General features: G+C 36.4%; 2 protein-coding genes across 6 annotated transcripts; both read right to left on the reverse strand.

The window, feature by feature from the left end:
* Positions 1-6,242: 6,242 nt before the first annotated feature.
* Positions 6,243-24,314, reverse strand: LOC106056701 (solute carrier family 52, riboflavin transporter, member 3-B-like). Of its 5 annotated transcripts, none has more exons than XM_056004670.1 (10): positions 23,996-24,314; positions 23,054-23,338; positions 21,941-22,154; positions 15,025-15,191; positions 13,288-13,467; positions 13,057-13,136; positions 11,848-12,118; positions 9,754-10,120; positions 8,328-8,507; positions 6,243-7,773 (listed from the first exon to the last, which is right to left on the reverse strand). In XM_056004670.1, exons 3-10 carry the CDS (start codon positions 22,118-22,120, stop codon positions 7,579-7,581), a joined length of 1,620 nt encoding a protein of 539 aa, XP_055860645.1. In that variant the 5' UTR covers positions 22,121-22,154; positions 23,054-23,338; positions 23,996-24,314; the 3' UTR covers positions 6,243-7,578. The 5 variants fall into 5 exon arrangements, with proteins under 5 accessions (XP_055860645.1, XP_055860650.1, XP_055860647.1 ...); XM_056004675.1 differs by having other exon boundaries at positions 21,941-22,165; XM_056004672.1 differs by lacking the exon at positions 23,996-24,314 and adding an exon at positions 23,506-23,617.
* A 5,633-nt stretch (positions 24,315-29,947) lies between these two features.
* Positions 29,948-119,325, reverse strand: LOC106056708 (antho-RFamide neuropeptides-like). Its single transcript, XM_013213529.2, has 3 exons — positions 118,979-119,325; positions 47,205-47,290; positions 29,948-30,725 (listed from the first exon to the last, which is right to left on the reverse strand). The coding sequence occupies exons 2-3, from the start codon at positions 47,284-47,286 to the stop codon at positions 30,244-30,246; spliced, it is 564 nt and encodes a 187-aa protein (XP_013068983.2). The 5' UTR covers positions 47,287-47,290; positions 118,979-119,325; the 3' UTR covers positions 29,948-30,243.
* Positions 119,326-121,896: the final 2,571 nt, after the last annotated feature.

Raw genomic sequence — 121,896 nt, forward strand, 5'->3', positions numbered from 1 at the left:
CTGAGTTACCCCACAGACAGCAAAACATTTATTGCGTTCTCCCCAGTTTAGGAGTTATTAAACAAAAAAACAACATTTCTTCATAAAATGTCCATCACATAAGCAACCATGACATCAGAGACGTCAAGGTCAGTTTAGGGAGTTTAGAAGATAATTCAACAAAATGGTCAAGTCTTTAATCAATAAACAAATATTAAAATTCGTTTTAAATTTTAAATCGTAACAGCTTAAGTTAACAGACTAAGTGTAAACATAAAATTTAAAACTAAGTAAAATAATACCAACACTGTTTAACAAAAGCCAAAAGAATTATATTTATTTATAAAATATCTTAACATTATATACACCCAATTTCTAGTTTGTTGTCTGTAATGAATGCTGGTTGCTAATAGCAATTTAGCGTAGGGCCTACATTACCAAGAAATGCCGCTGTCAGCGTTTTCTTGGAACTATATCTCTATGTGTTTTTGTCCTTAAAGCAATGGGGTTCTGTCAGGCTAAATAACTGTCAAAGTTTACCTAATGTCATGAAAAGAAAACAAAACAACTACTGATCTTTTAAAATGGACTTGAATTGATTTTTTAAAATTAAAGGGAAAGAACTCAAATCACCTTGCACTCAAATGTAGCCTATCACACAGACACACACAAACACAAACAATAAGCACACACGTATGGTTAGATGTGAATACACAGTGTGTCATTTTTCTCCTTATCACCTCCCTTTTATTTTTAATATTTGTTTATGTAACAAGACTATGTATTTGTTTTATTTCAATCGGCAAATCTTCTATTGACATTCATTAGCTTTTTGTCTCATATATTTCATAAAGAATTAAAAACGTATCATACAGTATGTTACCTTCTGTTCTCCAATCGTATAAATTTCAGTAATTTCTTTAATAGAGAATATATTTACGTCACACGTCAAGTCGTGCATGTTAGAGAGTTAAATTGTGCAGATTCAGGCATTCTTTCGTACTCTAAAGGCGCTATGGAAGAAGGAGCACTTGCAGGAATATATTTTCTCACAGTGGTTCTCAAACTGTGATCCTCGAGACGACCGTAGGGGTTCCACAGAGAGATGAAAATTGTATATATAATAAAATAACTTCTTCGCTTAAAGCCAGTTTATCCGATTGTTTAATTTAAATAATAATCAATTAACCCCTCACTGCTGTTGAGTATGTCTATTCCGAACGCAGGGGCGACCTTATCCTTGCGCGGGGCCATGGGCAAGCGTCATGTGTAGGGCCTTTAGCCGTAAGAGTAGTCTTACATATACAATACCACATCACGCTAACGAGCTAATCCGTCTCTAAAGCTCTAATAATAACAATACAGTATGTCCGCCTCTTAACTGTGGGCCTTACTTTTGCTACAAAACATAGAACATGACGTAGGTACTTTGTATACTGTATTGTAAGTGTTCTCCATTAACAGAAGCATATAAAAGGGAAAACACTTGCGCACTACCAATATTATGGCTCCTTTATCACTCTGAAAATTCTATAAGAACAAAGTCTGCTATAAGAGCTACAGTCGTCCACTGGTCCTTACACTTTCGCAGACCCGACTTTTGCGGAAGGGCTATATAGTAGATTCTTATATAAGGCACAGCTCATCACATTCTCCTTCTTTTGTTTTTATGTTTGGAGCTAAAAACGACGTTTTGGGACTGCGCATGTCCAATTTTAGATAAGTTCCTGTATTTTTGTTCCGCTTTTCCAAAGCAGATGGCAGTTTATTAGATTCTCGGTAACCAAGTATGTAAAGCTATTGTTTTAACCTCCCCCGGCAATTCATACCCATATAAGGGATGAAGGCTATATTATTAGCCTGTTTGATCGTAGGCTGATGGGCATATCAAAATAAGCTTCCAAACATCTTTAGAAAGACATTCCAATCACAATTATACTGTTAGCTGTTAAATAAAATTAAAAATGAGCTGTTTCAACGAATAATAATGAATTTAACACATTCTCCTGTAGTGCACAAGGCAAAATCGTAATAAGAAATATTATTGGGATTAATAAATCTATGATTTTTTCAATGAATAAATATGACCTAGATTGAGATATCTAGAATATATAATTTATGAATGAAAGAAAAAGTGCGGGCTGCTGATTCGAAGCCAGAGACCATGCCCACTGCAGGTGATCACGCCAGGTGAGCTGGCGGTGAGGAGAGGTATACACCGCTGGCGGATCCAGGGGGGGGGGCGGTAGGGGCGATCGCCTCCCCCACTCGGCCGACCCCCCCCCCCCCCCGATGGTGGGGCGGGGCGGACGAACTTTAGTATAGGATTCACACAATTTGTATACAAATTTATTACATATGTTAAAAATATATACTAATTATTTATATTTCAACCTATTTTTAGATTATTTAGCCCCCCCCCCTCTAGTATGTTGGCTGATTTGGCGGGGTCGGGAGGGGGCGATAGTATCAATCCCGCCCCCCCTACACTTTCGAGTGGGGGGGTGGTCAAATTTATTTGTAGAAATCACAGCTTGCTAACAAAATCAATTAAATATCTATATGGTTAAAACTTGTTATTGATATTTTAACCGATCTTTTTATTATGTCATTCCCTGTTTGCCGATTGGGGGGGGGGGGACGAATACCTCTACTGCCCTTCCCACCTAAACCCTATGAGTGGGTGGGCGGTCCTTTTTATGGAGAAATCATAGTTTGTGAACAAAATTAGTTGAATTAATATATAAATTGTATATTATGTCGCTCCCTTTCTGGTATTTTGGCCGATTCGGTGGGGTGAGGGGAGGGGGGCAATTGCATGTACTGCTCTCCCCACTCTAGCCCTCTGAGTGCTGGGGGGGGGGTGGTCCTATTTTTGTGGAGAATCATAGTTTGTGAATAAAATTAGTTGAATATCTATATAATATAAACTACGTATTGATATGTGACCCATTGTATATTATGTCGTACCACACTCTAATCTCAAATTGTATCATTAGTAAATCATTAGTAAATTTAAATGAAAAAGGGTTGTACCAGGTGGGAGGGGCGATACATGAAATCGCATTTCCCCCATCGGACAAATCAATACTTTTTCTTTTTGTTTTATAGTTAAGAAATTACAAAATTAAAAAAAATCTGTCACTAATATAATTTATATATACTATAAATTAAATTCTTATATCGAGTCACCCCACCCCTATTCTTTAATGCCAAATGCAATCTTTAGCAGAAATTATTAAAGGAGCGAGGATTAATCGTTTTCACTCTACCGCCATTCCCCTTTCCAAACGAGAAGATGACGTTTTAAAACAGAATAGTGCAATATTGCGACAAAGTTTATGTAATTGCACATGATTTACAAAATTATTTTAAGAAAGACTTTATTTTGAAAAATCTAGAATTCATACGAAATTTTTAGTATAAGAGTAACAATTGAGATGAGTTCTGAACCCAAATATTTTTATTACGTTTTCCAACCTTTACTCGTACTGATATTTTTTATTGTATAAATAAATTTGGGACTATAATTCACGATGCACGATGTATGACTAAATCCTAAAAATGCAAAAAAAAAATACATTAGAATCTAATTGGTCCACTTCATTTCTCCTACCACTTCCGAAAATTTTGGTTAGAGCTTTGAATTATAGTTCTGTAACAAAACAAAGTTACTAGCATGCATATTGAACAAAATGTATCACTTACAAATTAGCTTTCTACAAATATTATGTTTCAAATATTTTTGTTTTCAGCGGCTATCCTTAATTCCTTAATCTAAATATGTTTGAGTATCTTATCTTGTTAAGGAACCAATCGGTTGTATTTGCAATGTAGTAGGGCCTGTAAATTCATATAAGAATATTTTTTAAGTTAAGTAAAACATTATTCAAAAGGTCCTTTTTAAATAGGATGAATAATGAGCTGTAGACGTCAAGAGAATGCGTTTCTGCAGTGAAGAATGCAAGAAAACGCTTTTGGCAGTGTCACAGTCTTAGTTGACATTGCATGATCTAAAGTTCATGCCATGTTAATAGTTAAAAGACACGTGGAATTCCTGATGTAGAAAACAGGAAGTAGAATGAATAAAGTTGACTTTGAGTTCAGTCAAGTCAGTAAAGTCTTGCTCCCGGTCCAGGAAGGTTGGACGTTGCTTCCTGGACTGGTGTATATATATGTATATAGCATGAAAGTCGATGGACTAGTGATTGTTGATTAATAATATTTGAGAGTTGATTTCATTATGTGCTTATTGAATATTAAAGTATTATTCGTATTTCAATGGATATCTATAGTTGAAGCTCCAGTGTCACTAGTAGTAATTGTTCTTATTGTTACCCGCTGAGATGCGGACGTGATTAGTAACCAACATATATTGGATACTTTTGATACCGCTGTTATGCGGATAGGATTGTTTATTATTTCTTGATTTGTAGCACTAACAAGGAGTGCAGTGTATTATTATTATTGTAGTAAATAAACTTCATGTTTGTCTGCTGAAACGGACTTAGGTCAGTTTATAGTGTTTGTCTTGTCACGTGTCAAGAGCACCTCAGGAAGCAAGAACTCAGTATTACACGACATTCGCATTCTGCAACATTACACAATTCAACCTGTCATTCAACCTTTCATTGACAGGCAGTCCTCCCCAAGACCTTTCGCTAGTGAATGCAAGTACATGGAATAATGGGCGGTGTTGCGCAAACAAACAACGCCGTCGAGCGTTGGCATGACGCCCTCCAATCTAATTTTACGTTATCATCCATCAATGTTTGACATTCCTTACAGGTCTACGTAAGGATAGTCAGTTTTACAAGGCATCAGATTTATAGGCTAGCGGCGGTAACGAGGAACGTCCAGTGCAGAAATATGCAATACGGGCAAGAGAATTACAAACACTGTACACCAATACGAATCAATGAATCGTTTTTTTGGGCCTACTATCAATAGGCCTACTTATCTTACTGATTGACATTAATACACAAAACAATTTTTACAATAGCTCTTTATCTATAGATATTTAATTTTTATATTGTTTAATGGCATTTAATTTTATTCTTTATATTGCAATTGAACTGTGACGCGGTTCGGTAAAGCCCTCTGTGTGATCAACTGATACGTGACACAGGGCTCATGCTACCATTTTAAAGACAACAGTTTACTACAGAGCATTAAATATAATCGTTTCCTTATTTAAATTCCATAGGAGAATTAGCACGATTAATGTTCGATTATAAACAACGTCAGCGACGTTATATTAAAAGATCAGTCATTAATTAAATATCACTTTGTGCTACAAATGAAAGATTTATGAAATTTGATTTTACAATGCTAGTTAGTGCACAATATCCATTATTACATCCAAAGAGATATGTATATCTATATGAATAGATTATAGATTAGGCTCTTCAGAAGATTGTATCAAGAGAAAATGTTGAAAAAAGAGTTTTGTACAACTTGTAAAGTAGTTATGAGCAGTATAAAAGTAAAAGTGTTTATAGTTTTTTTTTTCAGCCATAACCTATATAATTAATGGAACCTTTTCTGTATTATTATTATTATTATGTTAGAAAAGAACGAGTATTCATTCTCTGGCGCAGACAGGGTCGAGTTTCGTTAAAGGGAAACAAAATTCATCGTAGTCCCTTTATCAGTTTCCACCGAAGAATTTTCTGGTGATGTGGCAGGTCTGCAGCAGTACCGCCCTCTGACGGGCTACGAGAATGTTCCTAGGAATGACAAGGGCCTTGAAGGTGTCTGTGAGGTCAGTTGTTATTATCCCCTCGGTTGATATAACTATGGGGTATATTGTTGTTTTAGATAATTTCCATATACGCTTAATCTCCAAGCCTAAGTTACCATATTTTCGCTGTTTTTCCAGATCAATTTATTATTATTATTATGTTAGAAATGAACGAGAAGTCATTGTCTGGCGCTGCCAGGGTCGAGTTTCGCTAAAGAGAAACAAAATTCATCGTAATCCCTTTAACAGTTTCCACTGAGGAATTTTCTGGTGGTGTGGCAGGTCTGCAGCAGTACCGCCCTCTGACAGGCAATGAAGATTTTCCTAGGAATGTTGCTGAAAATTGTTTTGTGCAAAAGATCTTGTCAAATATTTTATTTTTAGCTATAAGTGTAATACATTTTTTAGAATATAATGTTTGAGCTCTTTTTTTCCTTGCTACTGTACATATATTATATAAATATTATTCACACACAGTAAATGTAAATGCATAATATTATGATGAAATAACAAGTACAGAATCATTTAAAGACATATTTATTTAGAAGCTCCTTAATATCATTCAAGATATTAAATAATCTACTGGTAGGAATGAAATAACTGTGCAGTATATTTGCTACACAGAAATACCTACAATTATGTCTAATATTGAAATTAACCTGGAAAATGAGGAAGGCGCGGGAACACTGTTATAAGTTATAAATGGCTTAATTAAATAATTTACGCCTAGAATTAGTGCGGGACCTATGAAAGTGCGAGGTACACTGCGGCCACATTGGTTGCAGTGACCTAGGGCCGGGCATAGAGATAGAGTTTACGTCTCGCAACAGTTTAGTAGCGCGGAATACGGCTCGAAACACTTAAGACTGGTTGAACACAGAAAAGTCCGTTGAAGTGCAAGGAATTGCATTGAAGTGCAGAGAAGTTCAGTGAAGCACAGTGAATTAAAACGAAGTGAAGATATGGTACATTCTTTTACGCCATATGTCTAGATTTTTAATAGTAAATAAAAGTTATAGGAAACTGAATTTGTCAAAGTCTTTAAATTGGTTTAATCAGTGAGTCTTGTTAGGCGCTTCCGCGGTGTCTAATGCAAATCAACCAAATGGAGGTAAAACTCAACGCAATACTTAATCAAATAACACCGGCGGAAGGCCGAACAATCAATAAAAGGTAGTCGATGCTAATACTGAATGTCGAACAAGTTTAATAGCTATGAAGGGAACCGTCGAATGTCAGCTAACTCTCTACGTTTATAAACTGTGACTTATTTCTACGTTGTCCTGGAAGTAGCCTGTTTACGTCGGCTGGTCTTTCATTCTGTCCATAAAACCTAGTCTTGTTTTTATTAAAATGTTTGTAAAATGTTTTACATGTTTCGGATGTTCCTTCAGAGTTGAAGACGGGGGATGGGAGCGGGCAGGGTTTGAACCCGGGACCATCGATAAATCTGAACGACAGTCCAGCGTGCAAACCGCACGACCAGGCAGCCATCCAATATTAGTCACGTCATAGTCACTAAGTCAAACATTCTCTTATTTCCGAAACAAAGAATTATTTCCTAATCGTGCCATAACAGTCTACACGTACATTTAGACAGAAGAAAGGAAATACTTTACAATATACATTGAGACCACTTCATGATTTTCATATGAAAACTAAAAGAATAAGATAATGTGAAGCTACGAAGGTTTTGACAGTCGTACACTACAAACGGCGATTCAGTTGTATCACATATACATTTTTTAAATTTTTTTTTTTCAAGCTGATAGTTTTACTTCATAATTATAATACTTTAATATCTGTCTGTCTGTCTGTCTGTCTCGTTCTCTGTCACACACTAGAATTCTCTCTGTTTAGCACCACGGGCTGTCTTTGAAAAGTCTCAGTTCATTGATCATGACGTACGCAAGCACAGCCCCAATCAGGGTACCAGTTTGGGTGCTGCCCCCAGTGTAAATGAGTGAGATCCGGCCCTGACTTCGCATGACACTTGCGATCGTTACCTTGGCAAAGACATTCAGAGCGGTACTTATAACCCAGGCAGCAATCTAAGTCAAAAAATGAAACAGGAAAAAATTAAAATGTTAATTCTAAAACATATGCTTACTTGATTTTTTAATGATAATATAATTTTAAAATATATTTTTTCTACATTTCAAGTAAATAATTTTAAAAATTCAAAACACATATTGATCTGGCTGTTCTAGACACAGCTTCTGCGTTCAGAGCGTTGTTAGCCTCAAGTTCAATTATAGGAGAGAACACAAATTGGAATTTGAGATCTCGATGTTTAAAGTTTAAATCTAGTTATGTTGAGAAGCTAAAACGAAAATTGTCGTTAGTACCAAAACACACAATTCATTTGCGAGTTTTGGTATAATCGATTTTGTTTTCTCTCTGTAGCAGCTCTTTCAAAAAGGATGTATGAGTAGACTTTAAGGGCAGACATCATATAAGTACTTTTTTTGTGAGAGATACGATACTCTGACATCTTTATAGGGAGAGAAACGATACTTTAAGTATAAGTACTTTTTTATATATTTTACTTTAATGGGAGAGTTACGATACTTAAAGTACGATACTTTTTTTTTGAAATACTCACAATGAGAATTCCTCCTGCCGTCTGTTTAACTAGGAATGGGTTCGGGCTCATGGCTGCTACGATGATGATGTAGGCGCTAAAAAGCGTCCCTAGCAACGTCAATAAGGAGATAACTCTAAGTGACTTGACTCTTACCCACATTGTTAGAAAACAAGCGATTGGGTCAACTATGTTCTCTGCCTGTGAAAGAGAAAGAGAAATCCCTTTCAATAGCATCTCATGGGCCAAATCATTAGAATTTCTAGGGTTTAGATGAGGCAGACCGAAGCAATGTAACAATAGGTCGGAAAACAACGATCAGCTGTGAGAAGTAATGTAGTAAGTAATGTATTTGAAAAAAATAGCTTCTGCACTCTGTCGTAGGATCACACATATCAATTGTGAGTGATTGGGACACAGAGAGAGGGAAGGGAGAGAGAGAGATAGGTGAGAGAGACAGAGGGAGAGAGAGATGGAGAGAGAGATAGGGAGGGGAGAGAGAGATAGGGAGGGGAGAGAGAGAGACGAAGAGAGAGAGAGAGGGGGAGGGAGAGAGAGGGAGAGAGATAGAGAGGAAGAGAGAGGGGGAGAGAGAGTGGGAGAAAGAGAGGAAGAGAGGGAGAGAGAGGGGGGAGAGAGAGGCAGAGAGAGAGAGAGAGAGAATAACTGAAGCAAAAGTGAAAAAGAAATATCTAAATTTAATTAATGTTTAAAAAAAAAAACACAGTGGCTTTTTATGGCACTAAGACCTTGGTGCTCTATTGAAGGCATCCTACGCTCCTTGAACGCCTCCATCAAAGGTGCCTTCGCTCCATAGTGGACATTGGTTGGCAAGACTACATTGCAAATTATCATGTTCTAGTGAAGGCCGGTGTGGACAGTATAGAAGCACTTATTACCATTCGAAAGCTGTGCTGGCAGTGGCGTAGCTAGGTACCCGTGGACCCGAGTTTAGCAATACTACATTAGGAGGAAAGTAGCCGGCAGAAGATGGCCTCTGAAAAAGAAGGAGAACTCTCACAAAAGCCGCGGGACAATTATTTGAAATCCAAAGAAAAAAAAAAAACCTTTGTTGAACACAGGCTCAGAAGATGAAATGGAAACTTAAATACAAGCGGACAACGGCTTTGTCTTCATTATATGTGGAAAAATATGTTTAGTCATAGGAAACACTGCGCTCATCTTTAATCTTTGGAAATGAAGACATCGCCATTAAGAAAAAGAAAAAATGCAAGGCCTCAAGCAAGATTGAATAGATGGCTAGAGAGTAAGATTACATCCAAGATTAAATAACAAATGCAATAAATATTTGTACAACGGAAAAAAGTTAAAAATTATTTTTATACATAGGCCTATATTTCATGCTATTTTAAAGATTCAGTATATTGGGAAAATATATAGATAGTAGATTATTGAAACCGAAACTGTAATTAGAACATTCACTTACTTTTGTCGCCCCATTGTAAAAGAATAAACCATATGGAAGACTGGAGAACACCTGGATCGCCAGCACAAAGCTAGTCTGTAACATGTTTATCCAAGCCAGAAGACCTAACAAATACCAGGACTCTGCTCTGGAAAGCTGCCCTTCCTTTTCATCCTTATCTTCTAGCTCCAAGGAATTAAATGCAGCATTTTTTTCAAAGTCTATACTTTCGTCTTCGATACTTTTATCACTGCTGGCATCGTCTTCTTTACAGTCAGACTGCTGGTGCCTCTGAAGTTCAGTGTGAACAGTCGACAATTGTTTTTGATCGAACTGGGTTCTTTCCACTGTTTCTTCAGCTTGAGTATCTTTTGAGTCATTTGTGAAACTGTTTTCATGACGGGAGAATAGAATGGATATTATATCATTCATCAGATTAAACTATTTTTTAAAATTACAAATGAAGTGATGAAGTATTAAATAAATATAAATGATATTAAAAAATCCATGTATTTTTTCTTGCGAAATCTGCTCAAAAAATGCCAAACTATAATGTTTATATTGGATGTAGGCATTCCAAAGTAATCGTCTTTGTAAAAGTTTCTGTTGTAAAAAAAAAATTAGAATAAGTTGCAATACTTTATTATATGCATGCAAATTAAATAAAAAAAAGGTCTCGATTACATTAAAAGTATATGAAATGACAGAGAAAGCTTTGAGGGGAGATAAATTTGAAATCTGGATGCGAGTAGAACGGAATTATGTTCCTTTTGAAGTCACGTTTATTATCTGTTTCTTTGGCCAACGGTTAACGAACAGGGTGTAATGTGGCCAGCACACCGACCAACCGCCTTTACTTTCCCCAACTAAAGTCAGATACCCAGTAGAGATGTCTGAACTCAAGCGCGGCCTAAAAATCCCGATATTGAAAATCCGTCTTCACCGAGAATTGAACACAGGAAGCCAAGCGCTTAACCACTCAGCCACCACAACCATATAAGAATTATAAAACAAGCAAAATTAATTTCGCCTGCATTTAAAATTATTAGATCATGCTTTCATTTGGTTCCGTGTTGACATGTTTATGAAAAAAAAAACACCGTTACAAAGACAGTTTGTGTGGAAACACAAACTCAAAATCGGCCCCCGAAGTGGTCCATCCAGGCAAGTAAAAAGGCAGGTTTCAATATTTTCAGAAAGAATATCTGAATGAAATTCTATCAAAGGCAAATGACAGAGAAGAATGGTTAGAAAGAAGGTTGACAGATCTTGTGTTGTGCCCCAACCGTCCAGCAGACCAAGGTATAGGTGACAATTAATGTGAAGTTAGATGTAAACCTGGCCTAACTGATGTTATTGAATGATTATCTCATTGATCTATTGTTTTGTAAAAAGTTAATCTCTTATTTAAAGCCTAAAAAAAAAAATTTCCGTAAAAAAAAATTCCTTTAGCTCAATGCTCCGTGCATGTGTGGATAGTTTGCAGTTCACGCGATAATATGAAAACCAACTTATTAATTACTGTTTTAAATTATGTTCCACTTAAATGCATACAAAATAAATTTTTCTCTTTAAAAAAATATCAAATTTTTTTTGTAAATTTAGTAGTTAGTATGACAGAACTTATTTAACTGGGCAATACAATTGTAAAAAAAAAAAAATTGTTGACAAATAATCTAAAACAGTTTGCAAAAATGTGTTGAAAATATGAATAATTGTCATTTCCAATAGTAAATTAAGTAGCCTTCCGGTTTTTTTAACATTAATAGTGAATAGTTGTAAAAATGGTGTAGGCCTATTTTATCAAAAAAACAAAAAAACTGCTAAGATAATTTATCTCAAAAATTAGATTTTCCACTTTATGAAAAGAAAAAAGTAACCATTGCATCTGAACTTTGAATGTTCTAAAATATTATGATGTCAGATTTTTACTATGTTTTCTAATTTACGAGATCTTAATGGGACGGACGGATGGACAGACAGACGACACAAAACTAATAGCGTCTTTAACCCTTACGGGGGCAGCTAAAAAACTGCCAAAATCTTACGCTATTAAATTTCATCAAAGTCAGTCAATAAGAATGTAACAGGTTTTCAAAATTCCAGAGACCTTACCTATTTATCTGGACCAGCCTGCAATTGTCTTCTTTCTTAGTGTCAACGTGTTCCGTTTTGCAATACGGATGGTGGATTAGCAAGACCAGGGACAGAAACGAGAATCCACCAAGTGACGCCAGCATCAGAAAGAAATACTTCACGGAGAAGGAGGGCTCTTCGTTGTAATGCCGTAGTGACACTTCAGAACCGTTGACATTTTGCAGATGTCTTGCACTATCTACGTTGTGATTGCTTGTCATTTCCATACCAGGTCCCAGGAGGTTCAAATCTAAAGGGAGGAAATTTATTAGAATCTGTATAAAGGGATCATTTATTTAGTTGCGTCCCTTGAGTTGAAACTATTTGACGCTTGTCTTGCAAATTAAACCCAAAATAATGTGTCTACTGGCAGTCTTATTTCTGGAAATATAAGGACACATCTAGGTCTGGATATCTCCACAATCGAAATGAAACAACAGACTTTTAAAGGGACTCCACTTGACGTTGTATGATGTATGAAGAATTAGTTAAGTAGAAGCCGGAATATACAATTCGACTGGCAGAGAAAAAAAAAATAAGAAATGAACAAGCAAAGTATAGAAAAAATAATTTTTTTTAAAGTACAAAGCTTTTCTAAAGGGTAAGAATTCGCCCTTAAGACTACCAGTAATGTACAGATTATTTGACTTATTCCGTATCAAACAAAATAGTTAATTATCAATAATTAATTGACTAATTCATCTTCACACTTCGCTAGGTACAATAAATAATTTTGTTTGATTATCAAACTGATCAGAGAATGTGTGAAGAAGAAACAGCGCTAACAATTCTTTTAGGGGACTAAACCCAAAGAATATAGCCATATCTGTAAATACTGAAAGATAAGTTTCCCTTGTTTACCAGTTATTAATTGAATAAAAAAAATATTGAGTTATGTCTTGTCTATGCCAATGAAAAATGGTGTGAAGTTTCAACTTGATCCGAGAATGTTTGTGGGAGAAATAACGTGTACACACTTTTTACCAGACAGACAGACAGTGAGTGAGTTGATATAAGCTTTGAAACAAAAGGATATTACATTTTGTAGCAAGGTTTATCATATTTTTCATCAATTTTTTTTTTTGGAATAAAATGCAATTTTTAATTTGAACTATAACTTTTACCATTGTAAGTAACACATATTGTTTTTTTCTCTGTAATTTTTATTTGTTATACATTTTTACGTACCCAATAAAATACTCTGTGAAAAATTCCTTGTTTCATAGACTAGAGATACATTTGTAATATTGCTTGCATTTGTAACGCATCTGAAAATTAAAGAAAGGACAGTTTTTACAAAACAAACTAAAAACACATAGTCATTCATTTTAATTAACATTTACTCTTAAAAAAAACAACAACATATTTTAATTAAAAGTAAAGTCAATCATAACGATTACACTATATTATAAAACTTACTCCACCTCTCCAGGGACTTGACCAATGGCCGCTAGTGCTGGAATAAGTCCACTCAGGCTCATCCCTATAAAGATACTGCCTATATACTGAGCTTTCAGGTGGGACATGAAGGCCAAATAAGCCATGGATGTGGTGGCTGCAAAAATGGATTGGCATAATGTCAGAGACATCAGAGCGACACTGAAAGTAGAAGAAATCATGTCTTCTTCTTATCTTATATAATACAGACGTTACTTCAAAAAAGATGATGATTACGTCCTACGCGTCATGCATTTAGTCATGCATATTAACCAATGACTTAAATTCTGCCAAGTCACTGGTTTTCCTGGCTAGCTCAGGCAACCCATTCCATGCTCTAATAGCACTAGGGAAGAAGGAGTATTTGTACAAATTTGTCCTAGCATATGGCCCGAGGAATGTGCCTTTATCTTTGTGTCTTTCTGAGTATTTTATCAAATTTTATTAAATGTCGTTGTGATTAAATCTTATATTTCTACAACGTGTCTCTTGGACCTCTTTGAAAGCTCTGACAAAGATAGATTACATGTTATGTGCCTACAGATTTGAATTGAGTTTCAATTTTTTGCTGAAAAACAAATGCGCCAAACAAAATGCATAGATCTAGAATAATCTAAATTTAGTCTTTCTGTTGCCTTACAGGCTCGTCAGCTAACTTTCGAAGACTATTTCGAAGAAACATGAAAATTTACAATCAAGGGAGGAAATCGATTCCATTAGAAATATAATTTACAGGTAAGTTAATTATAACCCTTGGTTACGAGCATTACGTTTATGTACTATGTATTTTCAAATTAGTATTCTCAATTTTTTTTTAATGTTTATTAAATAAGTTATGTATAAAATAAGAATAATTCTTGTATAGCTGTTTATAATACTTTATCCAAGTTACATTAAAGCAACATAATATAACGACAACAAAGTCTCCCAAGGGAGATCGCAGAAGTCATATCTCACAGTGACTGTTGTGTAAAATGGCTTAAATTGCATCGACATTAATGTAAATTTAAATATCTTGTTATATCGTGTCCAATTATACAGCTTACGTGTCAATATTTTGTTTATGAAATCTACTACATCTGTTTATGTAAAAAAAACAAACTTATTTGTAAATGGAAAATGTATTTGTGTATTTATGTGTATTGCAGAAATAACACCCGGCATTGCGTGAGTTTCTTCCAAAAGGCAAGCCAAAGCTGATACAAGGACGTATTTTTTAAATACAAAAGTAAACTGTTTCGAATATTCTTTCAGAGTTGAAGTTAATTTACATCCTAGCCCACAACTCGACACGGCATGGCAGCGGGCAGGGTCTGAACCCTGGACCATCGTACGACTCAACAATCTCACAACCAGGCAGCCTGTTACCAGAGGGGGATCAACTATCACAACCCAGATTCATGCTTAGTTTCGTGTGTGGTCTTTCTGGTACACTGTCAGGACTGTCGCTACGATGGTTCCGGTGTAGTAACAAGCTCGCGGTCATCCAATACCGTATAGCTGGAGCGTTGGCTTAGGATGTAATAATCTTTATTTATGAATAAACTTTTGAGATGTAACAAGTCAAACTGGCTATTTCTAACACAACTTACGATTTACTTTAGGTGTTACATTTGTGAGTCCGTCCGAAAAAAACAACAACATATATATTGTATTATCTATACTGTTGTCTACTTTTTTTGTACATTATGTTTTCAATGCTAGAAATGAATTGTTTACCTGTGCTCCTTGGAACCAATAGGAGACCTTTGTTGCCACAAGAACCCATAGAGCGCAGCACAGAGAGTCAGCGCTACAACAATGACGAACGCTGTTGGAGTCTCAATCTTCTTTCTTGGAGTCAGATAAACCAACAGGCTAAAAACTAAAGGGCCGATGTTTCCAAACTGAGAGATAAAGAATGGATAGATGTTTGTCATTTTTGTTGACGTCTAATGGAGTTGACATGGATTGTACATGGACTTTTGTTTTGTTTTTTTGAGAAACTGTTTCATAAAGACTCAAAAAAGGAAAAACTGTATATTGAAAATAATGAAGAAAACATGTATCAATTAAATAGAATTGTATTTTCACGAATTAAATTAATCGTAAACACAATTAGTGAGGACTAAAACATACGGTGACATAAAATGGAAGTAAGCTGACGATCTGAAGCAAGCACGACGGAATTACGTACTTTGTTCATAGTTCGAAGTACATCGTGTATGACAAGTACTTTTTCAACCACTTTCTTAGCATGTCATGTTTGTCAACTAATTTTTCAATGACTTCCTAAGCTTCTGTTGGTCAAGTACTTTTTCAATGACTTCCTAAGCTTCTGTTGGTCAAGTACTTTTTCAATGACTTCCTAAGCTTCTGTTGGTCAAGTACTTTTTCAATGACTTCCTAAGCTTCTGTTGGTCAAGTACTTTTTCAATGACTTCCTAAGCTTCTGTTGGTCAAGTACTTTTTCAATGACTTCCTAAGCTTCTGTTGGTCAAGTACTTTTTCAATGACTTCCTAAGCTTCTGTTGGTCAATTACTTTTTCAATCACTTCCTAAGCTTCTGTTGGTCAAGTACTTTTTCAATGACTTCCTAAGCTTCTGTTGGTCAAGTACTTTTTCAATGACTTCCTAAGCTTCTGTTGGTCAAGTACTTTTTCAATGACTTCCTAAGCTTCTGTTGGTCAAGTACTTTTTCAATGACTTCCTAAGCTTCTGTTGGTCAAGTACTTTTTCAATGACTTCCTAAGCTTCTGTTGGTCAAGTACTTTTTCAATGACTTCCTAAGCTTATATCATGTGTATAAAATGTATGCTATTGTAAAAAAGCTCCTTTGATGATACAACGACTGTGTGGTAAAGTTTCCTTTCTAAAAATAATCTCAATCTATGAACTTTTGAGCATGATGCAAGAGACCCTAATCGAAGTACACAGCATGGCTGCATGCTTGACCTAGTTATATACATAGAAAAAACATAAGATTCTTTAACTTTGTTTTATATTTTTACAAACTTTATATCAGCTCACTCTGTCTATCTGTCTGTCTGTCCGTCTGTCTGGTAAAATGTTTAAACATGTTTTTTTTCTCCCATTTTCGGATCAAGTTAAAACTTTATATTATTCATTAAACTTGACGGCATTTGAATCAACAAAAAAAAAATAAAAATTTAGTTATTAATTGTTGGTGAATAATTATTTTGTTTGATTTCGAAATAAGGGGAATAAATGCTGTTTATTGAGAGCTGTGGATATATACATGGATTTGGTCCTCTTTGTAAGTTTTGACATGTTTTTTTCTTCCACTTCCCATTCTCAGGTCAGGTTGCAATTTTGCATAATTATTCAAAGTAGTTAACAATACAAGAATCTATATAGAAATTAACCGATTAGTTTAATCATTTAGTACTAATTATATAATAAACTTTGCTATTTATATAAAAAAAAAAAAAAAGGATATTTTTATTGTGCAGATGATGACTCCGCAGAATCAAATTTGTAAGCTTTCTAAACTAGCGATCAAAGCAATTATTATTATTTAGTAGGCAACTGTGATCTTTCAATACAGCACACTTCGATTTTTTAAATTTGTCTATTTATTTCAAAATGTCTCTCGCAGTTTTCTCCCTTTCCATTTTCTTATAATCATTTATATCGTGTCCACATTGCTTCCTATTCCGCTTAATCTTTTTATCTTTAAATGTCATTGCTTTTAGAACATTCACTACACAACTGTGGTTCAAATGAAAATCTCATTTCCATCTAAATAAACATTAACTATCATTAGATAATATTGCAATGAAGTTTCCTGCCCTCTGGTTGACAGGAATTACTGGTTTGACCAATGGTACATGTCAAGATTACGTTGAGGTTACAACTGAAATTTGAGAAACGTCTATGTCATCACTCCCAGTCTAAGCATGTTTCAAGTGTATGTGTATCCTGACGTGATCCCACTCAAGCAGATAACAATAGACCCCTTCCCAATAGGTCAATGGTCGCTGTGTAATTATCAGCGCATACTAGTACTGCGCACACACACACAAAGTTAGAACTATTTGGATTAATTGAGAAACAAAGTTTAATTGTGAAAGGCGAGGAGACTGAAGCATACATGCTGTGAGGGCCTTGCCGCCTTTCTAATCTTGTAAACGCAGTATTGTAGGCTAGGCCCATTTTGAAGCAAGAGGCCTAGGGTGGTAGTGTCGACTGGCTAACCCTATGGCTGAACGTAAATGTATATTAGACAACAAGAATTATTTTCTGTATAACTTGAATATTTGTAGAGTGTAGATAATTGACAATTTCCATACAACGTTTGTTACACTAAGACTTTTTTAATAGGGGAGAGGTCCTATCGAGAGTTAAAAAAAAAAAAAAAATTTAAAGTGTCTTATAAAATTTTATAACGAAATTAACTTGAAAAATACGATTTGGGCGTTTTTAAGAAAACCTTCGCCCTCCCCAAGGCTCGTTAAGTAAGTAAGAGGCGTCTAACAAAAAAAAGGACCAAGGTTTTTATTTATACACTCACATAATATAATATATAAGTTTGGCTACTTATCAGGGGGGGGGGGCTTGTGTTCAAATCTCGACTAGAGCTGAGTTGTGTTTGCTGAAGATACCTCCTTCCCCCCAATCACACCCACCCCCCACCCCCAACGGCTTCACAAAAGATATTTGAGCAGAGCGCACTGGGCTGCTTATTGTATAAAAGAATGAAAGATGTGCAATACATAAAGGGATTTAACAAAACTGGTAATCATTAGGAATGAACCACTCCTAGTAGACCATTGATATACAGTCTAGTGCTAACAGAAGGAACCACTGCTAGAGGTAGACCATTGATATTATTTTGATATACCATCTGGTCCTAAAAAAAAGAGAACCACTGCTAGACACTGACCATTGATATACAATGTAGTGCTAACAGAAAAGAAACACTGCTGGAAGTAGACCATTGATATTATTTTGATATACAATCTGGTCCTAAAAAAAAAGAGAACCACTGCTAGACACTGACCATTGATATACAATGTAGTGCTAACAGAAAAGAAACACTGCTGGAAGTAGACCATTGATATTATTTTGATATACAATCTGGTCCTAAAAAAAGAAAACCACTGCTAGAAGTAGACCACTGATATACAATCTCGGGCTAACGTGAAGCTAACACATAGACAAGATACAACTCTTGTTCTCTCTCTCTCTCTCTCTCTCTCTCTCTCTCTCTCTCCATATGTATCATTGTACTTATACTTATGTCATGGCTGCATGACCTTCAGACTCCCATTTCACTGTTTATATCTACTTGCTACTGAACCATGAGATTGTCTAGGGACGATAAGTCATGTTTACGCAAACATTGTGAAATCTGTTATGTCAAGACACGATGGATGATCACCCCTTGGACATCGAAAGACTAATTACTGACCTACAACATGACACATCTTTTTACGCTTTATCAAATTAATAACTTCCAGGGGCAGAGTTAGTCGGTGGGGCAGAGGGTCTTGGGGGTGATTTAGGAATCCTAATCATCCTAATGTTAGAAAACCTTTTGTTAAATGGATTTTAAAGAATAATTTTTCTAAAGGGATATACGTAGTGACATTTTTACAGTATTTTCTATTCAATTCGCATATTCTGAATGAGTGGGTAAAACCTGGATGGACACGGTTCTCGTAAACGGCTCTAATGATTTTCCTAGAACTTTGACCGTTGATGTATATCATTAGGAGAAGAATAATTAGCTCGTTTGTCGCACTGGGAAAACTCTGGTTCGAACATTTTAATTTTTCAAAGTATAAAAAAAAATTCATTTAAATTTGGGAAGAGGACTAGAAAATCTTTATCTTGAACAGTCTACGCCATCGGGTATTTCCGCATGTTGGCCCTGATCATTACAAGAGTATAATAAATTAATAGACGTTGAGGGGACATTTTGCGTCGTCTTTAGAGTCTAGATCTAAAGGCCTATCGTTAGAACTTTATAAACTTTATTATATTTCAATCTTTGCTTAATTCATTACTTATTAAGAGTGAAATAATCGCTGTATAAGAAGTATATATTGTCGTATTTAAATAAAAACAACTTTAAAAAAAATATTTTCCGTGTTTTAAGACATCCCAATTACACAATAAAAAAAAAACGAGATACGCCACTGAAAGAATGAAAATAAAAGTGCTTTATCTGCTATATTGTTGTATTCTATGAGTTGATTAGGCACGGATTTGTTTAAATGTTGATTTTAATTAAAAATCTTAAAATGTGTTTTTGTTGTTTTGCTAAAGTCAGTTGAATGTTTTGTTTCATCTTTTCTTTTAGGTAGTTTTCTGCTGTTTTTGTGTTTTGTGTGTGTGTTTATGTTAAACCTTGTGATTTAAGCAGTCCCGAAAAGGAAAAACTGCATAAGTTTTGTTTGTCTGTCCGTCCGTCCGTCCTTCCGACCCATTTAGATCACAAAAAGTAGAAAAAATATTGGGGAACAGATTTTGCATTTTTTAATTTTTTTTTGCAAAGGCTACATTTTTTTTTCGGAAATTGAGTTAATTTATTTTTAAATTAAATATGTAAGCATTTTTTTTCCCATAAAAATACACCAATTTTGGGGAGACTATATTAAAACGGAAAGTGATTTTTCCGAATATTTGCACAGCATTTATTCAACTGGGTTTGTTCTTTTCCAATATAATATTATAAAAAAATATTTGTATTTTTAAATGAAATGTTTTCTATTTTACAAGCCAATAACATTTTAAAGAAAGTGTTCTATTATGTTTTAAAAGAGGAAATAATGCATTTACTTTTTATATAAGTCAAATATATTTTAAAACAAATAATAAGCAATATTTGTTAATATTACAATGAAGTGTATTTTAAGGCGCCTGAACGTTTGCATCATACGAAGAAGTTTCTTCCTTTAGGTCATGAATGAGAGATTGGCCTTTCACAAAACCATCAATTAGATGATTATTAAATACCATCCGTCAGTCCAAGCTCACAATGAACCATATCTTCATGACAATGAGTTGTCAAGGGGAGGTATGGCGAGAATGAATGTTACTTTGATATTTTGGAATGATTGTTATATTCCCTTGTTGTGAATGCGAAGTGTTGCACGTGTTGTGAACTGAGTGATTAAGTCTTCGTTGAATGTGCGAGAGAGTGTGTTAAGTTAGTAAGGTCTTGCTCCCGGTCCAGGAATGTTGGACGTTTACTTCCTGGACTGGTGTTTGTTTATTAATATTAATATTTATTGTGCATTATTTGAGCTCTATTGGATATTAAAATATCATTGTTTTATTCTATGAGATCTGGAGTTGGAGTTGATGTGTATTGAAGTATAATTGTTCTTAGTTCTAATATTTAAGAATTTAAGAATCAAGTAATATTGTTCGTATAAGTGAAACCCCTAGTGAGCCACAGGAACCAAGTCAAGAAACACAACAACCCAAGACAAAGCATATAATTTGAAACTTGACAGGAGTAAACAAAAGTCTAAAGAATATAAAAGATGTAATAATAATAATAATGATCGCCCGGATCTTCTGTTCGTTGATAAAAAAGAAAAAAAAAACTACCATTATTGACATCGCCGTACCTCTGTCTCGTAACTTAAGAAAAACTGATATAGAAAAACAAAGAAAATATGGGAACCTAGGCATGGAGATTAAGCGTCTATGGAAATTGTCCAAAATAACAATATACCCCATTGTTATATCAACCGAGGGGATAATAACAACTGACCTCACAGACACCTTCAAGACCCTTAACATTCCTGGGAACATCTTCGTTGCCTGTCAGAGGCCGGTACTGCTGCAGACCTGCCACATCACCAGAAAATTCCTCAGTGGAAACTGTTAAAGGGACTACGATGAATTTTGTTTCTCTTAAGCGAAACTCGACCCTGGCAGAGCCAGAGAATGACTACTCGTTCATTTCTAACATAATAATAAATATAATAACAGTAATATATCTCCGTACTCTGTGGTATTCTGACCGTCAGCCTAACTGCAATAGCATTGGCATAACTTTCAACACGCACACGTCTCTTCCTTTGGTATGGATGGAGATTGTGTTGTGGTTGTTAACTCTTTCTCTCCGTAATTATTTACCATATTCTGGTGGAATCAACGCTGGTATCGTCAGTTAGGAGAGAAAGAGTTAATTAAAACCATACCATTTTAAACTTTAAATGGTGTTTAAACATTGAAAGACCGCAACACAAACGAAGAGGTTAAAGACAGGGCTACTTGAGCGATTGGACCCTCCACGATGACCTACTAAAGTAGTTTAAAAAAATGGAAGCTAAAACTCTATGGCCATATTAAAAGGTCTTCGGGGCTTGCAAAGACCTTCCTTCAGGTAACAGTACGAAGAAAAAAGAATAAGAGAAAGACAGAGAAAGCGATGGGAAGACAACATAATAGAATGGATGGGCCTGCCATTGAAAGAGGTTATATCCAAGGCAAAAGTCAGAGAGGAATGGAGAAACACGGTTGACAGATCTTGTTTGGTGCCCCAACGGTCCAACATACTAAGGAATAGGTTAAAGTGAAGGTGGATTTTAAATTAATATTCTAAGCTTAAAATTTGAGAATCGTTGATTTGCAAAACGATTGTTCGAGATGAGATGTTATAAAAAGCTCTCACCTGACAAATAATGGTCAGATATGAAGGTAATGTCCAGCCCTCGGGGAGATGAACAACAAGTATGGGCAGCTCCACCCACAGTCCATTCATGATTGACCATGACGTAATGCCCAATAAGACCACCAGGACGTGGACTCCAAATTTACTGTTATCTTGACTTGACCGCAAGTTGAACCTCATCTTTCACACCACTGCTCTCGATGACGGCCACAAACTAAACGAAAACTGACAGCAGAGCTTGTGGTCAGCAAGTAATAGAATGTTTTTACAGCACTTATCAATTTTACTCCATTTCTTTTTATCATTAAGTATAAATTTAAAAAAAAAATGCCAATGTCTAAATTAGGGTTGTGATGGCTGAGTGGTAAAGCGCTTGACTTCCGAACCAATAAGTCTTGGATTCGAGTCCCGGGGAAGACCGGGATTTGAACTTCGGGATTTTTTTTTTAGGGCGCCTCTGAGTCCACCCAAATTTTATTGGTACCTTACAATATCTGTGAAAAACTAAAGGAGTTTGGTCGTTGTGCTAGCCATATGGCACCCTCGTTAACCAAGGGCCACAGAAACAGATAGCCTGTTCATCATCTGCCCTATAAATCGAAAGCTCTGAAAGAGGAACCTCACTACGTATCTGTTCGTATCTAAATTAAAATCTCTTTTTTATTAACTTGTGAATTCTAATTTAATGTTCAATGAGTGTCTACATGTCTAAGACACTGTCTATAGTATAAAGAATTTTCATGTTAGACTTGGTTTACGAAATTGGAAGTAGTAGTAATAAAGATAGGCAAAAGGTTACAAATAAAAATATGTTTAAACTAACTTAAGGCAATACATAGTACAATTGATGCAGCGGAAATGGATGGAGAGAGAGAGAGAGAGAGTGAGAGAGAAAAGGGAAAAAGGAGACAATGGCAGAGAGACACAGTAGAGAAGAGAGTCAGTGAAACTGTTAAAGGTGTAGAGAAAGAGAAATATATTTATATAATTTTATATCAACAAAAATCTAGGCAAATAAACATATACTAAACTATTGACAATTAAACCACTTCGGACACATATTTTATATTGTATCATTTCCTATACAGGATAAATACCTTGAAATGTACTTACGTATATGTCTAGTATACGACAATCCTAAACACTTTGGAATGAGCCGTACCCTGAATTGTAGCTTACAGCATAGACTTCACGCTTACTTTATCCACTGGCTATCAAATGAGAACATACAGGTCAAGTGGACTTGAGGTACAGTAACTATATAAACTGGGTCCAGGTTTTGTTTTGATTTGAGGCTATTTCTTTATATTGCTTGGTGTTTTAATTGCCTCGTCAGCTTTGTAGATCTAGTAATTAGGTAGTGACTGATTCTTCCTAGATATATATTTATAATGATATCTATAATGATATATAAGCCATAGTTAACAGAATATTAGGGAACTGCTAGTGTGAAACACATGATAACCTATCAATGATTTATTTATTGTTTTTGTATGTAAAACTATGTCATAGTCTTATTGTTTCAAAATAGCCAGTTTGATCGGACACAAAGTAGATATTTTTACCTGAAAATAAAACAAAACCGTAAAAATTTTGTCTTCGAAATGTTTCATTCTAGGACTTTTCGAGATTGAAAGTCTACTGTGATGTTTATCTACGTAATGAGTCATCTCATCTGTTCTTTAATTTACGTGGTTGGGGTGCTGTGACTGTTCGCGTAACAACATGACTCCACTTTTCACAATAAGCAACTGTTCTTAGCAGAATATCAAGAGAGAGGACGGTTCATTCTATTTTTATGTTATCGAGCTTTTCTGTGGACGGCCCATTCTTCGTTCTCCCTCCACTGTACCTTGAAGAATGACTTTTGATAGTGAGTCATGTCTTACAGTAAAGCCAAACTGTTGAGGAGTTTTTCCTTATTGCCAATGTAAACAATTCGTTTGTAATTTAATTTTTGTTTTACATAAAGTCATCGCTAAGATGCTGTAACACCTGCTCACAGTCTACACTCTACAGAATCATCCATAAAAAAAAAAAAGAAAGTTGGAATACCTTTTATCTGTTCTGCGACAGTCATTTTTTATTTTGGTACTTCATCATGTTATTCTACCTTATTTCTCTAGAAGCAATATGTTAGTTGTAGATTTAAAAGGCGAAAGAAGAGTTAGGCAGTTTGCTCTTGTAGTGGTCAGTTTTTACAAAGCTCAAATTCCCTTTGTCTGTCTGGTACAAATGTGAACACGTTATTTCTCCATCTTGTCGAATCAATTTGCCACAATTATTCCTTGTTGATGACAACACATGAATCATTAAAAAATGAACCAATTAATGATCAATTATTTTAGATAATAAAAAGGGGAGATATATCTTTCATTCTTGGACTATGTGGCAGTACTTGACTGACTCTTTCCTTTATATAAGCTTGCTTTTGTTTTTGTGTTTTGTTTTTTTTTAAGTCTTTTTTTTAAACTATATTTTGTTTGTTGTTTGAAAGTAACAGAAGTAGTAGGTGACGTGTGAAGACTTAGTCACAAGGTCAAACATTTCTTTCCGTCAATGTGTCACCCAGCATTAGATGGTGACAACAGAGCTGAACTTCAGAGAGAGAGTGGGAGAGAGAGAGGGGGGGGAGAGAGAGAAGGGGAGAGAGAGAGGGAGAGAGAGGGAGAGATAGAGGGATGGAGAGGGAGAGAGAGGGAGAGAGAGAGGGAGGGAGAGAGAGGAAGAGAGAGGGAGAGAGAGGGAGGGAAAGAGAGAGGGGGAGAGAGAGGGAGAGAGAGAGGTAGAGAGAGAGGGAGAGAGAAGGAGAGAGAGAGGGAGAGAGAGGGAGAGAGAGGGAGAGAGAGAAGGAGGGAGAGATAGAGAAAGAGAGAGAGGGAGAGAGAGAGAGAGAGAGGAAGAAAAAGATGACGAAAGGTCAGGATGAAGTAGTGAACGGTGTTTTACGTTAACTGACCATTGTCCGTTGTGGTCTAATTAGAGGCCGTGAGAGGTAGTAGAGACATACGAGCAGGCACAAGGACAGTAGCGCAACTACAGTAGTGTAGTTGTGCCCGAGCCCATAAGCTAATAGGTCACAATAGATAGGGCCACAGGATTGAAAGGTAGCTTTGTTTTTATTGCATGTAATAAATTGAGTTGAAGGGCACTATAAATAGTAGCAGCCTTTACTTTATAACAGAGAAGTCATTATCTCATTAATTACTAGCACATTAGAGCAAGTACAACATGGTAGCTACATTGAAATGTCTATTTTGTATGTGTTAGCATTTGAGATACATTTACGATAAATTGATTATTTATTTGTGACACTAGACTAGACCATCTAGTTTACGAAAGGAAGGGAGAGAAACTTCACACTCTCATAATCCGTAACACAACTGTGCGGAAAAGCTAGAATTTTAAGATATTTTTGTATAAACGCTATTATAATTTGTCAGTTGTTTTTTTTATAATTTTTAGAATATTTAATTATTATTATTATTGTTCTACCATATATTTTGTTCCGAAATTCTGACTTTTAATAAATTGTTTTGTTTATAACTTGTGATTCTATTGTTATTGACTTTTATTAGAATGTCGACATTTATTTTGACGATATAGATACTTCATCATCATCATCATTACTTAATACTTGTATTAGAGCTTATGAATGAAATAGTCAGTGTTTCTATCAATTCACTGTTTCGATTCTATGTTCTTAGCAGAATATCAAGAGAGAGGCCGTATTGAAAAAAGCTAAATACATGAAGTAGCACAAAACAAAACAAAAAAATAGTGAAAATATTTCAAATCGCACAGATTTATTGTCGTTGATCTAGATCTATTACAAAGTTAATTACATGACTGATCCAAGCTAATTGATACAACTACCTTTCGTATAAACTTTTTTTATTAACGTATTTTTTAAATGTTTGTGTTATTTTGACATTGCAATTGGTTTTGAAACTAAAGTATTTCTGAAGTTCATCAACGCTGTTAACAAAGGGAAATATTGGTCCTGATGGTTTCTTTAAACACTCCTGTGGTCCGACAGTGTTCTTTTAAAAGTGAGACACCCAATCCTGGTGGACATTTTCATACGTGGCAGACAATCTATAAATAGCTAGCTTTTTGTTTGGTGTCTCCGTTGTAGACAAATAGTGTATAGATCTTATACTGTCATGGACTTACAAATTTATATACATCACATTTAGCACTTTAAGCATTGCAGAGTACATATTTTTTTTTTAGTTATTTTATTTCTAACTGTTATTTAGATGGAAATTTTCAGGTTCAATTTAATGTTCCGGTTTACACAGTGACTATCTTAAAAATATCAAATAAAAAACAACAACATTTTCTAAGTTGTATTTTTGGTTGTAGACATTTGAATAAAAAACTGGCTGGAACACAGATTTATTATTTTTTTTATGTTAGTATTCAGATTCAGCGAAATTTCCTCGCAGACGTTAATGACAGGATTGTCTGAACTGAGAAGAACAAAGAAACAAAATTCTTTGATTGAAAACATTTCCTGCATCTCCGTGTCTTATCTTAAACCTTAATCTTTTTCTTTCTATTCTGTACCCTAGTCATTAGGTTCCTATTGATGTGAACTTATGACAAAGCTCTTCCTTCTTGTGGTCTTAATTATCATGTTCTTTTTTCACTTTCTTTTCTATTTCTGTATTGATTGGTCTGCTGGTCTCACTTAATACATACAATATATTAAAGCTTTTTAATGTTAAATATGAACAATTTGCAAATATAATTTTTAAAAAAGAATTAATATATATAAAATGTATTTGAATTGCTCACGTCTGACATATTTTGTTTCGTTATTTCCCTTGGTTTTTTTTTTTTTTTTTCTATTGTTTCTTTTTTTTTTGTTTTTTTTTAGTTTACTGCCTTTGATTTTAATCAATATGTTTTAATCTAAAAAATATCAATTATTTAATGTTTTTCTTCATTAAAGTATTTGTTTTATAGCCATACATATGAAATGGTTTAACAATGCAATAAATTATCTCTTTCATCAAAAGAGCCATAAAGTGCCTGCATTTTAAGTCTTTTGACAAACGTGATTTCCCGCGGAGCTCTCTAGTTGAAGAGGCAACAAATGTTTTATCGGTGCTAATTTAGTTCTCTGAGCAGACGTTTCATAATAAGAAGAAATATAAACACTTAATTTCTTAATAGTGCAACATATTTTTTTCGTCTTAAAAAACTAAACCCACTTGAATTGTTAATTTAGTTTTGTTGTATCACAGAACTTGTATACTTTTTAACTTTTCCTAATGTTCTCATTTCCCTAGCACAGTAGCACTGTTTGCCATTTCAGAAAGGACGACATAACAGTATCACCTTTTTAATAGTAAGCAAGCAACTGACAACAGTATATATATATATATATATATGGCACCTTTTCAACTTGGGGAAAAAATTATACTTGTCTTGTATTTTACAAAATAAATAAAAAAGTCGTGATATTGTATAGTTAGTTCGACTAATAACTTAATACCACAGGATACGGAGATTTATTAATGTTATTATTATTACATTGTTAATATTCCTATGTATTCGATGAGCTCATAGTTATGAAGATATATTTAAATCCTAGGTGTCTATTACAAAAAATGCATCACGAATGAAGAGATTAGAAACAGGTTTAATACAGCAATTGGACCCCACGATAATCTGCTAACCACTGTCAAAAAACGTAAACTCAAACTCTATGGCCAATTACAATGTCCTCAGGGCTCGCAAAGACCTTCCTTCAGGGAACAGTACCCGGAAGAAAATGAAGAGGAAGACAGAGAAAGCGATGTGACAACATCAAAGAATGGACGATCGCACCAGTGAGTGAGATTCTATCAAAGACAAAGGACAGAGAGGAATGAAGGAAGGCGCTAGACAGATCTCTGTGGTGCCCAAATCGGCCAACAGACTAAGGGATAGGTGAAGTGAAATGTGAACCTGGCGTGATGTTTTTGAAAGATTATGTAATTGATCTAATTGTTTGTTAAAGAGCCTATCTCTCATTCAAAACCTCAATAAATCGTATTATTCTCTTTAGTTATGTGTTACAGACGTGGATGAGTGCAGTACCGGTCAGTTGTAAGTTCACGTCTATCATTTGAAACACTGCTAATTAATTGTTGCACCACTTGTATGCATACTAAATATGATTTTTTTCTCTTTAAAAATAAAAGTAAAAATTTTTTTTCTAAATATATTAGTTGGTAGGACTGCATTATTTAACATAGTAATACAATCTTTAAATAGTTTTTTTTTTTGACAAAAACTCTAAAACCGTTTGCATAAATGTGTTCAAAATATTGCGTCCATAATGTCCCTTACTTAGTTTCCTGTGTTACTTACTATTAATCAGTGCTTTTTTTTTTTTTTTTTTTGTTAAAAAAAAATATAGGTGCCGGTACTCAGTGATGGATTGCCTAACTTTTAACTAGAAATAAATAAATAGTAAACGTTTAACTAGAAGAGAAGTAATAATGCCTATCTTACGTTTGATGATGCGGCGTACTGTTACAAAAATAGCACTGCTATTAATAATGAATAGTTGTAAAAATGGTGTATTTTATGAAATAAATGCTTACATAGTTGATTTAAATCATTTAATTGTTCGCTTTCAGAAACTTTGAATGGTCTAATATACCAAGATGTCGAATTTTCAATATCTTTTCTAGTTTACGAGATCTAAACGGGACGGACGGACGGACAGACCACACAAAAACTAACAGCGTCAATTCGCCTTTCGATTTGAACGTTACTTTTCCTTGCTGCAACAAATTAAGCAGACACATCCACACTAATATACACACACACAAATACACACAACCAAATGATTCAAAAGAACAAGAAAAACCTAGTTGCACACACTAAATGATGTTTGAAGTTAATAAATAAACATTTAAAACCCTTTTTAACTCAAAGCATTGTGTATAGAATTACCCATAATCCCCTCATTCTGAACTGTTTAAAGCACATCCGACAATGTGTGCTCATTAAAGTTGTCACTTTCATGTTTCTGGTCTGCTCTGTCCGCACTGAGTTATTGTTCTTTTTTAATTGATGAGTTTATTGAGTGCCAGGCACAGCGCTCACTGTCTGAGGAATAAACTTTACCGCCACTTTTAACGATCTAAAAGTTTTTCTTGTATAGCCAATGGCGTGTCAAACTACCTGTGGGTCCGAGCTGGTCCCCGTGAGTCAAGGACGGATTCAATCCAGGACCATCGAGACCACAGTCAAAGCCCATACCACACCAGCCAGTATACTTAAAAACAATAAAGTCTACAGTGTATTTGCACAATTGAGGCGCTGTTTGAAAAAGATTAATATACTAGAAGTAAACTATTGGTTGGAATTGTAAGTTTACTTTTTTTTCATTCTAATTTTATTAAAAGAAACTTAAATCTTTACTTTCCAGGTTTGGCCTATTTGAATTTCGTTGAGTGCATCTCTTCATAGCACACTGTTCATTATGTGCACATTTTATCCTGTTGTTTTATAATAATCATTTAGTAAGAGAAGTGAGACAAATGTACTTATCATTAAGGAAAGAATGGGAGTCTCAAAAATGCGCGACATCGAGAGAGAGAGAGAGAGACAGAGAGAAAGAGAGAGAAAGAGAGAGAAAGAGATACAGACACAGAAAGAGAGAGAGAGAGAAGGTGGTGAATTGCTCAATGAGCTCTTTATTTATGTGTATGTTTCTGTTGTGTTGTCTTTATTTGAGAAAATCACAATCACAAGAAACCTCCATAAGGATCAATAAAGCAGTCTTATTCTTAGTCATAGTCTTAGTCTTAGTCATAGTCATAGTCTTAGTATGAAAGAAAAAATATATGAAGAGCAATAGAGATTGATTAAGAACGAACTCAATTCAATAGCAATTGAAACTTGATAGGGACTTATTAAAACATAAAATAACGAAGAAAGAAACGAAATTAAAAAACATAAAATAATAACAATCTATAAATAAACTAGTGCAACACAATAAACACTTAAATTAATTTTAATTCAAAAAAATATCTATTTGTATAATTTGTCCGTGATAGAGTCATCAATTTACATCTCGAGCAAAATAGAAAAAAAACAAAAACATTTTCACCTCTGACTACTCTCAAAGTACAGGAACTTTTTTTTTTTATTGCTGTCAAACGCTTACATGGGGAAAGCAAAAAGATTTGAGCCCTATTTGATGTTTATTTTGTTTTATTACAGTGACTTTGTCATAACAAAACAGAACATTGTATAATCCCTACACAGTACTTGGTGAGATTGGCGTAAGCACATTAGTTTTCGCTTTCCTGTCCCCAGTGGAACCCGTTGACTCCACGCTTAACTGGCTCGTTCTCCATGTACCAAGGGCTGTTGCTAAGCTCCTCCCTGGCCAAGGCGTCTCTGACGATCTCCTCCAGATCGGATCGTTTCCCGAAACGGAAGAGGGTACGCTTGTCGTCCTCTGAGAAGTCAGCGTCGGAGTTTCCGCCGCGGCCAAATCGGAGCAAAGAACCCCCACGTTTTCCGAATCGCAGGAGCGTGCCTCTCTTTCCGAACCTGAGAAGAGTGCCCGCACGCTTGCCGTATCTGAACCAGGCCCCTTGCCTTTTGCCGAACCTGAAGAGAGTGTTTTTCTTGTCCATATCGTCCATGGGCTCTTCGAGACCACTGTCCGCTTCCAAGTCTTCCGAATACAAAGCTGGACTGCTCGCTGGGGATCGTTTCTGTGGCTGGTGTGTCTCCTGATGGTCTTCTAACGTGTTCAATGCAGAGACTAGATGGAAGACAAAAACAAAGGGCAAGTAAAATAGATGGAAGACAAAAACAAAGGGCATTATAAGTAAAATAGATGGAAGACAAAAACAAAGGGCATTATAAGTAAAATAGATGGAAGACAAAAACAAAGGACATTATAAGTAAAATAGATGGAAGACAAAAACAAAGGGCATTATAAGTAAAATAGATGGAAGACAAAAACAAAGGGCATTATAAGTAAAATAGATGGAAGACAAAAACAAAGGGCATTATAAGTAAAATAGATGTAAGACAAAAACAAAGGGCATTATAAGTAAAATAGATGGAAGACAAAAACAAGGGCATTATAAGTAAAATAGATGGAAGACAAAAACAAGGACATTATAAGTAAAATAGATGGAAGACAAAAAAAGGCATTATAAGTAAAATAGATGGAAGACAAAAAAAGGCATTATAAGTAAAATAGATGGAAGACAAAAAAAGGCATTATAAGTAAAATAGATGGAAGACAAAAAAAGGCATTATAAGTAATATAGATGGAAGACAAAAAAAGGCATTATAAGTAAAATAGATGGAAGACAAAAAAAGGCATTATAAGTAATATATATGGAAGACAAAAAAGGCATTATAAGTAAAATAGATGGAAGACAAAAAAAGGCATTATAAGTAAAATAGATGGAAGACAAAAAAAGGCATTATAAGTAAAATAGATGGAAGACAAAAAAGGCACTGTAAGTAAAATAGATGGAAGACAAAAAAAGGCACTGTAAGTAAAATAGAAGGAATATTCTGCACGTTAATATATAAATGCTTTTAAGAAAGAATCGTCCAAAGACAATCTGACTGGACAACGTGAAAGAATGGACAGCTGTCTGTTGACATTATGTTAAACACAGCTTTTATTTGGAAGAGAAGAGCGATTAGGTTATGCGGGAGTTGGGAAAAGCACCATTAGCTACCAATCGCCTTGTTTGACGTGACGCCTCTCTGACTTGGTCTTTGGTAAAGGTAAAAGGTACGCTATTCAGACTTTGCAATGTATGGGGGAAGATTATATAAAGTTTATCTATTTAGATGGCTGATTATTAACGAGGATTTCGTGTGGACAGCCCAACGTCCAACCGCATTTACTTGCCCAACCGGTAAGATAACAACTTTTAATGAGTGGACTCCAGGGAGTTCTTCAAATCTCGAAGGTCATAAATCCAGTTTTCATCAAGATTCAAACTCGAGCGCTTCTGGTTCAAAAGTGAAGCGCTCCACCACTTGAAGCCATGTAAGGTACACAAAATGTTTTTTTTTTCGAAATTTATCAATTAAGTTTGGACTCTTACTGTTTCACCCCGCCCCCCCCCCCCCCATACACACCAAAAAAAAAAGTTATTAAGAAACATTGACGACCCTTGGTTAATGTGAAAAAAACACCTAAGTCAAATAAATTTAGATATTGGAGCTGACTGGGAAAGTTCAGAAAATGTGCCACTATCCACAATGTGCCTACTTTACATAGCAAATGGCATTAAATACAAGTGTATTGTTTATGTGTAGCCACCAAGGATAAATATTTATATAAACATCAATCAAAGCTCTAAGAATACACACTTCATGTCCCACCAGGAAACTATCGGAAATCAATATAGGGTCATAACAATAATTACACTTTCAAATAATAAAATGTAAAAAAAAAAAACATTTTAAAAATGTCTTATTTAAAAAAAAAGTGCAGGTTATTCCATTAGCAAGGGAAACAACCGTGGACAGAAAGCTTAATGTAAATTGATCTCCCCTTTTTTTTTTTTTCAAAGTGCTGTCAATGTTTTTTATCATGCATTTAGATTACAAAACCAACAAAATCAAAATATTGAAAATAAAATTACTGAATGTTTTTAGATGAAATGTGATGCGCATAGATAAAGACTTCCGCAGCTTAAGGTATGTGATTTCAATGCCGAAAACACACAAATTAGGAACAAAGTCAACTTAGCTTTAAAATAGACATCAGTATTGGAAGTAAAAAAAAAGACTGGCAAGTGTCAGTAGTTAGAAATACCCGGAGCTAATCGTTTCACACTCTAGAGACAAACATGAAATGTTGTCCAGAATTGCACAGTCCAAAGCAGCACTTTCAACTTGAAACAATCTCGAAAGAAAATGGCATAGCCTTCGTCACCAAAATCCGACTGATGCGCTATTTGGTCTTGACCACATTTTTTTATGCTTGCGAATCCTGGATGCTAGCTGCAGAACTAAAGAGGTGGGTCCTAGCAATGGAATTAAGACGGTACAGACAAATCCTAGGTTTCATCTACAAGGACCGAGATTAGAAAACATAATAACATCAGCTATTGGCCCCACGATGATCTGCTGACCACCGCAAAAAACGCAAACTAAAACTTTATGGCAATATAACAAGGCCCTTAGGGCTCACAATTACCTTCTTTCGGGGTACAGTACCAGGAAAAAAAAAAGAAGAGGCATACATAGCAAGCGATGGCAAGACAAAATAAAAGAATGGACGGGCCTGTCTTTGAAAGAGCTTATGTTCAATGCAAAAGACAGGAATGGGGGAAGACGGTTGAATAATCATGTGTGGTCTCCCAACGGTTAAACATATTATGGAATAGGTGAGGTGGAGCTTTAACTCTTTTATCTCTGTAACTATTTTCCACGTTGTGACAGAATTGTTCATTTTTCACATTTGTACATTCTACCCTGTTATCATTAAACTTCAATAACATTTTTGTTTGTAATAAAAAAAAAAAAAAGACTTTTTGTATAGAATTATAGGAGTATGAATGCATTTTTTTTGTATAACACAAAAAAAGTTTATAAAACCAAAAATTAAATTTATTTAATGGGGTGAAATCAATGATAGTATTGTTAATTAAGAGAGACAGAGTTAAAAATGCCATGGTCAGATACATCTATATTTACTATTGAGGTAAATGTAATTGGGCATTAACCAAGGCTTTTCCTCGCCATAGCGTTGGTATTCCATAGTGATACAACGACGGTAGGGAGCAAACTAAAACATGACACTGTATTTGTTAGCATTTTATTGCAGTATGTAGATATTACGTATGTACTGTTTGCGTGTGCAGTTTGTATTGATATTAATGCAACCACATAGATTTGAAAATTTTATTGATTTAAAAATGGTAATCAAATTTCCAATACTTCGTGACACTCATATTCTAAGTTTCCAATGACTGCCCTTTAAAAAACGTCTAAAAATGTGGATAACGTTGTCGCTATGAGGTTTTTAAAATGCTCTTCTTCGACAAGTAATAGAATTAATTTTTAAAAAAAAATATTTTAAGAGCAATCTAGATGACAAAGAACAGGCTTACACTAAATAAAGAACAAAAAATTATTCAATGTAATTATAAAAAAGGTGAGCTTTGTCAATTTGTTATCTTCTACAAATGTGTAAATAGACGCAAGTTATAATAGAAATGTCGAGCTATGTAATCTTGTACAATTGCGTAAATAGACAAAAAAAAGTTTGTTTTATTCCCATAGAATCAAAGGATGTAAATCTACAAACTTATATAAAATCTTCTAAAGAATTTCTATCCTGGCAGTGCCATAGAATGAGTATATGTTGATTATTATAAGATTAATATACAGGTACTTTGTTGATATATATGTGTTATGGTACGATTATGAATTAGTTATTTGTTTCATACAAAGGGAAAGTTTTGACTTCGAGACAATGACGCGACTAGAAAAAAAAAGACTAAGATTTTAGGAAGAAGAGCGAAATGTAAACAGGCTACGTTTGACGTCTTTAGAGAGAGAGGCAGGTTTTATGGGCGTAGAGATTTAAGCTTGACGACATTTAATGGTTCCCTTCATTATTATTAAACCTCTTCTTCGACATTCGCTGGTACCGTCGACTACCTTATAGTGTTGGCCTTTCGACTGTGTTTATTTGATTTCGTTATTTGAGAGTTACCTCCGTCGGACGTATCTGCATAAGACATAGCGCGGAAGTGCTTAACATTTGCAAAGGGTACAGTGACAGTTGATCTCTCAGACACCTTCAATGCTCTAAACATCCCAAAGAAGATTCTAGTTTCCTCTTAGAGGGCGACACTGCTGCATACCTGCCACATAGCCCAAATATTCTCCATTGGACACTATTACTCTTTCTCTCCGTATTTATTGTTTCACATTTCGACAGAATTCTTCGTCTTGCTCATGACTAGTTCACTCCCCTATTACGATTAAGCTTCAATAACTTGTTCGTTTGTAATCAGAAAATGTTTTAGTTTGGTCTAGAATGAAAGTGAAATACATGCTCCTTTTATATAAAAAAAATGTAAAGGGTATACAATCCGACATTAATTTACTTTAATGAGGTCAAATCAACGATGGTATCGTCAATTAGGAAAGAAAGAGTTAAGGGGACTACAATGAATTTCGTTACCCTTATAAGAGATCCACATGCTAGTCTAATTTAAAAAAATCTTTGCAACGGGCCTATTGAAATGTGTGCATGTCCTGAAGCTTGTGGCCCGCCCCAGCTCACCAGAACGGATAGCTTAAAACAGAATGACATATAAACAGAACCGGATAAACTAAACAAGAGAAATATCAAAAAAATACTTTCAAAAAACACAGGCTTTGTTGAATGTAATTGTATTATCTAGTTTGGATCAGTCCTGTAATTAAATTTGTATTAGATCTAGTTTGCAAGTGGCAAAATATGCAAGTCGCAACTGGGTTTGCAGGGCTAAGTGAAATACTGCACTCATACTTAATCTACGGAATCGAAGACATTGTCTTCCAACATCTTGTATTTATATGACAAAAGTTACCTACTCTTTATCATATAAACATATATATATATTATATACTTTTTTATAGTTCCAAATGGTAATGAAGAGTCTATGACATAGTTACCCAGGTTTAAAAGACCCGGTTGTGACTTATATATTTCTGTCCTTGCGTTTGTTTATTATACGAATAAAAATTGTGCAATATGGAAGTATTCTAAGTTGGAAATATGTTCGGTCCACACTATAGAAACAATCGTGATTTTATTCCTTAGTAAATGTTGAAAATAAATTACGTAGTACGTACAATATTTAAAAAAATACTTATTTCAAAAGATTATGTTGAGTGAAATCGCATCAATTGTTACGAATCAATCATGTACATAATTTTTTAATAGATCTAGACTGCCAATAATCAATTTGCGCTATTTAATTAACTGCTTTTGTTTCGCGTGAACTTCTTGCTTATTGTATGCTAATACGTTCTGGTAACACTACTTTTGTGGACCAGGGTATCTGGTAGAAGGTTTTCCGTGTTGCTATTTTAAAAGCTATTTTTTTTTTAAGTTGCTCGTTCCTGAAATCAAACTCGAGGTTTCAAGCCTCCATGATGGAAGGCCGACGCGCTAGCCACTGAGCTGTTAAAATACTTAGAACAATGCCGTAACACCTATCATAAAAAAAACCCGATCCAAACTAAGAAACCCACACAATAAATGAACAAGGTATCTTAAGTCTGTACTAGCCTCTAGTTTACATGACATCTGTAGCTACTGAACTGTAAAATTATATTGAATGGAATCATTCGATCACCAAGGCCATCCATCAACGAAAGGGGACTTAATCAAATATCACTGAAAAGGATTGATCTCATTTCCTTCAAAGCTAAGGCGCGGCGTCTAAAAAGGGTTAATTGGTTCTAACGGCTCTCAACTATATTTCAATTTTCAGTGCCACGCATTGAGCGTTTCAGGTCATGACCCGGGGAGCGTACAATAAGTGGGCGGAGATCGTTAGAACCTCAAATAGTCGTTTTCTTTGGATGACATAGTGTTTATTGTTCACTTAATGAGGACAGTAATTAAAAGGAGAAAATGGCACAACGCGAGAGCAGGAGTTGCGTCATTGCTATATAATTTTTTTTATAGGCCCAGAGTTTATTGTTTTGCTATATATATATATATAGATATATAAGAAAGAGAGAGAGAGAAAAGAGAGAAGGTTCCCAATATAGAGTATTACTAAGTCCACAGCGCAGGTCTTGTGAGTATGTCTCTTGTTGTTTGCTCCAAGTTGAAAGAAAACGCGGAGCTCCAAAGACAAACGATTAGTATCTTTCTCTCCCCATGATGTTTCTTTCTGTTCTCTCCACATGATGTTTCTTTCACTTCTCTCCCCATGATGTTTCTTTCTCTTCTCTCCCCATGATGTTTCTTTCTCTTCTCTCCCCATGATGTGTCTTTCTCTTCTCTCCCCATGATGTTTCTTTCTCTTCTCTCCACATGAAGTTTCTTTCTCTTCTCTCCCCATGATGTTTCTTTCTCTTCTCTCCCCATGATGTGTCTTTCTCTTCTCTCCCCATGATGTGTCTTTCTCTTCTCTCCCCATGATGTGTCTTTCTCTTCTCTCCCCATGATGTGTCTTTCTCTTCTCTCCCCATGATGTGTCTTTCTCTTCTCTCCCCATGATGTGTCTTTCTCTTCTCTCCCCATGATGTGTCTTTCTCTTCTCTCCCCATGTTGTGTCTTTCTCTTCTCTCCCCATGATGTGTCTTTCTCTTCTCTCCCCATGATGTGTATTTCTCTTCTCCCCCATGATGTTTCTTTCTCTCCCCTCCCAATGATGTTTCTTTCTCTCCCCTCCCAATGATGTTTCTTTCTCTCCCCTCCCGATGATGTTTCTTTCTCTCCCCTCCCAATGATGTTTCTTTCTCTCCCCTCCCAATGATGTTTCTTTCTCTCCCCTCCCCATGATGTTTCTTTCTCTCACCTCGCCATGATGTTTCTTTCTCTCCCCTCCCCATGATGTTTCTTTCTCTCCCATCCCCATGATGTTTCTTTCTCTCCCCTCCCCATGGTGTTTTTTCACACTATTACGTCATACGTTCAGTGGATGGTGTTAGAAAAAGAAAAGAATAATAAATTCGTAGAGCACATGTAACAGTATTGATGACAGACATACATGTGTGTGTATACTGTTTGACTTAGGCGACCTATATGGGTAACCATTCATTGCAAGCTGACTGGCCGGACACTTAGTTGTAGGGATAGAGATGTTGATTTGTATATATATGCAAACTTGTAGTTTATTCAATGGGTATTTCCATACTATAACTAGCAAGAACTTTGGTGTATCCGGTGTACAAATGAAAGGAATATAGATATAATAATTGTTAGTACATTTTTAGAATTGCAGAATCTAATTTCCTAAACTTTTCAGTTTGTAGCAAACAAATGTTAATATGGGAGAAGCATTAGACTTTCACTATTATTGGTCTCCTTCAGTCGTAGAACGATTATGGTTCATCTTGAATACTTTTTCATGTGGCTATGGAGCCCTATTTTTTGGAGACACTCCCATCCACAAATATCGCAGGCTTATATGCCTTTCGCTTTGGTGATAGAGGAACTGGCCATTTTCTGTGTGGCACGCTTTTCTTCAAGAGCTGAGGCCCATGTTTTCTCGCTGACCATAGCTTTCTTGGTCACCGTCTCTTTTCAACTAGTGCGGTCTAAGGCTTTGTCTTCCCAATGGTCAGTATCAATGTTCACTGATTTTTAGTCATGTTTTATCACATCCACGTAACGGAGGGGGGGGGGGGCGAGCCAGACGCAAGTTGCCTGTACAGAATGGTTTTCGGGATGCGATTGTCCTCCACACGGCGAACATGTCCGAGCCAGCGCAAGTGGCGTTGCCTGAGGACTGTAAAGATGCTGGGAAGGCCCGTTCTCGCGAGGATCTCAGTATTACACAATCTCTCTTTCCATCCTTCGAAAGCAGCAGGTGGAGTGAGTTTAGTTTTCTCTCTTACTATTAGACTCTCAGTATTAGACTCTCAGTATTAGACTCTCAGTATTAGACTCTCAGTATTAGACTCTCAGTATTAGACTCTCAGTATTAGACTCTCAGTAATAGACTCTCAGTATTAGACTTTGAACTAGCAGTAATAACGTAGATTTGATACAAAGATCAACAGCCTTGCAATGAGATGTTGAAATTAGAGATAAATTCTTACTGTATTTAGTTGGCAGCAGTGAAATTCAATTTGACGTCCTTGACATTGATTGTTTAGTGTGACCAGATATGTTTAAGTGCCAGATGACAACGATATATTGATGTTACGATGAGATTGTATTGATCAGGACAATGCGTTTCTGATGCTATCGTTTTGTATAGATCTCTCGTCATTTTAAATAATAGCAGAAAACTCAAACAATATCGTGATCCCGGAGATACAAATGTAGGCTAGAAATTCACAACTGAGACCCTCCAATGATACACACAAAGCTTTCATTCTGGAACTGGGAATCACTTTAATAATATACACACTGTACAATGCTATTTAATAAACACATTTGTTTGTCTGTCTTTGACAACTCTGTGTTGTGTTCCCCGAAGTATACAATTTGAGAGTGATTCGCGTCTTACAATATGAGCAAACCAGCTTTCGTCTATGACAGTATTGTGGAGTTCCCCCATTTCGCCGGCCAGAGTGTAAACTGGGTAAATAAAACCAAACTCTTGAGTTTTCTTATTCTTTGTACCTGATTCTCTGCAGCTTATTCACACACACACAAATAGATTTCATCTTATAGCCTTAGCGTTCAGTATCCAGCTTCCACAATCCTATAGGAGTACATTTGTATTTAAGAAATAGCTGAGGCTTGTGATCTAATATAGATTTACGTAATCCACTGTAATTCATCGACATATTCATTTTATAATTGAAATTGTTAAGTTGTAGACAATCGAAGGTTGTGCAGTGCAATCAGTTCAACACAAGATACTAAACCATTTGGAAAAGGTATTAGTGTGTATATGTCTCAGTATTGCGAATAAGGAAACGTCTTTTCACACTAATGTCCATCTCCAGATCCCGACGTATTAAAAGACAGTCCAGTTAGTGACCAGTCTTACAGCACGTCTCATCGGACCAGAACGTGATCTGGAATTCTACAATCTAGTGTCCTCATTAGAATGAGAGAAAGCCCGTAAGCATTATGTCAATGGTAATCTATTCGAGTTAAACAAGCATTATGTCAATAGTACACCAGAATAGTTTCATGAAAAATAATTATAAATGTCACAAAAAAAGTCAATTTATAACTATTGTAAATATATATTTAAAAGTTATACTACTCAATTCTACTCGCTTAACATTCAGTTCGTTTAAAGAAATTAATTAAATTAATTAAAACTACTACGAATAAGTCAATTGAGAACGTCTTACACAGAAGTTCACGTAGACCTACTGTACAACAATTTAAAAGTTAAAAAGAGCTCTGCTTAGATTCAACACTTTATACGCTTTAGATCTAGAGTTTTTATATGTTTTTTGTTGTTAGCCGTACCCGTAGACTGGGAGGTCACAGTTCTATGAGATGAGAACATGTGTGAGCTAGATCTAGGGTTTTTATATGTCTTTTGTTGTTAGCCCTACCCGTAGATTGAGATGTTACAGTGCTATGAGATGAGAACATGTGTGAGCTAGATCTAGGGTTTTTATGTCTTTTCTTGTTAGCCGTACCCGTAGACTGAAATGTTACAGTTCTATGAGATGAGAACATGTTGGGAGCTAGATCTAGGGTTTTTATATGTCTTTTGTTGTTAGCCCTACCCGTAGATTGAGATGTTACAGTGCTATGAGATGAGAACATGTGTGAGCTAGATCTAGGGTTTTTATGTCTTTTCTTGTTAGCCGTACCCGTAGACTGAAATGTTACAGTTCTATGAGATGAGAACATGTGTGAGCTAGATCTAGGGTTTTTATATGTCTTTTCTTGTTAGCCGTACCCGTAGACTGAAATGTTACAGTTCTATGAGATGAGAACATGTGGGAGCTAGATCTAGACATTAGTGAGAGGGTTGTATCCGACACAAGGAATTAGTCCCACTCACACCTCCCTCCCCTGGTCGCAGCTTTACAGAGACAAGTCTCAGTGCCACTTTCAGTCCTGATGTAAAGCTGAGCATTCAGTTAGCTCCCTTGCGACGTTCAACGTGCAAATTATTCCCCCTAGCTTTTATCCCGCCAACCATTTTATTCTCCTCTCTGTTCTCTCCCCTTTGCGTCGTCACCAGCCCACCTCCCCACCCCACCCCGCCCTACACTTTAAATTTTTTTTTTTTACTTCTCGCGTGAGAAGAGTTCCTGTCAATTTCCGGTTCAAAATGGCGCCCTTCCATTATTGGCCTTAACGTAATGGCGTCGAGAACGGGCCGGCTCTCTCTTGTTGGTTTGTCTTGAAGGAGCAAATGTCACGAAAATCTCGTAGCAGTTTGGTTGCAGGAAAATGTCTCAGGTGATAGAGCTCTCCTCTTTTGTAAGGGTTGTTTATGTCGTCATAAGCAGATCGCACCCTAACCTAAGGGTCACAGTGGTATTGAGTGGTCAATACGTCTTCGTATTTTTAGAACTTACTTCTGATGACCCAATGTCTGATGACCCAATGTACGATGCATGCCGGGTATTCTTATTTAGGTGAAATGAAATATTTTCATCTTTAGATACAATCTATGAAAGGATTGAACACACACTCTATATCTAATGAAATACAGACATTACTTCATAAAAGAAGATGATTACGTCCTACGCATGTTCCTAGGTCAATCAAGTCATGCATGTTATTAAACGATAATACACATTAGAATCCAAATTCAGTTAAACTTCACCTTAGTAGATATTGAACATAAAACTTGAAACGTATAAAAAATGAACAGACTAATTTTTTGGACCCTGGACCAAGCTCGTTTAAGAATGTACGTCTACAGGAAGTTAAGTTTTCATTAATTTACTCTGTGTAGAAACTGGAAGCTTCGAGAAGACATTATATAAATAAACTTCCTGTTAACACTTCTCCTGAGACGTATACTTGCAGTGCAGTGCCTCTTGGGGGGGGGGGGCATTTCAATACGTCTCTGCCAAATAATTCTCATGTTCTCACTACGTCATCCGGGCGATATTTTCCTTCGACCAGTGCAACATCGTTTTGTTGCCTCTATAAAATATTTTACACCAAAATCAGGCCCGCAACAAAAAGTTTTGAATAACACAAAAAAAATGTTCAGTTTTCATTGGGAAATTGGATTAAAGTGGTACGTCAAGACCCAGACTGACGTAAATCAATGTCAGTATTGCATAACTTCCATAAAATGTTGCATCAGTTGCCTCACCTATATAATAATCTCCATGACAGGTTTTAAAAATACAATTTTAGCTTTGGAAAGGTTATAAAATTATTTATTTATTAAAGTACAAGGGTAATGATAATTATTTCTGATTCACATTAATTGGCGTTTGTCAAATCTTTTTCAAGCTCATTATAAATGAAACTACTTAAACGGGAATAACTTAATTGAAACAATTTTTTGTTTTGTTTGTCAATTCATTTCAAATATATTCTTGACGTAGTTCAACAATTTTATTTATCTTCCTACGTAGCAGAGCAAAGAAATTCATTAGTCAAATTTAGGGATCTAAAGGAAAAGAAGAATACTCGACTACACAAAACTGAATTTTTGTTTTAATATAGACAATTTGATCCGACTTAAGTGCGGGAATCGAAACCGTGCAATTATCATTCCAAATGAATATGTCAGGTCCGCCTTAATCGTCGCTATACCGTTGCTTGATACATTCTTAGGCACAGTTGTAATAGAACTCTTTGTAAGGATAACAAAGATGTATTATTATCAGTAGTAGCCTTAGTATTAGTAGTTGTATTAACATCGATATTGAGCCTCGCTAAATCTACTGTTTCATATCTTGTTTCTCTCGTTTTACATCTATACCCAGCCACGTGTAAACTTGTTCAACCTGTATTTTATCTCTTGTACAACTTCTTGATTATTTCTTACTCTAACTTATTCTATAACCTCTTCCATAACTTCTTTTTTAACTCCTTCCATACCTTCTTCCATAATTTCTTCCATAACTTCTTCCCTACCTTATTCCATAATTTCTTCCATAACGTCTTCTTTAATTTCTCCCATAATTTTTTCCATAACTTCTTCTATAACTTCTTCTATAACTTCTTCTATAACTTCTTCTTTATCTTTTTCCATAACTTCTTCTATAACTTCTTCTTTAACGTCTGCTAACTTTTTCCATAACGTTTTCCATAACTCTTTGTTTACACTCTCGTTGAACTCTTTGGCCCTCCCAAAGAAAGTGATTGAAAAGTGTTGTTTTTCTTGGACAAAATCCTCACACTGTAACACTACTAGACCAAACCTTATCCTGACTGTTCTGATTTGTGTTTGGGTAATTTCCCTCAACAACGAGCATGTGTCAAGTTGACATCTAACTTACTCTCCCCACCTCTCCAATGGCCAGTCTGTGCCTACCATTGGCTTACAAATGCTGACATTAACATGGCAATGACGCCAAGATCGTAGAAATTGCAGCACGACAGGGGACATGAAATGGAGGAATGGCTATTGAAAGAGGGGAGGGATATTTCACTGTTTCTTCAGAGGGAAGAGGGACCATGTGGACGTCCACCTGTTACGCCTGTGCGTCCATTTTATTTTCTTTCGCACAAAAAAGCGTTGGCGGAAATATTCTCTGAACAGTTTCCGGTGTAAAGAAAGTGAGAAAGTTGGAGTATGTGATCCCGAGAGTTAATCATGAAATCAAACAAGGTGCATGGGGATAGAGACTTGATATGAAACACTGGAGAAGGGTAATGAAGACTAGAGATGTAGAATGAAGACTAGAGATGTATAATGAAGACTAGAGATGTAGAATTAGGACTAGAGATGTAGAATGAAGACTAGAGATGTAGAATTAGGACTAGAGATGTAGAATGAAGACTAGAGATGTAGAATGACGACTAGAGATGTAGAATGACGACTAGAGATGTAGAATGAAGACTAGAGATGTAGAATGACGACTAGAGATGTAGAATGACGACTAGAGATGTAGAATGACGACTAGAGATGTAGAATGAAGACTAGAGATGTAGAATGAAGACTTCATGGTAAACATTTAAAAATTTTAAGTTTTAAATTATTAAGAATAAAGACACAAATGCTCATTACGCTAATTACTCGTTAAATTGATATATATCGGCCAGACATTGGCGTAATAGACGTTATGCATTTGTTTGTTTGTCTGTTTGTTTCGTGGCATGGTCTAGTTTTTATTTTCCGACAACTTCGTTTCGTAATCTAAATGCCACAAATGTTTCAGACATTGCGTTCAAGTGTCACTTCCTTAGGTCAACATAACTTTATCCATTCTCTCAATCTGAAGAAGATGGCTAGATATTTTTTATACGCCGTAATTAGACTCTATGTTGATGTACGCAAATAAAATGTGTGTTGTGATTGAAAATAATTAAGTAGAGATGTAGACATCTCATTATTTGTGTACTTTTTATAAAATGTCTCCTTTATCTGTTTTTCATTTGTGCAGAATGTTTTTTTTTTTATTGTTGATTCGTTGAACAAAAATGCAAAGTGTCTGAATGTGAGTGTACATGAAAGCTAAACTTCAGATCTAATGACAAGCTGCCCTGACGTAGGTAACATGCTGTTATAGTTCAAAGCATTGTGGGAATATTTAGTTCATGCTCTACTATGTCCTTAAAATACATGAAAGTCAACGACAAACTACAATCTTCTTGATAAATATGTAAACTACATACAATCTTAGCTTCTTGATAAATATGTAAACTACATACAATCTTAGCTTCTTGATAAATATGTAAACTACATACAATCTTAGCTTCTTGCTAAATATGTAAACTACTTACAATCTTAGCTTCTTGCTCAATATGTAAACTACTTACAATCTTTACTTCTTGATACATAATAAAATGTTAACTTCTCATGATTGCCTAATATGAATCACAGTTATAACTTCTAAATGCAATTTATGCCTTCTTTCTGCATAGTTGAGTTAAGGACTAGATTCTTCAGTAATTTATTTTAGACATCAAGCCAAGATCTTATTTATGAATAAAGTGTGGCAGGGTCCTAGTTGGCCAAGACTAAGTAAAAAAAAAAAGTATTTTCTAAAGGTTTGAGTTCTACTATTGAACAAATTGTTCACTTTTTTTTATAAATCTGAAGAAAAAGAAAAGCCTGTGTCTTTATCATGGAGAAAATGGCTACCACGTTGGTGATTTGGCCGATAGGGAAGCAAAACAGAACTCCAGTTGGGGTGCCTAAAGACTGTCCATTGCACTGGCTGACAAGGAAGAAAGCTCCAACAAACAAGTCACTATCCACACATCGTTTCTCAAGGGGCCGTATTGTGGCGCACACCCGCTTGGTTGACATAGTACAAATAAGAAATACGGGGGAGTTTCCTAGGTGTGCTCGGCCTTTAGCCTCGTTTCTTGGCCGAGCGTCTTGGGATAAGAGCTATTAGTAATAGGGATGCAAAAAATTACATCTGCTGCGATCTTTCCCAGACGTAAGTTAGTTCTGATCGGCAGCTTTCCTAGGCCAAGAGGCCCAAGAATCTTAGACTCAACTCAAAGGACAATTACGAAGAAGAGTAGCCTCGGTTTAAAACCTGAAACATTTTCACTTCTGTTGTCGTTTCTGTGGTATCTGTAAACATTTTCTGATATGCTGTTTTATAAACAAGATCATGTAGAAACAGCCATAGTTTACAGCCATACTCTAAGACGTCACACTTGGAGACATATTTGTTGGTATATAGACAGGATAAAGAATTTAGCTGTAGGCACGTAAGGAGGAAATTTTGTCCCTTTTATTACAAAGTTTATATTAACTCAACCTGTCTGTCTGGTACAAATTTTGTTCACGCTATTTCATCCTCTTCCCAATGTATGATCAAGTTAAAACTTTGCACAATTATTCATTGTCGAACACAATACGTGAATCATTTTTTTAAAAATCCAATTAGTTAACTAATTAATGATAATAAACTAATTGATGATAATTAATTGATTAATTAATTTTGTTTTATATAGAAAGAGGTAGATACATTTTTACACCATTGAAAAATATAGCAGTAATTTTTTATTTCATTTGTTTTAAAGAAAAATTTTTTTTTTGTTAAATAAGCCATCTTACAAATCCTATGCACGTTTAGCAGTTAAACTGGCTGCTGAAGATATTATCATCTAACAACAAAACAAAAAGATAGATTTGAACTTATCCTAGTTTAAGCTACACATTTGCGTGCACAGTTATAATCAAGACCGAAAGGGAAGCGTAGTTGAAAACAATTACTCAAAATAAATCTACACAACATTGGACCTTATTCACCAAAACGAACGGTCACGTGATAATATTGTTAAAAGAACGAAATAAAACTGTCACATGATAACCATTGTTGATTAAAAATAGATCGTAATTTGTATAGAAGAGATAGAAGTTTATTTAGTAATAAGTAATTCTAATTGAGTGGATATCTGGAGTTAAAGTGTATCTAGTAATAAATGTTCGTAATAGAAATAATCAAGTCAACCAATAAGGAGCCAAGTCGATCCAAGCTAAGAAATGCACCTCTGACAGCTGTGTTTGCTGATCTCCCAAAGGTAGCACCGAAGCCTCTACCTGACACCCCCTTCACCGCACTTGTCCACAAAACTAGATTAGATTAAGGCGCACTGAGTACGCTGTAGCGAGGGAGATGTCCTGAAGTAATTCCCTTTCATAACATCAGGTTTTAATTCGACGCCAATCTTCTTCTTCGTGACATTGTCCGCCGATGGACGACAATCATTTCCCGAAAGTCATACTCGCGACTAGTTCAAAGAAAAACTGATTGCCCCCCCCCCCCCCCACCTCCATTATAAGGGTGTAATCAAACGGGACCTGAAAGCAGCGGACATTGATGTTGACTCCTGAGAAGACATTGCCCGCAATTTGTGGAGAAAGTTGGTGCCCAAGAAAGCTACGGACAGCTACAAAGCATTGGCCTCAGCTTTGGAAGAAAATTGTGCCAAATGAAAAACGGATGGCGACTCAACCACCAAAGTGAAACCTCAACCTGTGATACATGTGGACGGGAATGTCTACCGAGAACAATGCTCCTCTGTCAGATGAAAAAGTGCTCTATAAGATGAAACCATAGTCGTTCTACGACTGAAAGAGGCCAACATTGTCAATAGACCAGAATCTCCCCAATGTGTCACTGTAAACCTCTTTCAAAGACGAAGATTATGTAACGTAGACATCTTCTGAAACATGATCAGCAAGCTTCGTTCTCAAGGCCGGATTTAAATTAGAGAAAGCCTACGGATATAGCCCTGATAGCCAACGTGTCAACTGTCGTGATCCAGCGTGTGTTTAACATAGGATCGCAATATAGAGCCTTAGGCATCCATAGATATGAACAGGCGCTCAAGTCATGAACGGAGCTCTTACCTGGGATCAACCTACATCACATTATAGCTTAACAAACACGGTAGACATCTATATATTGTCTATATATGAAAGACTTAATGAGTGCAATATAACGATTAATGCAACGAAACATGATAGAGCATTAAAAAAAAACAACGAATTCTTACCGTGGTTCATTTCTTCACTGTAGACATGACATACAATAGCAGTGAGGAAGGTCAAGGCAAGGGCTAGTGTACTGTGGTCCATGATGCTGTAGAGGAAACAAAAACAAAACAGGTTATATTAGCGATAATTAAAGTAATCAGCATTGCGCCATGCTGTTAGGGATGAAACCACTCATTTTGAAAGCTTGAAGAAGACATATCAGTGAACTGTCTAACCACAAGTTGTGTTGGTTTCACGCTGAAAGTGCACGCGACAAGATTGTGTAATGTATACTCTGTTTTCAAAATGAGACATGCAGAAAGATAATACAAGCGTTTTATTTCACACACGTACACACACGTACACACAATAAGACAAAGTGTATGTTTTCAATCAATGCGCTGCATTTGTATTATTACAATGGGGTATTCTAAGGTAGGTTCTAATAATTAGTTACAAAGGATTACCAACATTCGTCAAGAACTAGATTTTAAAAAAAATACTTCATATTAAACATGGAACATAGAATGAACTAACAAAATGTCCCTTATAAAAGTATTACCAAATATAAATTACATCTCCTACTATAAACACTGAGGTTCAGATGTTTAAATCCAATGTTATGTACCTATAATGCTTATAGTCTATACTGGGGGAGTTAAGAATCCAAAATGTCAACGGTATAAAAAATTGAGAACACTAATAATGTCATGTTTTATGGTAGAACCGTGTGAGCCTCATCGCTCTAGGGCACCGTGTGGAGAAATCTATTCTCTGATAACACGGACAAGGAATGCGGCAGTTAGTTGCGAAGTTTCCCTGTCTCCGTACAGGGCCAACTCGCCATGCGTTCCAGCTTCGTTTTCACTCAAATGGCCATTTTTTGGGTGTAGTGTTGCGCACTCGTCAAGGATGTGGTTAACCGTTTCGACGTCTTCCTGGCAGTGTCTGCAGCGTGAATCGAATTTTGGTTTAAATTTAGCAAAATAGGCACCGTTTGGACAATGTCCCGTTCTGTACCTAGCGATTGTCACCTGGTCTCCACTGTTCAGCCGCCACCACTCGTCCGATTTAGAGAGCCCTTTTAAGTTTTGCCAGACCTCCCTACCCGTGATAACGTTTTCCCAATTTTTGCGCCACTTTTCTCTCGTCCCATCATCCACAATCGCCCGAGTCTGCTCAAATGTTTGTGGCTCGTCCACAGGGTAGAACCTCTCCTCTCTGTAGATGTGTCTCACGTAATATACGAATCACGGTCATATAGTTTTAAAAAATCTGGTTTTGTTTGTCACTGGTGTATTTCTAGAGCACAGAGTAATTGCGTAGCAAGGAGATGTCTACATAAGCTAGTTAAAACTAAGACGACTTGGAAATGTCTAAATGTGCTAAAAATAGCTTCGATGGTTCCAGCAAGAGGGAAAGACGTAGATTGTAGAGACGATGTAAGGAGATGCATTAACTGTTTCATTCATTGTTGTAAATGTGTAGAAATGAAATTGTATGGTTTATTTATCTAGTGTGCTCTTCATTATAGTGATTTCAAGTTGTAGAAAAAAGGTTTTGTATTTATTTAAGAAGTATTTCTGTCGAATTTCATACTAGTATCTTCGGCATTACGATGGTGTTTAAATGAGCCAACACATTCTATAGCATTCTAACACCACAGTTTCAACCACAATCTATACAATCGCATCGTATGATCTACACAAACATATCGTCACAGTATGATTATTATGGTCTGCTTACAGTGATTGCTCTGCATTGATTTGTGTAATTGGCATTACTTATAATGACATTGTTTGTTTGTTTGTAATTTTTGCATCATGAAAGAATAGACAAAATGTGAGACACACATTGAGAACACTTAGAAAGTCAATAATGTCATCCAACGATGAGGTTTTCAATTATGAAGCTGTATCTACCTAAAATGACGGCGCCTAAGTAGCGTCTAAGCTATAATGTAAATGTCATCCGTTTCTGTATTCTTAGGTCAACGAGGGTGTCATGTGGACAGTGAAACGACTAACCGCCTTTACTTTTCCCCAACTAATGCCAGGTACCCATTAGAGCTGGGAGGACTCGAACCAAAGATTAAAAATGCCATCACCATGATTCGAACTCGGGAACCTCAGTTAGGAAGCCAAGCGCTTTACTCCACTAAAGGATAACTGATTCGAAATCAAAATCTGCACCTTGAGATATTACTAAAAATCATAGCTTAATTCATAATAATTAAGATGGCTTACATACAAGATTAAACACAAACAGTCGAATGAACTGATGGAAGACGTAAGATGTATTTTTTTCTCTCTCTCTCTTTTTTGTTTCAGAAACGTATCTAGTTCATAGGAGAATGAAATGTTATTGATATAAATAGCTCACGCACACGTGACAGGAATTAAAAAGGTAATGTTTACGGACATATAATCCCATAATCCGTGAAGAAGCTGAAAATCAAAATTTCAAGTCTACAGAACGCTTTCATCAGAAGCGGATACGCTGGACATCATGTCCGGATTAGCAATGGCGGACGTTCGTGTGGCATGTGGCATGTTCTGTAAGGTCACAGGTGGAGAACTCGCGATTCGTCTGCGGATTTTTTTCTTTGCTAAAAGGGTCATGGAAAGACATTTCTTTTACTCTGCGCATGCGTGTCAATATTGCTTTTAAAAATGTAATTTTTTTTTTCTGGACATGTTACAGGTTGATTTGAATGTGCCACAGTTGACGCAGAAAACTCGAAGCTCGTCATTCATCTTTAATAAAAAAAAATAAAAAAAAGAAACAGGAAGTCATTTTTACATCCCATAATTCAATGTAGGTTTACAGAAAGGGATAAGCTGACATGAAATCTGGGAGTAATTATCCCATGTTCAGACACGCCCCTTTACTTTGCAGTGTGGGAAGGTCATAAGGTAAATATTTTATTTGGTTATTTCGTAAAAGTGCACTTTCTTCCAAATTGAGATAGACCGCTTTATAGAATGGTACGGGTTGCCTGAAACAGCCAGGGCAAGGTCAATGACTTTGTAGAGTTGAAGTCTTGAGTTGACGTGAACGAATAGATTAACACATTGATATAATGTGATTGTCCGTTTTCGCAAGGAGCGTCTGTACCCATAAGATAAGATAAGTATAAGATAAGATAAGTATTAGCACATTTTTTTCAAAACAGCCTTGTCTTGTTATGGACGTGTTGTGGTTGAGTGGTAAAGCGCTCAGATTTTGAGCCAAGGAGTCTCGATTGCGAATCCCTGGGAATTTAAGTTTTGTGATTTTTAGGATCCCCACCCCATGAGTTCAGCCAACTCTAACATTAATAGGGAAAACGTAAAGTCGGTTGGTCGTTGTGCTGTCTACAATGACACCCTCGTTAACAGTGGGCCACAATAACATGATCTTTACATCATTTGCTTTATAGATCGCAAGGTCTGAAAGGGTTACTTTACTTTTACTGATTTTGATAACAGTTTTGTGTGGGTGGTACGGAGCATGTGACTTGAATGCATTCAAGAAAAGAACAGTATGAACATGATTGAATATGACATAAACTGTGTGGCTAACTATCTCAGGAAACTCCAGCTATGTAGACTTTTTAATTTGTAAGCTTATATCAACTTACTAAGTCTGTCAATTAAAAATAAAATAATTTCCCACACCAAAATCTAGAATCACAAGCTAAAATTTTACATTCATTTCTTTTACATGACTGCACAAGAATCATTTTTTTACATTTTCAATTGGTTTGTTAATTCATATCTTATATGATACAGACGTTACTTCAAAAAAAAAAACATGATTACGTCCTATGCGTCATGCATTTAGTCATGCATATTAACCAATGACCTAAATTTGGCAAAGTCACTGGTTTTCCTGATAATTGGTAATTGGTAATTAATTATTTTGTTTGGTATCTCGAACAAGGCAAGCTAATTGTACTTGACTGAAGTGTTAGTACAAGCTGAATTAGGTCGCCGCTTCAAAGTAACCTTATACAAACATTTGATAACTATACAATCTTCTATTTTCATAGGTGCCACACTAGCTGAGTGTTTAGCTTGTAGGCTTGAGAAGGCTTCAGTCATGAGTTCGAATTCAGGTCGTTCCCTATTTTTTTTTAGATATATGCATTTAAAAAGCGAATACGGTAAAAATTCACCCACATATTCCTTTCTCCCTCCCCCCCCCACCCCTATTTTCCCAACAGGTCCAGAGAAGTGATAGGATCATAGCGTAGTGAGAAAGCTAAAAGCATGAAATAAACAAAAACAGTTGGTAAAAATATTTCTAATGGCAAAGATGTATTGTTGTTGGTCTAGATCTATTAGAAATTTTAATTACATGACTTATTCAAACTAATTGATACAATTACACTTCGTATAAGCTTTATTGTTGTTGATTTTAGGTATTTTTAAAAAATGTATTTCTTGTTTGATTCGTGATTAGACTTGAGCTGAGTTATGTTTGCTTAACGCCTAAAGGCAGCATGGAAACTGTCACAGATATGTGTGTGTGTGTGTGAGCAAAGTTAATTATTTTGTAATGTGTTTCCACGGCTCACCTACAGACTTGACAGAGTACAGACAAAGGGTAGGAATAGTGTGACACTAAGATTTATACCTGGTTAGGCGACTTGATACCCGTAGGATGGGACAGACACGGACGATTTAGTAGCGTTAGTTTAGGCGTGGGTTAGGGTCTCAGCCTATATAGAGTAGAGTTTTGGGGCAGTCGGGACACAGCGCCATGTAGTGTTAGCAGGGGCGTGTGTCGTATGCTAGACGTTTTCTGGTGAACGACACATACAGACATTGGGAGCAAGTCGCCGAGGTTGGCTCGCGATCTTGGCTCCAAGAGGTGTGAGTTGTTTGCCAGAGACAACATGTAGGAATTAATTCTTAAGGACCAGGGTAAGAAGAAATGTTTTTATTAGTTATATATCTAGCTTTAGATGTTAGTTGATTATGATTAAATAGAATGGCGCTTTAGCTAGTTGTTAGCGATATTTTGATTATTTGTCTATTTAGAGTGGCAGTCTTGGTGAGTCTTAGTGAGTCTTAGTGGCATTCTTAGTGACAGTCTGCGTGACAGGCAGTTCGTAGTCAATGTCAGTCACAGTCCGAAGGCGGTAGATGGCAGTCTGGGTGGCAGTTTTGAGCATGTGGCAGTCTAGCGTAGAGACACAGAATAGATGTTAGCGACAGTGGCGTAGTCAGCAAGACAATGAACGACATGCAGTGATTGACATCAGATGACATGGACAGCGGTACTGAACTCTGATGCAGTCTGCGGCGCTGTGTCCAGTGCATGGAGGATGGAGTAGCCGTGGTGGTCTGATTGGTATGGGTGATTAATTGCTGTATTGTTGATTATGTCTTTATTGTTTATTATGTTAACAGATATCATAGTTTTATTAGTACATAGTATTGAAGCCACTTGTCTTATGTTATTAATTTTATGTTATTAATAATATATGTTTGTAGTTATCAATTCATTTCATCAATCTATCATTACATTTATTACATTATTTTAAAGTGGCCCTCGATGCCTATTTAGAATATTAAATATTAGTTTTTAATTAGAGAGTTTGACTTTATTATGAGTATTCATTATGTGGTCATTTATGTTGTGACATTGTTGTCATTAGTTTAATTTATATACATTCAAAGTAATTACACGCACCAAGAGCGAGAATCATTGTAGACAACTTGCCATCAAGAGCCAATGGAATAATACTGGTACATGTATATATTAAAGTGAGGTAAAATGAAGTAGTAACGAGAGGGCTGATATGAGAGTCGTGACAGACACTTTCTCCCATATTCACCCTCACCATCTTTTTTTAATCAACACATATCCATATAGAACATTAGACATCTGAGCATGGAAGACGGGTGAAACATTATCAGCGAGCCGACCCGCGGCGTACCATACGCCGCTATTTAGTGACGGGTGAACACTTCCTTAAAGACACAGCTACACAGTTGTTCAAATAGGGAGGGTGGTTGGGCGACGGCGACGGAGAGAATTATATACAGAGAGAAGATCACTTGTTCTCACCCTACCCTCTTTTTTTCTTGGGGTAACTCTAGTCTGACTTACAGAAATGAAAGAGTTATCTTTCCATGACTTTTTCATCGAGGGTTAGAGACCTCGGCGAGTGTGTGTCTTGTCCCGCATGGTTGGGCGACGTAGAGAATTTTATAAATAGATAATGATCTACAATAATAATTTGATCGTTCGTAACTAAAGAAAACAATTCTGTTATCCGGTATCGAAATAAAAATCATAATCATACAAATCCTCAATTCCACTCTCCGACGAAGTCCTAATCAATGCATCGATACTAAACAGTGGAGTCGACTTCGTTACAGTAAGAGTAAAGTGACAAAAAGCACAGAAAGGGAGAGAATCCAGACTGTATCAGAGACAAGCGTTTAGGACGGACACTGTCAATGGGATTAATCATAGCGAGGGGAGATAAAGCTTCCGCGATCACCGTGTGATAGCATCTTGTGTGTGGTAGCAAGGGGAGACAATGTAGTTGGAAGGAATATCGGCTGCTTGGTTATTCTTTTGCATTTTTTTAGCAACAATTAAAATCTTAATAAATTTGTTTTCAAATAACATTTCGTAGCAATACTTGTTTATTTTTTTTTTAAATATCTTTTAAAGCTAATGAAGATAAAAGTAATTCATTAAAAGTAATTTTTTTAGTGAAATAAGGGTATAAACAGAATAGGGGCCTAATTTAAGCAAAAAAATGTAGATAATAGGCTACTCCATCTTTTTATACACATGCGCATATCTCAAATATGTAAAAAATCTAAGATGCTTATTTTTTAAATGAAATTTCATTATAAAATAAGTTAACATAGATTAATTATCGACCAGTCGCTACCGGATAAATAAAGGCCAAGAAGTTTGACTTAAGGCAGAGGTCGCGAATTGCGGCTCGCGATTCCCTGGATGCGGCTTTTCCACGAAACACCCGTTGCAGGGACGGAATATTACCCATTAACTTGTCATGGACGAGAAATCTCTTTTATGACATATGATTTATGATGTTCCGTTGTAGAATACACCAGCTAACAAGCGTTATGATTTTTGTATGTACAGATACAAAAGTTATGATGTTTGGATGTTTGATACAATAGTTATGATGTTTAAAATGTTTGGATACAAGAGTTACGATGTTTAGATTTTTTTATAAAAGAGTTATGATGTTTGGATGTATGATACAAGAGTAACGATGTTTGGCTTTTATTTTTGTTTTTTACCTATTATTTATGTATTGAAGTTTTTTTTTAAAGTCATACCAATGTTTTATTACTTTATTGTTGAATGTAGCGTCACTTGACAACTTACGCTATAGAGCACTTAACCAAACTCTTGCCTCGGTATGTCTGTTTTAAAAACCTTTAGCCAATTATCTTCTATATAGGTCTGTGATCTAACATTATTTCAGTTTCGTACAAGTCAAGGTTTTCTAAGTTTGTTTGTTTTTTTTTATTTGAGAGTTACAATATTTATTGTTTAGTTGCAGCTGTTTCTCCATTCACGATCAGACTGCAGAGCCGCAGAGTTGAAAGTGGAAGTGACCTGATTAGAACTTAATATCTTCAAACTTAACCCAACAAAACGAATACCCCAACGATGGAAGAAAATACACATCTAACATAAATCACTTACATAAATAACATAGATCTAAGTTCTATGGTAGCTTGACTGATAAAACGCTATCAATATTGTACAAAGTACAATAAACAATAAATAATAATCGATAGTTGCTAAGTTCTATGGTAGCTTGACTGATAAAACGCTATCAATATTGTACAAAGTACAATAAACAATAAATAATAATCGATAGTTGCTAAGTTCTATGGTAGCTTGACTGATAAAAAGCTATCAATATTGTACAAAGTACAGTAAACAATAAATAATAATCGATAGTTGCTAAGTTCTATGGTAGCTTGACTGATAAAAAGCTATCAATATTGTACAAAGTACAGTAAACAATAAATAATAATCGATAGTTGCTAAGTTCTATGGTAGCTTGACTGATAAAAAGCTATCAATATTGTACAAAGTACAGTAAATAATAAATAATAATCGATAGTTGCTAAGTTCTATGGTAGCTTGACTGATAAAACGCTATCAATATTGTACAAAGTACAGTAAACAATAAATAATAATCGATAGTTGCTAAGTTCTATGGTAGCTTGACTGATAAAACGCTATCAATATTGTACAAAGTACAGTAAACAATAAATAATAATCGATAGTTGCTAAGTTCTATGGTAGCTTGACTGATAAAAAGCTATCAATATTGTACAAAGTACAGTAAACAATAAATAATAATCGATTGCTGCTAACCGACCACTACTTGAAACTTCTGCTGTTATAAACGTCAATTTGTTCTTGTTTGTTTTATTTACATGTTTTGGATGTTCCCTCAGAGTTCAAGATAATCTACACCCTAACCCAAACCTCACGCAGGACGGCGGGGGGTGGCAGAGTGCAGGGTATGAACCCGGGACCATCGAGACAATTAAACGACATTCCTGGTGCATACCGGACGACCTGGCAGCTTCGATATCTGCCTCGTTCTCGTTTTATACTTTTTTTGACCTTCAAAGATTTGTTTAATAGTGACCAACGCATTTGTACAAAAATATCAATGACTTTCTGACCAGTGACCCAACCCATAAAATAATTGAACACCTAACTTGACCAAGCTCTGCAAAATCAGTAGACGCGATGCACGGATGAGTGTAACCTCCTTTAACCAAATCTCAAACCTAATAGTGTTAGAAAGAGAAGAAATATTTCATCTACTAAACTGAACATCTATTGATATCTCGCAATCAGTTCCTACTAAGGGTTAAATTCACAAGATGGCATTTATGAAAGAAAGAATACTATAGTATAAACACCATTTTAGAACACTATCTTTTGGTTCATCCTTCAATACTGTTCATATTCTTCAACATTCTCATTATTATGTTCATATGAACTAGTAAACTATATGAGATGAACTGCGCTGTTGTTTTCAGATCAGGCAGCTGTCCGTTATCCATAGAGTGTTTCCTTTAAGGGTGTTCTGGGGTCAGTTTCTTGTTCAGGCTTCTCGATGGAGAATGCAGTTATCAAGGACATGGTTGGCATTTTCTGATTCAACTATCAAAATTCGATATAAGCTAAGCACATTGAGCCGAGCCGACAAGGTGAATAATGTAATGTTATCAATATAAAAATTTTCATGTTGCTTTTATTTATTTACTTTATTTCAAGTTTTTTTTAAATTCAGTTTTCAAAATGTTAATCAGCCATCAATTACTAGGTTATTATTGTAGATGAGGGACATTGTCTCCTCAGAAGCTATCAGAAGAAGTAAGATCTAGATCTAGTAGCCAATAATCGCTGAGATGATATCATTACCTCTTGGTCAGTTGTCCGAAACGAAAGGGTCAAGAACTACATTACAGCTAAGACCAGTTGAGACGTGGGAAAACACCGTGACCTGTGCGGCTGATTCGCGTAAGGGATCCTTTCGACGGAAACACAACCGATCCAACGACAGAGTCCTGCAGACTAGGTCGCTGGATCATTTGCGCTTCACCCTCGTTCAATTCATCAATTTGACCGGATACACTCAAGGGAAAGAACTCTTTATTGGATCAGACTCAACTTGTCCATTGTGGATAACAAATCGGTGATTACCAAGAGAGAGAGAGAGAGAGAGAGAGGTTATAACATTTGGTGGTAAGGCAGGAGGAGGTATAAAGGGCCCACTGGGAGATCATGTCTAGTTAGCGAGTACAATTACTAAAAAAGGGGGGGGGGATGTTTGTTGACAATGTACGGTGTTTAGTAGTCCTTAGATGCAGTGCGCCGGGTAGAGTTCGTGTGCCTACAACTTTGTTATTGTCATAAGATCTTGATCCAATTTAATCTTTCTATCAATGGCTGCCTGGTCATGTAGCATGCGTTTCAAACTGTCGTCATTTAGGTTCCGAGTTCGAACACTGCCCATCGTCATCCCCAGCCGTCCTGCAGGACGTCCGAAAGTTATTTAAAAAAAAATCAACCGACTCATTCATTATATATTTGCGACATATACCTGGTGACCCAGTACAAATACTAAGTTATATTTGCGACCTATGTCTGGTGACCCAGTACAACACTTAGTTATATTTGCGTCATGTGTCTAGTGTTAAAACAGGACGTAAAGGTATATAAATCTAATTAGAAATTAAATTAAAATTAGAAGTCTTTGTAAAGGGGAAAGGCATCTCTTACGAGTGTGCATTCTGTCTGTAACGTCACATTCAGATTTCGAAAACTAAAAGCTTTAACGAAAATTTCACCTTATGATATTCTTTGGCGGGATAAAAATTATTTGTTCCCATGTACAAGACAAGTGAAAAGATTTCTAATGTTTCAGTCTCAATTCGTTATTAACTTAACCTTGCTGGCCTAACATTCTACAAGAATGAACTGCAACAAGTCAAGGTCAACTTTATATATTTATTCATTCATTCAGAAGGAATGAAGGACGCAGTGAAATTCTCTCTCTCTTACATTTTTTGGAAAGCCATAATTTAAATTAATTAAAGTCCTTCCAACATAAAAAAAAAATCTAACGATTTCTTAATGAAAAAAAAAATTAATTGATTGTTATCCTACTTTAAAAAAAAAAATATCACTTAACTCTTTTCAACCTAACACCTCTTATCCATTACCATGAACTGGACAAACTAAGATTCGCGAATCACATATGCCATAGCAATAAGTATAAAATGTAATACTTGAGATAGTAGTAACTTTTTAAGAGACGTAATACTTAGAAGCACCCACCCACCCATGTCTTAACAAGTTTTGATGTGGACCTCCATTCAAAAAGTTTGCCTGTCTTCTACCTTTCTCTTTCGCTGCAGCCAACCTTCGCCTCACTCCTCCTTCCCTCCCAGATCTCTTTCAGTCCTATTAAAGTATGTCAAGGTACTTCCTGTATCTCTAAAAGGATGTGTTATGTTACGCAATAGATTGCACTAATCACTCGATTCCGTATAAGTGATTCCCAACACCGTCAAGCTAATTCACGTGTCAGACTGATTGAACAGGGGACATAAGATGCTGCATCGCTAAGTGTCGAGTTCTTCCCCAGTAATCACACTTCCCAGCAATCATCTAGTCAGATGACTTTTTTTTTTTGTAGCGACAAGCAAGAAGTGTGGGAGTATGAGGCTGGTTGTTGGACGACCTCTCAGCGGATCATTAAGTGCCGTCAACTAGTCTGTCTTATAATACAAACATGCACACACTCAAACTATGTTTCAATATATAGACATCCTTCAAAGTATCGAATAACGGATACACTGCCCAATGAAACGGTTACAAGTTTATTCTTGGACAAAGTTTGAGTTTTAGCCCATACATAGTAATAATAAAGATTGTCTTTCAGTCCTAAGATTAACTAAGGCTTGCAGCATTTCACAAGGTTACGCAGATCTATCTGAGACAAACATATTTTGTGACTTTGTCACATCCAGCGCAGATATATCGGTTCTCTGACTGTGATCGCTGTCTATGTCTGTCTTCAGCCTGTGATCGAGTTAGGTCTACTTTCTACTGTCTATGTCTGTCTTCAGCCTGTGATCGAGTTAGGTTTACTTTCCACTGTCTATGTCTGTCTTCAGCCTGTGATCGAGTTAGGTCTACTTTCCGCTGTCTATGTCTGTCTTCAGCCTGTGATCGAGTTAGGTCTACTTTCCACTGTCTATGTCTGTCTTCGGCCTGTGATCGAGTTAGGTCTACTTTCCACTGTCTATGTCTGTCTTCGGCCTGTGATCGAGTTAGGTCTACTTTCCACTGTCTATGTCTGTCTTCGGCAGTGGATTTCCTTTCGGTCTCAAATGTGTATCCCGCTGCCTATGTCATGTATCTACAACCGTCTGGTTCGGAAGCCCCCTGCTGCCAGGGGCTCTTTTCTATGTCAGTTAAAGTAAGCGGCTAATTTGTTCATTAACTCTTTCTCTCCTGATTGACAATACCATCGTTGATTTGACCCCATTAAATTAACTTAATTTTTGGGCTCATAAACTTTAATTTCAGTTATATAAAAAGGGCAATCATTTATCTCTACCAATTGTAACACAACATTGTCTGATTAAAAGAAAACCATTATTGAAGTTTAACTCGAACATGCTAGAGAAATACAAATGGGAAAAATGAATAATTCCTTCTGAACGCGGGAAATAATTACGGAGAGATAGAGTTAAACTGTTCCTGCGTTTATATGCTGGTATGCTCATAGTTTGACAGCTATGTTGATCAGAGCACGTTTCTTATGCCAAAAACAATCTTGTTTGGTGAGCTGAAAGATGGTTGACGTAACAAGGGTACCCCCCCACACACACACACACACACAGAAAAGCCATAAAGATAATGCCAATAAATAGATGAGATTGGTTAGGCAAATACTGAGAGTGTCTGCCAAGTGATAGTCGCCCCTCCTACCCAACTTTTTGTAAAAACAGATAATGCTATTCAGATATCCAACGTGTTCAAAAGATAATAATATGTCCTAGCCCTAAGGAACAAGATAAATATGGGTTGAGGTTAGGTTTGGGGTTAGGGTTAGTACTGTAGATTAGAAGTCAATCCATATAGGGACAGTCTCCATCTTAGCCCCCAACACGTTTCTTAAAGTTATTCAATTGGTGTCACCGAGTTTTACAAAATAGTCGCCTGAAATCTGATAACCTGGTCATTTCAGAAGTCACTTAAACGTAATGTCCTACTTGGATCTCGACATTTGACCTCTGTTTGTGTCTGCTGTTTCATTACATCGTCTGCCAATGTTTCTGGAGAACGATAGAGTCTGGCAAAAGTTACATTTCATTTTGAGAGTTATGGATTTTTTAATGTTATTTTTATTTATTTCAGTATTATTTTTTATTCTAGTTGTGTGTTGTTTTTTTAATTCATTTTTTAATAAAGAATAAGAATGAAGAAAAAGAATAGAAGTTTTTGTTGTTTTGTTTTGTTTTATTTAAGTAAGGTCGGGATTTTTTTTTCTTTTGACAAAGAAAGGGAGGTAATAAGAATATAGTTAAATAATATCGTATGTACTGCCATTCCAATATATTTGATGCCTGGTCGTATGATATGCGCTCGACTGTCGTTCGATGGTCTCGATTGTCCACGGTTCTAACCCTGCCCACCATTTTACGCCTTCCTGCGAGAGATTTGGACAATGATGTAATGAACTGCATACCTCTATTGTATTGAGATTGAGTAATAACTCAAGGAATTGAAGAGCAATTACTACTTATCACATTTTGATATTTTGTAAGAAAAAATTATCAAGTTCGCTTGTTAGTCCCAAATTTCAAGTGAGGATACATTTCGCTTCGCAAATTCCTTCTTAAACAAAGTTTGCAATTTAGATCTAGATATATTAGATTTAAAAAAAAAAAAATAGACATTTTTTGTGTAAATAGTAAAACGCGCAAAATTATTTGCTATTATTCCTAGTTTTCACTCTGAAGTATTTTCCGGAAGTATGACATGCGATCATGTGATAGTTTAATGGCACGTGACAAACGGGGTTAACTTCCGTCGTAGTTTATTGATCCGGCGTCACGTGTTGACTCATGGGCTTTGACTGTCTCTTGCTGACCAAGTGTTGACTTAGAAGTAGTTTGATAATTTATGGTCAACGTTTAGTGTTTAGATTGAGAAAATCTGTAGATAAATATCAACTCAATAGATTGATAGTGCTGTAAAGAGAAATATATGAAATCTGAGAACTCTGATGAAATAAAAAGTTTTAAGTTTGTCTGATTTACAAACACAGCCATTGGACTTTTGGTCAGCTGAAGACTTGAAGTGAAACATGTACGAATGAAGTACAACAAAATGTTTTCTCTATCGCGCTTTCAAACTACACTGTGGAACTAGAAGACTGTTGACTCTAAAGACAGAATTTATTGAAGTTATGGTCATGAATATAATGTTCTAACTTCAAGATAAAGTTATAACTTCAAGATACATTCAAAATTTTTTCCCAGGCTGTACCGCGTTTTCAATAATTTTCAAAATGGCCGCTATGCCGGTGTACCTATTTTTCGGCACTTATCCATTTCATTGAAGGTCAGAATATGAAAATTACAAATCTATAATAATTAAATGTCATGTTTAACCATTGCAAATGTATGCCCCTAAGTGTTTACACTGAATCGGTGCGGTTTTAGACGAATATTTTCAGAAAATTTGAAAGAAACATTAACAGGCACGTAAAGATAGGTCTAGGCTTGTAATAAGCCTTAAGTGGATCAATATTTAAGTTGATTTAGACTCTTAGAAAGTAAAACTTCATAAAGAATGTTTTTCCTTGCATTGAATGATACTATGAGAGATCGACGGATAAGAAAACTTCACGATTTTCATTAGATCTACAGCAGGGGTTCTCAACCTGTGGATCGCTACCCCCTTGGGGTCGATTGTCGATTTGCCAGGGGTCGCGGCATTGAAAAAATGGATGTTTTTGTCTACTCCTCCATTGCTGTGTGTGTATGCGGGGAAGGGGGGGGGTCGCGGCAGACTGGGGCATTGTAAAAAGGGGTCGCCGAGAGTAAAAGGTTGAGAACCGCTGATCTAAAACTTTAAAGACAGTGAGAAAAAGGGGGGGGGCGTGGCCACCAGGAGCTCAGGACAGGGGGCAGTTATTTTCAAAGTTTCAGAGACTAACGACTTGTAGTGTTATAGGTCCCCGGACGTACAAGTCAAATGAAGTTCCTTTTGTTACACCGAAACGTAACGAGGCAGGTTACGTTGACAACACAACGACCTACCATCACAAATAAAGACCTACCCTTCACAGTAAGTGTTATGACACGGTTACTATGTGTGGTCAACCGTGACACACGGTCAAGTGTTGGGTATCGGAGAGTTAGGGGACTTGCGGGAAGTGACGATTGTGTTGTAAATATGCAGAAGGAAGTCATCTAGTGGAGTTGGTTATCTGTAGATAATGTTAGCCTTGTAAATATGTTATGTTTGAATGCTTCACAATAAAAGGCAGTTTATACATAAAAGGACTTGTTTCTTCACAATAAGTTTGACTTCAAAGACGAGATACAATAAAATGTTTGCTTACCAAAGAAGGGGATATGAACTTTGAAGTTAAAATGAGGGAAGTGTAAGGGCTCTCACTAGTGACTACAGGCCATGACTTGACACCCCACTTTATTTTTTTTTAGAATGAACTCTAACCTGCTATACACTGTTGTGGCCTTCACATTTCACGTGTTCGGTTTAAAAAAAAAAAACAAAAAAAAACTCGAAAAGTTGTACACAAAAACACACTGTCAGCCAAACAGTGATTGATAGCCTCGTCCGCGAGTCTCCTGGCCCCAGACACTCCACAAACACTTGTATTTATCAAGTTATTTGGTTTGGTGGTGAAAGCGTGAGAATGAACAATAGCATCATGGAATTCAGCGAGAAATAAAACGTGTACGGCTCTAGTACATTGAGGTCCCAAGGGTGATATGCAAGGCGAAGTCTTCTTCCTTCCTTGTTTTGTTGATGGCATTGCGAGCAACTGTAGCATGTCCACGCTTATCAATAGCCACTTGCCAACTATTCATATCAACATATTTAGCTGCTATAGTCTTAGCGTGGTCTTGTACACGTTTACCAACAGCAGCTATTCATATCAACATATTTAGCTGCTATTTTCTTAGCGTGACCTTTTGTATTCAAATAATGTATGAGCTAGTTTAACAAGGGTAAATAGAATATCAACAGAAACAAATACAATTTGAACAAGAGAAACAAGAGAGGGAAAATATTAGGAGGAGAGACCGATTGTTATTGAAGGCGTACTGTGTTGTCATTAAACGGAACTTAATTAGAAGAAGAAAATCAGTAAATAAATACACAATTTTTATTATGTCAAGATAACATGATTCAATATTATTTTTATTTGTAAACAAAATATTATTTATATCGGTATTTCGTTATTATAAATCACCCAGATACCCCCTTTTTTCTCGCCAACCCCTTTCCCAACCGTGTCAGGCAAGTGATAGCATCAAAGCGTATTGAGAAAGCTAAATGCCAAAAACTAGCGCTAAACAAAAACAAAAACGGTAAAAAAAAAAAATGCGTATATATTTATACATCGAGAGGAGAACCATTTACAAAGAATTGGCTCCAATTTAATTACACCCATTCTGCGTACTGTTTGCGGCTCAAGGACAGCTCGTCGGAGGGATTGGCGAGGGGGAGTGGCGAAAGATCTCCCATAACTCTCAATGTTTCGAGATACATGTATATCTCATCTAGTCTTTCAAGCCGTGCACTTCACAAAACAAGTGGGGGGAGAGGTGTGGAGAGCATCAAACATGCAATTTGCTTTTCTTACACCAGCTTGTTCAGATTTTTTTGTATTTTAATTTCGTTTCGTCATTTTATCCTGTTTCATTTTTTTCCTCTGTCTATTACTATATTTAGAAATCAAGTCAGAGTTCACAGGGGAGAGAATCAAGTGCTGCATCTCTTTTTCATATGTTACCAATGACGTCATTGTCGACAAAAAAATGTGGCTTTATTTTTTTTTTCAATATATTTTTTTTAACGAAACTAACCAACATGTGCTAGTTTATAAAGCCAATGTTGTTGTTTTTTTTCTAAATTCTGGCGCTCAAACGTTTTTAACCTAGAGGCCATATTGATTTCTATGTCGGAGTGGTGTGATGACATAGCAATATAATATGTATGGTACAATAATCTTACCTATGACGTCATATGCAAAGTTTAGCATGTCACGTGTCGCGGCTCAAAAAGAAGAAAAAAAAAGAAAGCATCAGCTTCTTCACTATGCACAAAGGGCAGTGGTTTGGAGAGCCAGATAGCACCACATTATGAACCTGATGTGAAAACCACAAAGCATCACATAATGAACCTGATGTTACACGCCACATAGCACCACATTATGAACCTGATGTGAAAACCACAAAGCACCACATTATGAACCTGATGTGAAAACCACAAAGCACCACATTATGAACCTGATGTTACACGCCACATAGCACCACATTATGAACCTGATGTGAAAACCACAAAGCACCACATTATGAACCTGATGTTACACGCCACATAGCACCACATTATGAACCTGATGTGAAAACCACAAAGCACCACATTATGAACCTGATGTTACACGCCACATAGCACCACATTATGAACCTGATGTGAAAACCACAAAGCACCACATTATGAACCTGATGTGAAAACCACAAAGCACCACATTATGAACCTGATGTGAAAACCACAAAGCACCACATTATGAACCTGATGTGAAAACCACAAAGCACCACATTATGAACCTGATGTGAAAACCACAAAGCACCACATTATGAACCTGATGTGAAAACCACAAAGCACCACATTATGAACCTGATGTGAAAACCACAAAGCACCACATTATGAACCTGATGTGAAAACCACAAAGCACCACATTATGAACCTGATGTGAAAACCACAAAGCACCACATTATGAACCTGATGTGAAAACCACAAAGCACCACATTATGAACCTGATGTGAAAACCACAAAGCATCACATTATGAACCTGATGTTACACGCCACATTAAAGCCTGATTTGGCACGCCATGTAAAAGTTTCCCTTTCAGACCTTGTGCCTGCACTTGCACCCCCCTGAATTCTGAGAGGTGCTTCCACTGAAATACAGTTAATTGACCTAAACTAGAATTGACTAATCTGTAGTTCATGTTCGATCATGTACTCTTTATTATAGGCTTGCAATTCAATAGTCATTAGCCGTGACGATTTGTTTTCATTTACACACTATTATAGTTACCATTATATTTAGTTTAGCCCTAGTGTTGTGACCTTCTGACATGGCTTAGCCATGGACACATAAACGTACTTTTTACAATACTTCAAAAAGGGATTAGTTAAGAATAGAAATTAATTTAATTGAAGAAATCAGAATAACTGTAATTGTAAGCTACGTCATGAAATATTAAGCTATTAAATATACACAACTATGAAACTAACTTCTATATAGGGCTGGTCCTAACAATTGTGGGGCCCTAAGCGAAACGGATTGCGCTGGGCCCATTGTGGGTAGGGATAAGGATAATAAGTGAAAATTAAGATTATGTAGTAGAAATAAATTCAACTTTGCATATTATTTATTTTAAACTAAGTATAAAATCATGATCACATTAACTTTCTTTACGAGACTTGCGTGTACCGAAGTCATATCTTCAAAATTGGTTTCCTACGTAGATCAAGCTCAATAGCAGGAATTAACGAATTGTTCAATTTCTTTTCGTCAGTTGTTTATCTCAAGCAATTCTTGATTTGTTTGAGACGCGAGAAACTTCTTTCACCAAATGCCACAGTTACGGGTATTGTATAATGCCGTTTTCCATTTTGAATGCTCGGAGTCAAAACGTTGATTTGTATCAACGGAGCACTGGCAGCATCAAGAAACCAAAATATACGAGCAGCAGCATGAATTAACTGCATTCGCTGGGTATTTTAGAGATGAAATTGCAGATATCTCAGGAACTGAGCAGATGCGTTTGAGCTCTCAGTTTGTTGATGACAATTGTATTCGAGAAGAATTCATTGGTTTTATCACTGTTAATAAAAGGGACTCACTGCATGTGTCAAATGTCATTGTCAGCGAATACATTATGTACATTTTTCTCATGGACAAACTACTCGACCAAGGCTACGATTGCTGCACCGTGATGGCTAGCATTCAGAACTATGCTCAGTTAAGTATTTGCGTAAAATATCCAAAAGCAGCCTTTGTCCGTTGCCCATCTTACATACTTGAACTAGTTATCAATGACCTGAAGGGCTTTTCAGATATACCTTGTTGATGTCTAAGAGCTGAGCCGAAGGCTCTTCGAGCTCTAAGTTTGAAAAAAAACCTGCTTGGACGCCAAACAGTAAAAAAAAACAAACCTGTGTGAACACACAGTTCTGTTTGGGAGAGACCCTAGACAATGCCTATGTAAGGCATTGCTGTTTACCGATGCGTTCGGCCCCCGACACGTGGACTAGAGACACGGCCGAAGGCCGGGAATGCACCGGGGACTTCTGCCATTTTCCCTCAATGTACCAAGCTAACTGTGCGGGATCCGCCATTTATGTAACGGTCCCTTTGAGGAACAGCGCATGGATTGGTGACGTGTTTGTGGGGACTTTGTTACAACCCCGCCCGTGCAAGGGGAGGACTCTCGTCTACCCGTGGGCATCCCCACGGGAGTCCTGTGTTGCTACCCATTTCGCCTAGCCACTTCCTCAAATGGCCGTTTCCACGCGGGCGCCACGATGAGGCAGGGCAGCGTGCCCGCGTTCAGATATACCTAATGCTGTTGGTGTCATCAAGAAGATTATCTATTTCTTCCGTAACAGTCCCAAACGAGAGCGTTTGTGCTAAATTTATCTCTTTTGTGTGAGACACTATGGACTGAGAAATATGAATTCATTCGCGCTTTAAGTCACAACTTTGAGAAGATCTTTGACTGTGTGTCGTATCTTAAAATAACGTCTGTAAGTGAAACCAGACAAAAGTCATATATGTAATCAGTGCCTGCTCCACTTGTGTTTTTGATTGTCTTTTCTTTGTCGTCAATTATTATTCTGTTCTTTAACCCCTGATGTTGCATTCTGTCCCACTTAGCATAAGTGGCCGCTCAACAGTTCTGTACAATGCGCATCCAATCATGTTTGGCCAGCTTAAAGTAATTGAATGCACCAAAATGTATAATCTAGATTGTATTTATTCATTTCTTATTATTGTTTATGTTGATGGAACATGTCAACCGCAAGTCCAAAGGAGATGCAAGTGTTGGGTCAATCAAGAGCACATAATAATTTGCTTACTTTGGGGATCAAGGTTTGTCAAAGGTCTGTCCTGAAAGCAGACAACATTGATAGGTTGGTTCCAGGGTCCACAGCGTTACTTTTTCTTTGTTTACAAAGCTTGAACTCATTTTGTATGTCTGTCTGGTACAATGTTTGTACACGTTATTTCTCCCACACCCATTCTCGGGTCACGTTAAATCCTAACATAATTATTTGTTGCACCTAACAAAAGATGAATCACTTTAAAAAGGAACTACTTCATTAACAACTTTGTTTGGTATCAAAAAAGGGAAATAAATGCTACTTATCGAGCGATGTGGCTGTAGATGCAAATCCACGTCTTGGTATTGAGACCGACTATGAACGATTGTTCGAAATTTCAACTTGATACGAGAAAGGGAAATGGGAGAAAAAAGCGAGTACAAACTTTGTACAAGACAGACAGACAGACAGAGTTGCTTCGTAAAATGAGGAACGGACGTCGAGAACGCTTGGATATATAGCAATCTACCAAGACATGGATTCCAGATGGAATTTCCTACTGCTACATTACTAAATGTTTCAACTTTGTGATAGAAAATAAAATAAAGGAAAGCAAGAAGGAAGTCAAAATTTGTCATTATTTAAAAGTAAAGTTCCCCTTTCAGACTTTGTGGTCTATAGGGCAGATGATTCTGTGGCCTACGGTTAACGAGAGTGTCATGTGGCCAGTACAACGACCAACCGCCTATACTTTTCCCCAGCTAGTGTCAGGTACCTATTAGAGCGGGGTGGACTCAGGGGCACCCAAAGATCCCGAAATAAAAAAAAAATCACAGTTTACACTTGAATTCGAACCCGGGACCCCCGGTTCGAAAGCCATTGCTTTACTGCTCAGCCACCGCGCCTCAACTATTTAATTGACTATAAATATCTTCCTCGTTGAAGAAGTGATAGTTCTTAAATGAAGTGTAATCGATTGATGGACTGTTGTTATATGGGGGTAATAAAAAACTGAAAAGTTTTGTAATTGGATCTATCATAAAATAAATAATACTAGAAGCTCTATAGGTTTTATGTTAACAGATGTTTTTTTGTTAGTTTTTAAAACAACTATAATTTCTTTTATTTAAAAAAAAAGAAACAGGCAAATCCTAGAAACAAAAATAAAAAAGAAAGAAAAAGAAAGATTTTTATTTCTATAGAAACTTGATCTAGAATTTGTGTATGATAGTATTTCAATATCTATGATAAAGGAAAGAAGAGATAAAAAAAACTGCTGCTGCATTACTAAAAAAAAAAATAAATATTTGCATTGATAGATTTTGGATGTTTCGTTCCATAGAAAAGACAATAAGATCAGTCTGTCATCAGTCTGTCATCAGTCTGTCATCAAAATCTAAAAAAATAACTGAAACTGAGTTAATACAAAAATAAACAATATGAAAGACTTTTGGGGATTTAAAAAATAAAAACGTCCGATAAAAGTTACAGTTTTTTAGCGGCCCCGGAAAGGGGAAAAGACGCTATTAGCTTTGTTTGGCCTGTCTGTCCGTCCGGCCATCTGTCCCGTTTAGATCCCAGAAACTAGAAGAGAAAATGAAAATCGAACATCATGATATTTTAGATCATTCAACAGCTACTTTTTTCTTTTCCGAAAGTGAACCATCTAATTTTAACATTATCCATGCAAGCAGATTTTTCATAAAAATACACCACTTTTACAACTGTTCATTATTAATAGTAGCAAACACGGAAGGTTTTTTAGTAGAGGCGGGGAGAATGTAACATATTTGTAACATTTATGCCAACAATTTTAGAATTTTTGTCAAAATTTTTTTTTTACATTTGTATTGCTAAGTTATGTAAGTTCTGTCAAATAACTAATACATTTACACAAAAAATGTCAACTATTTTTTAAAGAGAAAACATCTGTGTAGTGTGCATATAAGTTGGACAGAATTTAACACAACCATTAATAATTAGTTTTTCATGTTATCTCGTGAACTGCACTACCGTCATACGCATACATAATACTAAACCAAAGAGAATTTTATATATTATTATATATATATATATATATATATATATATATATATATATATATATATATATATATATTTTTTTTTTTTTTTTTTTTTGACGATTTGAATAAGAGATGGACCCTTTACAAAACAATTAGATCAATTAGATATTCATTATAAGACATCAGTTGGGCCAGGTTCACATCTAACTTCACATTCACTTTCACCAATCCTTTGGTCTACTGGACTGCTGGGGCACCACACAAGTTCTGTCAACCCTTTTTCTCCATTTTTCTCTGTCATTTGGAATTTCAATCTGATATCCTTTCTGAAAATATTGAAACCTGCCTTTTTACCTGCCTGGATGGACTACTTTGGGGGCCGATTTTGAGTTTGTGTTTCCACACAAACTGTCTTTGTAACCTTGTTTTTTAAGTGATTTAGGCTAAAACTTGCCAAACTATGACATTCTATGCAGAGTTTAATTTCTTATTTCCTAGAAGTGATCAGAGAATTAGACTTTTGTATGTTTAGTATGTCAATAGATCCTGGACGAGCTAGTTGAAGAAATAGATGAAACAAAAACAAAGTGTTACAAAAATAGTTGTGGTTGTGTTCTTAGTGGTGCTAGCAATACACAGCATGGAAGAAATGATTGTGTCTTGATCGTCAGATGTCGGCAAGTCCGTAAGGCACACGCAATGCTATTCCCATAGATGTCATATGCATCTAAACACAGACTATACTCAACAACACACATACAGACTTATAGACTTGTATCTTGTTTTGCAGATCAAATGTCTGTATGGAATGGAACGCTTCTCAGACATTTTGTTGGTTTACATTCCTATTCTCTCTCTCTCACTCTCTCTCTCTCTCTCTCTCTCTCTCTCTCTCCATGAATAAGGAACTAGTTGATTCATCTTCTCTTAAATACACTTTTAGGCTGTGGCCTGAAGAAGAAACTCTTCGCCCAGACGTTTAATATTGGAAGCCTTCAATCATAGCGAGTCGATGGAGAATTTTAAATAAGATCGATAGATTGATTACTTATTATTTAACAAAGTTTATCGAAACTTTTGCTCTCTAAAGAAATGAACTGAGGTTCCACGGAAATGCCACTTTTGGAACAGTTAGAAAGTGTTGGATGCTCACCGGAACTGGATCTAGGGGCATTGCGAGACTGTACGGCCTCCCTGACCTCACTCTTAAGTTGACCTCCACATTTCAAAAATATTACTTTTAAACACATGGTGTGCGGTGGCTTAGTGGTTAAGCGCAAGGTTTACGAACATGGGTTACTGGGTTCGAATCTCGGTGAAGACTGAGATTTTGAATTTCGGTATTTTTTAGGATGCCCCCGAGTCCACCCAACTCTAATGGGTACCTGACTTTAGTTGGAGGAAGTAAAGGCGGTTGGTCGTTGTGCTGGCCACATGACACCCTGCTCGTTAACCGTTGGCCATAGAAACAGATGACTTAAAGATCATCAGCCCCATAGATCGCAAGGTCTGAAAGGGGAAATTTACTTACTTTTAAACAAAATATGGAAATTAAAAAAAAAGATGATAAGTTAAATGAGATTAAATTTACAAATACTTTTCTTTCTTCTCAAACAAGACATGCAATTTGATACATTAGTATTATTTTAAGTGCATTTATATTGAAGCCTAATGAGGGTAGGAATCTGACGCTGACGTTGCTCACACTTATCGGGTAACAAGAGACATGCACGCTCTGAATGGAGGATAAAGCCTAACAAAGTGAAAAAAAAAACACAAAAAAAAAAAACAACCAGAATATAAAAAATACTTTTTTAAAAAACAAAGCTTATAAACGAAATTTGAAATCGGGAGCAGGCGCTTTACCACACGGGACAAGCCTGAAAAAGGACAACACAAAATAAATAAATAATCTTCCATTGAATGTTTAACTGTTATTATAAAGTTTAAATGATTCAATTCAATTAAATGATAAGTTTTGAACGTGGCTTATGCAGCTTGAGCTTGACCTTTTTTTTTTACCTTTTGCATATCAGTTTTTAAAACGTTTTTGATTTTAGGGCAACCCAACCAATCGCGTACACAAAAATATTTGCCTGCCTCAGGAATAGGGGACAACAATTTCCAGTTGAGCAATAACATAGGTCTCACGTATATCTTCACATTCCTGGCAAGCCTATCGTACTTTCTTTTTTCCCTTCACAAATGCGTCTAACCAAATATTCACAAGACATAAGAATCGGGGCAGTGTTATAACAGATCAAGCATCCAGTGTCCTGTGTCTTGTTTCGAAATTGTGGTCAGTAGAATGTGACTAATGGATTTCGTTCCGCTGCTACGCCTTCTCAGCCCCCTTTCTCCACTCGGCATGACACCCCCGCCAACCCCACAGCAAGACAAAGCAATGATTTCATTTCAGATGAGGTTCTGATTAGATGAGGAACAAAAAGGGCTTGATACTCGCCTATAATTTTCAAATGTGTGCTTCTCCATTATTCTGTGTATGAAATTTAGTGCTCTCTCTCTCTCTCTATCTCTTTGTCTCTCTCTCTCTCTCTCTTTCCTTCTCTCATTCTCTCACTCTCGTTCAATCACAAATACAAGCAAACTAAACACACTCTCAATATCGTCTCATTGTATAAATTCCATCCTTAATTGCAAGCCTTTATATCCGAGCCAGGCCTTCTTCCTTTATTTCGTTAAGTCTCACATGCAGACCACACATGAGCCCATCCGTCTGACGTGAACAACTGTTTTTATCTTGTCCTCTAGCAACCAATATTTTTTTTTTTAAAGCTAACGCGTTTACGCCTTTGGACGTGGGGACAAGAGGACAATGTTGTTAGAGTTCATTTTGTCAAGTTTTAACAAGGGGAAAGAGCAACAGAGATAGACAAAGTCTATCTATCTATCTATCTATCTATCTATCTATCTATCTATCTATCTATCTATCTATCTATCTATCTATCTATCTATCTATCTATCCATCTATCCATCTATCTATCTATCTATCTATCTGTGCATGAACTGCAATATTGACATATAGCTCATACTTGACCACAGATGGTCTTCTACCATTTGAATTACAAGTTTTTTTGTTTTTTTTTAACTTTTCTTGTATAAAGACGTTAAGAAAACGTATAAAGACCACGAGGTGGACAACGACTTTGTCTGCATCAGTTGTGGACAAGTAAGCAGGTCACAACTTGGTTTGCGTAGTCACGTGAACCACTGCACTCATCCTTACGTTTTTGGAATGGAAGATATTGCCATTGTTGTTTTGGTTTCATAGGACTTTAATCTCGAGTCTGTGTAAATGAAATTATGTTTTGGAAGGTGAGTCTTACTCTCCGGTGTATCGAATGGACATTAGCCTGTTGATATTTTCTTGTAAACTATTAGTATCTTGGTGTACAATGCGATAAGTAAAAAAAAGAATTCAAGCAGCCGTTTCAAACTTTGCGATCTATAGGGAAGATTTTGTAAAGATTTTGGCTATCGGTTAACAAGGGTGTCGTGTGGCCAGCACAACGATCAACCGCTTTACTTTTCCCAACTAAGTCAGGTACCTTTCATTGTTGGGTGGATTTAGAGACGCACTTAACATCCCGAAATTCAAAGTCCCAGTCTCCATCGAGGTTCGAGCCCGGGATTCCTCAAAGCGATACCAAGCTGATACAACACGATACCAAACTAATACAACACGATACCAAGCTGATACAACACGATACCAAGCTGATACAACACGATACCAAGCTGATACAACACGGTACCGAGCTGATACAACACGATACCAAGCTGATACAACACGATACCAAGCTGATACAACACGATACCGATCTGATACAACACGATACCAAGCTGATACAACATGATACCAACCTGATACAACACGATACCAAGCTGATACAACACGATACCAAGCTGATACAACACGATACCAACTCCTCCATCAATGATTGGGCACAATCCTAGTTTGTATTTGCTCATCGCTAGTGAAGCCAATTACTTTTTTTTTGTGTTTCAAGTTTAACCTTAACATCGTGTTTATTTTAGGGTTTGACATCGGAATGAACGAGTTCAACTTATTTTCTTTTTATGTTCATGTTAGTTCAGGTGTTATTTGTGAACTTGTTCACTCTGGACGTTCTCTAATTCATTCGAGATTTGTTTTTTCCTTCTTTAGTTTGTTTTAATTCAAGAAAACATCAGGGGAAAGTAGAACAAGGGAAATCTAAAAATACTTTCATCTACTTTTTTCTTGGTGCAGACCATGTTAATGAGAATGTTGAGATATTATATTTTCTTGTTTAAATATGTTAGGGATATATTGTTTTTGAAGCATCGGCCAGCATAAACGAAGGCCCAAAGTACCTCAAATGATTGTAACATCGGTTGGGTTTAGTGCTGACGGCATGACAACTTCACTTACACTTGGTCACACACAAAACAAATGAGCTATGTCTAAAATGGAAAGGTTTTGGTAAAGATTTACACTTTGGTTTCTTTAAATGGCTCCGTAAATTTGATACAGCCAGAAGAGCACTCCACTGCCTATAAAGTGCATCTTAAATAGCCTCTGACAACCAGATCTATTCCTGTTCTTCACGTGTGGCTCAGGTGTTACTTCCTGCGGAACTGTTAACATTGACAGGAGAGGTGACAAAGGCGAGTAACTGGTAAACCAGTAAGCCTCGGGTAGGAAGGACTAGTGTAATGACACAATAGCAAGACGCGTAGAAGTCTGGGTTTAATCGGGTATTTCCGTTGTGACGTTAGACTGAGCCCTTATTCTTTAATAAAGTTATTATTAAAGTCAATATCTGGATTTATTCAATACTTTACCTATTGTAAAGGAAGTATGTTATGACACATAGCAAGCCCGTAGAAGTTGGGGTTAAATCGGATATTTCCGTAGTGACGTGACAGATCATTTAAAAAGTTGGAACAAAAATAGAGTTGAATAAACGGACAGTAGGACGAAGAGGGACCGGCTTGTAGTACATAGCACATAGTAGAGATAGTTTAAGATGAAGAAGGCATGAAGCAGAAATAGAACAGTTGCATACACAGAAATAGGCCTACATTGAAAATAATAAAAAGAAATGTCGCTTTCAAGCACTCAGCAGCCCATGAAAATCTCTCCCATCCTAAAACAAATATTGTCAAATTTGCTAGACAGATGTGGCCCGTGCTTGGGGTTGGGGAAACTAGTTAGTAGGAGAACCAAAAATAGCTTTTTCTACTAAATCATCCTCAGAAATATTCAGGAATACATTCGCCAAAAAAAGAGCGCACATGTTTTTTATTGAAGATTAGACGACGTCCTTCTGTCTTTACTTACACATGCCAAAGAGTGAGAAATTTTTATCAAAATTTAAAATAAATTTTTGTCCGTCATGTAAAACATTACCAAATCTAGAAGAAATACGCAATTCACTTTCACTCATCAGGACCGCTGGGGCGCCACACAAGATATGTTGACCGTCTTTCTCCATTCCCTTCTGTCCCTTGCTTTGGACATCATCTCTTATAATTAAATGACAAATTAATGATATTTTATCTTTAATACAAAATAAAACAATATCACTCAGAAGCAGAGAATAAATTAGCGTATTTTTGAGGCGTACTACATAGCTGTTATCCCAATTGGTCTAAATCGTAGTGGATTATTTAATACTCCTTTTTGAGCCGTATACTAACTCGGGTTACAAGGTGGTTGATAGTACAGATACAAACTTTGCCTTCAGACTAGCGGGTCGCTTAACTCTACCATACAATGTATGGATCAATGATCACGACCATTCCTACCAACGGCCCATTAACTCATTCCAGATTTGTAAGAATTGTTGTCCGTTTTTAATGGCTATTCCAGAACAACATCTCTGCTTGAGAATATTGACAAATTAATCCTGACCAGATTAAACACTTAGCTAGGAATTTTGTATCTTATTTGAAAAACGTATCTTTTGAGTTCCATTTGACATTTGACTTGTGGGAATGGAAATACAAACGTATTAACACATTTACAGGATCTTAATTGAAACATAACTAAACATTGATTGAGTTTGTTTCCATTAGAACCCTTGAGTAATTAACATAAAATTAAAAACCTAGACCATTAATATGAAAGTGTTAAAAAAATATCCATAAACAAGATTTATCTAAATTGTTTAAGTATCTTATTAGAAAAAAAAATTTTTGACCAAAGTAACCAATATGTTGAAACTAGACTTATAAGGATCTGAGTTAAAAAAAGACAACTTTAAAAAAACATAGGGTTATCTAAGCGGAGGAACTCCACATTTACAACCATATATCTCAATACTGTAAGATTTATTTTCCCCTTTTGATATCAAACTATATTAATTGATTACCAATATTTAATTTAACTAATTGGTTAATTTTTTGATTGATTCATGTCTAGTTTGGAACAAAAAATAATTGTGTAAAGTTTCAACTCGATCCGATAATGAGAAGTGAGAGAAATAATGTTTTACACATTTTTTACCCAGACAGACAGAAAGACAGAGTAAGTTGATATAAGCGTTTTAAAAATACACGCCTTTTCTGTCTCAATCCTCTTCACCTTTGACATTCGTATTTGTTAACTTAAACTACGACAGACCATTTCGTGATATCATCAGAACCTATTCAGCCTACGCAACCAAACCAATCCGCTCACTTTTACTGACCGGAAACACGGACGGTACATATACACTGTAACATGTAGTCAAGTCGCAGTCAATTTTCCTTATTGCTGTAAGGAGTTGTTGTTTTTTAACTTTCAAAATCATTAAATATGTAGAGAAAAAACATGGCGATATCTACCGTGTAAAGATCAAAAAGCATAATAGAGCGATACATACAGATGAAGGTTCAAAATCTAGCAAGACCCATATTAAAGAATAAGGCCGATTATGTGGAATAGACTGAACTTGTATTACAAAGAAATAGCGGCGACAGTACTGGTTGTACGGTCGGAATTGTAATATTAGCTATGGACTTTATTTGCTGTGGCTTTTAGTTGAGCTATTATTTTAGAAAATAATTATTTTTAATGTCTCTCTTGTGTGTAAAAAAAAGCTACATTAATGGCAGCATCTCAATCCAATCTTACGACTTTTAGATCAACTCTTTGACTCCGGAATTATTGTCCACGTATGGACGGAATTTACATTTTGTGCCATTTCGGGGTACACGACTTTGTTTCGATTTAACTTGTATAACTTTTTTTTTTGTTATTGAAAAATAATAAATTTGATCATAGAATTCAAGAGAGATGCACGCTCTTTCTAGTTCTTAAATAACATCTCTAAAATATACACTAGATGTCACTTTGAAATCTAAATTCTAAGCATTGTGTTCCATACAGAAACAAACAAATCTGGGATCAATGGTAAACAACTATTTCCCTATTCTCTTTGTCCATGTTTGGCGATTGATTTGTAAAGTCCGTAAGTTATTGCGACAGATAATAATGTAATGAGGGAATATAGCCCCCCCCCCTCCCCCTACATTCAAAGCTTTTTTTTTTCTGAAACCATTTGACAAGTACTGAGCTCAAAAGGAGACGACGTGATTCGGCATTGAACAACCTTGAAAAGACAGAGACTTAGAGAGGTGAGGTTTTTCTCTCTCTTCTCTTTCACTTCCCTCCCCCCCCCCCCATTTCTCTGTCTTTTTTTCTCCTTTTCACGTTGCCGTTCTTGTGTTCAGTTGTACTTGTGTTCAGTTGTACTTGTGTTCAGTTGTACTTGTGTTCAGTTGTACTTGTGTTCAGTCGGAACACGTCAGAAAGAGACAAAGTAGCTCAGAGTGAAGTCATTAATACTTTAGGAATCGGACATGTTTGGGAATGAATTTAGGAAATAGAGGCGGGGGGGGGGGAGAGAAAATGAGTGAATGGGAGGGAGAGTGAAGGAGGAAAAGAGAAAGAGTGGAAGAGTGGATGAAAGAGAGAGAGAAATAGAGAGAGAGAACAAATATAAGAATGATTTAGAGAGAGAGAGAGAGAGAGAAAGAGAGAGAGAAAAAGATAGAGAAAGAGATAGAGAAAAAGAGAGAGAATAAGAGAGACAGAGGTAACAAGTTTGATATACAATGTAATAAAAGAGCGTAAGACAGATAAAACAAAACAGAACGAAAGAAGATTAAAAGGTAAAAAAGAGAAAAGAGAGAAGGGGAATCACAATGTACACAAAATACAAAAACAAAAACGCCAGAGAAGAAAAGCAAGGCCAATGACACTAGCTCCAACTGGAATAACCTGTCCACTGTGCAGCCGAACATTCCGAGCTCACATAGATCTCACCAGTCAAAGCTCTTAGCCCCCTGGATGACAAAGTGGTCATCATCGAACCACGATGGACGAACAATATATGTATGTATTTATGTCCCGAAAAGAAATCAAAACCGTTTGACTAGTCTTTATAAAACTTGACATAAATCTTTCTTAGATGCTACCTGGGACAATAAAGTATGTAAAGTAGCCCTAAAACATTTTTAAGACCCTCAAAAAAAGTTGCTCAACTCTATAAAAGTATTACTATTTCATGGATCTAGGTCATATAGCCGTGTTAACATGGACATCACACTATTACATTCACGTATTCACTTTAGTTATATTATTATTCTGTTTAATTGTTTCTAATGCACTATATCAGTGACTATACCAGTGATGCGCAAATTAAGACGGATAATGTATGGCTAGTTAAAGTATAAAGATACATTTTGAATTATGACGAAGATTATAACTATACATTGCATTTTAGAGATTATTTTAATTATAAAAAAGAGGAAGATAGATACATTGAATTATAAAGTAAATAAAGTTAAATAGGGTTATAAACATTCATTCGAGTAGACTAGATCAATCTGTTTGACAGTGAAGAAGATGGTCTACCCATCGGTATATCCAACACCAACATGGAGCGGCAATAATGGAGAGGATCTAGTATAACATAAAAGTAAATACAGTTCCCACTTCAGACCTTGCGATCTACAGGGGAGATGGTGAAAAAGGTCATCTGTTTCTGTGACCCACTGTTAACGACGATGATATGTGGTCAGCGCAATGACCAACCGTCTTTATTTTTCCCAGACTCATGCCAGGTACCCATTAGAGCTGCGTGAACTCAGATGAACCTAAAGATCACAAAATTAAAAAAAAACTCTCTTCTCCAGGATTCCAACCTGGGAAGCTCAGCGTTTACCAACTCAGCCACCACGCCTCCAGTTTAACAGTAGTAGTTCCCTACCCCCCCCCCATCCACTTCTCTATTTATCTTTCTCACACATGTATAAGCGCTACTTTTTTTTTCCCACAAACATACTTGCACAAGAAGAGAATTAAGAAATGCTACTTTGAACCACTGGGCACTATTAGACTCGCCATAAGAGGTCAACATTTCAACTGATGTCAGAAGGGAATGGTATATGTGTGGAGGTAGGGGGGGGGGGCAAGGAGCTACGACTTCAGAGTATGTGTCTCTGTTTTTACGTTAGTGTGTGTGTGTGGTTAAGTAGATTGAGTTCAATGCATGAGTCTGTGTTCTCATGCTAGTGTGTGTATGTTTATGTGTTTTTAAGTACTTTTCCTGAAATACATTCGCCACCGATAAATTATAATCTCTTAATTGTCATCCCAGACACGTTAACTTTTTTTTTTCGTTTCTTTCACCTTATTATTTTTAGCATCAAAAGGTCTCGCAATATTGTTTCAACTAATTAGGCCATATCAAAAGAATAGAACTTAAAATCTGGCCACAAAGTGTGGTCATAAAAGAAAGATAACTCTCCGAGCATAGTGTTCCCAACCGGAAGTCTTCCGATGCTCTAATTGATCCTTGGTCTTTGCGGCTCAAAAGAGGCCTTTTATGAGAAAAGTTTGAATGCGTATTTTTTTTTTAAGCATTTTCTTTAGGAACTTCTCAAGTTCAATAGTCAATGAATTTTTGTATTTAGCTATGTTAAATTTAGTCCAAAGGTCTGTTCAAGACGTCTGCACACAGTCTAACATTCAAGTAATCCCTTCAAAGAAAAGATCACGAAACAGAAATAGACGTATTCTTGATTTCTCTCGCTATTTAGCCTGACCAATTTTACAATGAATTAACCGTGTTTTCAATGGCGAGTTACGGTAATTACTCTCGTTTGATATCCAGTTTTCCTGCTATGATACAGTTATGAGAAGAGAATTTATGTTTTAATAGACGGCATTTATGTTTTTAAAACATTATCAAGCTTCCAAGTAAAATATTTCGTGATCTATGAGGAATTTTAAAAAAAATTTATGTATAAAGAATATAAGACTCAAGTAACTACATAAGTAATGCATAGACCCTGTGTAGTATTTTAGTTTCTCTAGGAAGTCCCCCTTGCAAGGCTGAGCCAGAGATCACAACGACTTTCTGCTGTTCGTTATTAAAATCGAACTTTTGTAACAAATGTCATCTATAAACCTATTTCTCATGCAAAGTTGAGGTCTTCAAAAAGTGAATAATTGGTTCAAAAAGTGGAAAGTAAATTGCCAACGTCTCAATTAATTGGCTCGTCTTTCATTTCCGGTGAACCATTTTCATTGTTTTTCTACCGTGTTTTTAGCAATGCCATTTGGAATTTTTACCGAATACCGAATATTAGCAATGGAATAGAGATGCTACAGAATGATCCTAGGTATCACCGCATCACAAACGAAGAGATTAGAAACAGGTTTATTACAGTGCTCGGACACCACGATGGCCTATTAACTATCGCAAAAAACAAAAAAGGCAAACTAAAACTTTATGGTCGTATTACAAGATATTCAGGGCTTGCAAAGACCTCCCTTCAGGGAACAGTACCAGGAAGAAGAAGAAGTGGCAGACAGATAAAGCGATGGGACGACAAAATAAAAGAATGAACAGGCCTCCCATTGAAAGAGGTTCTATCTAAGGCAAAAGAAAGAGAAGAATGGAGAAAGACGATCGACAGATCTTGTGTGGTGCCCCAAAGGTCCAACAGACTAAGGGGTAGGTGAAAGTGAAGTTGAACTGTATGGATTTTAAAAAAGAAGTTATCGTGCCGTTCAATTTGATAATACTTAACGTATAGGCTTTAAACGATAAATTCACACACAAGAAAAAGCTGGATTAGAATGGACCTTCATATTGAAGATAGCACTGTGTCATAGTTAGATCAGTGCAGCATTTACGTATATAAGTAATGCATAGACACAAGCATAGTGCTTCCACTTACTTGGGGGCCCTTCTATCAGAGGTTACATATATAAGTAATGCATAGACACAAGCATAGTGCTTCCACTTACTTGGGGGCCCTTCTATCAGAGGTTACATATAGGCTACACAAACACAGTGCTTCCACTTGCATGGGGGCCCTTCTATCAGAGGTTACATATAGGCTACACAAGCATAGTGCTTCCACTTACTTGGGGGCCCTTCTATCAGAGGTTACATATAGGCTACACAAGCATAGTGCTTCCACTTACTTGGGGGCCCTTCTATCAGAGGTTACATATAGGCTACACAAACACAGTGCTTCCACTTACTTGGAGGCCCTTCTATCAGAGGTTACATATAGGCTACACAAGCATAGTGCTTCCACTTACTTGGGGGCCCTTCTATCAGAGGTTACATATAGGCTACACAAACACAGTGCTTTCATTTACTTGGGGGCCTTTCTATCAAAGGTTACATATAGGCTACACAAACACAGTGCTTTCATTTACTTGGGGGCCTTTCTATCAGAGGTTACATGGCTACACAAGCATTGTGCTTCCACTTAGATGGGGGCCCTTCTATCAGAGTGGATTTTGAATTTTTTATGAATAATAATCAAATAATACACCAAGACATCAAGATACTGCCATTAACACTAACACAACTTCTTATTTATACATCAGTTTAACCCTCGAGGTATCATACAATCCAATTTGGCACTGACATCTAATGTCTGAACAAACAAAAGTCACATGTCTAAAATAGATCAAAGCTTTATCAAGCCTAAATCTTGTCATGAGTTTGACCATCATTTGAATAGGGTAGTAATGGTTGTTAATTGATTTGTTGTTTATTTTATTGATGGTCTTGTGTTTTGTTAGCTTTCCTTGTCATTAATCTTGTAGTAATTGTTTGTGACATTATAATTTTGCTGCTTTTCTTTTGCAACTTTATCCACAACTTCTATTTTTTGTTCAAACAAAGAAGACAGAAAAGACAGAAAACAAAACAACTATTTGACCCACAGAAAGCAATTTCACACTTGAATAGATCTACGTCCCTAGCAGACTTGAGAAGAACATTACTGAAGACCGCCATGTGAAGGAAGTTGATCCGATAAGTCAAACGGGAGAGAAAAAAAAATTAACTTGCATCAAATTTCATTGACGTAATGAAACCGAAGGTGACACTGTTCTAAACTGAACTACTAAGGATTCGAATCGGTCAGTGATTTCAATCAGACAAATACATCCAGATGTGAAGTATGCATAGAAGTGGACACATGTTTTAGATCTAAGCAAAATGTTTTAAAAAAATTCTTAAACTCGTTTAGTGTTTTGTAGGCTTTTAAAATCTTTAGGATTGGCGAGAAATAAGTATAAACTTTTTTTGTAGCGCATGAATTTTCTTGAATACAGTAAGATTGATAAAAAAAAGTTATTTGAATTTTTAATGAATCAAATATAAAGAGTATATATTCACATCAATTTACTTGTGTAAGTAAAACGATAGCAACCAATTTATTGTTCATTTAGTGATTAAAAAAAACAACAACATAATAATAAAGCTTGTATATTTGACACAGTCATTTCAAATGGGTTCAACACTTTGGACGCACGGACTAGAATGCATGACCGAATACCGCACACATCGGGAAACCCCGCCTTTTTCTTATAATAAGGCTTGTCTTCGAGTTTCAAGATTAATGAGGAATGCAGTATTTCTTCAAGGCTACGCGACCCCAGCTGTGACATACATATTTTGCCACCATAGCGCACGCATAACCATTGTCCACCGATGGTCAATTTAGATTTTCTTTTCGCCGTCTTCGTCTGTCCTCGATAACGGATTCTCTTTTAGTCTCAAAGCTGTATTCCGCAACCATCTTAAAGTTACATTTGTTATAATACATAGATTGTAAATAATTCAAAAGCCAAAGGTGGAAACTAGATGACACACACTACACCCATTCGGTGTTCAAACTTCTTATACAACAGATCTATGTAGATCTAATTTTATTTCCAAGTACATTAAACATTAAAAAAATACTTATCACACTTCAACTTATAGAGCGATTCTTTGTCATATAATAACTTATGAATGTTAGATTTTCCAAAAATTGAACATACTCTACCCCGCCCCATTCCCCTACCCTTCAAGCCAGTATCTCTATTCCCAACGATGTAATCAAGTGTCAGTTTTGTAAAGGAAATCTTCAAAGCCATTCTCGTGATCAATGTCAAACACTGCACTCACCCTTAACCTTCGCAATCGAAGACATTGCCATTCGCGAATGTTTATGAAGTTCAGCTCCACTTGTCAGACTACATATGTCAGCAGACCATTGTTTCTTCCTTTTGGGGATGTGCTATTTCTAGCCTGTCGATCACGAATCGTTCAGCGCTATATAAATTTCACTTATTTATTGATTTAGATACAGATACAGGACGATTGATAATTCACTGTGTCTTTAAGGTCTTATTTTTTTTATCTTTCTCTTTCATTTCGGGCCACCCTATTGACTTCGTCTAGGGTCACCTATTACCGTATGCTGGCTCTGGTTATATTTAGGATGGTAGATGGGTTGTTTTGTTTTTCACGCCTATATATTAGGAAATGATTCTAGTGACTTTAAGAAGTTTGCCATTTGATAGATATAAGAAAATAGACATAATACTTGAGAATGTTATATGTTTATATTTATATTATTGTATGGTGCTGATGGACGCTATATATTTATATTATTGTATGCTGCTGATGGACGCTATATGTTTATATTATTGTATGCTGCCATTGGAAGCTATATATTTATATTATTGTATGCTGCTGTTGAACGCTATATGTTTAGAACTATACCATGTTTATAAATTACTCAACAAAAGAAAGAAAAATTCGTTGCTAAATTAAATCTTTTTCCATTAGTACCTGGTCACTAAATATAATAGGAATAAGTCGAACAAGATCGAACTAATCCTACCCACATTATGGTTGTGATAGTTAAAAATCAATAACACTAGAACGATCCTATCATACTCCATAGTATCAGACTGAATCCGCAATGGCATCAAATGATCAAAAAGAAATACTTTAATGGACTTTTAGTTACCAAGACATAATTAAACTGAAGACCTGTCCAATCTCTCGAAGCTTAGACATTTACTGCGATAATCGCTAGCTTCCAACATTTCAGAGCAATTTGTAACGATAATGTAATGACAGCTTGATTATATTGTAGTAGTTTCACTTATCGTCCTAAAATAAATGACTACAAGCTATTAACGTCTTAAATGACTACAAAAGATTGTCACTATCTTTTGTCTTTGCATCAGGAGGTAACTCTACTTTCATGAAACAAATAGAACACAGACTGGAGATCATTAAAAACCAAAAATAATTACCGCCGTAATATGATCTGAACACATTAAATCTAAATCTTGTCATAGTCTCGTGATTTTTTTGTTTCAATATCTTTATTCAGAAAAGATTTTGATGTTTAAAATAGTTTCATCCCATAGACTTATATATACTATATCTAGACTGGACATGGACATTTTCTAACACTACAAAAAATATCGTGAAATTTGTTTTAGAAAGTTGATGTTCAATTACTAGATTTAAATCTAAAAATTAAATTATATGTTACATAAGTTAGGGTTGAAAAAAACAAAAACATCACTTCATTTAACTAATTTACAAAACAACGCCTTGATCCAACTTTCTACAAATATTTCACGATCGATCAATCGGGGATAAGAATTTATTTCCGATTTCCAGTCTAGATATAATATATAAGTCTATGATCTAGATCTAAAAATTAAATTATATGTTACATAGTTTAGGCTGGAAAAAATAACTTTACTTCTTTTCACTACTTTACAAAACAACGCCTTGATCCAACTTTCTAAAAAATTTTCACGACATTTTTTGTAGCGTTAAAAAATCTCCATGTCCAGACTAGGTATAGTATATATAAGTCAATGGTTTCATCTTTATTGAATACATTTAGGTGATAATAAAATGTCTATCGAAATCTCTTTTCGTACAAAAATCTATTGTTAGTTCTGAGTTTTTACAATACCTCTATTCAGGTCGATCATTCATGGAAATTTCATCTTGGATTCAAATGGACCTTCATGGGTGGACACAAGAATTTCAAATTTGATGGTTATCGTTAGGGAAAGAATGACTAGCTCGTTGGCCACACTGTGAAAACTAGTCTGACCGTTATAATTTTTCAAACTATTAAAAATAAATTTTACTAGAGGACTAGAAAATATGTCTTCGGGTATTTCCGCATGTAGACACTAGTCATTAAAGAGTTAAATAAATTAGTGTTAAGGATTATTTTGTGCACCGTATTTCTAAGTCTAGATCTAATGGCCTATTATAAGAATAATATGACGTCAGGTACATTTATACATTCGCTTAACCAGGAAGGGGGAGGGGAGGGAATAGGGGACAAGGGAAAATAATGTTTCATGTTTTGTACTACATTTAATATTCATTAGTTATTAAGAGCAAAATAATGGCTCTATAGGAGAATCACGGAGGTATTGTCTTTTTTAAATAAAGAATTTTTTTTTAAAATGTTTCTTATTTTTAGCATCATATTTAGCATTTGTGAACTAAACGAGTTTTAAAAACCTTTGTATTAAGAGGCGCTGACCAAGCACAAATTATGACCAGTGTTGTTCTGTAACTCTTCAGACACAGAGTACAAAACGTCAAATCTACAACATTCTCGCACAAGGAACTCCCAAGTCTGCAGATGGCACGATATAAACTGATAAATACATGTCCACTCATTCATGGCGACGTGAAGCCCAAAAGGGAAAATCCGTTTCGGAGTTCCGGCCTTGGGGCTATTTATGAGCGTCTCTCGCGCATGAGCAGATCTCGTCACGTTCTCGAAGTGGGGGACGTTTGGCTGAAATGAAAAGCGTCAACTATTGCTCGTTAGCGGCTAATTATTGCAAGAGGAAAAAAAAAGAGAAGAGGGCCGTGGGCTTACGGGACAAGTCGAATTAGACACAACGAAGCATTAAATTTTTTTGTTCAAGTTTTTATAGTAGCAATTTATTAGTTGCTTTTTTTTTTAAACGTTTCAAAGCAATAGAACTTGAAAATGTATTACACTCTGTTGGACATTGGTAAGCATTTTCTATATTTAGTTGGGTAGTGTTACGAAAATTGACAAGCGAAATCGGGGGACGATTCGATGATGCTTGTTTGATTCGTTTTTAAAAGCATTTTAAATGCTTTTATTTTATTGTAATACATACATATATTAGACATACATGAATAGCAGCACCGGGGACCAAGATTTAAAGAGAGAAAGTAGTGAATTAAAATGCTACGAAAATACGGGAACGCGCCGACAGAGGCTCGAACCTGTGACTCTGGATTCGACACCACCGCCTAGCGATAACGCACTAACCTCTAGACCATCGGAATGTCCAAAAAAAAATTCTTCTGATCCACAGTCATTTCGCCTGTATGCAAATTACCACCCCAGTGGTTAAAGGTCACAAGCCCTAGCTAGCCCCTCTCTCTTATAAACATGGTCCCTTGGTCCCATTTATGTCTAATATATGTATGTATCACATTTGTTTCAGCACCGAGGTTCAACTCTATATTTTATTTTATTGTAGAATACAAGCGAAGAATACGTAGAGAAAACTTAAAATGACGCTCGAAAGACAATGGATTTTGTCTGCATCAGGTGGGGAAATATGTGCAGGTCGCATCTGTGTAGCGTAGTCATGTAAAACAATGGCTCATCCTTAATCTTCGGAATCAAGGTTATTGCCATTACTATTATTTTGGAAATTAAATATTATGCCTGCGCTAGATGTGGCAAAATATGTAGATTGCAGCTAAGGCTGCGTAGCCACGGGACATTCTGCGTTTCTCATTAATCTTCGGACTCTAAAACAAGCATTATTTTATTTATGTATTTTCTGATTTAAAAAAAAACAAGAAAAAACTATTTTAAAAAATCACATGACACTTTTGTTAACCGTTGGCCACATGAACAAAGTTTTTGTTCAATTTACTTTTAAAGTCCTTCATTCTCCAATATTTTTGAATTTTTTGCTAAGTTGCGAATATTCAAACTTCATTGTCATTTAGTTCCAATACCACCCAAAACAACGAACACGTGACCATGATAACACAGGACCAATCTCTTGTGATATATGGTATAAGTGCATGGGACTTTTGTGGCACAAAACTTTTGGATACCTAACAAAGGACTTGAGTTCAATTCCCGGGGTAGATCAGAAATTTTAAATTGTGATTCGGTAAGCGGCTAAGGCAGCTTTGAAATCTTCCTTCCTCTACGTAGTCCACCCATAGATAAAGAAACAGTGATTGGTGGGTCCTAGTACTAGTCATCCTATAGCAGTAAGTATAGCATGAAATACTATGAAATACTCACTATGAAATGTAAGGATAGTACAGTCTGTCAACCATGCACCTATATATATATATATATATATATATATATATATATATATATATATATATATATATATATATATATGAAAAATCTTAAATAATAGTTGAATTAAAAAGTATCCATTAATGTTACTTGAAAACTTAGACAGGTGTGTGTGTTTGTACCAAATAGATATTCAAACAAAAATAAGCTTGTGTTTATTAAAATCATTTACTTAATGAGCAGAAAGGTTATAAAAAGAATGCATAAACCAGGTCATTCTAATTCACCAAAACTCACCCTACATCTACACACAAACCTGACGTGTGGGTGTCAGTATTGTGTCAAGGGCAATGTCAGAGCCACAACTGGAGTCCCGGAGTGTAACAGATGATACCAGAACTTGTGATATTTAGGGTCCTTGTGGCGTTTCTTGTGCTTGCGTGTGTGCGTGTTTGTCAGAGTCTGTGAGTGTGTGTATGTGAGTCGATGTGCTTGCTTATTAGAGTTTGTTTCTTGAAGCGCCCTGCGGGGGGCCTCTGAAGTGTCTCAATGTCTAGATTCCCATTGCCTAACGTACTTCGGGATTCACCCTTGCGCTCCATGATATTAGATGAAACTTTCAAATGAAAAAAATTCAAGTGGTCGAATAGCCGACCCTTTCCTCCCCTAGCCCCGTAGTGCTTTTGAATAATGACCTTGACCTCTTATAAACAAAGCACGGAAACGTCATAAAAACTTTAGAATATAGCAATATGGTTATTTGTTTCTGAAGCAGAAAACGGAAAGTCCCATTTTAACCCTTTCTCTTTAATTGAGATTTCAATGTATTATGATTCCTCACATTAGCTAGCAAACTCTTCATGGGTTCAAAGAGTTAACAACTGGGAAGAAAAGGACTGGAAACTGGACAGGTATTTCCAGAATGACTTGATCGAAATTTCTACAAATTTGATTATTTATCTTTTTTTTTTAAATAATTAATTAACAGGGGGCGCGGTGGCTGAGCGGTAAAGTGCTTGGCTTCCGAACCGGGGTCCGGGGTTCGAACCCTGGTGTAGACTGGGATTTTTAATTTCGGGATCTTCCGGCACCTCTAAGTCTGAAATTAGTTGGGAAAAAGTAAAGGCGGTTTGTCATTGTGATGCCCTCGTTAACCGTAGGCCAAAGAAGTAGATGACCTTTACATCGTCTGCTCTACAGACCACAAGGTCTGAAAGAGGAATTAACGAAATTTTTTACCTTTTCTACACGAATTGCTTTGCAAATGTTGGCAAGAAGGTGCTGTGCCACAAGACCTGCGGGGTGCTAAAATCATTATAAGAACAAAGGTGACAGTAGCGACTGCAACAATTGTAGGCAAAGCCTTTGCTCGAGTGATACTTCCCAGGCTACAAAAACTTGCTGATCGAGTGTATCCAGAATCACAATGCGGCTTTCGCTCAGGAAGATCCACGATTGACATGATTTTCTCCATCCGCCAACTTTATATATTGCGTTCATTGACCTGACAAAGGCCTTCGATCTAGTCAGCAGAGATGGCCTCTTTAAAATTTTACAGATTATAGGCTGTCCACCCAAGCTACTAAATGTAGTTGTCTCCTTACACCAAAATATGATGGGTACAGTGCAATTTAACGGTGCATGCTCCGAAAGTTTCAGTATAAACAGCGGAGTTAAACAAGTATGTGTCCTGGCCCCAATCCTCTTTGGAATACTATTTTCACTGCTAATCCATAACGCGTTTGACAAATCCACCGAAGGCATCCATCTCCATTCCAGATTTGATGGCAAACTTCTAAATATTGCCAGACTGAGAACCAAAACTAAAATCAGAACCAGCCTCATAAGAGATATTCGCGGATGATGCAGCGGTAGTGGCACACTCACAAGAGGAACTTCAGTCATTAATGTACCGCTTCTCACAGGCCTGTAAAGAATATGGCTTAACTATTATCACGAAGAAAACAAATGTTATGGGACCACCTGCTACAGCACCACCCTCGATCCTCATAGATGATAACAAGCTGGATGCCGTAAATGAATTCTATCTGGGATCCACATTTTAAGATATCCTGTCTCTAGAAGAGGAGATACAAAAAAAAGCATAGGGAAGGCTGCCTTGACCTTCGCTAGACTCAGGTCAAGAGTTTAAGAAAACCAGAAGCTCACTACAGTGACCAAAAGGGAAGTCTACAAGGCATGCGTTATGAGTACGCTACTGTATGGTAGTGGCATGGGCCACCTACGCAAAGCAAGACAGAAAACTAAACTCATTCCATTTGCGATGTCTCCGTAGGATCTTGAAAATCACATGGAAAGAAAAAGTGTGCAATACTGAGATCCTTGCGTGAACAGGTATTCCCAGCATCTTTACAGCCCTCAGACAACGCCGCTTGCGCTGGCTTGGACATGTTCGACGGATGGAGGACAATCGCATCCCGAAAGTCATCCTATACGGACAACTCGCGACTGGCTCAAGAAAAACTGGTCACCCCTATCTCCGTTACACAGATGTAATAAAACGGGACCTCAAATCAGTGAACATCAATATTGACCATTGAGAAGACATATTTCTAGACCGCACCAGATGGAGAGCGACAGTGACCAAGAAAGCTATGGACAGCGAAAAAACATTGGCCTCAGCTCTGGAAGAAAAACGTACAATGCGAAAAATGGCCAGCTTCTCTACCACCGAAGCGAAAGCCACCTTAACCTGCGCTATTTGTGGACGGGAGTGGCTCTACAAAATAGGGCTCCACAGCCACATAAAAAAGTGTGCGAGATGAACCATAGTCGTTCTACGACTGAAGGAGGCCAACAATTAACGAAATTTTTTACTGATTCACTAGTCATCGACAATGAATAATTATGTATACTTTTAACTTGATCCGAGAATGGGAAGTGGGAGAAATAACGTGTACAAGATTTGTACCAGAGTCAGTAGATATAAATTGTACAAAAAATAAAATTTTGTTTAACAAGCGAATCTGTCCAACCATTGTGGGGCTCATGAGCTATCGACTACTGTATGTTTGTCATTCGATATCTTTCGAGATGACTCGTCTAGTACTAGTACTATCGCACATCTTTCATCCATCTTTTGTACCTATTTTTTTTTTTTGTAGACTTTCTTATAAAATGATATTCACAAACAGGATGATTACACAGCCCTAACTCAAAGCGGCACTCGGCTGGAAACGATCACTAGAGGAAACGATTACGCTAAATAGGTAGCAAAACAAGGCACAAGCGAGAGTGTCTAAAGGAGTCTGAGAGTATTCCCATTGCAAGGTACGGAGTTGTAAGAGAGATTCTAAGAGCTGTCAAAATCCAGGAGCAGTTCTTCGAGGGACGGTTTCTTCAATGCATGGTTGTCTTGGTAACCTATAGGAAAAAGGCGGGGATTCCCGGTGTGTTCAGCATTCGGCCACGTATTCTAGTCCGTGCGTCCGGAGTGCTCCACTCATAGCTATGTTAAATATGGACATTAGCTCCGAACACTTTGTTCAACTGGCTTACACGCCAAGAGCTTCAAGAGTTTCGGCTTTACTCTTTTGACTCTTTACAAAGACTCGAAGGTCGTGATGAAGCCTCATCGATAGTTCGACCCTGATGCAAACTCCCTTTGTATAAATATGTTACCTAAAATTTTATGATTCTGAGAAATATTATCACTTTTCGTAAGAAGTCATAATATAAACTTAAAAGTTTAAATCAACATTTTGAAAGTAAACTTTTAAGAAGATTTGGCATACAATAAATATAAAAGTCAAGTTACGCAACAATGCCGTATCACTTCCGGAATGTCTTATACAATCTTGATAATGTCCCTTTGTCTTTATCTTGAAACAGATGTAAGTTAAATCTTTAGTTGAAAGATTTCTTCATCTAGCTTACAGAGCTAGACTTCAGCTTTAAAAAACAAACAAAAAAAAAAGATTATCTTTAAATCCGCGCGTTTCTTCATTGTTTGCAACAATAGATTCAAAATAAACGAACCGGAATTGAGCTTGTGAGTTTCAGTAATCGTCTGCTTGTTATGTCTACATTCTCAAAGCAGTTCTCCTCTCTTTTCATGCACTACTTTTTCAAAAAAATGAGGAAATCCATTGATGAAATCCCATTCGTGGAACTCCATTGTTGAAACCCCATTGTTGAAACCCCATTGGTGGAATCCCATTGAAGGAACCCCCTTCGATGACTCGTTCCGACTTCAAACATCTGAATTATTCCATACACTTAATAAAGATGATTTTCTATTCAGTTATGTTGAAAACATAACAATTACTATTCATAAATATATATACCGGGCTTTTTTCTGACGGTATGCACCGATACGGCGGACCGGCACCTTTTTGAAAAAAATATTACTTTCCTTGTATTTTAACGTATATTATTAATTTTTAATAGTTAGGCAATCCACGACTGAGTACCGGCACCTAATCACTGAGTACCGGCACCTAATCACTGAGTACCGGCACCTATTTTCTTTACAAAAAAATCCCTGTACATATATATATATATAAATAAACATCACAGTTTTACAATAACAACTTCACTGGAAACAAGAGTTTTTATATTGAAATGGTTGAGTTAAAAAGTCAGTTGTGATGCCAAACTCAACGGAATAGTCAAAGGAGTCAATCGTCTAGAGCAGGCGTTCTCAAGCTGTGGATCGTGACCCCTTTGGGGGTTGATTGACGATTTGCCAGGGGTCGCCTAAGACCATCGAAAAAATGAATAGTTTTTGTCTATTCTTCTATTGCTGTATGTGTGTGTGTGTGTGGGGGGGGGGGTTCGCGGCAGAGTGGGGGATTGTAAAAAGGGGTCGCCGAGCCTAAAAGGTTGAGAACCGCTGGTCTAGAGCATCACCTAGTGAACGACAACTGTTGCTGGGGCTTAATGGTCTTCACCATTAGTGAATGAATGATTCATAGCTGGGGTTTTAGCATTTGGGCCTATGCAGTGGATGATTTGTACTTTTGTGTGTACTAGAATGTTCCACACTGCCAGCATTAAGCTCCATATCTGGTATACAAATGACCCCATCGCCTCAAGATCGTAATCTTAACAATGGAGATCATTTTGGGTTTGGTGTGTTTTAACTGTTGATTGTTGTTTTAGTCGACAAACTGTGAATGAGGCTACAGCTGTGTACATGGCAAGTGTTGTCTTGTGACATCTGCCATCAGAGCCAGGATTCAAAATGTCTTGTCGTTACCAAAATGACTGAAGTACTTATGCAATTGTGTGTCCACCGATGTGTTTGTAATCATGTTTGTCAGGGTATCTGGCACATATATGCCCGTGTGAACAAAAATTGTAAATTTATTTAGAACAATAATAAAATGTTTCAAAATGGTTTATATAATATGCATAAAAATACATACTGTTGAATACTGCCTAGTATCTTGAACAGACTTATCTTCAAAAAACGGAGGTAATAACCAAGCTTTCAACAATCAGTTGAACACAGTCGAATGCCAATAATGATAAAAAAAGAAGAATCTTGTGAAAGACCATTAAAACAATTAGCTGCACCCAATTTTGAGGCAGATGAAAAAAATTGTGAAATATAATTTTTTTAAATGTCGCCTAAATTTTCTGGGATAAGAACAGTGCTTAACACAAAAATATTTATTTCCTCATCTTATTTCAATTGCTATAGATCGCTCAGACACAACAATCCTTTGATATCTATGTAGGGAACAGCGAGGACACAACAATCCTTTGAAATCTATGTAGGGAACAGCAAGGACACTTGAAACTATTAAACAATCTTCATTTAATAATCGATGGAATAGAAAAAGCTATCGCGTACTTCAAGCTTTATATAGTCTGGAAATGTGTATCCCGCAACCTGCGTAAAAGATCTCAAGCTGTCCCGTTCGGAAGCCGTCTGCTACCGGGTGCTCTCTTAATGTCAGCTAAAGCAATCTGGCGTCTGAGTTAGAAATGTACTGCAGAGTGCTGGTGTAGACGGCGAAAGGAGAATTGAAATCGACCACCGGCTGACAACGATTATGTCTGCGCTGGTTGTGTTAAAATATGTAGTTCACAGCTAGGACTTCGTAGCCACTTGAAACCAGCACCCACTCTTAATCTTCAAACCAGTTTACGAAATAGTCTAGTATTTAAACAAAATCTTTGCAGAGAGAAACTCATAAAGATCTAATTATAAGGTAAGTTTCTTTGTGTGAAGTTAATTTTGATAAACGCGGAGAAAAAGTAATAGCTTTTTTTTTTTTTAAATTTACATAAGTTTTGCAGTCAAAGAGAAAATTGAAACGAAAATAGATGCAAAGGCAAACTTAATAATGTCTGATTTGAACGCATATGTGAACTCAATATGAAACACAAATTTAAAGGAAATGTTAGCGAAAATTTAAAACTAATTTATAAGCTACTAATAATAACAATACATAATGATACTTCAATAAAAATTAAAATTACAATTTTAATTAAGAAATCAATATAAAACGCAAATCAAAACGCTAATTGAAACTGGAAAAGAAGGGTAAACTAGAGATTATAATAATAAGGCTAGTCTTCGAGTCCGAAGATTAGAGAGGAATGCAGTATCTCCCGTGGATGCGCAGACCCAACGGTGACCTACATATTTTGCCACACCTAGTGCAAGCATAACCATTGTCCGCAGGTGGTCGATTTAGATTTTTTTTTTCGTCGTCTGCGTTTGTACTCGGCAGCAGATTTCTTTTGGTCTCAAATGTGTGTGCCGCGGCCTTCGTGAGTGACCTCCACCTGTCTCGTTCTGAGGCCGCATGCAACCAGGTGCTCTCTTCTATGTCAGCCTAGGAAAGTTGACGCCTAAGCTGGTCTTTGAAGCGTTTCCGTGCGATGTCGACCACCTTTTAGCTCACCAAAAAAGACTGCCTTTGGCATACGTTCGTCTCCCATTCGGTCTTCGTGCCCTACCCAGCGTAACTGTCGGACCAAAAGAAGTCCCTCTATACTGTCCATACCGGCGTTCGCAACTAACGATTATATTAAAACGTAGATTGATACTAAAGTTCCATAACTCAGAATAAATACCCCTGCTATGGAAGGAAAGTGCATGTTCCTTGTGGAACCAGGAGTACAATTATGGCCGTTAATCTGTTGGTATTAGCTGAATAGATTTTGATGTAAACAGGGGGGGGGTACAAGTAAGAATAGGGAATCCAAGTAGAAGCAATGTATATACGCTTGGGTCTAGAGCAGGGGTCGGCAACCTTTTGAGTCGGAAGAGCCAAAAATTAAAATTTGCACAATTTCAAAGTTTTTAAAGAGCCACATTTTTTTTTCTTCCAAACAATAGATAGTACTAGATGGCTTTGGGTGGTTTCAGAAAGTCTGGATACATTTGGCTCATGACTGTTTTTAGTTTCAAACACTACTCCAAATTTTCATTTGTTGGCTTCTTACTTTACTTTTAATAATATTAATGCAAGAGAACACTTGGTCGCACGAATATGAAGATAGACAGCATTCCAAATACAAACTTCTTCATGTCGCTCTTTGCAATCTGGAGGACTGTTCCATGCTTCTAATATAAGTGCCTCAACTCGCGGCATTTATTTTAAAGCTTTCCATTTTTTGTTGCGTTACGTACATGCATCTCTGGAGCTTTAACTCTTCCAACATGACTTTCAACTCTGTAAATTTTCCACTCGTCTAAGTTTTACTTTTTAAATCAATCAATTGCATGTCTATAGATCCAGTAACAATTTCAAATGGATCAATGTGACTTCGTTACTATTTATGTTGAAAGCATTTAATTTGAATGCCTGAATGGTTTTGTCGTTTTTGAATTGCTAAAACTGTCAACCAATTCATCTTTAATTTTATCTAAAACATCGGCTGGGTTTCCCTTTCCTTACAGTTTTAGACTCAGATCATTTAATTTCTCTGTTATATCAACCAAAAAGTAAAATTTTGCAAACCATTTATCGTTCTCTAATTCAGGGAGATTAATGCCTTTGCCAATTAGAAATGTATTTGTTTCAATCAAGCACATAGCAAAACGTGTCAACATCTTACCATTGGAAAGCCATCAAGCACTTTATAGTAAAGAAGGAGGTCGGAATATTGTCTCCGTTTCGTTTAAGAATTCTTTAAACTGACAATGGTAGAGTGCTTTTGCCAAGATGCTGTTGATTATTGATTACCAAATTCATGATCTCAACTATTTCGGACGGAAATGTTTGAGCACAAAGGGCTTCTTGGTTGCATTATGCTTTGAAACGCTAGAATTTTAAGGTTTATTTTGCTTCGATGAATCGTTGTTGCCCTTTTATTTTATCAGTCATATTTCTGGCTCCATCAGTTGCTATTGAAAAGATTTTATTTAAATCGATCTTATTGTCTTCAAGGTATTTTACAAGGCATTCGCTCTATTTTCCCCTCTAGTTTGTCACGAGAGCCGTAGTATTCCTACAAGCTGTTCTTTTAGAACTTAGGAAGACATATGTTTGACAAAAAAGGGCAACTTGTGACTCAATTATAGCAATTGATAAGACAGAGAAAAAACTGAATATCTTTCACTTGCAAATATGTTACATTTCAAGACACAAGGGAAGGGTGAGTTGAAAAGTCTGTACAATTGGCTGAGAGATAGAATCGGTGCCTAATCTTCGTAAATCGATTGAGAACGATTTTATTTTTATTTTTCGATAAAATAAATCATATTTGCGTATGGAACTATAGAGCCGCAGCTTACATCCAAAGAGCCGCATGTGGCTCGCGAGTCGCAGGTTGCCGACCCCTGGTCTAGAGAAGAGTAACAGTAGTTTGTTTCAATTGTCTGATATTACACTTGAATTTCTTTGCACATGTAAATTAAAGCCAAAATGTTATATATTGTCAATGGATGTCATGTTCATTTCTGTTTGGAAAATACGTTTGTTCAGGTTTTAGTAATATATTAAGAAATTAAGAACTTTTCAGTTGGAATACCTGTCTGGAGCGACAACTCAAAGAAGTGAATCAACATTACCATATTTTTTTATTTTAATAAAATCCTTAAAATAATTCATATAGCAGCCAGCTATTTTAGTTCATCTGTGAAGTTTTTTTTTATAGAAGAGTCGAAATGATATTTGTATATAGATTGTAATACAAAGTACACTATGTTTTTAATGGTATGGTATATTTAAAAAAACAGTAGAAAGTAAACATTTAAATTTGCTTGTGCCCAAAATGGTTACATACAACGTTGTTTGTATTACTGATTCTCTCTCTATATATATATCCATTATAATATCCATCTATCTATCTATATATACATCTCTCCCCCTCTCTCTCTCTCTCTCTCTCTCTCTCTCTCTCTCTCTAATATGTTATAGCACGATTAGTTATTTGTTTCGATACCGAGGGGGAATTTTTTATTTAGTGACGATGACGTGATATAACTATAAAAAAAAGTAAGAACACACTAGGAGGCGATAGAAACATGACGCGTTTCTTATGACAGGAGAAATAAGCATTAAATAGACGGCTAGTAGTAGATGACATTCGACGGTTCCCTTCATGAGTATTGTATATATATTATATATATAAATATGCACCAAGTTTACATCTACAAGTAAGTCGCGTTAGCGAAACGCGACGAGAAGTCCCTGAGTGTGACGCGAGTGATCGACTGAGCCAAGGGAAATAATACGAAGCAGGAAATCAGAAACTGGGTTGCATCCAATCTATACAGGGGACATGATTTTCCGAGAGTCGACAAGAGTGTAAGAGGATGCAATCATGTTAAGGAGAGAGTGTCTTTGGAGTGGGAGACAAAAAGAAAAATATGGACGAAGAAAGATGAAACGAGTTTAAAATAAAAAAAAAAAGATACAACAATATTATGTCTCCTTGCTTTATGTGTATTTACATTATTATGTTTTTTTTTTAATGTAGAAATTTATGAAGTCGATTTAATTAAAGATACATATTTTTTTTCCCTGTTTATAGACATCAAGTCAAAGTGCATCCTGGGAGAGTGTTTACCATGGGTTTGTTTACAACAGTGTTTCCCAAACTTTGTTTTGTGGAACCCTAGTGTTCCGCGAGGCCTGAATAGATGTTCCTCGAAATACTGGAGTAGTTAACTAGTAGGCCTCCACGTGAATTAATGTCTGTACAAAAAAAATGAGCCAATGTTCCGCTAAATATTCAGAATGTGCGAAGTGTTCCGTTAAGGAAAAAGTTTAGGAAACAATGGTTTAGATAATGTCAAGACGCCCTGATTCCTTTGAAATCCGAACCTGGGCCACCTTTTTTTCCGGGTTACTAAAAGATATAAATATTTATACAAATCCAAATTTTCTTGAAATAGGAGACTAATAAATCTTTAACATTAAAACATGAAAATGGATGTTAAGACTTTTAAAAAACGTCGTGAGTTGTGCAAATACATTGAGGGGGAATAAGATCAAAGCATGAAAAGTAGATGTTGTTGGGGTTAAAATGCAATTATAATTAGGTTACGTACACACGTACGAATACACGTTTACTTGTTTAAATTTCACCAGATCAAGTGTAATAATTTAAATATAGCACAGCAATCTGTCACTAAAGGTATCTAAAAGTAATTCAACAAATATATTTTTACAATGTTTCAAAAAAGGTTTATACATACGTGCATACAAAAGACAATGATAATTAATCTAGATAGATAGATAGATAGATGGGTAGAGATAGATAGATAGATAGATAGATAGATAGATAGATAGATAGATAGATAGAAGATAGATAGATACATAGATAGATAGATAGGTAGATAGATAGATAGATAGATAGATAGATAGATAGATAGATAGATAGATAGATAGATAGATAGATAGATAGATAGATAGATAGATAGATAGATAGATAGATAGATAGATAGATACGCACACTAGATTAATCCAATCTGACCTGCATCTAATTGACATAAATATGCCTACAATTTGTGGTCCTTATAATTGCTTGTATCTTAAAGCTCAACTTTTGACCTAACAATACACACAAGGCAAACCTTAAACTATCCACGCACGTTCAGTTGCGGCACCCTTTCGGTAGATACGCCTCTGATACGCACGCGATTTCCACGTGGACACACGAGATTGGCGCACTTATCTTCTCACCAATGACAGAAGATGGCTACAGAGCGACCCGTCGCGTTATGTTACAGCCTCAGATATCAGAAGATAAATGTTCAAGTTTCTCCCCGGGGATAAACCTGACTTAACAATGTACTTTAATCTGACTAGGTGTTATTGAGACATTACTATCAGCTTGAGTCTCTATCTTGTCACTGACAAATACCAATACTATGCCATGGCATCGTATTGATTTGTTAGATATGCTCCTGTCTGATTTACTACCATGGTATAAATCATTACACCAGCGTTTCTCAAGCTCTGGACCGCCCCCCCCCCCCATCGTGGAACGATGTCTTGACAAGGAGGGCGCAAAAGTGGTCTTTTTTTTTTTAAAGAACATTTCAATACATCTTGGCCAATACAATTCTATAATCTACTCGTCTTTCTTAATACAGAATAGTCGAACTTCTCGACATCATTTTATTGACAACTTTTGCGAGGAAAAAAATCAGGCCAGCGACAAGTCGTCTTGCTGACCGTGAGGATTCTCTTACTAAGATCAATCCCCTTACAAACGTAAATTGTCTACTTTGAATGTCTCTCACACTTCAATATCGCCCACTCCTTATTAAAGTAATTTGTTCCAACTGCGATCTCATTAGAAAAAATAGTGTGTGTTCGGCGCCAGGAAAACGTTTGACACCGGGGCTCCGTGCCGCGCCCCGAGGAAAGAGCTTGAACAGTTATACAATTCATACTTAATTTTGCTCTTTTTTCTACATATTGTCAAGACATTTACAAGCTGCTTAATTATACAATTTAGGCTATTGAAATAATTATTTTTTCTTTTTTTATGTTTATTTTTAGCTTATAGCTGTCAGATAAGATACCCATTTCTAAAATATAATTTTAACCCTTAAAGATCTCTGGAGAACTAACTATGGACATGCAAGATGGGGGTGTGCACTTTGACGCGAAGTTATCAAGGCAATCATTCAAGACCTTAACACAGTTGACACTTTCAGAAAGCGACAATGGCAAGTCCTTGGGAGTCGAATCGTGCAAGTGAAAAACACGATTCGTCTGACTGAAACTGTAATAATTGAGTCACGCTACACATTGTTTGAATCTATTTCTCACTCTCTCTCTTTCTCTCTCAACACACATACACTTCTCCCTCTCTTTCTGACTATGCTATGTTGCTTGTAAGTGTGGTACGGCAATCCATCCACGACATTGTCTCCCGTACAGTGATTTCTAACCCCGCTGCATTGCAGTGCTGAGCTCAAGTATCTACCTCGAGGAAAATTCGTTAATAGCTGAGTACAAAAGAGAGAGAGAGAGGGAGAGAGAGAGCGAAAAGAAAGAACTATCTGGAGGGGTTTTAAACTTTAAAATAAAAGCCCACTGGAGGAGGGGGGTTTAAACACAAAAGCCCCTTGGCTTGATTACGCTCATAGATTTTTGATTGTTTAACTTTCTTTTTTTTTATATTGAAGAGGTATTTTTTTAGCAGCAAACCCAACTGAAAGGGGGTTTAAAATGAAAACCCCATTTGGCTACATTCATAACACTTTAAGTGTGTAATTTGCATCTTTTTATATTGAAAAGGTATTTTTTAGCTTCAAACCCGCTGAAGAGGGGCTTAAACTTAAAAAGCCCTTTGGCTACGCTCATAGTATTTTGAGTGTGTAATTTGCTTTTTATATTGAAGAGGTGGTTTATTAGCTGCAAACCCCGATGGAGGGGTTTTTAAACAAATAAAAGAATCTGGTGACTGATATATGGATACTAATGGATAGTCTAATATTGAAGAGTGGCTTTTATCGTAAATTTGGAGGGGTTTTTAAATCAAAATCTTCCTAAGCTATGCTCTTGGAATTTGGGGATAGTCGTTTGCATTAATTTTTTTTTGTTTTATAGACGAGGGGGATTTCACTGCAAAACCCTTGGTAGGGGATTTTAAACTCAAAACCCTTTGGCTGCGCTGGGGCAAGTGATGGTTTAGTATTAAAATCTCTCTAAAAATAAACAAAATCAAAGCAAAAAATCAGTCACTAAATTCCGACCCTCCTCCCCTGCTTGAAGGGATTTGATTTCAGGGGGTGGGGGGGTTGAACCCACCCATCCTCCTTGCTACGCCCATGGTCTCCACCATAATTTAAGAAATTTTATACCAAGTTTTATTAAGATTGGTCAAATTGTTTTGATTTCTATTCGGGATATACATACACACATACATACATACATACATACATACGCCTTACTTTCTGCTTTATATATTAGATGTCAACTTAACTTGATCTGAGCTTCATTGATTAAAATACAGGTGTACTTCCTATAGCAGACGACATCATCAAATATATTTCATATTGTTATAAGTCGTGACACTTTGATTTTACGATCATCCAACTTTTTCTTTTAATAGAAAACGAAAGTAAATCGGATAATAATTTTTTATTCGACATCGGGTTAAGCTTTTTAATTGCTATTAAAATGTAATTGTTTTATTTTTTTTTTTCAAACATGTTCCTAAAGACAATCAAAAGACAACCTGTTGACATTATGACATGTGACATGTCACTAAGAATTCAAGTTTAACTGTAACCAAAAAAAAGTCAGTCTAAAACAATGCTGAAATGATTTCTTCAAACAAGGAAACAGTTTTCTTTTCTTATTGATTGACACATGCCGTGATGTTTCTATTTGTAACATGACTTGATCAAAGTCATTCTAGTTTTATTTCGAACAAGAAGAAACACAGTGAGGAATCGAAAAATTAAAAAAAACACAGCTCTTGTGTTGAGAGTTTGAAACGCTTTCATTAAAATGGTCATCGATTTTAAACACAGATAAACATAGAAACAACAGTGTTCTCAAGACCTATCAAGATTGGGTACAGCTTCTGTGTGCGTGTAGTCATTTATTCGTGTGTGTGTTTGTGTGTTTGTCTAAGAGGGAGATTAATGAAGTGTGGTAAAGGTCAACACTTATATAACTATTTTCTGCTTATATGTGACAGACATATAGGTTTGAATAAGATGTTAGTATTAAAATGTAAAATTAATCATGAAAACAAAATTGAAAAAAAAAATTATTTAAAAAAACCTTCCTTATATTTAATTAAATTTCTGCAATTATTTTGAATCTATCATGTAATAGGAGGCTCGATGGCTGAGTGGTCATGCGCTTGGCTTCTGAATCTAATAGGGGAGGGTCCAGAATTCAAATCCTGATGAAGCCATTGTTGTTTTGTTTTTTTTTATTAAGGGCTATTTAGGGCGCCTCTGTTAATGGGTATCTAAAATTATTTGGGGAAAAAGTAAATCAAGTTGGTCATTGTGCTAGCCACATGATATCCTCGTTAACCGCGGCCACGGAAACATATAATCTTTACATCGCTATATCTGGAAAGGGAACTTCACTTTACTTATAATTATGTAATTATTTTAAAAAAGATCTACACTAACAATAATAAATGTGTGCGATTGGAAATATTTTCATTAATTGATTTCGTTTATCGCAACCTCAATGCTTAAATCAATCTCAGTCTGCTGTGGCCAGATCAATTTTGTTGACCAGTAGATGGGGATGGGGGGGGGGGGGGAAATGTGGTATCTGGAAGAAGGATTCCGTGATGGTCTTTACGAAAGCTATTTAAATAATAAAAAAAAGTTACTCAAGTTCTAACTTCGAGGCTCCACAATGTAGGGTTGATGTGCCAGGCACTGATTTATTCAAGTACTTTAAAATAATAGAAGGTTTTATAGTTTTCTATTTTTAGTTTCAAATCTTTATTAAACTACCTTATTGTACATTTTCTATATTATAAAAAAAGCAATATTAATAGATTACAACTAAACTATCTACTAATTGTTTAATCGACCTTAAATAATGACGCAAAGTTTCAACTTGATCTGAGAATAGGAAGTGGAAGATATTACGTGAACAAGGCTTCATCCAGACAGACAGACAGACAGACAAAGTCAGGTGAAATAAATTGTATACAAAAAAATTTTGATTTTAAAAATAAAAATTACAAAGCTCATAATTTTTTTGTTTATATAAATGTAAATTTTCCATTCTTTTTTTTATCTCCAGGAGAATATAAGCTTTAAAAATGTATAAAAAGTATCTAGTAAAAATATCTAGGTTCGATTAAAATGCTTACAAAAAAAAACAACATTACAAAGAAAAATTTTGTTATGACACAAACTCAGATGCGGCCCCCACAAAGAGAAATTTGCTTATCAATTGCGTCTTTTTATCTTACGGGGAAGATAAAATAATACAGATTTTTTAGACTTATTTGGAACTTGCATAGCGCCCCTGTGTACACGGAAGGATCGCCACCTTTAGGAAAATGAATACCTCCGCTTCTACTAGATCTCATCATACAATGATACATTTTGGTGCGTATGTTTTTATTTTTTCCTAATACTTTTGTACAACGCCACATAGAAATTCTTCATTTTCTTTAATTTTTGTGGACCAGTTTTGGGGGGTGGGGTGGGCAGAGAAGGTTACCGTGCTGTCTTTACAAAAGTAATTTTTAAAGAAAAACAATCTTGTCAAGACAGATTTCGAACTCGTTCCTCCATCGATAAGTAGCCTATTATAAGAACCTACCTGCTCTGAAGTTTTACAAAAAAATGGTGTATTTTTATGACAAAGCTTCCTTGAATATTTAAATTAAAAAAATCAAACGGTTCGATTTAAAAAAAAGTAGCCGTTGCACCAGGGCTTTGCAAGATTTAAAATATCATGACATCGGAGTCTCAATATTCATTCTAGTTTCTGTCATCTAAACTGGATGGATGGGCCACACAAAACTAATGGCGGCTTTTTCCCTTTCGGAGGCCGCAAAATACAGCTTTTTCCAGTGTCATGTTGAAATAAAATGAGTTGAACAAATAGCCTGAACATCGACAATCTTGTAAAAAGAAAAAAAAATTCTATTGAACCTTTTTTTTTTTCGTTGAGACGCGGGAATCTGATTTGTGGGCGACTAATTTATGTATTATTACTTCTGAACTACTTAGATATCTGTATTTATAGGGGATCTGATAAGTACAAATGGGATAATGTAAAACAAAGCAAGTGCAGAGAAATGTCGAACTTCTAGCGGAATATTCTAGAGCCAGGAGAATGCGGAAATACAATGGAAATATGGAAGTACTAAGAATATAGATACATGAGGGGAATGTGGAAAGTACTGGAAGCTGTGGAAGTACATTTTTACTAAAGAATCGTTCAACTTAAATAGAAATGTTTCATCATATCATAGAGTGTCAGCAATTAGTTTAAGTACATTTAAAGACATGAACAAAAATGCCATTGCTACCAGTGAGAATTGTCTCCAAGGCGCATATCCTAAACATTTGTACACTGGTCGGAAATTATCTCATTCGTTTAAGCAGAGATTCCCAGCTTCTATCCGATCCTTGAAGTTTTTACCTTTCATCGCCTCAAAACTTGTGCTCACATGGAATAAGGGAGACAGAACCATAGTTCCAGTCACAGAAGTCTGGTTCCAGCCACAGATGCTTGGTTGTAGACACGGAAGCATGGTTCCAGACACTGAGGCTTGATTCTAGCCACAGAAACACTGTTCCAGCCACAGAGGCTCAGTTCCGGCCACAAAAAATGGTTTTAGCCATCAGGACTGGGTTCCAGTTACAGAACAGGTTCCAGCCAAAGAGGCTTTGTTCCAGTCACAAAAGCATGGTTCCTGTCACAGAAGCTCAGTTCCAGCCACAGAAGCATGGTTCCTGTCACAGGACTCTATTCTATTAAAATATTATGCTAATGCTCCCGTAACATGCGTGTAAAAAAAAAATCATTTGACCTCTAGGCCGGAAAGAGTAGTGACACCACTGCGATTTTAAAACAAAAGCGTCCGTTGCTTTGTTCATATAAATATCTGGTCTAATTCTACCAGCTCTTATTCTCAGGTCCTTGAAGTCCTGAGATTTATTTTTCTTTGTTGAATCGCATTTCCACTAGGTTTAATGTCGTATTCACATTTCAAAGTATTTCTAAATGTGGAGAAAGGTGAAGTTCAAAGCACAAATGAAAAGCACGCGCTTCGATTTCTACTTCTTAAAAAACTTTCCAGAAAAAAAAAAAACAATGTAAAAAAAAGTCTGTATCAAAGATATGCATGCATTGACACAACAAAACAAACAAAACCAAAACAAAAAAAACTAAACACACAGGGGTGGATTACTCTAACATTGGCGACACTCAATTATTTATACACCATTCCTTGAGGCTTTAGGGTTTAAAAGCGTGTCATCGTTAGAGGGAACAAGAGACGAGCAGTTTATGACAACCAATATTTTATTTGTTTATCTCCCCTCTTTTTTTCTGATTAGTCTCCCCTTGTATAGTCCCTAGGTGCGTTGCGACATTTTCCTGCAACACTTTTTTTTTTTTAGTAAAGGGAGAGAACTCTATGGTGTATTCACTTGTTCAAAATGTTTTTCACTTAAATTGCTTTTATTTTTTGCTCCTTTTCTATTATTTATTACCTATTATAAACAAAGTACGATAAAATAGCTATGATATAAAGCTATGGAATATTATAATCAAAGTACAAGCAAATATATTTTAATTACATATATTTATTTAGGACACGAAGATGAATTTGGCGCGAAAAGTTATTATTACATTTAAGGGTTAAGATTTTGGTTTGGCGACAATGATGTGACAATTAAAAAATAGGACTAGAATTTGGAATGTATCGAAAGTAAACAGTATACTTCTGGCGGCTTTAGAGAGAGGCGGGTCTTTGTTCTTTGAAGGTTTGCAGACTAGAGATTTAGCATAACGACATTCGACGGTTCCCTTCATGACGTAATTAACTTAAAGGGAAACTCCGATGGTTTTGACAATTTTTTGATATAATGTGTCTTGATTTACAGATAATGAATATATTATTAGTTTGTTTTTATTTGCAAATAATAATAAAGTAATTGATATTTTTCTGACGTAATTTTCCCGCGCATCCAAAACGGTCAGACTTTCACCGGGTTTCTATGTGACGTCACACATGCCTAATAATTTAATCTATTGACTTACCGTATAACGGAAAACCATTACAGTAACGTTTACATTCTCGGAAAAGAAATATATCTTCGTCTATGCAGTTAGATCTAGATCTTGTAAGCAAAGAAAAAAATGCGTGTTAAAGGAGATTTACATGCTTGACTAACCACGGCAGTGTGTATCTTCTCACCTGACCACTCAACACACAACAAACACTATCGCTTGGTTGTCTTGTCATGACTAACTACACGTAGTATAGACTAGCCTTTCACTGACCAGTCAGACCTGCGATCTATTTACTTCTTGGGACAGGAAGGGGCTTAGATGAAAATGTTACTTTTTTCTCGAGTTGAATATCCTAATGCTTTTAAATCTATCTATCTATATATAGCTGTACCATAGCGCCTGACTAGGCCGTCACTAAGACTTACAGCCTAACAGCTACTGTAAGAATAAAGCGATTGATCAAATCTACTTTCCCTTTCAGTATTGTTGAGGGAAGTGACGTATGCCTAAAAAAGAATATCAAAGAATCCCGTTGTTGTTGTTTTTTTTGAGATGTCTAATTACTGTCTAATTTATTAAATATAAATGTTTCTAAGAATTTAAAAAAAAAATGGAAAAATGTTTACTACTATAACTTTTTACCCAGAATTTAAATATGTCAATAACTCAAATTTGAAAAACCATCGGCGTTTCCCTTTAACATTGTTCATCATTGTTGACCTCTCGTCTGTGTTACTTCGTTACTTGAGTTACCTTGTTACCTCCGTTTGGACTTTTCTACACAAGACACAGCGCGAAGGATCTTTATGCGTCCGTAAACCTTGAAACACATTGTTTCCAATTTAAATTGTAGCTCGGCCAAGTGACAGATTGAAATTGATACATCTCTTAAGAGTGTTGTCCTCGTATTTCGTTTCAACTGAAATTGTAAGCTGAATTATTAAAGCTTGATTACTGTCTTAGTATTTATAATATAACAGTGGCAGAGTTGGCTGGTGATTGGAGAGCAATGTCTCGGGCCATAATGAACCAGGCCATGGCCTAGAACCGGATCGTAATTGTCCTTGAAGCATGCAAGTAAATCTTCAAATCTGTGGCTAAGCCTCAGAGGGAAGATAGATCGTAAGAGCTCTAAGCGAGTCTAACAAGTCTGTTATCTGTCTTATTGAAACCCACGTATTAAAATGTATATCATATACCGGTTGTCATTCCCGGAAGTGGTAATGGCTATAAGCACTCCACTACCTATAAACTGCTTTCTAATGGCGTGCGTCTCAAATAGCCTCTGGCAGCCATGCCAACTTCTGGCCTTCACGTGTAGCTCAGATATTGAATGCGGCGGAACTATTTTCACTGACAGAAGAGGAGGATAAGGTCACTGACAGGTAAACTAGTCAAGGAGGAGCTGGCTACCTACTTAGGAGAAGGAAAACTCTGAATTCAAACCTCTGCTGCTTTGCAGCTTAACCCAATCGTTGGAAAGGCTTCTGGAGACAACCCTGAAGAAAAATCCGTAACCAGCAGTTTTCAGCACTCAGTGCTACACCCTGACAGAGCCTGCGATGCTGCTGAACCCCAAACTGTATCGGCACTTGTCGTTCCATTGGATAAATCAGCTGCTTGGAGAGGAAAACTGATGTGTGTGTGTGACATCGTTCCGACCACAGCAAATGCCCAGGCATTCATCACATCATCCATGAGATGATCCATAGTCGCCTTGCGACTGAAGACAGAAACTTTATCACTCTTGTTAGCATATATCACACAATGGCCTCTATCCATGTCTAAAAACGAACGCACTTCCGGTCATTTGCGCATACGTTTCAAATAATATATATATGTATGTGTGTGTGTGTGTGTGTGTGTAACTAAAAATAGATGATACACACATACAGACATTCATCGTGAGAGTTGGTAACCAAGATGGAGGGTTAGGTGACCTGATTTGCCAGTTACAGCCAGCACGAAGAGTTTTTGTGTTTAATCGTTAAAGGGGAATTATCCTTGATGCCCAGTTCAAATCTAGGTATATCAATCAAATATTGGCGAAAATAAAAATACATTGACAACTGAAAAGTTTGCAGGTCGCGGGAAAAATGGAGAAATAAATTTGAGGGTTTATCAGAAACTGTGACGACATTTGTAGGTTTGCTATTTATTTTCTCTTTTTTTTTAATGTTCACTCTCATACCTTGAAAGAACAAATTTTTGAAATGTTTACATTACATTTATACTTTGACACTTTTAGCGGCCCCATAGGTGGGGAAAGCTGCTATCAGTTTTAGGCATTCAGTCTGTCTGTCCGTCTGTCCGCCTTTTACGTTCAGACACTAAATTTGGTCCACGATGGAGTGCAGCCCAGTTTAGTTGAAAGTGCTCGAGAAGCCTCCATTGCTTGCTACATATCAACCAGGCCTCAGATATGAGCACTATTTTCTCGGGATGTAATCATGTTTTAAATGTACATTTTGTATGTAGTATTGTGGTCATTCATAGTTTGGAGGTTTTACTTTCTAATATACACACATGAAAATTTTAAAATGTGTTTTTGTTACCTCAAAGTTACTTATATTAACAATTAAGTCTCTACTCATATAGCCATCTGTCAAAAAAGCAGATAATGGAATCTACTTTAGCTATTATTCGTCGTGCTAAAAATATCAATATTTTGGCTATTTACCTGCATTGCTTACCATACTCGGCGAACCCACATGGTCCGCCAAAGAGTTTTATGAAAACTTTTTTTTTAATTATTATTTCAATGTATGACATATGCCACTATTAAAGATGTGTATTACAAACTGTATACAGTAAAAAAAAATTATTTTACTTAATTGCGTTTACTATTAAATCCTTATATATTTATCAGCTTCACTTGTTTTTATGGCATTTAAGTTAGAAAGAAGGAAGAACTCCTCTTGGACTTGTAGAAAATCAATCAATATTACACACCCCCTTTCTAAAACAAAACAATGTGTATCTATACCACACGACCAACAAGACTAATCTAAAGTGAAGTATGTAAGATTTGAACACTACTTCATCCGTCTCTCTCTCTCTCTCGCACACCTACACAAGCGCTCCTCCACTTCTGTTCCTGATTTTTCCGCCACTTGACAGTGTGGTCACGTGACCAAGATAATCAAGTCATCAGATGCGTATTCACCTTTTGCGTGAGTCACATGACATGACCCAAGCAGTCCGTTAGACTTATTCTTCTTCACACTTTTCTCTTTTTTTATTTCCAGATGGCCAAAGGTCAGTCCAACTCCGGTCCGTAGACTAGTCTTTCTTGGGAAAGACTTGAACTTCTCTGGGCATATGGTAACAACAGTCGAATTTTATTTCGACTTTCTTTTAAATTTGATTTTGACTTTGTTTTAATCTTATTTTGACTTTGATAGAACTTTTTTTTTTTACTTTGTTTTAAATATATTGTTACTAAATTTCGAACGTATTTTGACTTTATTGACTTTATATTGACTTTTTATAACTTCATATTAGTTTTAGTTTGACATTCTTATGGCCTTATTTTAACTTAATTTCAACTGCATTTTGACTTTTTTTTGACTTATCTTCAACTTTATATTCGTACATTTATTTAGACTTTATTTCGGATTTATTTTGACTAGTTCAAGTTCATTTCACTTTTACAACTATGGTTGCGTGTTAGCTCTGAGAATAGGGATTATTTAACGCGTGTTCAATTCATATCTCTTTTAAGAAGTGTTTATGTCTGTAGCAGATGCGGAAAAAGAAGAAGGCCTCAACTGCTTTGGAGTAGTCATGTGAAACACAGCACTCATCCTTAATCTTCGGAATGGAAGCTATTGCTATTGCCATTAGTGTCAAGCGACCGCTTTAATTCTAACTAGTGCATTGTGGCATGTAAAATTAATAGCAAATAAAATATCCTTAGACTAGAATCTTGCTCGAATCTTGTTTTAGATGATCTGTGCGTTGATCTAAGCCCATCTAATTTCACCACAAACATCAAAAATAAACCTGAAAACTAGCGCAATAGGTAATTAGAATCTTCAGTACTTAACTAACCTAAACATCTCACCGCTGTTCATGTCATAACATTCACAGCAAAGTTTACTGTTAAACCTTAAGAAAATACAGAGGTGAAAGTTTACAATGTATTGTGAGTATATCACTTTACAAACAAACTTTGACTAAAATTGCATTCACAACATGCAGAACTATTAACAGGTATATATTGTCTGGATTGAACGCTTGCATTAGAAATAATGCAATAATTATGTTGTATTTTTTTAATATGATTATACCTCAACATTCTTTACAAAATTAATCGAATAAAATATCACGCAAGGATGGCACCAGAATTCTAACAATGAATCATTTTGGGGAAAATAATAGTAATATAAATACTAGCGTTTTTATAACTTTCTCCCTTTCTCTCTCTCTACGCCGCTATTTGGCAGGGCCGGCCCTAGGCCACTGCAACCTATTCGATAACAATGGGCCCCGCACTTTCATAGGATCCACGCTAATTCTAGGTGTAAATTATTAAATTAAAGCATTTTATAACTTATAACAGAATTCCCGCAGCCTCCTGATTTACCAGGAGCTCCTTAAAATCTTCTGAAATAGCAAAATATACTAAAAAAATTAAGGAAATCTCCGGAAATTAAATCTTTTGAAAACTATAAAAAAAAAAAAAATTTCCTGAAATATATGTGGTGTCATTCAATATGGAAAACGCCAATACTACGCGCGATGAAAAAAAAACGGCATTTTGAAATACCTGTGTAATTGTGCAATCTGGTGAAAGAAACTAATGAAGAATTACTTGAGGTTGAGGTCAACAATTTTGGAAGATAGATTGAAACATTTGGTCATTCTTGCTATTGAGCGTGATCTATGTAGGAAACAGAATTTTTATGATATACTGCATGGCTTCGCTACACGCAAGGCTCGTAAAGTAATTCTGTAGGTAGTATACGATGAATAAGATGCAAAGACGAATTTATTTTCTAATATAAATTCCTTCCTTTACTTCTTGTCCAAACTCTTGAGCCATGAAGAGAATTATATATATAGATAATTCTCTACGTCGCCCAACCATGCGACACACGCACTCACGCCCTCGATGAAAGAGTCATGGAAAGATAACTCTTTTATTTCTGCAAGTCCGACTATTGTTACTCCAAGTAACTTTCGCGGTGACAGAGAGCGCGGCTCAGAAAAAAAAAGAGGGGGGGGGGGGAGAAAAAGTCATCTTCTCTGTATATTATACTTCTCTACGAAGTGTTTGTTCACCCGACATTAAATAGCGGCGTATGCTACGCCGCGGGTCGGTTACAGCTTTTACAAGGTTACTCTTTTTAAATCTCTTGTTTTTTTTATTTACATCCCTAGATATGAGTTGTGCTTGCGACAGAAGATTCATTAGAGGCATCACAGACTTTCCAAACAGGTCTGCGGCAAGTTCTGCTCATCTTGCAGCATTACTGCTTCAAATAATTTTTTCCCTGGCTCAAGCAGTAGTATCAGGTTTTAAGATCATAAGAATTAGGGCCGGCTCTAGACTCATAACAGCCATGGAGTGTGTCAATATGATGTTCTATGGACGGCGCATGTTTACAGCTAATACACATTCCGAACACATTAATTAAGGCAACAATATTTATATTTCGATTTAGATCTATTTTATAGGCCACATTTCGCAGTACTTATTACGACTATAACACTAAATTTCCCAAAAAATTGGCAAGAAAAACATTTTAAAATGACAAGGTAAAGTCTGAAACTGGCCAGGTAAAATTGTGAGACTGGCCGATTAAAACTGTGAAACAGACAAGATGAATTAAAACTGGTCGAAAAAAAAAACTTAGAAACTGGCCAGATAAACTATAAGACTTGCCAGATAGAAAAATGTTGCATACACTTTGACGACAAAAAAGAAATGCACAACTATATTGATTTATTCCGAGACGTACGTATTTGTAACAAATGAAATATTTCAATAACAACTCCGATGTCTTTGGGCTGTTAATAATTAAATCTCAATCCCCGAGGCTACAAGAGACTCTTCAGTTGACTCTTGATTAAAGAGGTCTACACTAACAGTAAACCAGAGCGCTAACTGTTCACATCGGACACTAAAGGTAGAACACGTTTTAATTAAATTTATGTTAAAAAGTTTTTTTTTTTAAACGACAGTCTCTGAATGCAATTGTACGCCAAGCGATTATCCAACAACGACAGAGCGCTTTAAAAAAGATGCAATTAAACCCGAAATTAAAAGGTAAAAAAAATACTTGATTTAACCCATCCACGTCGACAGCTTTTTTTTTTTATTTTACATTCAATTCGATCGAAAGTCTTGTTAACCCTTGACCCCTGGACAGTAATAATGTTACATCGGCTTCATCTTTTTTTTTCTTAAATTAACTCTTAGAGGCACAAAAACGAACACACACAAACACAGACGTAGCACACACACACACACACACACACATTCGTAACACAGTTTGATGCTCTTCAATTTTAATCGAAGGCAAAGCATCTGAACAAAAAAAAAAACCTCTAATATTTTTCTTCTCTAACATCAGCGTTTCTCAAACTGTGTTCCGCTGGTCCTAGCGTTCCGCGAGGCCTGAATAGACGTTCCGCGAAATACTGGAATAATTAACTATTAGGCCACCACGGGAATTAACCTCTCAAATATAAAAAAAAATAAGCAAAAGTGTCCCGCTAAATATTCAGAATGCGAAATGTGTTCCGTTAAGAAAAATGTTTGGGAACCACTGTCTTGCAGAATACAATGTGACTAAATTCTATAATGAAATGAACGAGATTTTTGTGTTGATCTTTTGGGGTTTTTTTTTTTACTTGCTTTTTGTTTTAACAATGCACATTATTTTTACTAGTTGTTATTTTACTTGTAATTGAACGTGCTTGTTCCTGGGAAAAGGTGAATAGGTGCGTGATGGTCGAGGGATAAAGCGCTTGGGCGGCTGCCTAGTTGAGAGGTATGCGTTCTGGAGTGTCGTCTAGATGGTCCCGAGTTCGAACTTTGCCCTCCCTCCCCGCCATTTCTCGCAGTGTTAAAAGAGGTTTCAACTTGGTAGGTACAGACGAGACTTATAAAACAAAATCTAGAACACTTGAGTTTGAATCCTGATCCTGTCATTTTGACTGTGTGGAATCTTATGACTCCTGAGTCCAACAAACTGAAAAGGGTACTTGGCATACATCGGGGAAATTGGTTTTTTGTTGGCCACATGAGACCCTTCTTAACCATCGGCCATAAAAACAGATGCGTTTTACATCGTCTTCCCCCATAGATCGCAAGGTGTGAAAGGGTTAATTGTTTTTAAAGTGTAATAAAATGTACAGACACACTAGTATGATTTTACATTGTATATTAACTTATTTTTCAAACGTGCCGATCATTCTAATTCATTAATTTGAGCATTTGCCTACAATAAGGTAATCCAAGCTCTTCTGTTTAGTTCGCGTATCTCAGTTTCGAAATATCTTTTTCTACTTTTTCTCTCTGTCTCTCCCTATATATAACTTTGTGTATTTGTCTCTATTTATCTCTCTCTCTCTATCTCTTTCTCTAATTTCTGCTTATTTCTCCCTCTCTCTCTCTCTCTCTCTCTCTCGCTCTCTTTCTAATAGCCTTGCAAAGTGCATCTCAATATGATTATAGCATTATAATGCAATCTCTTTTGTGGACTTTTGGACTCGTGGGAGGGGGGGGGTATCTCGGAGATAAATTTCTTGCTGCCTTTTGACATTCAGAAAAAAACAATTCAGCTCAAGAAGGGATTCGACCTCAAACCCCCTTGATATATAGCCAAGTGTTTCTTACCACTCAACCATACAAATTACACATCTTTGTCTCTCTTTGGGTTTCTGTATTTGTATCTGCCTCTCTATCCCTCTGTCTCTTTCTCTCACTTTCTCAGTCTCTCCGAGGCTCTAAGTTTGATCAAGCTTTTTTTTTTTTTTAAATTGAGGAAATAACCAAAAAAAAATGTGGATAAAATTAACTGTAATCTTTCCATTCTTTGTCTAGACTTGAACAGAAAGATATTTCTTCCCAGGGAGACGAGATCTAGATCAAAATCTATGTTAAGATTGTATTTTGCCCACAAGAAAGGATCTAATATCCTTCACTTGTAAACACTGAGATTGGCGTCGACGTCAACAACTTATATTGTGTATCAACGTTGTAGGACGTTCTTCTTCCAAATGAATTGAATAATAAAACTATTTCAGGGAATAGAGGAAAAAAATGTGGTACTGGAAGTTAATGATGTTTTAATCAGATTCTTACAATCTTCATTAAGTAGGCATTATTCGCTCTCTGTGTTTCTTATCTCTCTCTCTCTCTCTCTCTCTCTCAATAATAAACTATATCTATATATATACACACACATTTTAATGGTGGTAAATTGCATGCCCAACCTGTGACCGCAGCTGTGTATCAAGTCAAGGATTGGCCTCTTTAGTCACACAAGAAGTTGCAAAGGGAAAAGATCTTCTCTAGAGACGTAAAATGCTATAACTGTGTGCTACAACTGCTCTGCACTGTGCTATAATAGCTTGCTCAGGCCTGGACAGCCTCCACCATGGAGAAGTGCGGTCAGGGCGCCTCATGCACTCCCAGACTCCACTGGCTTTTCAGGACTTGTCCCAGCACTCAAATCACTTTTCCATTTCTGTTATCTGAATTATAGCCAGAGCATGATGAAGACTCGCAGCCTGTTCGGCGGGCGGTGTTTTCCCTCCCTGGTGGGCCAAGGAGTCTGCAATAGTGTTGCCAGTCACACCTATGTGACTCGGTACTCATTGCATTATTACAGGGGTGCCATAACGTTGCTTTATGCTTTGTCAGGCTATGATGACAGTGTCGATATTGGGGGTCCATGGGCTAGGGCTTTGCAAAGCCTTTAGTACGTATAGGTTTTGAGTCAGTGACCACAACCATCTGTGTTGCCCTCGAATGTCCCTCGCTGAGTTGAGAGTAAATGACTTTTAAGGCTTCACAGACTGCCATTGCCTCCTCATCAAAACTGCAAACACTACCACATGGTTCATAAATGTTGACTGGGTCAGAGCCAAGAAACTCGATGTAGGCTCCAATGCTTGCTCTTCCAGAATCTATTGATGCCGATCCATCAGTTTATGCAAAAAGGGCAGTGGGCTGGAAAGAATTAATGGTCTCCAGTGCTAGAATTTGAAGGTCGTTAGATGAACGACTTAGCTTAGTGGCATTAGGGTCTACTAGATTCAAGCGTATGTCTGGGGTCGTTGGGCGACACCAAGGGGGGAAATGATGAATACGTTGAATGTTTTGTCGGTTGGTGGAGAGGCCAGCTTTATCAGATAGTCTAGTGGCATGATGCATAAAAAGACTTCATCTTAATACGTCTTCTGCGTCTCCAACCATCCACTATCGCCACCTTTAATTCATTTTAAGTAGAAAGATAAAAATGCAGTCTTCGATTTGCTAGCACAGTTCTCAAGACTTGTTTTTGTAATGATAGCACCAAGTCCGTCAAATATTGTTATTCTGGTTTTTACTAACGTTGTATTCGACATATGTGTATTTAACTTGATTCTACACTCTAGGCCCGCACTCTAGGCCCGCACTCAAGGGCATGCTAAATTAAGACCAATAGTTAAACACTATAAGCTTGACACTATGAGGAAACTGGATCTTCTCATAATTGTGAGAAATGAAATCAAATCTCAGAATGGCTGCTCGCTATATATTGGGTTGCTGTATCTTAGAAAAGAGTTGTGATCTCACTCATCATTTATTGGATAACGAGGCGAACATGTAGGAAACTTGTGATGTTGTTTTCGTTCTGATTACTAGGACCAGTGTATTTGGGGGTCCGAAGGGTTTCACCTTTTTAGGGGCCCCTGCTTTTTGACATTCGACATTATAACATGTACTTAATAAATATATGTCTAAATTCGAATTGGTACTGTAAATCAGTAAAATTAACAAAAAAAAAAGATAATCATTAAGAATCAATGTAATGAATAATACCGTTTGTTTATTGGCGAGATAATGCACGAGTGACAAATCTCAATTCATATCGTTTCACGTCGTGATTTCTGTGCAACAAAGGTCATCAATAACATCATCAGAATTCTAAATCATCGCTGTCTAGTATGTTTGTCTCCACGTGAAAACATAGATGACATAGCAGTGGCGTAGTATGTAATATTTAATAGCATTTAGGGGAACGGCAAAAGCGGGGGCCAGGGGGAACGTTTAAGTTTGAACACACCCAATCCCACCAGCTTAGCTACGCCATTGACTGGGACTGTAAAGGCACCCACCAATTCTAATATCTTATCTTATTCGGGATGAATCAATCATTCATTGACTCTGGTTACGTTCAAAACGAATTATGGCTAAAATATTTATCTCACAAAAGGATTTTAAAACAACAATATGAAAATCAATAAGAGCTTATGTATTGTCTATGTACGCATAACCCTGCATTATGTATCTTTTATGTATTGTCTATGTACACATAACCCTGCATTATGTATCTTATATGTATTGTCTATGTACACATAACCCTGCATTATGTATCTTTTACGTATTGTCTATGTACACATAACCCTGCATTATGTATCTTTTATATATTGTCTATGTACACATAACCCTGCATTATGTATCTTTTATATATTGTCTATGTACACATAACCCTGCATTATGTATCTTTTACGTATTGTCTATGTACACATAACCCTGCATTATGTATCTTTTACGTATTGTCTATGTACACATAACCCTGCATTATGTATCTTTTACGTATTGTCTATGTACACATAACCCTGCATTATGTATCTTTTACGTATTGTCTATGTACACATAACCCTGCATTATGTATCCTTTATGTATAGTTATTGTAAGAGAACCAAATGGAGAAATTCTGCCTAGGACAGACGGAGACAGCGAAAAGAGAGCATTGACGAACAGCAGAAAAACAGTTGTCTGCTCTGAGTGTGGCAAAATATGTAGATCACAGCTAAGACTGCTATCCATCCATCCATCCCAGTGGAGCTACAGCCCATGGAGGGCTCTGGCCTGCAACAACACATCCTTCCATTCAGATCTCTTCTGGGCCTTTCGTCTCCACGCCCTAACCCCAAGCTGTTGTTGATCTGGCTAAGGCTGATAACCACCTGAAACAGTCTACTCCTCTTTAGACTATGGACTCGAAGACAAGCCTTATTTATAAAGGTTATATAGCTGACAGCAGAACAGGGTCTAATTGGTGGAGGCAATACTAGAAGGACACAAATTAGTTTCAGTTGTAAACGTACTATCCGAAATAAGAAATAGTATGTTGTACTCCAGACTTTCTGCAGAGCGGCAAAGGATGAGAGAGAGAGAGATTCAATCACTGACTGTAATTCGAAGCGTAGACTGCACTTCCAGGCCGATATGGCGAAAAAAAAAGGCATTTCAAAAGTAATCTCTGATCTTGCAATGAACACATTCAACAAGGTCTAAAGGGAAAATCCTGAGATACTCAGGACACATTAAACGTCTAGAATAGATGAATTGATGGATGGAATGAATTGTTATTAGAAAAAAGGTGTGTCAAGTTCACACCGAAGTGGAGCTCACCAGTTACATTTTCTCCACGACACTACGCAAGTCACAGTGAGATTGTAATAGTTTGAACTATAACTAGAGAAAGGATCGTATAAAAGTATAAAGTAATAATTTTTGTACTCTCTTTCTAATCTCTGTATAAATGCAGTGTCTATGATTTGTTACAATGATTATATCAACTCACTCACTCTGTCTAGCATAATGTTTGTACACGTTATTACTACAACACACAATCTCGAATTCAGCTGAAATTGTGCAAAATTATCTTTTACCCGACAACACAAGAATTTTAAAAAAATATTTGGTTAACTATTGGTAATTAATTATTTTGTTTGATATATCGAACAAGGTAAAGAAATCGTACTTGACAGATATGGTGGTATAAGCTGCATTCGTCCCCTTGATGAATTTTGGACCCTGAGTGAACATTTTTTAATACATTTAAAAACCGGTGGTGTAAACATTCACTAGATACCCCTTTCTACCCTCCCCCTTTCAGAACTGGTCCAGGCAAGTTTTAGGATCATAGCATATTGAGAAAGTTAAAAGCTAAATTAAAACAATTGGTGAAATAATTTCTAATCGTACAGATTTATCATGTCAAATTATGCCACGTGATTAATTACATAATTGATCAAAACTAATTGATACAATTACACTATATATAAGCTTTCTTATGCTTTTCTTTGTTTAGTTTTTTTTTTTATGTTGATGTTAGATTTAAGATATTTCTTTTAAATCTTTGAGACCAGTATATTTCAGCTATAGAATTTCGTTATAATGAAATTTTGTACATTTTCCTTTAATCTCTAATTTGCTTTGCAAAAAATGAATATATATTTTTTTACTATCTTTGAAACAGTACACCTGTCACGCGTCTTTATATTTAGATCTGCTTGTGGCCTTGTGAACAACAAAGAAGTAATAAACGGAACTAATCGTATACGATTTATTTGATATACTATTATTATTATTTTTATTATTATTATAGCTTTTATATAGCGCTACTTTCATGCTTATAGCATGCTCAGAGCGCTTTTGGTCCAATCTCATTTGTGGACTAGTGGGGGAAGGGGGTATCTAGGAGTTGGTTTTCCGTGCTGCCTTTAGGCGCTCAAAATCGGGTGTCGAACCTCGTGCCCCCTTCTAGGTAGCCAAGCCAAGCCAAGTTCAAGCGCACTTCGCCTCTCGACCACGCCTCCCACTATGTCTATTCCCTTTCCAGAGATTCAAGACTTCGTTTCTCCCAACTTCCGTTTTCTGTGCACCGGATAATCCAAAAAGATTGCTAGCTGAATGTTCGAAATGCCCTCCAATTGAACAGCAACATGTTCTTGTTTGAAGTTGGTTTGTCTTTAGGGGATACACATTGGATGAAGTAGGCAAGTACATTCGTCTTATGTAGTTATACATTGTATTAATTCCAATGTCACCTGGGAACATGTTTCAATTTCATCCAACCTCTGTCTATCTATCTATCTATCTATCTATCTATCTATCTATCTATCTATCTATCTATCTATCTATCTATCTATCTATCTATCTATCCCTCACTCTATCCTTCTCTTTCACTCTTTGAATCAATGTTAACATTTTTTTTTACATTTAGCCAAAATCTCTTTCTCTCTCTCTCTCTCTCTCTCTCTCTCTCTCTCTCTATTTCTCTTCATTACCTTTTCTTTTTTTACCCCTCTCTTTTTTTACCCTCTTTTTCTTTAACATTGACTTTCTCTTTCTTGTTCTTTCTCTTTTAAATCTTTTTCTCATTCTCTATCTGCTTCCCCCCCCCCTCGCTCTCTCTCTCTCTCTCTCGCTTTCTTTTTAAAGGTACCCCTTTTGAATTGTCACTAATTGTATGGATAACTCATACAAATGATCTACTTCTATCTAGAATTCTATCGATGAATATCACGCTTTATCCACTAGCTCGCCTACCTAACATAATTATCCAGGCCAGGTCAAAACGTGAGACCTTGTTGTCTAAAAAGAAATAAATAATGTGCCTAAAGATGGTTGCTTTAGACTGGTTAAGAGTTAGAATGTTTAATACTTAAAACATAAATCAAAATCAAAATCGTAGCCAAATCCACAGTGTTTGCTTACAATGCTTGGTTATACTCTACACCCTAAATTGTCCCATAATCTTATGGACAGCCGAAGCAACAAAAAAAAAATCGCTTTAATAGCATATAATTATGATTGCCATTGTGATTATTATAACGAAATCCTCGGCCGATTCAAAGCTGTCAGTTCTATGATTGATGCTGGCAATAATGTTGTTTTTTCTCTCTACCAAACCAGTGGTTTTGAAACAAAAAGCGTTAGCAAGGTTTAAAAAAAAAAAACAGAATTTTAGCAGTTTTACAGTTTGTAAGAGAAAAGGAACACAATATTAGCAGTTTTACAGTTTGTACAATACAAGAATCAAAATTGTAAGAATGTTACCTTTTATCGAAAGATTGATGGTCGATTTAAACTGGTGTGTTTCTTTGTCTGTGACGGTCCTGAGAAAATAAATTCTTCTGCAACTGTTTCTTGCTGCTTTCTGAAACTAGAGTTACGGTTTGTTTCCTTCTATTGCTGTAACTTCACCAAATATATATTTTTTTCTGATGCCTCTTTCACAAGGACACTAACTCCTACTAACTTTTAGTTCTTGTCTTCCCTTGTTCCTTACTTTTGAGTTAGCCGGAAAGTATGAAAGAGCTCAGTTTTTATATTTTCATGAGGGGCTCGAGTTAATTCTATTCTTGAAAGCGCCTTGTCTGACACCACGCGCAGTTTGTCACAGAGACTGCGTTGGGAGCAATCTGATTGGTTCAGGAGAGCTACCTCCTCGCGCATGACACTGAAGCACACGCGAGGCAGTTAGAAAATGAAACTCGTCAAAAATTTGACGTCTGCTAGTGGGGGAAAAAAAAAGTGCAGGGCTACTTTCTAGGAGTCACATTGAAAGAGAGGGGACATAGAGTGACGTTGTGGGCAGAGGGGAAAGTGGAAATTAAGGAGTGAATGTATTAGAGTAAGAGCTAGGCCCAGCTAGGGTGTTACATAGGGAGCTGTGTCCTGTTAGGAATAAGTCGTACGGAAATTTTAAAATCTAAGACAATCTCGTTGTGTGTAGTTAAGTACCCCTTTCAGACCTTGCGATCTATAGGGCAGATGATGTTAAGGTCATCTGTTTCTTAGGCCAACGATTAACGAGCAGGGTGTCATGTGGCCAGCACAACGATCAACCACCTTTACTTTCTCCGATTAAAGTCAGGTACCCATTAGAGCTGGGTGGACTCGGAGGCACCCAAAGTTCCCGGCAAAATCCCATTCTTCCCCGAGATTCTAACCGAGGACCCGAGGTTTCGAAGCCAAGCGCTTAACCACTCTACCACTGAGATGAGTACAATCTCGTATTTTGTAAACCCGAAGATCACAGTCGATTCCTGTTGTCCTGATCGCAGAATTCATTTTGGACATTAGAAAGGTTTGCTTGACTCACTTGCACATGAAGACGGTGTCATGTTTCTCGAATATGCTCTTCACTTTGCTTCAAGGGCAGAAACTCCCAGCATCACGCCTAAAGGGTCGATGTGATCTAGCAATTAGCATTGTTTGAAAATTATTGAGAGAACACATCTTTCAGCAGGATAACTTTTTTTTTTTCAACCAATATTACATGTGTTACGTATCAAGGCCTAAACAGACATTTGGAAGTCTGGGAAACTGTCGGAATCTAGTCTGGGAAACTGTCGGAATCTTTCAAGTGATAACTATAATATCATATTTCTTTTGTCTTCTTGTCTTTCGGTCTATTGAAAAACAAATGTGAGGGATAACGAGGTCAGAAGAATTCAACTGAAGCATGAATTGTTGTCTGAGGATCTCTGTCGAGTTATCTGATTCAGCGATATTTTATGGTGTTTTGGGTTAAAAATCTTTTTTTGTCTAGTTTTTAAATGTACAGTAGAGTCTGTTAATCGAGCCACATAAAACGGGAGATGTTATTATTTATGTTACACATTAAAACCTTTATACACGTACAAACAAGAACTAGTGTTGCTTACGAACAGTATTTATTAAAATATATTTTTTGAAGCGATTTACAGCACAAGGTATGCATGTGTGCCATTGCCGCTGTGTAGCGCATAGAAAAAGTATTTTTCCAGTCTACGTTTGAGTTTTCAAATCTGAAAAGGTGTGGTTCCATTTGACTATTTTGTGTGTCGAAATATGTAAATGGCCTCCACTTAACAAAGTCATTGCAGTACCCCTCGTACCATGGGGCCAGAGGCGGCCTTAGTAGTTAGCGGGGCCCTGGGCTAGTGTTATTTCAGGGCCACGAATACGTGTACACATGTAAGATGGTCTGACGGTAACAAAAGATTCTGCTTATCGCGGGATCCCCTAAGACGATGGGGCACAGGATTTAAGCTATTTAGCTTGAATGTCCGACGGTTAACGATTGTGTCATGCAACCAGCCGAACTGCCTTTCCTTTCCCTAACTGAAGTTATATACTCCAGTTGAATTGGATGAGCTCAAGGACGTCCACCAATCCCGAATTTCAAAATTCCTAATTGTTCAGCAAAGAACTCCTCCACCACTTGGCCGGCACCCTCTAAACTCTACATGTAAACTAGAAGCTAACCATTTCAGATAAATTGTTGCTAACTTTAATGATAAAAACGTTAGTTGCTTAAAAAAAATTAATTAACTAAAAAAAATAGAAAACGTATTTGCGTTTGTATTTCAAAAAGTACTTTGATTTAATTAATGTAAAAAAAAAAAAATCCGGAAAAGCGCTTTCCTAAACTTGTTTACAACTATTAGATTTTGCTTTCATATCAGATTAAACCACTCTTCAAAATGAAAGAAAACCGCGCGTTGAGATTTCGTTTGTTTACTTTTCAATAGACTACTTATTGAAATGGAGTTGACGTTTTGAACAAAGATAATCACCCGCTATTATATCCAGCGTACTTCCTCCCCGTAGATCCAAGATCTGGATCTACTTAGCATTTTAGGATTCTGAGTGCAGAGAACGTCTGCAGTGTTGTCGTCTGATCCTGCGGAGCAAACGGGAGATAAGCAGAAGATACAATCTTATACAAGTGTTTTTTATGTGCACAACTTGTTGAGTAGTCTTCTCCTGGAAAGACATAACAGACTTGGAAGGTAACTCTAAGAATGAAAAGTGCGCGGTTAGATGAATTAGGTTGGTTTCTATTGTTGTTGTAGTTGCCATGGTAACACGCAGGAATTAGAATCAATCCGATATATTAGAAGATTTAGAGAAAAAACCCGGAACTCTTCAGAGACTCTCTCAATAGTCTTTCAGTTTGTTCAAATTTAATTTGATTGGAAGAATGA

This window comes from Biomphalaria glabrata, chromosome 11 (genome assembly GCF_947242115.1).
Source record: "Biomphalaria glabrata chromosome 11, xgBioGlab47.1, whole genome shotgun sequence".
NCBI lineage: Eukaryota > Metazoa > Mollusca > Gastropoda > Planorbidae > Biomphalaria > Biomphalaria glabrata.

What these genes read in the sequence shown, in the direction of transcription:
- LOC106056701 (XM_056004670.1), bottom strand. Translation starts at nt 22,120, where the DNA reads ATGAGGTTCAACTTGCGGTCAAGTCAAGATAACAGTAAATTTGGAGTC. An exon ending in CAAGTCCCTGGAGAGGTGGA is followed by an intron (nt 13,137 to 13,287) that starts GTAAGTTTTATA and finishes TTTAATTTTCAG; the next exon opens with ATGCGTTACAAATGCAAGCA. An exon ending in AGGCTGGTCCAGATAAATAG is followed by an intron (nt 10,121 to 11,847) that starts GTAAGGTCTCTG and finishes TCATGAAAACAG; the next exon opens with TTTCACAAATGACTCAAAAG.
- LOC106056708 (XM_013213529.2), bottom strand. Translation starts at nt 47,286, where the DNA reads ATGGACCACAGTACACTAGCCCTTGCCTTGACCTTCCTCACTGCTATT. An exon ending in CAGTGAAGAAATGAACCACG is followed by an intron (nt 30,726 to 47,204) that starts GTAAGAATTCGT and finishes TCTTCCATCTAG; the next exon opens with TCTCTGCATTGAACACGTTA.